The sequence below is a fragment of the Leucoraja erinacea genome, chromosome 39 (genome assembly GCF_028641065.1).
Source record: "Leucoraja erinacea ecotype New England chromosome 39, Leri_hhj_1, whole genome shotgun sequence".
Taxonomy (NCBI): domain Eukaryota; kingdom Metazoa; phylum Chordata; class Chondrichthyes; order Rajiformes; family Rajidae; genus Leucoraja; species Leucoraja erinaceus.
This window is the reverse complement of record NC_073415.1, coordinates 4,698,632-4,842,810: the sequence shown is the minus strand read 5'-3', so window position 1 is coordinate 4,842,810 and position 144,179 is coordinate 4,698,632. Positions and strand designations below refer to the sequence as shown.

The window sequence follows — 144,179 nt, the reverse complement described above, 5'->3', positions numbered from 1 at the left end:
GAAATAGGCAACGTTTCGGGCCGAAACCCGGAAGGGTTTCGGCTCGAAACGTTGCCTATTTCCTTGGTTTCGGCCCGAAATGTTGCCTATTTCCTTGGTTTCGGCCCGAAATGTTGCCTATTTCGGCCCGAAACGTTGCCTATTTCCTTCCGGGTTTCGGCCCGAAACGTTGCCTATTTCCTTGGTTTCGGCCCGAAACGTTGCCTATTTTGGCCCGAAACGTTGCCTATTTCCTTCCAGGTTTCGGCCCGAAACGTTGCCTATTTCCTTGGTTTCGGCCCGAAACGTTGCCTATTTCCTTCGCTCCATAGATGCTGCTGCACCCGCTGAGTTTCCCCAGCTTTTTTGTGTACCTTCGATTCTCCAGCATCTGCAGTTCCTTCTTAAACAACATAGGAGACATCATTGGCATCTGGCGTGGTGGTGCAACGGGTAGAGCTGCTGCCTTACAACTTCAGAGACCCGACTGCGTTCCTGACTACGGGCGCCTGTCTTTCTTTTAAAATCTTTTTAGTCGTTTTTTTCAAAAGCAAAAACAAGACAATTCGAAACATAACGGTGATATTGATACATGGGGATCAGGGTTACATTCCTGTATAACATAACATGTTATAGCAGGTATAAGATAAATATGAGCCCAGTGTCAAAATACACATTGAATATAGACCTCCCGGTCTCTAGGTAAATAGAGTTAAGTGTTTAAAAGAGAAACAAAAAGATAAAAATAAGGGAAAAAAAGAAAAAAACGGAAAAAACGGAAAAACAACCCCCCGCAGCGGTAGAGTTAGTGCCTTACTACGTCAGAGACCCGGGGTCGATCCTGACCACGGGCGCTAGTCAGTACGGAGTTTGTACGTTCTCCCCGTGACCTGCGTGGGTTTTCTCCGAGACCTTCGGTTTCCCCCCACACTCCAAAGACGTACAGTTGGAGGTTAATTGGCTCGGTGTAAATGTGTAAATGTAAAATTGTCCCCAGTGTGTGTGGGCTAGTGTTAATGTGCGGGGATCGCTGGTCGGTGTGGACTCGGTGGGCCGAAGCCCTGTTTCGGAGCACCCGGAGAAAACCCACCTGGTCACGGGGGGAACGTACAAACTCCGTACAGACAGCACCCGTAGTCAGGATCGAACCCGGGTCTCTGGTGCTGTGAGGCAGCAACTCTACCGCTGAGCCGCCGTGCCGCACGAAGAGTTGCGCCATCTTGGCGGCCATCTTGGGCACCATCTTGGGCGCCATCTTGGGCACCATCTTGGGCGCCATCTTGGGCCCCATCTTGGGCCCCATCTTGGGCGCCATCTTGGGCCCCATCTTGGGCCCCATCTTGGGCCCCATGTTGTACCATTCAAGTTCAGGTTTTTAAAAAATGTTGGTCATAATTTAAATGCCATTGGACGGTTTATATTCTGCTGCCGAGTCGGATTTGAGTCGCTTCAAGGACCTGATGGTTGTAGGAAGATAGCTGCTCCTGGCCAGCATGACCCCTGCAACCCCACAGCCTCAGAATAAAAGGACGTACCATTTAGAAAGGAGATGAGGAGGAATTTCTTCAGGCAGATGGTGGGTGGTGAATCTGTGGAATTCATTGCCACAGACGGCTGTGGAGGCAAAGTCAATGGATATGTTTACAGTGAAGGTTGAGAGATGGCCACAGAATGGGGTTGAGAGGGAAAGATAGATCAGCCGTGATTGAATGGAGTAGATGTGATGGGACAAATGGCCTCATTCTGATCCTATAATTTATGAATTTATAAATAAGACACAAAATGCTGGAGTGACTCAGCGGGTCAGGCAGCATCTCTGGAGAACATGGATAGATGATGTTTCGGGTCGGGACTCTTCATTCAACCCTAAATGTAACCCCATCCATGTTCTACAGAGATGCTCCCTGACCCGGTGGGTTACTCCAGCACTTTGTGTGTTTTTTTTTTTGTAAACCAGCATCTGCAGTTCCTTTTGAGGCTGGATAATCAATCTTCGTTAATCTGCTCTGTGTCGAGACTCTCTGGGTATTTCCCTCTATTTTCTCACGTTGACTTTTCTTGTGATTAATGGTGTGCTTTGTTTAAATAAAGGTTCGCACCGCAGCCGGAGCTGGCCTGCTGGGGGCCACGGGGCTCCCCCTGCCACAGTGGCTCACGTTGTGGGGTGAGGCTGCACACCTCATGGGGAAAGGGGTCAGGCTAGGAATGTAACCACGCAGTGAACAACACAAGCCACAGTCCTCAGGGATGATCTGTAAATGGTTTCAGGTGCAAGATGGTGGAAATGAAGAAAGTCTCCCCTGAAATTCCCCCGAGAGAGAGAGAGAGAGAGAGTGAGAGAGAGAGAGAGAGAGAGAGAGAGAGAGAGAGAGAGAGAGGGACAGAGAGAGAGAGAGAGAGAGAGAGAGAGAGAGAGAGAGAGAGAGAGAGAGAGAGAGAGAGAGAGAGAGAGAGAGAGAGAGGGAGAGAGAGGGAGAGAGAGAGAGAGAGAGAGAGAGAGAGAGAGAGAGAGAGAGAGAGAGAGAGAGAGAGAGAGAGAGAGAGAGAGAAGAGAGAGAGAGAGAGACAGAGACAGAGAGAGAGAGAGAGAGAGAGAGAGAGAGAGAGAGAGAGAGAGAGAGAGAGAGAGAGAGAGAGAGAGAGAGAGAGAGAGAGAGAGAGAGAGAGAGAGAGAGAGAGAGAGAGAGAGAGAGAGAGAGAGAGAGAGAGAGAGAGAGAGAGAGAGAGAGAGAGAGAGAGAGAGAGACACAGAGAGAGAGAGAGAGAGAGAGAGAGAGAGAGAGAGAGAGAGAGAGAGAGAGAGAGAGAGAGAGAGAGAGAGAGAGAGAGAGAGAGAGAGAGAGACAGACAGACAGAGAGAGAGAGAGAGAGAGAGAGAGAGAGAGAGAGACAGAGAGAGAGAGAGAGAGAGAGAGAGAGAGAGAGAGATTCAGAGAGAGAGAGAGATAGAGAGAGAGATAGAGAGAGAGAGAGAGAGACAGAGACAGAAAGAGAGAAAGAAAGAGAGAGACAGAGAGAGACAGAGAGAAATAGTGAAAGAAAGGAAAAAGCAGAAAGCAGATTGGACACGCATATATAACCTTCCAATAATAGATTATAATATTTTGACATAAGAATGTAACTGGTTTTCTGAATTCAGACTTCAGATTCATTTAGTTTGGCTTAGATGAGTTTAAATTAGTCATTTAGTTTAATTTAATATAGTTTAGTTTCATTCCGTTTAGTTTAATTGAGTTTACTTAAGTTTAATTTAGTAGTTTAGTTTAGTTTAGTTTAGTTTAGTTTAGTTTAGTTTAGTTTAGTTTAGAGAGACAGCATGAAAACAGGCCCTTCAGCCCACTGGGTCCGTGCTGACCAGTGATCCCCATACACTAACACTATCCTACACACTAGGGACAATTTACAATCTTTACCGAAGCCAATTGACCTACAGGCCTGCATGTCTTTGGAGTGTGGGAGGAAACTGGAGCACCCGGGGAAAACCCACGCAGGTCACGGGGAGAACGTACAAACTCCGTACAGACAGCGCCCGTAGTCAGGATCGAACCCGGGACTCTGGTGCTGTGAGGCAGCAACTCTACCGCTGCGCCACCTTCTCTATCTCCCTCTCTATCTGGACAAGGACGAACAGACTAAAAAACAGTTTTTACCCCACTGCTATAAAAGCACTAAATGTAGCCGCCAAGGAACGCAGGGGCGATACAGACTAAGGGACTGTGGTACACTGTGAAATCGACAGAAGGATGGAGGGTTGGGTGTGTATGCCTGGTGCTATTTTCGTGATATTTATTTTAGTTGTTTATCTTTTAATATTTTATCTTGTATGTATCGTTAGCTTTTAGAAATGTTTGAATGGTGCACTGACATTTTTAAATTTTGTTGTACATGGTTCATGTTACAATGACAATAAAGAAACTATTCTATTCTATTCTATCTGCAGTCAGTGTGGACTCGGTGGGCTATAGGATCTGTTTCCTTGCTGTATCTTTCAGCCAATTCAATCAAAAACTGATTGAATTGGCAAAATATCGCAATAACATAGAATGTTCTTTTGTATAACACCCTGTTATTTAACCTTATTTTTAACACAGTGTGGGAGTTAATGTCATATTCTCGGAGACAGACGTGTCTCTCTGATTCTGGTGGAGGTTGAGGATGACAGTTCTCAGCAGCTGATTCTCCTGCAGTTCCTGATCGAAAAGAATGCTCTTAGTAAAGTTCAGTTTATTTAGTTTAGAGATGCAACGTGAAAAACAGGCCCTTCGACCCACCGAGTCCGCACTGATCAGCGATCCCACACAAACTAAACACATTTTGCATTTATACTGAAGCCAATTAACCTGCAAACCTGTACTTCTTTGGAGTGTGGGAGGAAACCGGAGCACCCGGGGAAAACCCACGCAGGTCACGGGGAGAACGTACAAATACTGTACAGACAGCACCCGTAGTCAGGATTGAGCCCGGGTCTCTGGTGCTGTGAGGCAGCAACTCTACCGCTGCACCACCGTGCCTCTCAACTCAAACATCTCACTGAGAACTTTCTCATTCTGCTGATGATTTGATCACCCATATCCTGTGCATCAAATGATTCTCTTGACTACGTTCCACCTCGAGACATCAGCGTTCAAATCTTTGCAGCACCTGCGAAACAGAAGTCTTTGTGGGTGATGCGTGCATTTTCCGTTTATCTATCTCCCTCCCTCTATCTTTCCTGCTATCTCTCGTCCCCTCTCACCTTCTAAACCTGCCTGCCTCTCTCGCAAGCAAAACACAAAGTGCTGGGGTAACTCCAACAGACTGACAGGTTTGTAGGAGTCTGTACGGAGTTTGTACCTTCTCCCCGAGGCCTGCGATGGTTTTTGCCGGGTGCTCCGGTTTCCTCCCGCGCTCCAGAGATGTGCAGGTCTGCAGCTTGGCTTCGGTAAAATTTGTAAACTCTCCCTAGTGGGTAGGATAGTGCAAGTGTATGGGGTGATTGCTGGACAGCACAGACTCAGTGGGCCGAAGGGCCCATTTGCAAGCTGTATCTCTAGTCTAGTCTAAGAGGGAAAGACTACAAAAAGTAGTAAACACTGCCCAGTCCATCATCGGCTCTGACCTCCCTTCCATCGAGGGGATCTTTCGCAGTCGCTGCCTCAAAAAGGCTGGCAGTATCATCAAAGACCCACACCATCCTGGCCACACACTCATCTCCCTGCTACCTTCAGGTAGAAGGTACAGGAGCCTGAAGACTGCAACAACCAGGTTCAGGAATAGCTACTTCCCCACAGCCATCAGGCTATTAAACCTGGCTGGGACAAAACTCTGATTATTAATAACCCATTATGTGTTATTTGCACTTTATCAGTTTATTTATTCATGTGTGTATATATTTATATAATGGTATATGGACACACTGATCTGTTTTGTAGTAAATGCCTACTATGTTCTGTGTGCTGAAGCAAAGCAAGAATTTCATTGTCCTACACAGGGACACATGACAATAAACTCACTTGAACTTGAACTTGTTCTAAACATAACGGGTCGGGCGGCATCTGCAGAGGGAGGGAAATGGACGTGTGGTATTATGGGTCAGGGTCCTTTTTCACTAATTGTAGTGGGGGGGGGAGAGGGCAAAGAGAAGTGGGGGGGTGAAAAAGTCTGGCGAGTGATACAGGTGTGGGGAGCAGTGGATTGGCAGAGGGGTGGACAAAGGCTGGAGGTGCAAAGGGAACCAAAGTGTGTTGGATAATGTTGGATAAAGTGTGATCAGCCTGAAGAAGGGTTTCGGCCCGGAACGTTGCCTATTTCCTTCGCTCCATAGATGCTGCTGCACCCGCTGAGTTTCTCCAGCATTTTAGTCTACCCTGTGTTGGATAATGGACTAGTGAAATGTAAAGGTAGAGGGAGGGATATGGGTGGAAGGGGATGAGGGGAGGGGGAAGAGGGGCTGGATAGTGGGATACATTAATGTGCACCAAGTTAGGGGGGGGGGGGTCTCTGGAAGGAGACAGTGGGTGGGGGGGATATTACAAAGACAAGCGGATTTGTAGATTAATTGGCCATTCTGGAAATTAGTTAATTGGAGCAGATTTCGCAGTTGATGGGGGTGGGGGGGTGGGGGGAGAAGAAAGGAAAAAGGAGGAGGAGCTCGAGGGCTGAGGGAGAGATAGAGAGGGGAGGAGACAGCAAGGGGCTAACTTGATGGAGAGGGGCAGGGAGAAGAAAGTGTGAAGGGTTTCGGCCCGAAACGCAGCCAATTTCCTTCGCTCCATAGATGCTGCTGCACCTGCTGAGTTTCTCCAGCACTTCATTGGAGCAGAATTAGGCCATTTGGCCTCTGGAGTTCACTCTGCCATTCAATCATGACTAATCTATCGTTCACTCTCAACCCCATGCTCCTGCCTTCTCCCCATAACCCTTGACACCCGTTCTAATCTGTCCCTGCTTTAAAAGTACCCAATGTGGCAATGAATTCCACAGATTCACCAACCACCCTCTGACTAAAGAAATTCCTCCTCATCTCCTCTCTAAAGGTACGTCCTTGTATTCGGAGGCTGTGGCCTGCCGACTGTTCATAGAAACATAGAAATTAGGTGCAGGAGTAGGCCATTCGGCCCTTCGAGCCTGCACCGCCATTCAATATGATCATGGCTGATCATCCAACTCAGTATCCCGTACCTGCCTTCTCTCCATATCCCCTAATCCCCTTAGCCACAAGGGCCACATCTAACTCCCTCTTAAATATAGCCAATGAACTGGCCTCAACTACCCTCTGTGGCAGAGAGTTCCAGAGTTTCACCACTCTCTGTGTGAAAAAAGTTCTTCTCATCTCGGTTTTAAAGGATTCCCCCCTTATCCTTAAGCTGTGCCCTGGACTTCCCCAACATCGGGCACAATCTTCCTGCATCTAGCCTTTCCAACCCCTTAAGAATTTTGTAAGTTTCTATAAGATCCCCTCTCAATCTCCTAAATTCTAGAGAGTATAAGACAGTATTCATACAGACAGACTCTGCTGGAAACACTCATCAGGCCAGGCAGCATCTGTGGGAAGAGAAATGGAGTGACACTTCAGGTCTGAGACCCTTTGTCGGGACTGGGGAAGAGGGAAAAGTTGAGATCCCGTGTTCAGGATCAGTGCCACAAGGTCTGTATCTCTCTCGTATCTCCAGCACATGGCACTAGAGAGCCAGCTACATCGCTCACTGTAAACATCAGCTCAAACAACAAAGATTAGCTCCAAAAACAGACCAAAGCACGCATGATAAAGGGAAAGACACACAGGAGAGTATTGGGAAGTACTTTGACATTCTCACAGGGTAAATAGACAATAGACAATAGACAATAGGTGCTGGAGTAGGCCATTCGACCCTTCGAGCCAGCACCGCCATTCAATGCGATCATGGCTGATCATCCCCAATCAGTACCCCGTTCCTGCCTTTTCCCCATATCCCCTGACTCCACTATCTTTAAGAGCCCTATCTAGCTCTCTCTTGAAAGTATCCAGAGAACCTGCCCCCACCGCCCTCTGAGGCAGAGAATTCCACAGAGAAACATCCCAAAGTATACGAGGCCCTATCGCATTGATACAATGTACTTGGTACGTTCTCCCCGTGACCTGCGTGGCTTTTCTCCGGGATCACCGCTTTCCTCCCACGCTCCAAAGACGCAGGTTGTAGCTTAATTGAAAGTCGACACAAAAAGCTGGAGTAACTCAGCGGGACAGGCAGCATCGCTGGAGAGAAGGGATGGGTGATGTTTCAGGTCGAGACCCTTCTTCAGACTCGTCTCCGTAATACAAGTCAGCTTTTTCTTTATGTTCCATGCCTCAATGTATAACATAGAAACATAGAAATTAGGTGCAGGAGTAGGCCATTTGGCCCTTCGAGCCTGCACCGCCATTCAATATGATCATGGCTGATCATCCAACTCAGTATCCCGTACCTGCCTTCTCTCCATACCCCCTGATCCCCTTAGCCAAAAGGGCCACATCTAACTCCCTCTTAAATATAGCCAATGAACTGGCCTCAACTACCCTCTGTGGCAGAGAGTTCCAGAGATTCACCACTCTCTGTGTGAAAAAAGTTCTTCTCATCTCGGTTTTAAAGAATTTCCCCCTTATCCTTAAGCTGTGACCCCTTGTCCTGGACTTCCCCAACATCGGGAACAATCTTCCTGCATCTAGCCTGTCCAACCCCTTAAGAATTTTGTAAGTTTCTATAAGATCCCCTCTCAATCTCCTAAATTCTAGAGAGTATAAACCAAGTCTATCCAGTCTTTCTTCATAAGACAGTCCTGACATCCCAGGAATCAGTCTGGTGACCTTCTCTGCACTTCCTCTATGGCAATAATGTCCTTTCTCAGATTTGGAGACCAAAACTGTACGCAATACTCCAGGTGTGGTCTCACCAAGACCCTGTACAACTGCAGTAGAACCTCCCTGCTCCTATACTCAAATCCTTTTGCAATGAAAGCTAACATACCATTCGCTTTCTTTACTGCCTGCTGCACCTGCATGCCTACCTTCAATGACTGGTGTACCATGACACCCAGGTCTCGCTGCATCTCCCCCCCTTTCCCAAATCGACCACCATTTAGATAATAGTCTGCTTTCCCGTTTTTGCCACCAAAATGGATAACCTCACATTTCTGAAGAATAAGGACAATCTTTAATCAGACTTTGCTGGACTTTATCTTGCACTAAACGTTATTCCCTTTATCCTGTATCGGTTTGATTGTAACCATGTACGGTTCTTGTGCTGACTGGATAGAGCACAACAAAACAGCTTTTCACTGTACCTCGGTACACGTGGCAATAATAGACTCGACTAAAAATGAGCATTTGATCGCACAACCCCAGTCGGGAGGGAATGTCCCTCCATCCATAACAATCGTACCGCTCGTAAACCCAGCTGCACCATGCTAGAGACCCAGGTTCAGTCGCCTCACTGTGTGGAGTTTGCATGTTCACCCTTTGACCACGTGAGAGGGAGTTCAGTCACACATCCATTGGCAGCAGAATCTTGAGGAAAAATGAGTATAGAAGTTGGGAGCTCGTGTTGCAGTTATACAAGAAATGCATCAGATTACCTGGGTCATTATGAAATTGTGTCCATCTGTTCTTGCTAATTGATCCTGGATTTTTGGTTGGAAACAAGGAACTGCAGATACTAGCTCACAAAAAAAGACACAAAGTGCCGGAGTAACTCTGCGAGTCAGGCAGCATAAATTCATGTCATGGAACAGAATTAGGCCATTTGGCCCATCGCGTCTACTCCGACATTCAATCCTGGCTGATCTACCTTTTCCTCTCAACCTCTTTCTCCTGCTTTCTCCCCATAACCCTTGACGTCCTTACCAATCACGAGTCTGTCCGCCTTCAAATCCTCCGGAGAACATGGATAGATGATGTGTGGGAAGGAACTGCGGATGCTGGTTTAAGATAGACACAAAAAGCTGGAGTAACTCAGCGGGACAGGCAGCATCTCTGGAGACTTGGAATTGGTGACATTTCGGGTCGAGACCCTTTTGGTTGGGACCCTTCTTCAGTCTGTTTTTTAAGTGATAATGCATTGACTGTGGTACATTAGAGAATGCAGCAGCAATACATAAGAAGGGTCTCCACCCAAAACGTCGCCCATTCCTTCTCTCCAGAGATGCTGCCTCACCCGCTGAGTTACTCCAGCATTTTGTGTCTGCTATATATATATATATATATATATACACATCTATATGCCCTTGACATTCAAACTAATTTTTATCAAAGTCATTTTTTCCCCTCTGCAGTTGTTTGCCATTGTTATTGCAATGAAGTTACTTCGGAGTCTGGTCCCTGTGGCTGGCTTTGGTGCATCAAAGGGTTAATGAATGGGCAGACTGCCAAGTCGTACAGGGGCTTTGAGCTAGAGACAAGCGGGGGAAAGAACCTAACTGTTATGTTCCACTCCCCGGCCCCCAGCCCCCTTGCTCTGTCTGAGCCAATCCTCTGGCAATGCCTGTTCACCCAGCCCCACTCCCCCTCCCCTCTCCCCCCTCCAAAGTACCTCCCTCATCCCCGCCTCGCTGCAATGGGGATGTATAAAGCGGCCGGGGATGAATGTTTAGCGGGATTGTTGCAACCATCGCTGCTAGACTCTCAGGGAAAACTGCCAGAGGAGAGAAAGAAAGAGAGAGTGTGGGTTAAACAGAGAGAGGGTGAAGAAAAGAAAGAGAGGAGAAAGTGAGGAGAGAGAGAGAGGGAAGAAAATAAAGAGAGGATGAGAGAGGAGGGGAGTGGGGAGAGAAAAGAGCGGGGGAGTAAAAGATATGAAGGGAGGAAAAATGAAAGGGGGAACAGAGAAGAGAGATGAAGCGGGGGGGGGGGAAGAACTGAGAGAAGGAGGGAATAAATGAAATATGAGAGAGGGGAGAATGAGAGAAGAGAGGGAAAGGGAAAGAGGAGACAACAGAGGCGGGAGAAGGAAGAGGAGAAGAGGAGAAGAGGAGATGAAGGAGAGGAGCGAGGGAGGAGCGCGTTCCCTCTCACGGTGAGTGTGAGTCCGAGTTCATGTTGAAGGGGAAACTGCGCCTCGTCGCCGGAAAGTTGTAGCCGCCGGTGGCTGAAGGTGAAGGGCAACGCCGGCTCCGGCCACTGGGCTGGGCTGGGTCGGGCTGGGCTGGGCTCCGGCCACTGGGCTGGGCTGGGTGGGGCTGGGGTGGGCTGGGCAGGGCTCCGGCCACTGGGCTGGGCAGGGGCGGGCTGGGCTGGGCTGGGCAGGGCTCCGGCCACTGGGCTGGGCAGGCGACCGACTCCCTCCTGGTCTTTACAACCGATTCGGGGAAGTTGGGAGCGAATCATTGGAGTTGTGACTGTCCGGGGATGTGTCGCCCCGCTGTCGGGGGGCCAACTTGGTCCGGGTGGGAGAGAGGGAGGGGGGAAGGAGAGAGAGGAGGATGGGGAGGAGGGAGAGAGAGGGAAGGAGGGGGCGGAGGGGAGGGAGGGGGAGGGAGGGAGGGGGAGGGAGAGAGAGAGAGTGAGAAGGAGAGACAGGGAGAGGGAAAGAGAGAGACAGGGAGAGAGTGATGGAGGAGAGAGAGGGAGAGGGGGAGGGAGAGAGGAGAGAGGGGGGAGAGGAGGGAGAGAGGGGGGAGAGGGAGGGAGAGAAGGAGAGGGAGGGGGGGAGAGGAGGGAAGGATGGAGGGAGAGGAGGGGAGGATGGAGAGGGAGGGAATGAGAGAGGGGGGGAGAGGAGGGGAGGATGGAGGGGGAGGAGGGAAGGATGGAGGGAGGGAGAGGAGGGAAGGAGGGAGAGGGAAGGAGGGTGGAGAGAGGGAGGGAGAGGGGAATGGGGGGAGAGGAGGGAAGGATGGAGATGGAGGGAATGAGAGAGGAGGGAGAGGAGGGCAGATTGGGCTGAGTCCCCACGGGGTGTGTGCGCTGTCTCGCCACTGCACTTGCTCCCTAACAAAGAGAAACGCGGCCCCGCTGTTCAAACAACCCAGACGGAGAGGGGAAAAGGGGAGCAGAGGGGAGGGGAGGGAAGAAGATGAGGTTGAGGAGGGGGAGAGGAATGGGAGTTGAGAGGAGGTAGTAGGGGAGAGGGGGATGGAGAGATGTGTGAGAGGAGAGAGGGAGGAGAGAGAAGGGAAACAGACACAGTCCACTTAAACCTGGGCTGTACCCACCCTGCATTCTGATTTTTTTTTTAAAGTGGATTATGGGGTAATGTGCCCCAGATGTGTAGTCCCCCCCCCCCTCCCCCAGCCAGCTGTTTAACCCTCTCCTGCCCTGTTAACCCACACAAAGCCCAGCGATAGACAGCAAGGATTAGTTCATCCATCCCTACTGTCCCCACAGACTGCTGGACCCCCTGATCCACCCACATACCCACGCTCTCCCCCCTCTTCGTTTAAAAAAGCCTCGATTGAAACGTACAGCATGGAGACTGGCCCTTTGGCCCACGGCATCCATGCTGACCATCGATCGTAGACACAAACACTCAGCGGGCCAGACAGCATCCCTGGGAGGAAAGGAATAGGCGACGTTTCGGGTGGAGAGTCCTCTCTCTCTGATCATCGATCGTCCCGTCACACGCCAGCCCTGTGTTATCCCACTTTCTCACGCTCCCTACACACGAGAAGGCAATTTGCAGAGGGCCAATTAACCTGCAAACCCACACGTTCTTTGGGATGTGGAAGGAAACCAGAGCACCCGGAGTAAACCCACGTGGTCGCAGGGAGAACGTGCAAACTCCACACAGACAGCGGTACTTTCTTGTCACTTGTACCTAAATACGGTGAAATGCTTTTCTTGTGGGCTGTCAAGTGACAATCACACTATACATTAGGCACAGTGGTACTAAGTGTGACAGCACCTGAGGTCAGGGTTGAACCCAGGTCTCTGGAGCTGTGAGGCAGCAGCTCTACCCGCTGGGCCACACTGCCACCCTTCATTTCTATTGAACCTAATAGCCACCGATTTCAATATTACAGTAAGGTATTGCTGGAGCTCGGCTGGTAGCTCCCACATTTATTACCTCCTCCATGTTCAGTGTGGCACTGTGTGAATTCCTCATGGTGCTGAAGGAAGCCATTCTCCCTGTGACCGTGTGGGTTTCTCTTGGTTCCTTCCACATCCCAAAGACGTGCTGTTTGGTTTTCACATGGGTCGCTTCGTGCAGTAACGGGCTGCATGAGGAGCAGCGGCGGGGCATGTGTTGGGGAAATAGGTATGGGATTGTTCCCCTTGTAGCTGGCAGAGGCTCATGTATCATTGTTATATCTTGTCCCACTCTGTACTGTCCTGCTAGCTATCATTTTGTGGCTGTTATAAATGTGTGTGTGTGTGTGAGCACATGTATGTGTGTGTACACGTGTGTTTGTGTGTGCACCTACATGAGTGTGCATGTGTGTGTGTACACTTGCATGTATGTGTGCACGTGTATGTGTGTGCCCGTGTATGTGTGTGTGTGTGCACATGTGTGTGTGTACACGTGTGTTTGCACATACATGTGTGTGTACACCTGTGCACGTGTATGTATGTGTGTGTGCACATGTGTGTTTGTGTGTACACGTGTGTTTGCACATGCATGTGTGTCTGGACGTGTGTGTGTGCACACGTGTGAGTGAGTGTGAGTGTGTGCTCATGTGAGTGTGTGTGCATGTACGGTGCTATCAAGGGAGTTTAATTGTCATGTGAGCCGGCAATGGAACAATGAGCTCTTATTTTCTGCAGCTCGACAGACTCATTAATGTAATAACACAGCAAACAAATAGACAACAACCCACGGTTATCAGCACCTTGTACCACCTTCCTGATGGTAGCAGTGAGATGAGAGTGTGGCCAGGCTGTTGTGGGTCCTTGTTGATATTAGCTGCCTTTTTATCAGACTGCTTCCTATAGATCCCTTCGTTGGTGGAGCAGTGGTAGAGTCGCTGCCTCACAGCGCCAGGGACCCCGGTTCGATCCTGACCTCGGGTGCTGTCTGTGTGTGCGGAGTTTGCACGTTCTCCCTGTGATCGCGTGGGTTTTCCTCCGGGCGCGCCTTCGGAGCGTGGGAGGAAACCGAGAAAACCCACGGGGAGAGCGTAAAACTCCGTACAGACAGCACCCGTGGTCGGGATTGAACCAGGGTCTTTGGCGCTGAAAGGCAGCAAATCCACCACTGTGTCACCACTCCACAGATGTGTAGATCGAGATTGGTGTTCAGTTCCCCATCAGTGACTGAACTTGACCAGATTGTAAAGCGATTAGTAAATTGGTAACCAATAATCCATCGGTAGTTGATGATAAACCAATTTGGTGATTTGCTAACTGGTATGTGATTGTGAAGCTGTCGCCTTGGTGATTATGAAGAATTGGGTGACTTGGCCTTCAATTGATACGATTGTAAATGCACGATATATACAGGGTGACAGTGGTGCAGTAGATAGAGTCACTGCCTCACTGCGCCAGAGACCTGCATTCGGCCCTATGACCACGTGGGTTTCCTCCGGGTGCTCCGGTTTCCTCCCACATCCCAAAGACGTGTGGGTTTGTAGGTTAATTGTCCCTCTGTAAATCGCCCCTGGTGTGCAGGGAGTGGATGAGAAAGTGGGATAACTAGTGTGTGGACGGGTGATCGATGGTCGGCATTGACTCGGAGGGCCGAAGGGCCTGTCTGCATGCTGTATCTCTAAATTAAATATCAACAAGGCATTCGAGAAATTTGTTAGTATGCCGACTAGTCAAGATGGATTCAAGTCAAATTGTGAAGGAACTGCAGATGCTGGTTTATACTGAAAATGGACACAAAGTGCTGGAGTAACTTAGCAGGTCATGCAGCATCTTTGGAGATGGTGTTACGGCTTGGAACCCCTGGTCAGGGTTATGACCCCAAATGTTGCCTATCCCTTTTGTCCACAGATGCTGCCTGACTCGCTGAGTGACTTTGGGTCCATGTTAAATTGTGAAGTGAATCAGTTACTATTGCCTGGCTGTGACTCTAAGCTGTAGAGTTACATTTTCCTTGGTTTTAATGGATAGGACACAGCAGGGAAATTGTGTATTTGTGGAAGGAGAGAGGAGGGAGGGGGGGGGGGGGGTAGGGAATGAGTTCCAAAGCCTGCCTGTAGAACCGTGAATGTAAGGACATTAATCATTTTCATTTCATATTTATTGAAAGGCTCGTTATATTTTGAGAAAAAACAGAAGCCATGTTTGAAGGATGCCAGGTGCTTAAAGGAGAATGATTCATTAAGGTCGGGAGCTGGGAGAGTTCCTTTGGCTCAGCCGCAGAAGTTTCAAAGCCGTTTGCTTCAGAGTCAGTGGACGTGGTGCTTGTTATTCGAAGTGCTGTGGCAGCCAAATTAGTGCAGGAGCAGGCAGGCACAATGTCCTAATGACCCTGGCAATCCCCTGCATGGGAGAGGGGCACCTCCCATGGCTCCACGGCTCTTTGCCCATGAGCCAGGCGGAGACGCAACCAGTAATAAAAAAGACAAAGTGCTGGAGGAACTCGTCGGGTCAGGCGGCATCGCTGGAGAACGTGGCTGGGTGACGTTTCAGGTCTCAAAACTGATTGTGGTGGGGAGGGGGAGTGGGGGGGGGGGGGGGGGGGGAGGGGGAGGGAGGGGTGCGTAGAGAGGTGGGGGGGCAGGACAAAGCCTGGCACGCGATAGAAGCAAAACGCTGGAGTAACTCAGCAGGTCAGGCAGCATCTCAGGAAAACATGGATGGGTGATATTTCAGTGGAAATTGCTGGGGTGTTCGATCCTGATCACGGCTGCTGTCTGTGTGGTGTTTGCACGTTTTCCCCGTGACCTGCGTGGGTTTTCTCCGGGATCTCCGGTTCCCCCCGATGCTCCAAAGACGTGCAGGTTTGTAGGTTAATTGGCTTGGTATAAATGTAAATTGTCCCTGGTGTGTGTTGGATAGTGTTAGTGTGAGGGGATCGCTGGTCGGCGCGGACTCGATGGGCCGAAGGGCCTGTTTCTGCGCTGTACCTCTAAACTAAAACTAAACTAATCTAAACTCCAGTTATTTGAAGAAGGGTTTCAGCCCGAAACGTCGCCGATTTCCTTCGCTCCATAGATGCTGCCTCACCCGCTGAGTTTCTCCAGCATTTTATTCTCCCTCCAGTTATTTGAACACAAGCCTGGGCTATGAGTCCAGTGCAACATTGTTGGTGGATAGAAGCAGTGGAGAGAGAATTGAGTGTGTGCAAAAGATCACTTAAACCGATGGAGAATTTTCCGATTTTTAAAAAAAAAATTCAAAAATAAACTCGGCGCAATAAAAAATATATACAAACCAAAAACCCTACAAAAAAACTCTTCATACTTTTTTCATGTGTATACATTCAATAGTGTTTTGCTCAGTAGCGTTAGCATTAGTCTCCACACAAATCCTTCTTGCTTCTCAACACTCGCTTCAGGCCCAACTGCTGACCTAACATGCACTGCTCATTGGTGTGGCTCATTGGCGAAAGGCTCTTTGTTTTCCAGTCAGCAAAAAGACTTTCAATTTTTGCAATCAAGCTGTCCACAGAATACAGATAAATGGGAACAACGTTTAGCAAAGGATCGAAGGGCTGAATGGCCTACTCCTGCACCTATTGTCTATAAAGTCCGATTAAGGATAGTCTGAGAGTCTCCAATGAGGTGGATGGGTCAGAACCCCTCTCTAGTTGGTGGGAGGATGGTTCAGCTGCCTGATAAAAGCTGGGAAGAAACTGTCTCTGAGGTTACGATTGGTACACTTTGTGGGAGCTTTGTATATTGTACCTTGTATACTGTGTGGTACAGTGGCCCAGTGGTAGAGTTGCTGCCTCACAGCACCAGAGGCCCGGGTTCGATCCTGACTACGGGTGCTGTCTGTACGGAGTTTGTACGTTCTCCCCGTGACCTGCGTGGGTTTTCTCTGAGATCTTCAGTTTCCTCCCACACTGCAAAGACGTACAGGTTTGTAGGTTAATTGGCTTGGGATAAATGTAAATTGTCCCCAGTGTGTTGTAGGGTGCGGGGATCGCCGGCCAGTGCAGACTCGATGGGCCGAAGGGCCTGTTTCAGCGCTGTATCTCTAAACTAAACTAACCTAAACTGTGCTTTGCGATTTAGTTGTAATGACACAAATGAATTGCCTTAGTGCCTCTACAGAATTCTATCATATGCTAAGGTGCTATATCAATGCAGGGTGGGAGCACTGTTCTGACTGCACCCCCACCCCTCGATCAGCTCCCATTTGCTACCCCACGGCTTCAGACGACCTAGTTTTGATCCTGACTCGTGTGCTGTCTATGTGGAGTTTGCACCCCGCGTGTGTTTCCTCCCGCCTCCTAAAATATCGCTGGATTTATTGTCCACAGTAAATGATCCCAGAGTGTGCAGGCCCGTGGATGGTAGAATCTTGGAGAGAGGATAAAATGTCATGTCTTGCCCTAAACGATGGACCTGTACCCTTTATTGAGCACTGTGGAAGGCTTGACTGTATTCATAGAGTGGTACAGCATGGAAACAGGCCCTTCGGCCCAACTTGACCATGCCGACCAGCACGTCCCATCTCCTAGTCCCACCTGCCTATGTTTGGCCCATATCAATAGACAATAGGTGCAGGAGTAGGCCGTTCGGCCCTTCGAGCCAGCACTGCCATTCCATGTGATCATGGCTGATCATCCCCAATCAGTACCCCGTTCCTGCCTTCTCCCCTGACTCCGCTATCTTTAACAGCTCTATCTAGCTCTCTCTTGAAAGCATCCAGAGAACCGGCCTCCACCGCCCTCTGAGGCAGAGAATTCCACAGACTCATAACTCTCTGTGAGAAAAAGTGTTTCCTCGTCTCCGTTCTAAATGGCCAACTCCTTATTCTTAATATCTTATCCCTCCAAACTCAATGTACCTGTCCAAATGTTTTTTAAATGGTTGTGTAATCTTTGGCTGGATAGCAGGCGAATAAAAGCTTGTTGCTGTACCTTGGTACATGTCCCTATAATAAACTCAATTAACTAAATTAATTAATTAACTAAATTAACTAAAATCAAAACTAGGATTGGTGTGGTTGTATGTTCGATTGCTGGACTTGATGGGCTGAAGGGCCTGTTCTGTTACTATTTGACTATATGCTTGTGCACGCCTCAATATACTTGTGTTCTCTGCTTCACCCAGAGAGTTGTGAATCTGTGGAATTCACTGCCACAGAGGGCAGTGGAGGCCAATTCACTGGATGTTTTCAAGAGAGAGTTAGATAGAGCTCTTAGGGCTAAGTGGGTTAAAGGGATATGGGGAGAAAGCAGGAAATGGGGTACTGATTTTGGATGATCAGCCATGATTATATTGAGTGGCGGTGCTGGCTGGAAGGGCCGAATGGCCTACTCCTGCACCTATTGTCTATTGATATGGGCCAAACATAGGCAGGTGGGACTAGTGGAGATGGGACGTGCTGGTCGGCATGGTCAAGTTGGTCAAGAGTTATCTTTTCCTCTCTGTAAGACTAAGTTTGTGTACCATTACCACAGCTGTTGGCAGGCAAGTGAAACACCCTACCAACAACTACTGTCTATCTTAGTGGAGACCCTCGGACAATCTTTGATCGGACTTTGCTGGCTTTATCTTGTACTAGACGCTGTTCATGTTATCATGTATCTGTACACCGTGGACGGCCCGATTGTAATCGTGTGTTGTCTTTCCGCTGACTGGTTAGCGCGCAACGAAAGCTTTCCACTGTACCTCGACACACGTGACAATAAACTAAACTAAACCTGAAGCAGGGTCCCGACCCGAAACGTCACCCACTCCTTCTCTCCAGAGATGTGGCCTGCCCCGCTGAGTTACCCCGGCATTTTGTGTCTGTCTTCGGTGTAAAGCAAACTTGTGTCTGTGGAATTCTCTGCCTCAGAGGGCGGTGGAGGCAGGTTTTCTGGATGCTTTCAAGAGAGAGCTAGATAGGGCTCTTAAAGATAGGGGATATGGGGAGAAGGCAGGAACGGGGTACTGATTGGGGATGGGACACAAAAATGCTGGGGAAACTCAGCGGGTGCAGCAGCATCTATGGAGCGAAGGAAATAGGCAACGTTTCGTCCCGAAACGTTGCCTATTTCCTTCGCTCCATAGATGCTGCTGCACCCGCTGAGTTTCTCCAGCATTTTTGTCTACCTTCGATTTTCCAGCATCTGCAGTTCCTTCTTAAACATACCGATCGGGGATAGAAACATAGAAATTAGGTGCAGGAGTAGGCCATTCGGCCCTTCGAGCCTGCACCGCCATTCAATATTATCATGGCTGATCATCCAACTCAGTATCCCGTACCTGCCTTCTCTCCATACCCTCTGATCCCACAAGGGCCACATCTAACTCCCTCTTAAATATAGCGATCAGCCATGATCACATTGGATGATCACATTGAATGGCGGTGCTGGCTCGAAGGGCCGAATGGCCTACTCCTGCCCCTATTGTATAAACTCTGCTCTGGTGAACCGTGCCAAGCAAGAATGCTTGGCTTTAAATTAGCGGTACAAATGCAGGAATATATCTGGAGAGCAGGAAATGGAGCGCTGACTAATGTGGGGCCAGTGCCAGACTCTTTGATCTTTTGCATTTCAACTCTGACAATACAGAAGTTATTAAAGGAAAACTCACTTCATTTGATTTCCAGCTCTTTTCATGGTGACCCACAGCCACGGCCGGCCTCCTACAACAGAAAGGGAATATATTACATCATGCTCGAGACTGCAAAAGGCATAATTGCAGTTCCTGAGCTCAATATGGAATCGGCGACTCTGCATTTTTTTTAAAATTCTGCCCGCAAAACCCGTACCCACGCAGACAAACTCATTACAAAGGCCTGCAGTCGGTGCTAGACTTGAGGTCAAAGGTTGCAGACAGTGAAAGGTTACTGGGACACGAGGGGCCTCGTTAGAGCAATACCCTCGGGGGATGGGGGGGGGGGGGGGGGGGTTGGCTCAAATTGTCAACAGAGACCGTTTGCAAGATGTGGGATTGAGGTGTGGTTTACTCAGCTTGCCCCCAGGACCGGCGACCTGCTTGTGAAGCAGTCTGTAAAAATTACATTGGTGAAAACCTTTCTTTCATTCTCTCCCCGAGGAGTGCAAGGTTTGCACAGCCACCATCACACCTCCGTTCTCTCTGTCTCTCTCTGTCTCTCTGTCTCTCTGTCTCTCTGTCTCTCTGTCTCTCTGTCTCTCTGTCTCTCTCTCTCTCTGTCTCTCTGTCTCTCTCTCTCTCTCTCTCTGTCTCTCTCTGTCTCTCTCTCTCTCTCTCTCTGTCTCTCTCTGTCTCTCTCTCTCTCTCTCTGTCTCTCTCTCTCTCTCTCTCTCTCTCTCTCTCTCTCTCTGTCTCTCTCTGTCTCTCTCTGTCTCTCTCTCTCTCTCTCTCTCTCTCTCTCTCTCTCTCTCTCTCTCTCTCTCTCCCTCTCTCCCCCCCCTCTCCCCCTCTCCCCCTCTCCCCCCTCTCCCCCTCTCCCTCCCTGATATAGAGAGCCGAGCAGAGCCCTGAGCTGCCCCTGCGCTGGTTATAATTGTGTATGCAAGTCCTTGTTGAGAGAATCTATAACAAGTATTCCGAACTGTGTTTTAACTCTCTTAATTACAGAAAGACGGCAACAGTTTAGTTTATGGTCACATGTACTGAGGTACAGTGAAAAGCTTTTTGGGTTGCCTGCTAACCAGTCAGCAGAAAGATTATACATGATGTCCTGGGATGTCAGGACTGTCATATGAAGAAAGACTGGATAGACTCGGCTTGTACTCGCTAGAATTTAGAAGATTGAGGGGGGGATCTTATAGAAACTTACAAAATTCTTAAGGGGTTGGACAGGCTAGATGCAGGAAGATTATTCCCGATGTTGGGGAAGTCCAGAGCAAGGGGTCCCAGTTTAAGGATAAGGGGGAAATCTTTTAGGACCGAGATGAGAAAAACATTGTGAATCTGTGGAACTCTCTGCCACAGAAGGTAGCTGAGGCCAGTTCATTGGCTATATGTAAGAGGGAGTTAGATGTGGCCCTTGTGGCTAAAGGGATCAGGGGGTATGGAGAGAAGGCAGGTACAGGATACTGAGTTGGATGATCAGCCATGATCATATTGAATGGCGGTGCAGGCTCGAAGGGCCGAATGGCCTACTCCTGCACCTATTTTCTATGTTTCTATGATCACAATCGAGCCGTCCACAGTGTACAGATACAGGATATAGAGAATAACATTTAGCGCAAGGTTAAGTCCGATTAAAGCAGGTCAGAGGGTCTTCAATGAAGAAAGATAGTCTGAGGGTCTTCAATGAGGAAAGATAGTCCAAGGGTCTCTATTGAGGAGACCCTCAGAAAGCCAGGGCCCATTAACCTCGTGCTATTGAAAGAATGACTGTATTAACCCAAATTAATTGAAACACTGTGTACGAAGGAACTGCAGATGCTGGTTTAAACCGAAGATAGACACAAAATGCTGGAGTAACTCAGCGGGACAGGCAGCATCTCTGGAGAGAAGGAATCAGATTCAGATTCAGATTCAATTTTAATTGTCATTGTCAGTGTACAGTACAGAGACAACGAAATGCATTTAGCAATGGGTGATGTTTCTTTAGTCTGAAGAAGGGTCTCGACCCGAAATGTCACCCATTCCTTAATTGAAACACTGACTCCCTTAATTAAAAGCTGAGCACTTTTGCTGTTGAGTGTGTGAGGTGGCTTGTTGTTTAATTGTGAGAGTTATCTGCAGGAGCTGGGTTTTGAAGTGAGGGGCTCGGTGGATGTTGGCTAAAGTGGTGACATCACCGGGCGGCAGTACGCTATAAATCTGCTGCTTTTGTCTCTAGTCTTTGTCAGTGGCGGGCGGGCTGGGCTTGGGGAATTGCAATGAGCGAGTGAAGGCAGTTAGCATGTGTAACAATTACATCCTGTGTTCAGCGGCTGCAATCTCCGCTTGTAAAGCCGCACAGTCCCTTTGTTTCCCCGAGCTTGTCGGCTTTGCAGTCAGTGGAAAATGGGACTTTACTGAGCTGTGATCTTTGCACGGGCCGATGCTGAGGGCAGGACAAAGGAAAATGATGGAACTTGCATTCATGCATTGGCTTTCACTGTCCCTGCCTCGTTGCTCTCCCCCTCTCCCCCTCTCCCCCTCGTCTGAAGCAACATCTTTGGTCTCATGTGCAGTCACTGTTTGAACGTGCGGGTATGAGCTTCAACCAGCAGACCTTGTTTGAATGTCCCGACCCAAAACATCACCTATCCATGTTCTCCAGACATGCTGCCGGGCCCGCTGAGTTACTCCAGCACTCTCTGTATGAATGCTTCTTTGTGTGAATGTTCAGCAGGTTACCCATGGGAAGTTTAAAGTGTTTTGAGTTTTTTTTTTAAACGGAGAAAGGGATAGGTTTATCAAGGTTACACAAAAAAGCTGGAGAAACTCAGCGGGTGCAGCAGCATCTATGGAGCGAAGGAAATAGGCAACGTTTCGGCCCGAAACGTTGCCTATTTCCTTCGCTCCATAGATGCTGCTGCACCCGCTGAGTTTCTCCAGCTTTTTTGTGTAACCTTCGATTCTCCAGCATCTGCAGTTCCCTCTTAAACACTAGGTTTATCAAGGTTTTTTAAAACTGGTGCAGCAGTAGAGTTGCTGCCTTACAGCGCCAGAGACCCGGGTTCCATCCTGACTACGGGTGCTGGCTGTACAGAGTTTGCAGGACCGCGTGGGTTTTCTCCGGGAGCTCTGGTTTCCACCCACACTCCAAAGGCGTACAGGTTTGTAGGTTTAAGAAATTGAAGGAAGGGTTTCGGCCCGAAACGTTGCCTATTTCCTTTGCTCCATAGATGCTGCCTCACCCACTGAGTTTCTCCAGCATTTTTGGCTACTTCACGTTTGTAGGTTAATTGGCTTCAGTAAAATTGTAAATTGTCCCTGGTGTGTAGGATAGTATTGGTGTGATGGCTGGTCACTCGGTGGGCCGAAGGGCCTGTTTCCCCGCTGTATTGCTGAAGTCTAAAGCACCAACATAGCTGAGATGTTTGGTGTGGGTTCATGAAATCTAACTCTGACCCAAATCACAGCATGGATTACAAGATAATTCATTCCCAAACCTTTTGATGCAATCTATATGGAAAAATAATAAGACTGAACACTTTGCATTTAAAATACCCCAACACCAGAATCACGAGAGGAATAGATCGGATAGACGCGCGTTTAAGAAGCATTTCTACAGGTACATGGATGGGATAGGTTTAGAGGAATGTGGAGCAAACACTGGCAGATGGGACATGTTGGTCGGTGTGGACAAGTTGGGCTGAAGGGCCTGTTTCCATGCTGTAATGCTCTATAAGCTCAACCCGAGGTGAGCCTGTATCTCCGTTGCACACATGACATGGGCATATGAATGCAAGCCTTTGCCCTGGCAATATCCTTGCCCTGGAATTCCCTGCCACAGATGGCAGTGGAGGCCAAATCACTGGATGGATTTAAGAGAGAGTTAGATAGAGCTCTCGGGGCTAGTGGAATCAAGGGATATGGGGAGAAGGCAGGCACGGGTTATTGATAGGGGACGATCAGCCATGATCACAATGAATGGAGGTGCTGGCTCGAAGAATTCCTCCCAACTATAGGAATGCCAACATCCCTAGTCTGTGCTTCATCCCAACTATAGGAATGCCAACATTCTGGGATTTTTTGTAAACTCTCAGTCATTGATAAATCTTTGAGGATGTTAAATGCAGTCAGCCAGGTGATCTGTACTAAGCAGGAGGCCATTCAACCCATCGACATATGCTAGCCCTCTTGCAGAGCAATCCAGCCAATCCCATTCCCTTGATCTTTTTATTTATTTTTTTCCAAGGGTGCTGTCTGTACGGAGTTTGCACGTTCTCTCCGTGACTGAGTGGGTTTTCTCCAGGGGCTCCGGTTTCCTCCTACACTCCAAAGACGTACAGGATTCTAGGGTATTTGGCTTTGGTAAATATTGTAAATTGTCCCTAGTGTGTGTAGGATAGTGCTAGTGTACGGGGATCGCAGGTCGGCATGGACTCGGTGGGCCGAAGGGCCTGTTTCCGCACTGTATCTCTAAACCAAACTAAAAATTGATGTTGGAAATCTGTAATAAAAACAGATAATGCTGGAAACATTCAGAAGGTGAATGTTTGGAGCACTTTCAGTTTTAATTCCTCTTTCGTTACCTCACTGGTCGGTGCACGAACTCAATGGGCTGATGGGCCTGTTCCCGCAGTCTCTCTAAACTAAACTAAATTAAGTATTTATTCAGTGTTCAAAAAGGGACTGCAGATGCTGGAAAATCGAAGGTACACAAAAATGCTGGAGAAACTCAGCGGATGAGGCAGCATCTATGGAGCGAAGGAAATAGGCAACGTTTCGTCCCGAAACGTTGCCTATTTCCTTCGCTCCATAGATGCTGCCTCACCCGCTGAGTTTCTCCAGCATTTTTGTCTACCCCCTTTGATCTTGTTTCCCCAAACCTGGGAAAAAGGCTGTGTACATACATCCTATCTATTCCCCCTCATGATTGTATACACATCTTCGACCCCCCCTCCCCCCCCCCCCAAATCTCCTGCGTTATATGTTATTGAGCCCATTTTGTTCTCTTGTGTTAAATCCAAAAGTCTCTTAGCACCAGAGTGGTTCAAGTGTGAATTTCTTGTCTAAAGAAGGGTCCCGACTCGAAATGATCCCAGTTGCCAAATATCCTAACTCCTTCTCATTCCCATATTGGCCCTTCTGTCCTGGGCCTCCTCCACTGTCAAAGTGAGGCCACACACAAACTGGGGGACCAGCACCTCATATTTCACTTGGGCAGTTTACAAGCCAGAGGTATGAATGTTGGTTTCTCTAACTTCAAGTAACATAGAAACATAGAAACATGGAAATTAGGTGCAGGAGTAGGCCATTTGGCCCTTCGAGCCTGCACCGCCATTCAATTAATGATCATGGCTGATCATCCAACTCAGTATCCTGTACCTGCCTTCTCTCTATACCCCCTGATCCCCTTAGCCCACAAGGGCCACATCTAACTCCCTCTTAAATATAGCCAATGAACTGGCCTCAACTACCCCTCTGTGGCAGAGAGTTCCAGAGATTCACCACTCTCTGTGTGAAAAAAGGTTCTTCTCATCTCGGTTTTAAAGGATTTCCCCCTTATCCTTAAGCTGTGACCCCTTGTCCTGGACTTCCCCAACATCGGGAACAATCTTCCTGCATCTAGCCTGTCTAATCCCTTAAGAATTTTGTAAGTTTCTATAAGATCCCCTTGCATTCCCTCTCTCTTCCCTAGTTCTTGTACAAGCTTAACTAGAGTCCTGGTGAGTTCACCCAGTCCACAGCTAACAATGGACAACTTTTCCTTGATCATCATTTTTTTGCTTATCTTTCATTTCTTTGTCCTATTTCTCTCAATATCGTCATCCATATCTCTCTTGCCCCTTTCCCCTGACTCTCAGTCTGAAGAAGGGTCTCGACCTGAAACGTCACCCATCCCTTCTCTCCAGAGATGCTGCCTGTCCTGCTGAGTTACTCCAGCATTTTGTGTCTTATCTTCTGTGGGCTGAAGGGCCTGTGTTCATGCTCTATCTCTGAATTAAACTAAGCAAAACTATTATCTTTTCAAATGTGGACTCAAGGAACTGCAGATGCTGGAATTTTGCATAGAACACAAAAGTGCTGGAGTAACTCAGCGGGTCAGGCAGCATCTCGGGAGGACATGAGTCCTGATTTGAAACATCACCTATCTGAAAGTAAGCATGCAGGTACAGCAGGCAGTGAAGAAAGCAAATGGCATTTCGGCCTTCATAGTGCGAGGATTTGAGTTAGGAGCAAGGAGTTCCTACAGCAGTTGTACAGGGCCCTGGTGAGACCACATCTGGAGTATTGTGTGCATTTTTGGTCTCCTAATTTGAGGAAGGACATTCTTGATATTGAGGGAGTGCAGCGTAGGTTCACCAGGTTAATTCCTGGGATGGCGGGACTGACATATGATGAAAGATTGGATTGACTGGGCTTATATTCACTGGAATTTAGAAGGATGAGAGGGAATCTTATAGAAACATATAAAAGTCTTAAGGGATTATACAGGCTAGATGCAGGAAGAATGTTCCCGATGTTGGGGGAAGTCCAAAACCAGGGGTCACCGTTTGACAATAAGGGGACTGAGATGTGGAAAAAAAAATTCACCCAGAAATTTGTGAATCTAGAATTCTCTGCTACAGAAGGCAGTGGAGGCCAATTCACTGGATGTATTCAAGAGAGGGTTAGATAGAACTCTTCGGGCTAACGGAATCAAGGGAGATGGGAAGAAAGCAGGAACGGGGTACTGATTGTGGATGATCAGCCATGATCACATTGAATGGCGGTGCTGGCTCGAAGGGCCAAATGGTCTACTCCTGCACCTATTGTCTATGTTTCCAGGATTTGAGTATAGGAGCAGGGAGGTTCTACTGCAGTTGTACAGGGTCTTGGTGAGACCACACCTGGAGTATTGCGTACAGTTTTGGTCTCCAAATCTGAGGAAGGACATTATTGCCATAGAGGGAGTGCAGAGAAGGTTCACCAGACTGATTCCTGGGATGTCAGGACTGTCTTATGAAGAAAGACTGGATAGACTTGGTTTATACTCTCTAGAATTTAGGAGATTGAGAGGGGACCTTATAGAAACTTACAAAATTCTTAAGGGGTTGGACAGGCTAGATGCAGGAAGATTGCTCCCGATGTTGGGGAAGTCCAGGACAAGGGGTCACAGCTTAAGGATAAGGGGGAAATCCTTTAAAACCGAGATGAGGAGAACTTTTTTCACACAGAGAGTGGTGAATCTCTGGAACTCTCTGCCGCAGAGGGTAGTCGAGGCCAGTTCATTGGCTATATTTAAGAGGGAGTTAGATGTGGCCCTTGTGGCTAAGGGGATCAGAGGGTATGGAGAGAAGGCAGGTACGGGATACTGAGTTGGATGATCAGCCATGATCATATTGAATGGCGGTGCAGGCTCGAAGGGCCGAATGGCCTACTCCTGCACCTAATTTCTATGTTTCCAGCGATGCTGCCTGACCCGCTGAGTTTGAGTTCTACGCCTCTTTTAATGTGCGTTGCTCATCCTCGCCATGCCCCATCCAGATCCTCTTACGTCCAAAACATCAAAGCTCATAAAAATATACTGAAGATGCTGCAAAAATATTAGCATTTAAATAGCATTTTCGCCCATCCCCAAAGCCTCCGACTGTTCTAGACTCGACAGGTTGTAAACATGCAGTTATGACCCTGTGTGGTGTCGGGAAAATCACCAAATCAATACCTCTGATGTGAAGTCAATATATAAAGCTTACTTTACCATTGGTTGTGGTTGAGAATGTTGATGAAAGTGATAAAAGAAATCTACTGATAAAATAGTTTCATGATAAATTTAATGACAATTTAAATGATGGTTAAAATAATTTAAATGATGAATGGAATAATTAAATGATAATAGAAAATAATTTAAATGATAAATTTAATACTAATTTAAATGATAAAAGTAATAATAATTTAAATGATAAAAGTAATAATAATTTAATGATACATTTAATGAAAAGTAATAAGTTAATAAATAATCCGATGATAAAAGTCAGAATTTGATCATTTAGCTGGCTGCATTGATTTGAGTAAGGACCATCAAAATATTTGTAATATTTAGAATATGGATAATATTTTTATCTTTTAAAGAAATTTTCTGATAACGAAAGAAATGACCAGTTCCGATTATTCCTATTTTTTTCAATTTTTCACATGGTTGATATTTTTAGCCCGTGTTTACATTCTAATCGTTTTAAAACTGATTTAGCTTGACTGTAGACATAAAAAGCTGGAGTAACTCAGCGGGACAGGCAGCATCTCTGGAGAGAAGGAATGGGTGATGTTTTGGGTTGAGAGCCTTCTTCAGACCTGGTCTGTAGAGGACTCTGGCAGATGTAAATGTGTTGTTTTATGGGGAGGATTTTTCCTGCTGGGAAATAATTTGATTTGCATGGCCCCCAGAGGAAGGGAAGTTGCGTGTCAGACAAAGAGATGGGATTGGGGGTACGGAGAGGTGGGGCTGGGGTGAGGGGAGATATCACACGAGGGAACCCTGTGGATGCTGCAAGTGAAAGGGGAGGAGAGGGGGGAAGAGAAACAGAGAGACGGACAAAATGAAAAGCAGGGAGGCTAATTAAGTGGGAATAACTAAACACAAAGATCACGCGGTCTCGGTGCTGCAGGCATGGTGGAAGATGCACGGGAATTGTGAGCAGACTGAAAAATGACGAGAGAGAGAGATAGAGGGAGGGGCGGGGAAGGAGAGAGACAGAGGGTGAGGAAGGAAGATACTGAGAGAGGGGGGAGGGAGGGAAAAGGAGAGAGGGAGAGGAAGGAAGATACAGATGGGGAGGAGAGAGAGGGAGAGGAGGGGAGGAGGGAGAGGGGGAAAGGAGAGACGGAGAGGGGGTGGAAGGAGAGAGAGGAAAAGAGTACACGCATGGAGGGAGGAACGGACTGAGAGAAAGGGATAAAAAATGCGAGGGAGGTGGGAAGTGAAGGAGCACACACAGACACAGACACACACACACACAGACGCAGACACACACACACACACACACACACACACACACAGATGCACACACACACACACACACAGACACAGACACACACACACACAGACACACAGACAGACACACACACACACAGACACACACACACACACACACACACAGACACACACACGGATACACAGATACACAGATGCAGACACACACACACACACACACACGGATACACAGATGCACAGATGCAGACACACACATAGACACAGAGAAAGAAAGAGTTAACTGCAAAAAGGATAAAAGAACAAGAGAGGGATGAGGTGATGAAAGTACAGAGAGAGAGAGAGAGAGAGAGAGAATGAACAGACTGATAGAGATAAAAGAATGAGAGGGGGAAGAAAGGAGTGTACAGAGAGGGAGAGAGAGAGAGACGAATGGACACTGAGAAAGGGATGAGAGGGGGAGGAAAGGAGAGAGAGAGAGAAAGAATGCACAGACTACAAAGAGGATAAAAGAACGAGGGGGGGGGGGGAGCAAGAAGAGAGTGTGCACACATGGACAGAGAGGAAGAATGAACAGGTGTCGAGGCAAATAATCCCCCAGGAGCCGTCTAGACGCTTTTAATGCCTTATTATCCAGCAATGTTGCAGAGGATGGACCTTTAACCTTGCTTCCCCCTTCCCCTTCCTGCCGGCAGTGGCAGGTGCCGGCTCCTGCCCTCCCTCCCTCCACTCTGGGACACAGATGAGAGAGTAGATCTGGTTCTCCTCCCCTCTCCTCCCTCTCTCCCCTTCCCCCCCCCCCCCCCCCCCCCCCCCCCCCCCCCCCCCCCTCCCCCGCTCTTTCTTTCATGGTAACCAGTCAGCGGAGAGACAATACATGATTACACTCGAGCCGTCCACAGTGTATATATGCATCTTAAAGGGAATAGTGCAAGGTAAAGTCCAGCAAAGTCCAATTGGGGACAGTCTGAGGGATCCCAACATCGGCATTTCCCTTCCCTTATACTCTCTAGAATTTAGAAGATTGAGGGGGGATCTTATAGAAACATACAAAATTCTTAAGGGGTTGGACAGGCTAGATGCAGGAAGATTGTTCCCGATGATGGGGAAGTCCAGGACAAGGGGTCACAGCTTAAGGTTAAGGGGAAATCATTTAGAACCGAGATGAGGAGAACTTTTTTCACACAGAGAGTGGTGAATCTCTGGAACTCTCTGCCACAGAGGGTAGTGAGGCCAGTTCATTGGCTATATTTAAGAGGGAGTTAGATGTGGCCCCTTGTGGCCAAGGGGATCAGAGGGTATGGAGAGAAGGCTCGTACGGGATACTGTCACCCATCAGCCATGATCATATTGATGGCGGTGCAGGCTCGAAGCCGAATGAGTTACTCCTGCACCTAATTTTGTGTTTCTATGTTTCCACTGCATTCCTCCTAAATACCGTGGGGCCTCTACACTTCCCACCAGAGTTGCCGTTCGGTGTAGAGTCTAGAGGTCCGTGCGCAAAGAATATCAAATGAACTGCACTGGGACAAATGATGTGTGGATGAGCAATGATGTTGATCACTCTGGAGATTGTCCCTGCCAAGTGGTGCCACAAGTCCCGTCCGAAGAAGGGTCTCGACCCGAAACGTCACCCATTCCTTCTCTCCAGAGATGCTGCCTGTCCCGCTGAGTTACTCCAGCATTTTGTGTCTACCTAGTTTACTTGAGAAATACAGGGCACATACAGGCCCGTGGGCCACTGGGTCCGTGCTGACTCGTGATCACAGACAGCTAGGTAGTCAGGATTGAACCTCTAGTGTCTGGTCTCTGGCATACGTGGGGTTCATTTCACCTACAAACCGCTACGTCTTTGGATGTGTATGTGACAAAGCACTTGGAGAAAACCCACGTGGCGCTTTGAGGCAGCAACTCCGCACGCCAGCACCTGTAGCCGCCATCTTGAGGGTCATCTGGGCCCAGGCAGCAAATCGTTCCCGTGCCGCCATCTTGAGGCATTGGGCCCCGCAAATCGTTCCTGTGTCCCATTGGCTGGCCGCGCAAACACGTGTCACACCGCTGTTTCCCCGCCGTTTTCCATGGACTAATAAATCCTCGTGGAAAGGGAAATACAAGGTGATTTCATTCACATTTACCCAGAGCTGCTTCTCAATCAGTGGTAACCGAGGGAGGCTGAACTGCAGGGGGCTCCAGGGCCCAATGCTGTGGGGTTGGTGGCCTGGTAGCGATTTCAACGTTGCGTTTGGCTTGTACGTCAGGTTGGGTTGTCAGACAGACCCAGTGCCCACGTCAACCCTCTCTCCTCGTCCCCACTGCCCTTGGAATAAAACATGAAGGCATGTCCCGGGCCTTGCGGCCATCGTTGCCCTTCCATGATATTAAGACTACACGCACGCTCTCTGTCACAAAGGATCAGCCGAGACCTGATGTCGCCAAAGGCTCGACAATGCCACGCAGTCTGGAAGAGTGTTGAGCCACAATCATTCCCCAGCCTCCCTCCATTGGAGGCTTTCAATTTAATTGCCACATGTAGCAATTGAGGGACAGTCGATAAAGTTACTGAAGCCAATTAACCTTCAAACCTGTACGTCTTTGAGGTGCGGGATGAAACCGGAGCACCCGGAGAAAACCCACGCAGTCGAGATTCAATTTAATTGTCACATGTGCCAATTGAGGGGCAGTGACGGGGGAACGTGCAAACTCTGCACAGACAGCACCTGAAGGCAAGGTGGAGCCTGGATTGCTGGCGCTGCGGGCAGCACGGTGGAGTTGCTACCTCACAGAGCCAGAGATTCCATCCTGCCCACGGGTGCTGTCTGTGCAGAGTTTGCACGTTCCCCCTGCCACTGTACCTTAATTGGTACATGTAACAATTAAATTGAATCTTGTATCTTGACTGCGTGGGTTTTCTCCAGGTGCTCCGGTTTCATCCCACACCGCCAAGACGTGCAGGTTTGAAGGTTAATTGGCTTCAGTAACTTTTATCAATTGTCCCTGGTGGGTAGAGGGGACCTTATCCAGCTCTGTGTATCTCCAGAACTACGGGGTTGGGCAGAATTAGATTATTATCTCTGGAACGTCGGAGGTTAGAAACATAGAAATTAGGTGCAGGAGTAGGCCATTCGGCCCTTCGAGCCTGCACCGCCATTCAATACGATCATGGCCGATCATCCAACTCAGTATCCCGTACCTGCCTTCTCTCCATACCCCCTGATCCCCTTAGCCACAAGGGCCACATCTAACTCCCTCTTAAATATAGCCAATGAACTGTGGCCTCAACTACCCTCTGTGGCAGAGAGTTCCAGAGATTCACCACTCTCTGTGTGAAAAAAGTTCTTCTCATCTCGGTTTTAAAGGATTTCCCCTTTATCCTTAAGCTGTGACCCCTTGTCCTGGACTTCCCCAACATCGGGAACAATCTTCCTGCATCTAGCCTGTCCAACCCCTTAAGAATTTTGTAAGTTTCTATAGGATCCCCTCTCAATCTCCTAAATTCTAGAGAGTATAAACCAAGTCTATCCAGTCTTTCTTCAGTTGAGGGGAGACTTGATAGAAGCATACAATCGTGACAGGGTAGACATCCAGAACCTTTATCCCAGGATGAAAATGGGATAACTAAACATTAGACAGAACTCTTAAGGTGAGAGGGTGAGATGCGCTTAATGGAGTTTTTAAGAAGGAACTGCAGATGCTGGAGAATTGAAGGTACACAAAAAAGCTGGAGAAACTCAGCGGGTGCAGCAGCATCTATGGAGCGAAGGAAATAGGCAACGTTTCGGGCCAAAACCCTTCTTCAGTCTTTCTCCAGCTTTTTTGTGTACCTGGGCTTAATGGATCCTGGTGCAGATGAGAAATTGGGGTTACATTGAATCTAGTATGAACGGGTGGCGTGGACTAGAAGGGCCGAAGGGGCACTTTGCATTCTGTACGTCTTTAAACCAAATGTTTAAGAAGGAACTGCAGATGCTGGAAAATCGAAGGCAGATAAAAGTGCTGGAGAAACTCAGTGGATGCAGCAGAATCTATGGAGCGAAGGAAATAGGCAACGTTTCGGGCCGAAACCCGGAAGGGTTTCGGCCCGAAACGTTGCCTATTTCCTTCCGGGTTTCGGCCCGAAACGTTGCCTATTTCCTTCCGGGTTTCGGCCCGAAACGTTGCCTATTTCCTTCCGGGTTCGGCCCGAAACGTTGCCTATTTCCTTCCGGGTTTCGGCCCGAAACGTTGCCTATTTCCTTCCGGGTTTCGGCCCGAAACGTTGCCTATTTCCTTCCGGGTTTCGGCCCGAAACGTTGCCTATTTCCTTCCGGGTTTCGGCCCGAAACGTTGCCTATTTCCTTCCGGGTTTCGGCCCGAAACGTTGCCTATTTCCTTCCGGGTTTCGGCCCGAAACGTTGCCTATTTCCTTCCGGGTTTCGGCCCGAAACGTTGCCTATTTCCTTCCGGGTTTCGGCCCGAAACGTTGCCTATTTCCTTCCGGGTTTCAGCCCGAAACGTTGCCTATTTCCTTCGCTCCATAGATGCTACTGCTCAACCACCCACTGATTCTCCAGTACTTATTATCTACCTCCGAAGACTTTTCCAAGCCTTGCGATTATCGAGTTGGCCTGGAACGCTTCCTCACCGCTGCCCTTTGGATGCAACTCCCATTCCCTATCTCATGTTACCTCTTCTGGCATTCAAAACCGCCTCTGTGAAACCAGTCATTTGGCAGGGATTATTACTGCAGTCTCCTTTGCAACCTGCTTTCAAAAAACTTCACCAGGTCACCTTGAACTCTTGCAGCTTTCCAAAGCAAACAAGTGCATTTCCTTTCAACCGATGGCTGCACAGTTAAGTCTCTTGTCGAGTGGCGTTTGTGAGCAGAACCAAGCCATCCAGAGTATAAATCCGGTGCTGGGTAAAATGCACTTAGACGGCAGTCCTTGTAGCTGGCAGAAGCTGTTCCCTCACAGCTCCCGAGACCCAGGTTCCATCCTGACCTCAGCTGCTGCCCCGTGTGTGGAGTTTGCATGTTCTCCCTGTGACTGTGTGGGTTTCCTCCAGGTGCTCAGGTTTCCTCCCACGTTCTATTGACAATCTGGCCTTCCTCTCTCGTCAAGTGGTAGACGCATTTCAAAGTCATCGGTCATTATAGAAACATAGAAACATAGAAATTAGGTGCAGGAGTAGGCCATTCGGCCCTTCGAGCCTGCACCGCCATTCAGTATGATCATGGCTGATCATCCAACTCAGTATCCCGTACCTGCCTTCTCTCCATACCCCCTGATACCTTTAGCCACAAGGGCCACATCTAAATACCTCTTAAATATAGCCAATGAACTGGCCTCAACTACCTTCTGTGGCAGAGAATTCCAACGATTCACCACTGTGTGAAAAATGTTTTTCTCATTTGGGTCCTAAATGATTTCCCCCTTATCCTTAAACTGTGACCCCTTGTCCTGGGCTTCCCCAACATCGGGAACAATCTTCCTGCATCTAGCCTGTCCAACCCCTTAAGAATTTTGTAAGTTTCTATAAGATCCCCCCCCTCAATCTTCTAAATTCTAGCGAGTACAAGCCGAGTCTATCCAGTCTTTCTTCATATGAAAGTCCTGACATCCCAGGAATCAGTCTGGTGAACCTTCTCTGTACTCCCTCTATGGCAAGAATGTCCTTCCTCAGATTAGGAGACCAAATCTGTACGAAACTGTACAGATTAGGAAACCAAAACTGTGTCTCAATGCAGGGCACTCTTCGGAAAGTCTGGGCTTGTCTTTCTGTATCAATCTAGCCCAGAAATCCATTTAATATATTTCTTATGTTATTAACTTCATTTTGCCTTATCAAATTGGCCCTGTGTAAATTAACCCCTTGTGTGCTGGGAGTGGTTGGGAAAGTGTGATATCATACCCTATCAGGATCAGGATCAGGATCAGATCAGGATGCCAATCCTTTCATTGGCGAGAGTGTGATCCTGAACTCCCACCTAACTCATTGGAGCGGAATGGTACCATTCGGCGGCGCCTCTGTTTCGGGGTGTTAGAGTTTGGGTTAGGGTATGGGTTTGGGTTAGGGTATGGGTTTGGGTTAGGGTATGGGTTAGGGTATGGGTTAGGGTATGGGTATGGGTTAGGGTATGGGTTAGGGTGTGGGTTAGGGTATGGGTTAGGGTATGGGTTAGGGTATGGGTTAGGGTATGGGTATGGGTTAGGGTATGGGTTAGGGTTAGGGTTAGGGTATGGGTTTGGGTTAGGGTATGGGTTAGGGTATGGGTATGGATTAGGGTGTGGGTTAGGGTATGGGTTAGGGTATGGGTTTGGGTATGGGTTAGGGTATGGGTTAGGGTATGGGTATGGGTTAGGGTATGGGTTTGGGTTAGGGTATGGGTTAGGGTATGGGTATGGGTTAGGGTATGGGTTTGGGTTAGGGTATGGGTTAGGGTATGGGTTTGGGAGGGTATGGGTTAGGGTTAGGGTATGGGTTAGGGTATGGGTTTGGGTTAGGGTATGGGTTTGGGTTAGGGTATGGGTTAGGGTATGGGTTTGGGTTAGGGTATGGGTTTGGGTTAGGGTATGGGTTAGGGTATGGGTTTGGGTTAGGGTATGGGTTTGGGTTAGGGTATGGGTTAGGGTATGGGTTTGGGTTAGGGTATGGGTTAGGGTGTGGGTTAGGGTGTGGGTTAGGGTATGGGTTTGGGTTAGGGTATGGGTTAGGGTGTGGGTTAGGGTATGGGTTAGGGTATGGGTTTGGGTTAGGGTATGGGTTTGGGTTAGGGTATGGGTTAGGGTATGGATTAGGGTGTGGGTTAGGGTATGGGTTAGGGTTAGGGTTAGGGTATGGGTTAGGGTATGGGTTAGTGTATGGGTTAGGGTTAGGGTGCCACAGCAGTGGGCCAGTGGAAACCAATTTCCAAACGTGTTAACATAAAGCTGATCTCACTTGCAATATCTTTGGGATAGGAACTTCTTGCAGAGGGCGATGAATCTCTGGAATTCACTATCCCGGAGTATTGTGATGCATGGAACATTATTATTTATCTGGAGGTATTTACAGAGGTTAGGGTTAGGGTTCTGATGAGTACAGATATTATAAACGGAGGTGCCGAAACAGTGGCACCAAAGAGTACCCAACCCCATTGGAGAGCTTTGAACTCTTTAATTATTCTTCATCGAACTTCAATGGTATATTTTTGCACTAAATGTTACAGCGTTTATCCTTTATCTCTGCGCTGTGAACAGCTTGGTTGTGTTCATGTACAGTTTTGTGTCTTTCACTGGATGGTCTGCAAACAAAATCTTTCCACGGTAGCTCGGTACATGTGACAATGATAAACCAAACATGGAACTTGTGTGTGAAAGGGTGAGCGATGGCCAGCACGGGCTCGGTGGGCCGAAGGGCCTGTCCATAAGTTGAGGAGCAGAATTAGGCCACTGCTTCGCCATGCGGGTGCTGTCTATACGGAGTCTGTCCGTTCTCCCCATGACCTGCGTGGGTTTTATCCGAGATCTTCGGTTTCCTCCCACACTCCAAAGACGTGCAGGTTTGTAGGTAGGTAGTCAAAAATGCTGGAGAAACTCAGCGGGTGCAGCAGCATCTACGGAGGGAAGGAAATGGGCAACGTTTCGGGCCGAAACCCTTCTTCAGACTGCTGCACCCGCTGAGTTTCTCCAGCATTTTTGTCTACCTTCGATTTTCCAGCATCTGCAGTTCCTTCTTAAACAGGTTGGCTTGGTAAATGTAAAAAATGTCCCTAGTGGGTGTAGGATAGTGTTGATGTGCGGGGATCGCTGGTCGGCACGGACCTGATGGGCCGAAGGGCCTGTTTCCGCGCTGTATAACTAAACTAAACCTCCAAACTATATCATCATTTTGTTCTACTCCCCCCATCCCCTCCTCCCTGCTCGCACATCCACTCCTAATCTGCACAGACATCCATTAGAGATGGGGCAGGGATTAGGCTAAACGTGTGTGTACTCAAGCCTGTACATTTTCCCTGCTGGCAGCCTCTCGTACAGAACTGGGTCACCACACATCAGAGCAGTTGTTCACCCATGTGCATCCTATCTCCTCAAGCACAACTATCCCCCTTGTTATTTTTATTCCTTGATTAAAATATACATGAACCGTGTCCTTTTTAACCATTATTCCAATTTACCAGCTCAATTTTTCTAAAGTAACATTAATCTTTTAAAAACGCTGCCCGGATTCTGTGAAAGCAGTCTATATTTCTTTCATGGTAATGCGATGCGTGCTTGTATGGTGAAATGCAGCGCATGGGAGCTCAGGATCCCAAGTCGGGGGTAATGAGGAGAAGGCAGGAGAATGGGGTTAAGAGGGAGAGATAGATCAGCCGTGATTGAATGGTGGAGTAGACTCGATGGGCCGAATGGCCTAATTCTGCCCCTGTCACTTATCAGAATCAGAATCGTGTATTGTCATTTGAACATAAGTTCAAACGAAATTACGTTTCTGCAGTCGTAACAAAAAAGACCCAACAAAAAAACAAAAGACATTTGAGCAGAATAAGGCCATTCAGCCCATCGCGTCTGTTCCCCCATTCAATCATGGCTGATCTATTTTTCCCTCTCGACCCCATTCTCAAGCCAGTAATCTTTGACACCCTTCCTAATCAAAAAACCTATCCATCTTCAATCGAAAAATATTCAATGACTGGCCCTCCGCAACCGTTTAGTTTAGAGGTACTATGTCGAAACAGGCCCTCCGGTCAACCGAGTCTGTGCCGCCCATCGATCGCCCGTTCACGCTAGTTCTATGTTATCCCACTTTCTCATCCACTCCCTACACACTAGGGGTAATTTACAGAGCCCAGTGTAATCTACAAACATGCACTGCTGTGGGATGTGGGAAGAAACTGGAGCATCTGGTGAAAACCCACAGGGAGAACGTGCAAACTTCACACAGCCAGCACCCGGGGTCAGGATTAGACAATAGACAATAGGTGCAGGAGTAGGCCATTCGGCCCTTCGTGCCAGCGCCGCCATTCAATGTGATCATGGCTGATCATCCCCAGTCTTCTCCCGCCCATGTCCTCTGACTCCGCTATCTTTAAGGGGCCTATCTAGCTCTCTCTTGAAGGTATCCAGAGAACCTGCCTCCACCGCCCTTCGAGGCAGAGGTTGTACCTGGGTTCCTGGTGCTGTAAGGCAGCAGCTCTACCCGCTGCACCAGTGTGCCACCATTGTCCTTGGCAACGAATTCCGCAGATTGACCAACCGAGTTTGCCCTCTGTAAATTGCACCAAGTGCGTAGAGGGAGTGGATGAGGAAGTGGGATAGCATGGAACTAGTGTGAATGGATGGTCGATGGGCCGAAGGGCTTGTATCTGGAAACTAAACTAAAGAGAGGCACAAAGTACAAAAGCAGGTGGGTACAACTTAGCTTTTTGAACGCTGGTCTAGACTCGGATGGAGTTTGGAGCCCGGCTTTTTCCAACATGCTTTGGGAACGGTGGAAGGAACGGGAGGGGATGCAGAACAGATTTGCCGGAGCAGATCCAGGAACGAGGGATTAGACCTGAGATGTGAATGCTCTCGTTGTAACACAGTGGGTCGAGAGGCCCTCGTGTGTAGCTCCGACTCCTCGATGTTTTACTAACCACACTTTCAACACATTCTTTCAAAGATTTATGTCCATGTTCTCCCGGGGCTCTGTTTCTGTACAGCCTCCGGAATGACACCGCCTCACCTCTCTTGTCGCTCCACCTATCTGTCTCACCGTCCCATTACGTTTCCCCTGGCTGTCTAGCCTGCCAGCCTCTCTGGTCTGGAGTCTCTTACTGTCCTTGCTGTTGGCAACCGCCCCATTGTGTACCATCTACAGCTCCTGCAGATAGACACAAAACGCTGGAGTAACTCAGCAGGACAGGCAGCATCTCTGGAGAGAAGGAGTGCAGAGACGGTTCACCATACTGATTCCTGGGATGTCAGGACTGTCTTATGATGAAAGACTGGATAGACTTGGTTTATACTCTCTAGAATTTAGGAGATTGAGAGGGGATCTTATAGAAACTTACAAAATTCTTAAGGGGTTGGACAGGCTAGATGCAGGAAGATTGTTCCCGATGTTAGGGAAGTCCAGGACAAGGGGTCACAGCTTAAGGATAAGGGGGAAATCCTTTAAAACCGAGATGAGAAGAACTTTTTTTCACGCAGAGAGTGGTGAATCTCTGGAACTCTCTGCCACAGAGGGTAGTTGAGGCCAGTTCATTGGCTATATTTAAGAGGGAGTTAGATGTGGCCCTTGTGGCTAAGGGGATCAGGGGGTATGGAGAGAAGGCAGGTACGGGATACTGAGTTGGATGATCAGCCATGATCATATTGAATGGCGGTGCAGGCTCGAAGGGCCGAATGGCCTACTCATGCACCTAATTTCTATGTTTCTATGAATGAATGGGTGACGTTTCCGGTCGAGATCCTTCTTCAGACTCGAAACGTCTATCTTCAGTGTAAGTCAGCATCTGCAGTTCCTTCCTATACATTTCATCTGCAATATTATTCAGCTCAGTCCCAAGGGAATAAAAGTCAGTGGTCCCAGCGCTGAGCCGGGGAACCCACTCTCAACCATTCTCTAGAAATGATCGTTCTACCTTTTAGGCTAAAGTCTTATATATTGCAGCGGCTGAGAACCTGAATCAGTGTGCCTCAGTTTTGCAGTTTGTTTTTGTGATGGGGTGGCACTGTGGAGTTGCTGCCTTACAGCGGCAGAGACACGGGTTCGATCCCGACTACGGGTGCTGTCTGTACGGAGTTTGCACGTTCTCCCTGTGACCAAGTGCAAATTGCCCCAGTGTGTGTAGTAGGATAGTGCCAGTGTGTGTTGGTCGCTGGTCGGTGAGGACTCAGCCCTGTTTCCGCATTATATCTCTCAACTAAACTAAGCATTATCCACTGCATTCCGTCAAGCTTCTGGGAAACTCAGTCACCTTGGTCAAATCTGATTTATATTTTAAGGACACAAAATGCTGGAGTAACTCAGCGGGTCAGGCAGCATCTTCGGAGATCAGCCGATGTTTGATTGGGACCCTCTTTTGGTCTGAAGAAGGGGCCTGACCTGAAAGGTCACCATTCCACGATCTGTAGAGAAACTGCCTTACCCACTGAGTTACTCCAGCACTTTGTGTCTTTTTTTTTGTATACCAGCATCTGCAGTTTCTTGTGTCTGATTTATCTTTTACTTACGCCTCGCAAGAGATCTGTGTCGCTCTGCTCTATTAACCCTTCCCATGTGTCTGTTTCCAGTTTGCTACTGAAGGCTTTTTTGCAGCCAAGCTAACCTTGCACAGTCTGCAGTTACCTCTATGCAGAGACACGGAACTGCAGATGCTGGTTCGTACACTAAATGTTATTCCCTGGATCCTGTATCTGTACACTGTGGACATTTGCTTGTCATCATGTATTGTCTTTCCACTGACTGGATAGCACGCAACAAAAGCACTTCAGTGTATCGGTGAATGTGACAATCAGCTACGCTAATCTAATCCAGCAGGTCAGGCAGCATCTCTAGGGAGCATGAATAGGTGACGTTTCAATAGACAATAGATAATAGGTGCAGGAGTAGGCCATTCGGCCCTTCGAGCCAGCACCGCCATTCTATATGATCATGGCTAATCATCCAAAATCAGTACCCCATTCCTGCTTTTTCCCCATATCCCTTGATATCCATTAGCCCTAAGAGCCACATCCAACTCTCTCTTGAAAACATCCAGTGAATCGGCCTCCACTGACTTCTGCGGCAGAGAATTCCACAGATTCACGACTCTCTGGGTGAATTTGTTTTACTCATCTCAGTACACACACTGCCGCACAGCCCAGCTTTGTGTCATCTGCAATCTTGGAGATGTTACCTTTAATTCCTTCGTCTAAATCGTTAAGGAGTAGAATTGAAACGGAAATTGGAATCGGAATCTGATGAAAACGTGGTAGATCGGCTGTCAGGAGTGAGGGAGTGAGGAGGTGAATGGACTCGGGATTCAAGTGTAAACCTCGCTGAACCCGGGTCTCTGGCGCCGAGAGGCAGCGGCTCTCCCAGCTGCTCCACCGTGCCCAGAGGTCGCTGCTACGCTCAATCTGCCTCGGACTGGGCTTGCGATGAGTCTCGGACTCGAGATGGAACGGGATGCAGCCTATCCCCGAGTCCTGGTCTGCTGCACAATAAAGAAGCAGAAACAATGAATTGCAGGTGTTGGGCAGCACACAAAAAGACGCAAAATGTTACTCCGAACGTTTTGGGCCAATACCCTTCTGCAGTGGGCAGTACCACGGGGCAAGGGCAAGTGTGGGTACAGATGGCAGTGAGCAGCTCTGACAACGAGTTAACATGGATGCACTTGAGTGGAACTGACTGCATTTGCGTAGTTCAGAGCACTGGGCTAGAATGTGCCGTTTTCAGCTCTCTTCTCCTGTCATATTTGGTCTGATCATTCCCCGTGATCCGGGCTGCAGATGACGGTGCCTCTACAAGCCTGCGGTCAACTCTCCCCTTATTAATTTATAACAAAGAAGCCAGCCCTCGGTAAAATTCTTCAGCCAGATGTCTGTTGAGAAAGTAGGTCTTATGTAAGGAAAAGTCAAAAGATTTAGATTATCTGCTGCTAATTGGGGTAAATAACATGATTTCTTGACAGGACCGAATCTTCACATTATGCTTTTAGAAAAAAAAAGGTTTCAAGATCAAATGTCTGAAGCGTTTGTTTTTATTTCATATGTCCGCTATTTTTGAGTCGCAGATCTCTCAGCGTGCCCCGTTTGTGTAGCCTTACAGCGCCAGAGACCTGGGTTCGATCCTGACGACGGATGCAGTCTGTTTCACGCTTGTACATTCTGCATGTGACTGAGGAGACACTTTTTCTCACAGAGAGTTGTGAGTCTGTGGAATTCTCTGCCTCGGAGGGCGGTGGAGAATACTTTCGAGAGAGAGCTAGATAGGGCTCTTAAATTTCCAAATAATTTCCCAATAACCCTTTCTGGCTTAAGCCCTCCCTTCACCACCTCCGGTTTAAATTCCATTTGGAATATTTTGGAGGACCAAGAAACCAAGAACCAAGGTCCTACCAGGGACACGTGACAATAAACTCTCTTGAACTTGAACTTGAGTAACTCAGACCTGGAGAACAAGGAGAGGTGACATTTTGGACCAAGATGCTTCTGCAAACGGGTCATGAGGTTCCCGACCCTAATCATCACCCCTGCCATGTTCTCCAGAGTTGCTGCCTGACCTGCTGAGCTTGTGTGTCATGTTTGGCCCATATCCCTCTAGCTGTTCCTATCCATGTACCTGTCCAAATATTGCCTTTCCATAAGAGTCCAGCATAGGACTGATGAAGCTGATAGGCGGCACGGTGGCGCAGCGGTAGAGTTGCTACCTTACAGCACCAGAGACCCCGAGACTACGGGTGCTGTCTGTACGGAGTTTGCACGTTCTGTTCTCCCCGTTCACCTGCGTGGGTTTCCTCTGGGTGCCCCGGATTCCTCCCACACTCCAAAGACGTACAGTTTTGATATCATTGTAAATTGACCCTAATGTGTGTCGGATAGGGTTAATGTGCGGGGATCGCTGGTGAGCACGGGCTCGGTGGGCCGAAGGGCCTGTTTCCACGCTGTATCTCTAATCTAAACTAAACTAAAAGCTGCCGTTATAGATTCCCTTCATTTGGCAAACCCATGCCTAATGCACACATACACAAGTGGCCACTATGGTCAAAGTATTCAAGGGCATCAGTAACTGAAGCAACTGCACGGAATTTCGACAAACTCCGAGGGAACATCTCTGAGATGAGCTATGGTAATTTGCACAGTTTCCAAGGAAACAGGAATTTCAGGAGGCAATTGTGACTCGTCGGATGAAACAAGCTAATGGCATTGCCTTGGGATCTAAATCTTCCAGGTCAGTTGTTCCTTGAATCTAATACAAAGTGCTGCCTGTGTGTGTTTAAATATAAAGTACACCTTAGGCAAATGCACTTGTAAGACGTGTCATTGTCTATCTTCATAAGATTAAACCGATGTCTCGCCAATTGGTGCATGAAAAGGATGGGACATTTATAAGTTAACGTGTTACAAAAAAATGTGAAGAATGAAACACGTAGTCTGTGGAATTCTCTGCCTCAGAGGGCGGTGGAGGCAAGTTCTCTGAATGCTTTCAAGAGAGAGCTAGATAGGGCTCTTAAAATAGCGGAGTCAGGGGGTATGGGGAGAAGGCAGGAACGGGGTACTGATTGGGGATGATCAGCCATGGTCACATTGAATGGCGGTGCTGGCTCGAAGGGCCGATTGGCCTACTCCTGCACCTATTGTCTATTGTTGAAGGCAGGCTAGTGGAGATGAAGATCGCTAGTTAATCTCTCTGTCTTGATCCCTTGTTGCCCCAGGGTGTGCCAATACTCAACGTAGAGAAGGACATGGAACTGTACAGCACAGAAACAGGCCCTTCGGGACAGAAACAGGCCCGCTATGTCTGTGCCGAACATGATGCCACGTGATTAAGGGTGAGTGTGCCTAATGTATATTGTCACTGAATTGCATGCGAAAAAAGAATTTCACTGTAACTTGGGGACAAAAAGTACCATTGAAACATGGAACTGCACAACACACCATGTACGCACCAAACATGATGCCAGGTTAACTATTCCCTTCTGCCCGCATGTGATCCATGCCTTTCCAGTCCCTGCATATCCATGTGCCTATCTAAAAGCCTAACTAAAAGTTAGGGAGGCCAGGAAGCGAGCGGGCAAGATCATCTCTGACCCCTCTCAACATGGCCACAAACTCTTTGAATCACTTCCTTCTGGAAGGCGACTCCGGACTGTCAAAGCTGTCACAGCCAGACATAAAAACAGTTTTTATTTATCCATGAGTAGTTGCTCTACTCAACAGCCAAAAATCTGTAGCCTCCCTTTGATCTGGCATTTTGTTGGTTCACATGTTTGATCAATGGTGTTTGATCATTAATGTTTTATTATTATTATTAATGTTTAGTGTTTCATTCGTAACTGTCACTGTATGTCATGTTGTGGTCGGAGCACCAAGGCAAATTCCTTGTATGTGAATACTTGGCCAATAAACTTACTTACTTACCTCTTATTGTCACGTGTACCGAGGTACAGTGAAAAGCTTTTGTTGCGTGCTAACCAGTCAGCAGAAAGACAACACATGATTACAATCGAGCCGTTTACAGTGTAGAGATGAATATACGGGGGCTCACGATATTTTCTATTTCAGATTTTCCGCGTCAACAGGGTCGTGAAACCAAATGGTCAACCAGGAGATCGTGAAGATTCCACGCACAAGAGCAGCAAGCAGAGGTCAGGGTTGAACTGAGGAATGAGGGGAAATAATTCAGGGAGGATTAGAGAGAGAGAGGGAGAGAGAGTGAGAGAGAGAGATGTATCATTGAGAGAAGGATGGTGTGTCAGTGAGAGAGATAGTGTCAGTAACCAAGGTGTGGAGTGCATTGGTGATTCAAGAGAGTTTATTGTCATGTGTCCCAGATAGGACAATGAAATCCTTGCTTTGCTTCAGCACAACAGAACATAGTAGGCATGAATCCAGAACAGATCAGTGTGTCCATATACCAATGAATATATATATATATATATATATATATATATATGGTATATATGTATGTATATATATGTATGTGTATATAGTATATATATGTATGTGTATATATATGTATGTGTATATATATGTATGTGTATATATATATGTATGTGTATATATATATATGTATATATATATATATGTATGTGTATATATATGTATATATATGTATGTGTATATATATGTATATATGTATGTGTGTATATATGTGTGTGTGTATATGTATGTGTGTATATATGTATGTATGTGTATATATGTATGTGTATATATGTATGTGTATATGTATGTATGTATATATATATATATGTGTGTATATATATATGTATATACACACACATATATGAGTGAGTGCGTGAGAGATAGTGTGTGAGAGGGAGAAAGAGAATGTGTGAGAGAGAGAGAGAGAGATGTCAGTGTAATATTGTGAAGGTGTGAGGGTCTTTGATAATGTTGGCTGATTTTCTGTGGCAGTGTGAAGTAAAGATGGAGTTGATGTGCGATGGGCTGGGCTACATACATACTGTGTAGCTTGTGTTAAAGAGGGAACTGCAGATGCTGGAGAATCGAAGGTTACACAGAAAAGCTGGAGAAACTCAGCGGGTGCAGCAGCATCTATGGAGCGAAGGAAATAGGCAACGTTTCGGGCCGAAACCCTTCTTCAGACTGATCAGGGGTGGGGGGGGGTGGGGACGAGAAAGGGAAAAAGGAGGAGTAGCCGGAAGGCTGGAGGGTGGGAGGAGACAGCAGGGGAGCTGAGGAAGGGGAGGAGACAGCAAGGACTAACAGAATTGGGAGAAGTCGATGTTCATGCCCCCGGGGTGTAGACTCCCCAAACGGAATATGAGGTGCTGATCCTCCAATTTCCCAAACGGAATATGAAACGGAAATTGGAGGAACAGCACCTCATATTCCGTTTGGGGAGTCTACACCCCGGGGGCATGAACATCGACTTCTCCCAATTCTGTTAGTCCTTGCTGTCTCCTCCCACCCTCCAGCCTTCCGGCTACTCCTCCTTTTCCCTTTCTTGTCCCCACTGACCCCTGATCAGTCTGAAGAAGGGTTTCAGCCCGAAACGTTGCCTATTTCCTTCGCTCCATAGATGCTGCTGCACCCGCTGAGTTTCTCCAGCTTTTCTGTGTAACATACTGTGTAGCTTCTTGCGTTCTTGGGCAGAGCCGTTGGCAAGCTGTGATTCTGCTGGGCACGAGGCATTCTGTGATGTCTCCGAAGACGTTGGTGCGAGCCATGGATTGAGTCGTTGAGCAGAATCGGAGACGTGTGGAATTTCCTTAGCCTCCTGGAGAAGCAGAGGCATGGGGTGCGTTCATATCTGCAGCCTGAATGTGGTCGGACCAGGACAAACTGTTGGTGATATTTATGCCAGAGACCAGGATTCCATCCTGACTATGGGTGCTGTACAGATTTGTACATTCTCCCCGTGACTGCGTGGGTTTTCTCCGGGTGCTCCGGTTTCCTCCCACACTCCAAAGACGTACAGGTTTGTAAGTTAATTGGCTTCAGTAAAATTGTAAATTGTCCCGAGTGTGTGTGTGGGATAGTGTTAGTGTGTGGGGGTCGCTGGGAAGTGTACTCCACCCCACTCCCCGAAGTCTATAGGTGCAGATTCTACCATCATTGAGTTGTTGAAACTTTAAAATAAGAAATGTTTGGGGATTCTTCTGGGTGAATTAATTGGGAGAGGTCCCCTACAGCAAGTGGCCTTAGATCTTGGTCAATAGGGGTGTTGACTTGAAACATCACCCAATCCTTCCCTCCAGAGATGCTACGGATTTTTATATCTACCTATATCTGCAGTTCCTTCCGATACTAAGCATCTGTCCTCCAGTTTGGTACTGCAGACCCGCCATCTAGTGGTCAGACTGAGTGCTGCGCAACACACCACAAAACATCCAATATAACCAGAGTCCTTTACCTAACAGAGTCTCAGCGCTGGGTAGATTCACGGGACAATCGTGACTTTTATGAATGGGCAATAAATATGCAGAAATAAACTCTCAAATAATAAAAAACAAACACTTATTTAATAGGAAAAATGTTGAAACAAGGAATTGCAGATGCTGGTTTATAGTCTGAAGCAGAATCGTGACCCTAAAACGTTACCTATCCATGTTCTCTTGGGATGCTGCCTGACCCGCTGAGTTACTCCGGCATTTTATAGCAGGTCGACTCGGAGCAGAAGCCTTCATTTAAACATAACATAGAACAGTACAGCACAGGAACAGGCCCTTCAGCCCACAATGTCTGTGCCGAACATGATGCCAAATTGGTCTCCTTCAACCTCTGACCTTAAAGATGCGCCCTTTAGTACTTGTCATTTAATTTAGACTTTGGAGATACAGCACGGAAACAGGCCCTTCGATGAAGCGAGTCTGTGCCGACCAGCGATCACTATCCTACACACACTAGGGACAATTTACAGTCTGTAGAAGGGTTTCGGCTCGAAACGTTGCCTATTTCCTTCGCTCCATAGATGCTGCTGCACCCGCTGATTTTCTCCAGCATTTTTGTCTACCTAGGGGCAATTTACAATGAATGGAGGCCAATTAACCTGCAAACCTGTACGTCTGTGGAGTGTGGGAGGAAATTTGAGCACCCGTTAAAATACCCACGCAGGTCACGGGGGGAACGTACAAACTCCGTACCGACTGCACCTGTTGTCGGGATCGAACCGGGTCTCTGGCGCCGTGAGGCAGCAACTCTACCGCTGCGCCACCGTGCCGCCCGATTTAGACAGTGCACAAAAATATTCATCAGCTGTGGATTGGTTACGACTTCAGTGAACATTCAACGCTGTCGGTGAGTTTGGACATTAGAGGAACCATCGACCGTTGACTGTACCCTGCGGCCGAGATGATATCCGCGAGAGATAGCCATAGACGGGGGAGTTATTTGGCAGTGACTGCGTAGTTGCAGAGATGTACTGCAGGGAGCAGTGATCTTCCATTGGATGCTCCCTAAATGCCCCTGTCCCACTTAGGAAACCTGAACGGAAACCTCTGGAGACTTTGCGCCCCACCCAAGGTTTCCGTGCGGTTCCCGGAGGTTGCAGGTGGTTGCCGGAGGTTGCAGGTAGTGGAAGCAGGTAGGGAGACTGACAAAAACCTCCGGGAACCACACGGAAACCTTGGGCGGGGCGCAAAGTCTCCAGAGGTTTCCGTTCAGGTTTCCTAAGTGGGACAGGGTTACACTGCGACGGTCCATAAGACAACTGGCGGCCAAGAAAATGCAGAAAGTTGCAGAGCGCCCAGAGGAATCCCATGCGCTCACTGGGGGAACGTGCCAACTCCACACAGACAGCAGCCGAGGCCAGGATGGAAGCCGGGTCTCTGGCACTGTGTGGCAGCAGCACTATCAGCTGCACCACTGAAGGCTGCCACAGGAATGTAACCAGTTGTTGCTGCCCATTACACTCCAGTTTATTGTCACGTGTGCCGAGGTACAGTGAAAAGCTTTTGCTGCGTGCTAACCAGTCAGTGGAAAGACAATACATGATTACAATCGAGCCATTCATAGTGTACAGTTTCATGACAAGGGAAAAATGTTTAGTGCAAAAAGCCGAACAAGGTAAAGTCCGATCAAAGATAATCCGAGGGTCACCAATGAGGTAGATAGTAGCTCAGGGCCGCTCTCTAGTTGTGGTAGGATGGTTCAGTTGCCTGATAACAGCTGGGAAGAAACTGGTCCTGAATCTGGAGGTGTGTGTTTTCACACTTCTATAACTTTTGCCCAATGGGAGAGGGGAGAAGAGGGAGTGGCCAGGGTGTGACTGGTCCTTGCTGGGGCAACGTGAGGTGTAGATGGAGTCAATGGAAGGGAGGTTGGTTTGTGTGATGGTACGGGCTGCGTCCACAATCCACTGCAATTTCTTGGAATCTTGGATGGACGGAGCTGTTCCCAAACCGATCTGTGATGCATCCGGATGGAAGGCTGTCTATGGCGCATCTGTAGAAGTTGGTGAGAGTTGTTGGGGACGTGCGGATCTTGTTGGCGCTGGTCACCAGCGCTGTTGGTAAAGGCCACAATCAACATTCATTGCTGTCGGTGGGTTGTAAGTTATGGAAAACTCACTGACCAATGAGTGCAACTGTGGCTGGATGATTCAACCTTCAACCTCATTAAAAAAAAAAAAAAAAAAAAAAGTTGTACCATGGAGACTCGACCAAATAGACCAGGGGTTTGTTTAACCATCTCCATCTTGCAGGGTCTTTGATCAAGCCACGTGAAATGATCCTTTGCATTTTTTTCCTGTGATATTCCGTTTTTAGTTTTCGAGATATATAGCGTGAAAACAGGCCCTTCGGCCCACCGGTTCTGTGCCGACCAGCGATCACCCCGTATGTTGGCTCTATCCTACACACACACTAGGGACAACTGACGGAAGCCAACCCCCGCAGGTTTGGGATGTGGGAGGAAACGAGAAGGTGAGGATGCAATCAATTTATAGATATAAAAAAGAAATGTGAAAGTGAGACCACACCTGGAGTATTGCGTACAGTTTTGTCCCAAATCTGAGGAAGGCCATCGCCCCACCGGTTCACCAGACTGATTCCTGGGATGTCAGGACGATGAAGAAAGACTGGATAGACTTGGTTTATACTCTCTAGAATTTAGAAGATTGATTTATAGAAACTTACACAAATTCGTAAGGGGTTGGACAGGCTAGATGCACAAGATTGACGATGAAGTCCAGGACCCCACAGCTTAGGATTTGGGGGACGTTTAAAACCGAGATGAGGAAACACACAGAAGTGTGAATCTCTGAACTCTCAATCAGAGGGTTTGAGGCCAGTTCATTGGCTTATTTAAAAAAGAAATGGTGTCAGGATCTGGTGAGGGGGGGATGAAAATACGAAGTTGGTATATCCCTTTTTGCGTGGTTTTCCTAATACAGCTTGTGTTTCTTTTTCTTTCTTTTCTATGGCCTTTCTTAACTTTTTTCCCTAACTTTTTTCCCTAACTTTGTTTAATAGGTCACATTTTGGAGTGATTGATTTGATATATTTACAAAGCTTTTCAAGTCAAGAATAGAACCCAAAACGGAATGGATTATACTTGGAATAATAGGAGAAGATACCAATTTAAATAAAGATCAAAATGTTTTTTTTAATTATGGGTTAATAATTGGAAAGAAATTGATACTTAAATTTTGGAAAAATACAACCATACCAACTGTTAAAATGTGGATTAGGAATATGATGGACATAGCACGCCTTGAAGAAATGAGACTCCGACTAATAGATAAATATGACCAATTCTTAAGGAGTTGGTCTCCTTTCATCGACTTTTTGGAATCATGTGATGCAGCGGTACCGTAAGGATTGCTGATTTCAGTTCATGACGCGGATAGATCTACATCTCCGAATACAGATTTGAAAAATTCTCTTTTAAGGGGCCTTCTCTTCTATTTCTACTTTCCACTTTCTCTCTTCCTTTTTTATTTTTTATATACACACTTCACGTTTTTCTACTCTCTACCATCTATTTTTCCACTTTTTCCTCTTTCTATTGTTTTCTTTTTCTTGTCTTGCTTACTTCCTTCTCATAACATAAAACTAGAAGTTGTACATAGAATGGATTACGGTATTACATAGTTGGCACCTAAAATTAGGTTCCACTGTACTGTTTTGTGCTGTATTAACTTCTAATAAAATAAAAAATAAATTAAAAAAAAGAAAAAAAAGAAATGGTGTCAGGATCTGGTGAGGGGGGATGAAAAATACGAAGTTGGTATATCCCTTTTTGCGTGGTTTTCCTAATAGAGCTTTTGTTTCTTTTTCTTTCTTTTCTATAGCCTGTTTCTTAACTTTTTTCCCTAACTTTGTTTAATAGGTCGTTCTTTTTGATCACTTTTTCACACTAACACGACTCTCTCTCACTTTCTTTACTTTCTTTCTTTCTATCTTTCCTTAAAGCTTAAAAAAATGAAGGGGTACAATAAATGTAACAAGATATATGTGGCTTGTACTATTGTAATTTACTGTACTTCTAATTTAAAAAAAAAAAAAATTATTGATTATTAAGTTATTGTATGATTGGTTATTGTTTATTTATTTGTTGTGATTACGGGCCTGTAAAGCTACAGCAAGTGAGAATCGCATTGCTCGATGGCTGGTATATGCTCATGATTTTGTGTACTAGTCATGTCTCTACTATTTATTTCATTCCCCTTACATGTTTTTCCTCTACATGCTAAATTTTTGTAAGGTGTCCTTGAGACTCTTGAAAGGCGCCCATAAATAAAATTTATTATTATTATTATTATTATCCCACCTTGAACAGCTGCCTGCGAAGTCAGTCTGAAGAAGGGTCTCGACCCGAAACTAGACACAAAATGCTGGAGTAACTCAGCGGGACAGGCAGCATCTCTGGATAAAATTTATGGGTGACGTTTTCGGGTCGAGACATTTCTTCAGCCCGATTTGAAACGCCACCTATTCCTTTTCGCCAGAGATGCTGCCTGTCCCGCTGAGCCACTCCAGCATCTTGTGAAGACGGGACTGGGGGCAAAGTATTCTCGACCTACGGCACCACCCAAGCCGCGGTGAGGCAGCTGCATGAAAGATCAGAGAGCCCTTTCCCTTATTTATTTTTCACGACTTAAATTTCTGAATGTCACATTTTGCCATTTTATACCAGGGTTTAATCTGCTCTTGTTCGCACCTGAGAAATGCTGTTGACTCAAGTGAGGGGAAACTCTTTGATGTTCAGTTGCTGTGTCGCTGGCTGCAGGTGATGGGGCAAAAAAATATTAACACTTCCTGGTCATTTAGACACCGGCTCAACAGATGAATGGTCAGAGGCCAGACGCCAGCCAGACAGCGACATAAATGAATGAGCCAACACTGCATAGGTCAGATTAGCACACAATGCCCACCGCAGAGATACTTGGCTGGCTTTAAACGATGGAAAGGACTTTCATATGAATATCCTGTAATTTCTCCTGCAGGGAAGAGCTGCAGACACTGGTTTAATTCTAAGATAGACACAAAATGCTGGAGTAACTCAGCGGGACAGGCAGCATCTCTGGAGAGAAGGAATGGGTGATGTTTCAGGTCGAGACCTTTCTTCTGACTGATCAAGGGTCTCTGAAGAAGGGTCTCGATCAGAAATGTCACCCGTCAAGTCAAGAGAGTTTATTATCATGTGTCCCAGATAGGACAATGAAATTCTTGCTTGCTGCAGCACAACAGAGTATTGTAAGCATAAATACAGAACAGTTCAGATCAGTGTGACCATATACCATAGAATTAAAAAAAAATATATATATATACATACATATATATTACACACACACACACACACTGACTTGGGCTCTGACTTTGACTCTGACATCGGGGGGAGAGGGATGTGCAGGGGAGAGATAAGTTTTTTTGCCTTCCATCACAGCGAGGAGGAGATGCGCTGTTATGGATGTCTGTGTAAATATGACTGCAGAAACAACATTTCACTAGCCTTATGAAAGTGACAAATAAATTGAGTTGTACACAGCCTGATAAAGTGCAATAGGCTGTTATAGTTCATAGTTTGAAGTTGAGTTTAATAGCCTGATGGCTTTGGGGAAGCAGCTATTCCTGAACCTGGATTACCAGATTTCAGGCCCCTGTACCTTCTACCTGAAGGCAGCGGGGAGATGAGTGAGTGGCCAGGATGGTGTGGGTCCTTGATGATGCTGGCAGCCTTTTTGAGGCAGCGACTGCGATAGATCCCCTCGATGGTGGGGAGGTCAGAGCCGATGATGGACTGGGCAGTGTTTACTACTTTCTGTAATCTTTTGCACTCCTGGAATGTCAGGTTGGCGAACCAAGCCACGATGCAACTGGTCGGCATGCTCTCTACCATGCACCTGTAGAAGTTCGAGAGAGTCCTCCTTGACAAACCGACTCTCTGTAATCATCTCAGGATCCACTCCTTCTATCATGAGATGCTGCCTGGCCCGCTGAGTTACTCCGGCAATTTGTGTCTTATCTCCCTGTAATAATTGTACAATATCACAAAGTTCATTTGTGCAACATCATCCGGGGACTCACTGAAGCTCAGTGCAGCCAACGCCAAGGCTCTGTGGGAGAGGACCACAGTCTAGGGTCCTTCTGCTGCTGGACATTGGGGGGGCAGAGTCTGGTGGGGCCACACCCCCCCCGCCAAACAAGGGAACGGAGATCACCCCTAGGGCCCACATGAGTGGCAAGGGTGTTCGGTAAATTTGTAAACACTACATTACGATGCAATGAATATATGTATAGCCTTCGAAAATGTTAGAAGATTTTTTTGCAACGGTTCCTGCACTGTACACTTTCTTTAAACATTGAATAAAGTTACTTTTCATTTTTATTTTAAAAGGTTGAGTTGCTGGCTTTCAGAGACCCGGAATTGATCCTGACTACGGGTGCTCTCTGTATGGAGTTTGTACGTTCTCCCCGTGACCTGCGTGGGTTTTATCCAAGATCTTCGGTTTCCTCCTACACTCCAAAGACATACAGGTTTATAGGTAGTCACCCCCCCTCACCGGTCTGAAGAAGGGTTTCAGCCCGAAACGTTGCCTATTTCCTTCGCTCCATGCACCTGCTGAGTTTCTCCAGCAATTTTGTGTACCTTCGATCTTCCAGCATCTGCAGTTCCTTCTTGAATGCATTTCATTGTCTCTGTACTGTACACTGACAATGACAATTAAAATTGAATCTGAATCTGAATCTGAATTGAACACAGGTTTATAGGTTAATTGGCTTGGTATAAATGTAAATTGTTCCTAGCATGTGTAGGATAGTGTTAGTGAGCATGGATCGCTGGTCGGCACAGACTCGGTGGGCCGAAGGGCCTGTTTCTGTGAATGTATGTGTTGCCGCTGAGAATGTCGGAAGAGTTTTTGCACAGCTCTTTTTGTACATATTAATAATTCTGAATTATTTTTGGAAATTAAAAAAATATATATGAACCCAGGGACATTGGGGAGGGGGGCAAGTCTGCCACAGACACCCCCTCAAACAGACATATCAATGCAGGCGGGGACATGAATGGCAAGACTGCTTGGCGTCAGGATAGTTTGTTCACACTACTGAATATAATGCTGATGAATGTATAATCGTTGTGAATGTCAGAAGAATTTTTGCACTGATCTCTGTTCTGTATCTTTTTTTATATTCTCAATAAAGTTTATTTTTTGTAAAAAGAAATTTGCGTTGAAGTTGGTTGTATTTTGAATAATCTTCAGTTCTACTATGGTGCTAAGTGCTGGAGTAACTCAGCGGGTCAGGCAGCATCTCTGGAGAATATGGATAGATGATGTTTCAGGTTTGGACCTCTCCTCAGGGCAGTATTCCAGCACTTAGCCCCAGCATTTTCTGTCCTATTTTGTGAGCCAGTACCTGCAGTTCCTTGTGTCTACAATTTTAATATGTATAAGAATTATATCCATGGAACTGTAAATTGAATGACACTTAATTTCATTACCAAAGTCTGTACAATATTGCCAGCTATCACATCCAGTTTTAAGTGTGTGCTACCAAATCGTTTTCAGTAGACACAAAGTGCTTTAGTAACTCAGCGGGTCAGGCAGCATCTCTTGAGAAAAAGGATGGGTGATGTTTAGGGTCAAGACCAGACTTCAGAGAGACATCACCCATTATTTTTCTCCAGAGATGCTGCCTGACCTGCTGTGTTACAGTTATAGAGTGACACAATGTGGAAACAGGCCCTTCGGCCCCAACATGCCCACCGACCAGCTACACTAGTCCCACCTGCCTGCGTTTGGTCCATATCCTATATCCATGTGTATACTCCAGCACTTTGTGCCTATCTTCGGTATAAACCAGCATCTGCAGTTCCTTTCCACACCAATAGTTTTCAGTATGCATCTAGTTTTAAATAAGTAGTGTTTTCTGCAGTGCTTTAATGAAACTTGCACTTCAGTTTTTCCCTTCATAGAACATGGTCACAAGCCCTTAGGCTACAAGGTTAATTCCCAGGATGGCGGGACTGTCTTATGCTGAGAGAATGGAGCAGCTGGGCTTGTACACTCTGTGGAGTTTAGTAGGACGAGAGGGGATCTCATTGAAACATATAAGATTGTTAAGGGCTTGGACACACTAGAGGCAGGAAACATGTTCCCGATGTTGGGGGAGTCCAGAACCAGGGGCCACAGTTTGAGAATAAGGAGTAAGCCATTTAGAACGGAGACGAGGAAACACTTGTCTCACAGAGAGTGGTGAGTCTGTGGAATTCTCTGCCTCATAGAGGGCGGTGGAGGCAGGTTCTCTGGATGCTTTCAAGAGAGAGCTAGATAGGGCTCTTAAAAATAGCAGAGTCGGGATATGAGGAGAAACATAGAAACATAGAAATTAGGTGCAGGAGTAGGCCATTCGGCCCTTCGAGCCTGCACCGCCATTCAATATGATCATGGCTGATCATCCAACTCAGTATCCTGTACCTGCCTTCTCTCCATACCCCCTGATCCCCTTAGCCACAAGGCCACATCTATATCCCTCTTAAATATAGCCAATGAACTGGCCCATTTACCCTCTGTGGCAGGAACCCTCTACTGATTGGGGATGATCAGCCATGATCACATTGAATGGCGGTGCTGGCTCAAAGGGCCAAATGGCCTACTCCTGCACCTGTTGCCTATTGTCCCAACGCAACCAATATGCCCCATCCAATCTAGACCCATTTTCCCCATAAACCCTCTAAATCTTTCCAATCCATATACCTGTCTAAATGTATTTTAAATGTTGTTATTGCATCTGCCTCTACTACTTTCTCTGGCAGCTTGTTCCATATATGTTCCACCCTCTGTGTATGAAAAAGTTATTTGTTAGTTTTCCCTCTCACCCTAAACCCTTGTCCTCTGGTTCTTGATTCCTCTACCTGTACTGGGAATGAAGTCTCTGTGCATTCACCCTATCTGTCCCCCACAATTGTATACACCTCTGTAAGATTACCCTTCAGTCTCCTACACTCAAAGGGAATAAAGTCCTTCTGAAGGGGCAGCTCCTCAAGTTTGGGCTCCACTTTAGTCCGACCCTAATGATTTTTGGGCACCCTGTACAGAGGGGGGAGGTGCGGGAGGGAGGAGGGGGTCTCACTGTCCGTCTGCTCCTGGGCCTGGCCTAGATGGTCCAGGCAGCGGATAGTCGATGGCAGCACAGTGGTCGGCTGCCCGCCCCTTTTCCGGGGTTACCTCCGTGCCTGCATGTCCCTGGAGAGGGAACACACGGTGTCCACGGGAACTCCGGAGACCTTCCGCGAATGCTGGTCGCCGCTGGAGGTCGAATGTATTGTTGATTAAATTGCTAATATTTGAATTTGATAACTTTGTAAAATGCCACTATAGACATTCTTTGATCGTGTTACCACTCTGTATTTTTGTTTGTTCTGAATAAAAGCATTTTGTATTTTTTTGAAAAGGAATAAAGTCCTAGCTTGCCCAGCCTTCCCCTACAACTCAGACCCTCGATTCCAGGAGACATCCTCGTGAATCTTCGCTGCATTCTCGCTAGGTTAATGACATCTTTCTTATAGCAGGGTGAGCAAAACTGAACACAATATTCCCAAGTGTAGCCTCAGCAACATCTTAGTGTCATAGAATCATACGGCTCTGAAACAGGCCCTTCGGCCCAACTCCTTCAAGCCCACTCAAGATGCCTCATCTAAGCTTGTCCCATTATCTGCTTTTGCCCCATATCCCTTTAAATCTTTCCTCTCCTTGTCTTGTACACTAGTTACATCAATTCATGTATTGAGTGTGTTATTCACACCATGCCCACAAAAATATCGTCACAGATCCACAGTTGGTGATTTATTAAAAATATGATTAAAATTTTAAAAGTGAAAACATGACAGGACATGGGGAGGACTAGGTTTAAGGTGAAGGGGAAAGAGTTAAAAGGAATCTGAGGGGTAACTTTTTCACACATAGGGTGGTGGGTGTATGGAACAAGCTGCCAGAGGAGTTAGTTGAAGCTGGGAATATCCCAACATTCAAGAAACAGTTAGACAGGTACATGAATAGGACAGGTTTAGAGGGATATGGGCCAAACGCGGGAAAGTGGGACTAGTGTAGATGGGACATGTTGGCCATATGAGCAGAATTAGGCCATTCGGCCCATCGAGTCTACTCCACCATTCAATCATGGCTGTCTATATTTTCCCTCTCAACCCCATTCTCCTGACTTCTGCTCATAACACTTGACACCCTTACTAATCAAGAACATATCAATCTCTATCTTAAAAAATATCAATTGACTAGGCCCCCCCCGCAGTCGTCTGAGGCAATGAACTCCACAGATTCACCACCCTCTGACTAAAGAAGCAGGCAAGATGGGCCGAAGGGCCTGTGTCCACTCTGCATGACTGGGAACTCTATGACACAGTCTCTATATTTTCTGTGGGTGCAGCAGCATCTATGGGGCGAAGGAAATAGGCAACGTTTCGTCCCGAAACGTTGCCTATTTCCTTCGCTCCATAGATGCTGCTGCACCCGCTGAGTTTCTCCAGCTTTTTTGTGTACCTTCGATTCTCCAGCATCTGCAGTTCCCTCTTAAACTCTATATTTTCTGTGATCTTCACATCTAATGAGGCCATAAACAGCTTTGAGGATCACTCCCCGACAACACACCACAAACTGATAACAATCTTCAACCAATCTTATCATCCAGTCGGTAACAATGCAGGAGTAGCCCTTTTTAAAGGTGGTTTTCCCAGTCGCCAGCACCTACTAGCAGCCAGGCACCATGTTCAACATGTGGACAGACTATCTAGAGTTGAGTTCGCTGGTGCAGAGTATGGTTGAATCCCGGCACTCACCGGCAGAATCGAGAATGGAGACGGTGTGGAGAACACTGGACACTGGGCTGGCCGATGTGCAGAGCTGGAGGGCAGCTGGTGACTCAAGCCAACCTGTCTGGAAGAACAGCGTTACCGAGATACAACACACACCAGAAGCGATGAGGAGCCAGGGTTTGATGGAACTGGGGGCTGGCCAATTTTTGACAGCAGACACCGGTGCTGTAGGAAGAATGTATCGCAAAGGCATGAAGGAGCATCGTCTGCTCAATGTATTGGGGGAATCACAGCACATCCCATTGATTCACAATTCTCCATCTCCCCACAGAAGTGCAGAAAGACAAGCTGGTGTATGGAATTGTGAATCCAATGTCCTGCCATTAAAACATAGAGAGGTAAGACATAACTTGCTGGAAGACCTCTTTCCATCGACAGGAGGCTCTGGAGATAAGAAGGCATCCGGAGAACTTTTAGTTGTGCATTTTGGGGAGAATGGCCTGCTCCTCAGGGGAGACATGTCAGACTGTGATTTCACTGCCAGTAAGATGGGTCAACAGTCCAGTGTATGTACATTCTGTAAACGAAACGGAGAGTCGAGAAAGACCTACACTTCACATATCCTCAAAGACGCAAGCGGCAAGGTTGTTTGTCCAATTCTACGTGGATACACCTGCCCGCTGTGCAATGCCACTGGGGACAAAGCACACACCAAACGCTTCTGCCATCTTCAAGGTAACTATCGATCTACCTACAGGAAAACATCCAGAAACATGGACAGCTAAGACTTGTTAGTAAACCACGCTGCAATGTGGCATTTTGGGTCGAGAGCCGTCCTCAGAGGAAAGTCACCCATCCCTTTTCTCCAGAGATGCTGCCTGACCCACTGAGTTGTAGAGTCGTAGAGTGATACAGTATGGAAACAGGCCCTTCGGCCCAACTTTCCCACACCGATGTTAATCATCATCGTTAATGTAGCATAATATATGTAGCAAACGTTTGATACTTTGATATTTTGCTTCTATGCTCTGTGGAGTTTCTTGTAATACTTAATAACAGCCCACAAGTTTAGCAAATTTATCTCTGTCACCCCGGTGTGTCAGTCAAGATCACTTTAGTTTGAAAAGCAGTGTTTTCATTGTTAATTAAAATTGGCAATGTTGTACTGGCTGATGCCAAACTGACCGATCAGTCAAGATTAACGCAAAAAGCTGGAGTAACTCAGCGGGACAGGCAGAGAGAAGGAATAGAAAACGTCACCCATTCCTTCCCTCCAGAGATGCTGCCTGTCCCGCTGAGTTACTCCAGCATTTTGTGTCTATCTTTGGTTTAAACCAGCATCTGCAGTTCCTTTTTACACATATCAGTCAAGTTGACTTTGGTTTGAAAATTAGTACGTTTAATAGTTCATTAAAATTAGCAATTGATATTGTAATCACTTTATTTCAAAGTTGTACTTATTTATATTGATCTAAATAAAATAAATATTTTTTAGGTTTTTCCTGTGATGGATATTTTAAAATGCAAACATCATTGCGGTAAAACAAAGCCTAGTTTTCTATTTGTGCCTTCCTCTGTTTACCCAATAACCCCGATGCTTATTTGGTCTAGAGTCAGCTGTGTAAATAGTCTGAAGAAGGGTCTTGATCTGAAATGTCACCCATCCATGTTCTCCAGAGATGCTGCCTGAAGTTACTCCAGCACTTTTATAGTCAAGTCAAGAATTTGTCACATACAAGGGTCTTGGCAATGCTCGCGGAACAACAAAACAACCAAACAAATTATAAACACAAGTAACACCATATATTTTACGAAGGTTCTGAAGACTGGTGAAAAGGCGTTTACCCATTGTCTTCTCTCCAGTGATGCTGCCTGTCCCGCTGAGTTTGCCTGACTCCGGCATTTTGCAGGGGTGTCTCTTATTTTTTGCTCTGGTGTCCTGTTGTATAGTTCCTGCAGGGGGGTGACCTGCAGTTCCTAGTGCGTCCCGACACTGAAGCCTTCTTGTCCTCACCAATTCCGAACCAGATGGTTTTCTTCACAGATGCGCAGAAGCACTGCCTCGACACTCGTTTCCGCCTGCTACTCCAAATCATTTTTGAGAAGAGTCTTTCTTCAGCTTAGGATATGGATTCTAATGTATACAGACCAGGGAAAGAATCCTGAACGGTTTCATCATTGCTTAACATAAACGAAAAGCGGTAACTCAGCTAAAAAAATATGCAAAACTGACAAATGTTTCTAGAAAGAGTTCCTGACCTGAAATCGTTCCCTATCCATGACAACGGTGTTCTGAACCAGATCCAGACCTACCGCTGCCTGATCCTGCCGAGTTACTCCAGCACTTTCCCGCTGTACTTTTTTCTTATAAACCAGCATCTGCAGTTCCCCACACTGAAACTCTCTCCACATATATCGTTGAGTTACTCCAGCCTTTTCTTCAGCCTAATGTATACAGCCTTTTATAAAACGATCTCTAAAAAAATATGCAAAACTGACAAATGTTTCTAGAAAGAGTTCCTGACCTGAAACGTTACCTATCCATGTTCTCCAGAGATGCTGCCTGACCTGCCGAGTTACTCCAGCACTTTTAACTATGTCCTACCTGAACAACTATTCCTACTTGTTCAGGTAGGAAGTACCTGCTAAAAAAAAGTGACTGAACTGTCAATGAACTGAGGAATTAATGTTTTTTTTTCCCAATTTAATAGTGCCAACCAACATCCATTCACGATTGAAATTAACGAAAGACCCATGTGATACAGAACAGCACCAGTACAGGCCCTTCGGCCCACATTGTCCATGCTGAACATGATGCCAAGTTAAACTAATCTCTTCTGCCTGCATGTGGTCCATTCCGAACATATTCATTTGGTGGGCAAGACAGCTTTTATTAGTTTCTACGCACCTACATTCACCTGTCCCACCTGATTTTCCCCTCCCCCTCCCCCCCACTTTCTTCACCTCTCCTGTTCCCCACCCACCTGCTTCCATCATTCACCCATCAACCAGCCTTTGGCCTTAATCCCATCCCTGATACTGCCACCTACTCTTCCTTCTCAGCCCTAATGTAGGCACTCGACCCAAAACATGAACTTACTGCGTATTAACCTGCTGAGTTCTTCCAGCATTGTCCCTCGCTGCTCTACATACCGGCATCTGCAGTCTGTGTTATCCACGCACAACTTTCCTAACAAGTAGTTATTGTCTTACTGGGGTGGGAGATTGGAACCTGCATGTGGTCCACCCTGTTTTGACGAATGCAATCAACCCGTCATGCACAATCAAATAAGATCAAATAGAACAAGTTGTCCTACAACTTTAGGCTGTGCACGCCATACACAAGAAGATTGTCTTACTAACGTGAGTCAAGTTCAAGTTCAAGTGAGTTTATTGTCATGTGTCCCTGTATAGGACAATGAAATTCTTGCTTTGTTTCAGCACACAGAACATAGTAGGCATTTACTACAAAACAGATCAGTGTGTCCATATACCATTTTATATATATATATACACATATGCTTGGGAGGCCGAATAAAGTAAATAGAGTCATACAGGGTGTAAACAGGCCCTTCGGCCCACCATGCCCATGCCGATGGACGTGCCCCATCTATACTAGCCCCACCTGACTGCATTTGGCCCATATCCCTTTAAACTTATCCTATCCATTTACCTGTCTAAATGTTCTTAAACCTTGTGATAGATACAAAACCTTTAGTTTTGTAATGTTTAGCTAAAATCATTCATTGCAATCTTTTGGTTGAGAAACGGGGCGGTTTATACTTTGTTAGACTAAGGAACCCCATTGCATCCTTAAAGGTTCATTGGAAAGTAAATGAATATGCATTATGTTTCCAAGACGTGAGCGTCCCTGTGCAAGACCACACATTGTGACATTTGGTTGTAATCTTCCAGCATGTGTTGATTGCATGCAAGAGTGAGAGCAAGAGCTGCCAGGAGCCACTTTATTGCTGCTGTGTCAGTGTGTTTTAAACCACACCGCAGGCATTTATAGACACAAAGTGCTGGAGTAACTCAGCAGGTTAGACAGCATAAGGACATGTGACCCTCCCTTTTCTCCAGAGATGCTGCCTGACCCGCTGAGTTTCTCCAGCACTTTATAAGGTAGACAAAATGCTGGAGAAACTCAGCGGGTGAGGCAGCATCAATGGAGGGAAGGAATAGACGACGTTTCGGGCCGAGACCCATAAGGTCATAAATGATAGTAGAATCAGGCCATTCGGCCCATCTATTACATAGAAATTAGGTGCAGGAGTAGGCCATTCGGCCCTTCGAGCCTGCACCGCCATTCAATATGATCATGGCTGATCATCCAACTCAGTATCCCGTATTCTACTCCACCATTCAATCATGGCTGATCTATCTCTCCTAACCCCATTCTCCTGCCTTCTCCCCATAACCTCTGACACCTGCACTAATCTATCTATCTCTGCCTTAAAAATATCCACTGATTAGGGCTCCACAGCTTTCTGTGGCAAAGAATTCCACAGATTCACCACCCTTTAATTGACAAAATTTCTCATCTTCTTCCTAAAATAATCATCCGTTAATTCTAAGGCTCTGACCTCTAGTCCTAGACTCTCCCACTGGTAGAAACATCTTCTCCGCATCCAATTGCGTCTATCTTCGGAATAAACCAGCATCTGCAGTACCCCTCCATTGTCAGAGTGAGGTTAAACGCATATTGGAACAGCATCTCATATTTCGGTTGGGCAGCTGTCAACCTAGTGGTATGAATTTGATTTCTCTAACTTCAAGTAACCTTTGCATTCTCTCTCCATCCCTCCCCCACCCAAATCATACCAGCCTCTCCTTCCTACCGAACAGACAGCTAACAATGACCTGTTTCCTTTATCATCAATACTTTTTTGCATATCTTTCATTCATGTGTTCCATATCTCTCTGCATCACCGTCTATATCTCGTTTCCTTTTCCTTGACTCTAGTCTGAAGAAGGGTCTTGACCCGACACGTCACCCATTCCTTCTCTCCAGAGATGAAATATAAATGATTTACCCCTTTAAGAATAAGGGGTAAGCCATTTAGAACGGAGACAAGGAAACACTTTTTCTCACAGAGAGTTAGTTGTGGAGGAGTGTGGAATTCGGCTTCGCCTCAGAGGGCAGTGGATGACCGGTGATCTCTGGATACTTCTCAAGAGAGAGCTAGATAAGGGCTCTAACTCCCTCTTAAAGATAGTCAAGAACAGGGGATATGTGGCGAGAGTTCCAGAGTCAACGGGAAAAAAAAAAGTTCTTCTCATCTCGGTTTTAAAAGGATTTCCCCCTTATCCTTAAGCTGTGACCCCTGATCACTTCCCCATCGGGAGCAATCTTCCTGTGCTGCCTCCAACCCCTTAAGAATTTTGTAAGTTTCTATAAGCCCCTAATCTTCTTGCACATATTCCAGTCTTTCTTGATATAGTCCTGACATCCCAGGAATCAGTCTGTTGTGAGTCTGTGGAATTCTGTCTCAGAGAGTGGTGGAGGTCGGTTCTCTGGATACTTTCAAGAGAGCTAGATAGGGCTTTTAAAGATAGCGGAGTCAGGGGATATGGGGAGAAGGCAGGAACGAGGTACTGATTGGTGATGATCAGCCATGATTACATTGAATGGCCGAATGGCCTACTCTTGCACATATTGTCTATTGAGATGCTGCCTGTCCTGCTGTTACTCCAGCATTTTGTGTCTATCTTCAGATTAAACCAGCGTCTACAGTTCCTTTCTACCCATTTCCCCACCATTTTTTTTTGTAATCTGCAGTTCTTTGTTTCCACGTGTATAACATCTGCTTGAGAAACACACATCTTGAGCTGTGTGCTGCTGACACGTTCAGCGCTGGTTCTAAATTGAAACATTCCTCAGGGATTGCTGTGCTCACAACCTAATAGAATGCACCTTTAGAGGTTACTTAATCAATTTTATATATTATTTTAATAATTAATATTGAATGAGCTTGACTTTTAACGCAAACTTACCCATCCTAGTTTTGTTAGCCAGAGAGTGAGGTGTCAAATGTAAATGGTAGTTATATTCTGCTGCTGTGAAAAATAATAATTGGTGCGACTGAGTCCTGCAGTTTAAATCTCTAATTACCCCACTTCATGTTTGTGTTTTTGGATCTTCTCCAAACAATCCCTGCTCATTTATTTTTCCATTGCCCCAGCAGTCATTCTTGTGTGCTGTTAACTTTTTTTTTTTGTTCAGTGTCTCATTTGCAAGGCTTTTCAAATTCCAGCCAAGAGCCCCCAAGTGCAGCTGAAACCTCTCCATATTCGGTTCTTGTGTGGCAGATTCCTAGAACTGCTTCAGAAACTACAATTGACAGATTCATTTTCTGGATACAGTTCTGAGAAATTTGGTGGTTGCGGGTGGTGTGTGTGGTACTGTACATATTATAAGTGTGTAATATTTTTATCTTTTAAAACTTCTGCTCATTAGTCACAAAAATAATGAAAATTAGTAAGTTTAATAGATCATTAAAATTAGCAATTGATATTATAATCACTGTATTTCAAAGTTGTACTCCTTTATATTGTTTTAATAAATAAAATAAGTATTTTTTAAAGTTTTTCTTGTGAAGGTTATTTTAAAAATACAAACATCATTGCAGTAAAACAAAGCCTGGTTTTCTATTTGGGCCTTACTCTGTTTACCCAATAACGCCCAATGCTTATTTGGTCGGTGTATATCTAGAGCAAGGTCCATAAATAGTCTGAAGAAGGGTCTCGATCTGAAATGTCAGCTATTCATGTTCTGCATAGATGCTGCCTGACCCACTGAGGTGTGTAATATTTTTATCTTTTAAAACTTCTGCTTATTATTCACAAAAATAATGAAGGTAGAAAAATGATGCTCTGCAGACTTGCTCGATGACAAAGGCTTCCAACTTGAAACGTCGTCTGTCCATATCCTCCAGATAGGTTGCTTAGTTTATTTTAGAGATACAGCATAGAAACAGACCCTTCAGCCCACTGAGTCCATATTAACTATCAATCACACTAATTCTGTTATCCTACTTTCATGCCTTGGTATAATTGTAAATTGTTCCTAGTACGTGTAAGAGCGTGTAAATGTATCGGCATCGCTGGACAGCGCAGACTCGGTGTTCCGAAAGGCATGCTTCCACGCTGTACCTCTAACCTTCATACCTGTGGTGAGTTAAGGGAGATGAAACTTCACAACGTATGTTGTATATATTACAAAAGCAGTTTAGATCACCTTGCTATAGGAGGGATATCAGTAAGCTGGAAAGAGTGCAGAACGTTATGAGGTTGTTGCCAAGAATAGTGGGCATGAGCTTTAGGGAGAGGTTGGGTTGGCTAGGATTTTATTCCTCAGAGTGCAGGGGGCTGTGGGGTGATATGCAAGAGATGTATAGAATCATGAGGGGAATAGATAGGGTGGCTGCAGAGTTCTTTTTCCAGGGTGGAGGAATCAAGAACTAGAGGGCATAGAAATCAAGAACTAGAGGGCATAGGTTTAAAGTGCGAGGGGAAAGTTTTAATATGAACCTGAGGGGCAACCTTTTCACACAGAAAGCACATGCCGTTGAGGTAGGTACAGTACAACAATTAAAGGTCAGGTGCATGGACAGGTATGGTTTAGAGGGATGCAGGAATTGCTTAGATGGGGCATCTTGGTTGAGTTGGGCCGAAGGGCCTGTTTCCATGATGTATGACATGTACAAATGATTACATATTACATATAATGATTACATATATACTATCCTTCATTGAGAGATCAGTTGATTGCCGACCTTATTAAGAAACAAACTTTTATTTAATCCAGTTTATGAAAATTTCAATATAATAAGAACTACATCAAAATGGGGCAGTAGCATTGCTCCCTACCTAAAGATCATTCACCGAAAGAACATTCTAACCGCTGCAAAACGACAAATTATGCCCCAGGATAACTCTCCATAGCTGGTATGTCGAGTGACTCGAATAGAAACACAAAGCAAAGGACTCTCACCCACATGTTCTCATGAATCAGCACAAGGTACACACATTTTTCAATTAATACTACAGTCAAACAATATGAAAGAGAAAGACATTGGTGGTAAATTTCTGCCACCCACAGTGATGTGATGAAATATTTCTCACAAGACAACAAGATGTTTTCCTGACAGCCTGAGATGTTACTGGCTGGGTTTTCACACCCTCTATACTATTTACCACAACTTTTCTGAGGACTACTTATTTCAGACAGGTGATGGTGAACTTTTGATTTTTTTTTTAAAAAGTCACAATCTATTTTTCTTTATCCCTTCCTGTCCAATTAAAACTCTCCTTATTTGACAATTGCTTTTAAAATTGTCTATGAAAGGGAAAACAGAATCAGAGTTGAAGGTAGCTAACGATAGACATAAAAAGCTGGAGTAACTCAGTGGTTCAGGCAGCATCACAGGAGAAAAGGAATAGGTGACGTTTCGGGTCGAGACCTTTCTTCAGACTGAGAGTGAGGGGAGAGGGAAAGACTCTCAGTTTGAAGAAGGTTCCTCGACCCGAAACATCACCCATTCCTTTTCTCCAGAGATGCTGCCTGCCCCACTGAGTTACTCTAGCTTTTTGTGTCTATCTTCGGTTTGAACCAGCATTTGCAGTTGCTTGCTACATATTGAAGATAGCTACATTTCACAAGGTGGGAACCAGGGATCTAATAGAATTGATGCTTGGCCCTCTCTTGTTCATCATCTACATAAGTAAAGGTTCAGAAGCAGGAATTTCAACATTTGTGACCAGAACCAAATTGAAGGATGTGAGTCAGACAGAGGACTGGCTCAACACAGGAGAGTATTAATAAGCCTGAAGAATAAGTGTGCAACTGAATTTCAAAATAAGGCAAGTATGCGATGTATATTATGGCTACATGAATAAGGAGCCCATGCGATCCTTGGAAAATAATGAGGTGCAGGAAGAGGGAAGTATATATAAATACACAAATAAATGCTAACAGTCAATGCAGGCTAATGAATCTCTGCAGCTTATTTCTGGAGAAGAAATTGGAATGTAAACAACTAACGTTGGGTCTTTACAGAACAATGCTTCATGAAACTTGGAATGCTGTTTATATTAAATGGAGTTGCAAGTTTTGGTGGTGCGACAAAGATTAGTTAAGATGGTATCGTATTTCAGATAATCAGGAAAGATTGATTATACAGGCTCTTTTCAATAGAAACAGGAGAACTGAGGGGTGATTATATAATGAAACTTTTGCGAAAAGGATGTTTTCTCTCGTGCAAGATCTATAAAATAGTGCTTGGAACAAAAGATCTTAGAGCTATAAGATCTTTGCTTGGAACAACGTCAAAGGAGGATTTCATGGAAACGTACTTACCAGGGGGTGTCTGCAATTTGGAACTTGTGAGCACAAATAGTATTGAAGTGAGTGGACCTTGTGGGCAATTAGTATTGAAGTGGTCCAGATGCATTTAGAGGGAAGCTTGCTAAACACTGGGGAGAAAGGAACAGAAAGATACCTGGAGATTTAAATGAGACAGAGAGCTTTTAGTGCAGCATAAACTACAAGTGGACATGTTGAGGCAACTGGCCTGTTTCTATGCTGCAAGTACGTCAGTGACTATTGTGAACACCAGCAAGCCCCAACTTTTTTCACAGATCTTTTCTCTTCAGTAAATATGGTACATTTGCCGCTCCTTTTGGGAAGTGTGGGTGTCTGCTGGTAGCTCTTGCTTTCCTGGTTTTGTGCCTTTTCATGCTTTCTAGCTCCCGGTGAGTGATCATAATGATACGACTGCAAAGAAATTACCAAGAAACAGTTACAACATTGTACATATATGTAGTTTATAAGATAATATGGTCAATGATTTAACTTTCCAGCTAAATATTCTGGCCAGCCCTGCCTTGTTCAGTCCTTTACCTCTCTCCAGTACATCCCCCCCCCCCCCCCCCCCCCACTTTCAGTCTGAGTGGGGTTCCTGACCCGAAGCATAACCCATCCTTTTTCTCCAGAGATGCCGTGTAATCCGTTGAGTTACTCCAGTACTTTGTGTCTATCTTCGTTATAAACTGGCATCTGCAGTTCTTTCCTACACATCAAACTTCCCAGACTGGCTTTGTGTGCAATGCTCACAGCATTCAAACAGAGACTGCGGATTTCAACACCCGCCTTCAGCACGGACATTGTGGGTCGAAGGGCCTGCTCCTGTGCTATACTGTTCAATGTTCTATATGACTGCAACTAATAAGGCAAATAATGTTATAAAAGATACAAAGTTCTGGAGTAACTCAGCATGTCAGGCAGCATCTCTGGAGAACATGGTTGGATGACATTTTGGATCAGGATCCTTGTTTGTGTCTTATTTTATAAACCAGCATCTGCATTTCCTTGTGTCTGGCAGTGTGATGGTTTAGTTTAGAGATATAGCGTGGAAACAGGTCCTTCGGCCCACCTAGACCGTGCCGACCAGCGAGTCAACTATAGACTAGTTCTGTCTTACACACTAGGGACAACTTACAAAAGCCAACTAAACCTGCACGTCTTTGGAATGTGGGAGGAAACCGGAGCACCCGGAGAAAACCCCACAAGGTCACAGGGAGAACGTACAAAATCTGCACAGACAGCACCAGTGGTCATGCTCGAATCTGGGTCTCTGACGCTGTAAGGCAGCAACTCTATGTTTAGTAAAATACCTAAAGTTCTGCTGAACAAGAACTGTAAGTTCTTTTGGTCCTTGCTCAACAAAAACCACCAAGGACATGTTAGCAGGTCACTTGTGTTTTATTTATTTACATTATGGCCACCGCACTTTACTGTTAGTTAACCTTTCACCAAAATTTCCTATCCAGATGGTAATCCTGCATTCTGCGGTGCTTGTGTGGAGGAGACATTAGCTTTAATTCCAAGGAATAATAAACCACTAGGCTTTTTATGGAAGAACATTAAGCACTTCGCCTCATCATGCTGCAGAATAATCAAGGAAGAAACATCCATACAGGCTGTACTTTATGAAGGAATTCATGTTTCATTTGGACTCGATGATCTGAAGTTAAATGCAATACCCCTTCAGAAATGCAAACATGCCTTGGCCTGAAGTAAAGACACAATGTGCTGGAGTAACTCAGCGGGTCAGGCAGTAACTGGATAATATAGACATGCGATGTTTCGAGTCAGGACCCTTCTTTGGATATATGAAGTAGAGTCCCGATTCAAAACGTCACCTATCCATGTTCGCCAGGGATGCTGCTGTGACCCGCTGAATTATTCCAGCACGTTGTGTCGTTTTGTTGTGTTGCAGCATCTGTTTCTTGGTTTATATGACTGTCCAGGACAGGTTAAACAACTCTGCGATTTCTTACAGTCTTGTGTGTTTTCAAACCATGCTGTGTTGCTGGTAGTTACTGCAAACAGCTTTGCTTTAATTCCAGATTTTATTGAGTGTTATCACTTGAGTGTGATCCAGAGTGTTATTCCAGACTTGAGTGTTATCTCCTCTGCTGCAGTGGTGGGAATGTTCTACCAGTTGCCCTTTCACTGCTATGGGGTTTCCAACGCTGCAGAAACACATATAAAAGTCCAGATGCAACTTGCAACCTCATGCCTGAATGACGGCCGTGCTGGCGATTACCTCTATTGAACATAATTAGGGTGTACGGGGTGTTGACAACTAAAGAGTCAAAGAAATAGAAGGTGAAACTGATCATTTGTTCCTTTAATAGGGGAATTGCGAATGGAACAAATGTCCTCAGACTCTTGTTCTCGTTAATTCCTCTTCTTCAAATAAAAATTTATTTTACGAGCTAATTACCTCCTACCTTTTTACTTTCCTCCCCGGCATAATCTCTTCCTGGCATTACTCATACTGTGAGATTACTGTAACAAAATTGGCCACATCTAGTGCTGCTTTTGGCTGGCTACTTGAATGCGTACAAGAGCAAGCATTGAGTAAGGGGGTCGGGTTCCCTCACCCATGGAATTGCTTGGCCCGTGCACAGTTTCCCCCGACACTGAGCCTGTATGTGAACTGGCAGCCCAAATACTCCAGATAACATACATATTTCCTTAAAAGTAATCGCACAGCATTCCCTTAGGTCTCCAGTGATTTAAATTTGTGTGTAAAATATGGATTTGAGCACAAACATACCTCCTTTGGTTCATTCTATATACCCACCACTTCCCATTAAATCTTTCCCCTCTAACCTAAAACCTATGTCCTCTGATTTTGATTCCCCTACTCTAGATGAAAGACTGTGCATCTACCCCATCTATTCCCCTCATGAGCTCACACACCTTTATAACTGATCATAGATTTATACCTAAGATAGACACAGAAAGCTGGAGTAACTCAACGGGACAGGCAGCATCTCTGGAGGAGGAATGGGTGACGTTTCAAGAATCTTCTTCATACCTTCTCTCCAGAGATGCTGGCTGTTCCGCTGAGTTACTCCAGCTATTTGTGTTATCTTAGGTATAAACCAGCATCTGCAATTCCTTCCTACACAGAATTATATACGCCTCGCATGGAGGAGTCAGCAGCAACTGCCCTCATAGGTAGATTTGCTAACACATGATTGATGCGTTCCCAAGGATCTCAGCGGGACAGGCAGCATCTCTGGAGGAGGAATGGGTGACGTTTCAAGAACCTTCTTCATACCTTCTCTCCAGAGTATTATAGAAAATCGTGTTAGAAAGATAATTTTGTCAATGAGGGAAAAGGGATCAGGAGTTAGAAAGTTACAATAACAAAGTTATTTTGTTTAAGAAGGAACTGCAGATGCTGGAAAATCGAAAGTAGACAAAAGTGCTGGAGAAACTCAGCGGGACAGGCAGCTGCCAGAAATTGGCTACCAGAAATTGGAGAATTCAATGTTTATGCCACTAGGGTGCAGACTGCCCAAGCGGAATATGAGGTGCTGCTCCTCCAATCTCTGGTGGTGCTCACTCTTGCCATGGAGGAGGCCCAGGACAGAGAGGTCGGATTCGAAATGGGAGGGGGAGTTGAAGTGCTGAGACACCGGTTCGGAATGGGAAAAATAAAGTTATTTTTTCTGCAGGATTTAAAAAAACATAAAGGTCATTTCAATAGCAGTAAGTTTTCTTTGGGTTACTGCAAGGTAAAATACCAAAGGTTGTACATTGTTCACAGAATATCATTGCATAAGTGTCAATTGAAGTGATTGCCTGTTAATTTCAATGGCCACCCGCGGTTAAAGTAGCAACTGTGTAGTTAAGAGAATGATTACCGCAGGGAATAATTTCCCCCCCTAAACTGTTGAAACCTTTTTTTTCTGATTGTCAATTTCCAAAGTAACTTTTAAGTGGTTCGCTATTTGTCGATCAAAATTATGTTGTGATGAATATTTGGACTGCTTGATACAAACAGTGTTCCTGGATTCATAACCCGTGTTACAATAGAACTACCTTACAGTCATACAGCATGGAAACAAACCCTCGGCCCAACCCGCCCATGCCAACTGCCCTTCTACACTAATCCCACCTGGTTGCATTTGCCTCATCGGTCTCAAAACCTTTCCTCTCCATGCACCTGTCCAAATATCTTTTCAACGTGGTTATAGTGTCTACCTCAACTACCTCCTCCGGCAATTCATTCTATATTCATTCATTCATTCATACATTCATTCATTCATTCACTGGCTCATCTCCAGTTGGTTCAGAATGCTGCTGCTCGCCTTTTAACAGGGACTCGAAAGAGGGAGCACATATCGCCAATTCTGGCCTCCCTCCACTGGCTCCCGGTGCACTTTCGAGTTCATTTTAAGATACTGTTATTTGTTTTTAAATCTCTGAATGGGCTCGCCCCGCCTTACCTCTCTGAGCTGCTCCACCCATACGCTCCTGCCCGGTCCCTCAGGTCAGCTGGTCAGCTGCTCCTGGAGGTACCGAGGTCTAGTCGGAGGCTCAGAGGGGATAGAACCTTCTCTGTTGCTGCTCCGGCACTCTGGAACACCCTGCCGTTGCACATCAGACAGGCCCCCTCACTGTCCATCTTCAAATCCAGTGTTAAAACACATTTGTACTCCCTGGCTTTTGACCATGCCTGAGGCTTTGCTTCTGTTTGTGGTGTTTTTGATGTTTCTTTATTTTACATGTCTTTTCCTACTACTTCTTTTGATTGTTATTTTTGGTGTGTATTAACTTTTTTGTCAATGATTAGTGATGTACAGCACTTTGTTGCAGCTATGTTTGTTTTTAAAGTGCTCTATAAATAAAATTATTATTATTATATTATATACCCACTATATACCCACAGTGTGAAAAAGTTGCCCCTCGATTCCCATTAATTCTTTCCTCTCTCACCTTAAACCCATATCCTCTGATTCTTGATTCCCCTACTCTGGGTAAAAGACTGCACATCTACCTTATCTATTGCCCTCATGATCCTTATACCATTATAAAATCACTCCTCATCCTCCTACGCTCCATGGAATACAGTCCTAGCATGCCCAATCTCTTCCTCAAGCCTTCGAGTCCTGACAACGTGCTCGTAAATCTTCTCAACACTCTTTCCAGCTTAACAACATTTTTCCAATAGCAATATAAAGTGTTAACAGAACACGATTCACTGTTAAAAGAACTGTGATCATATTTATACTGGGTGTTTCATCTGCAGCATTTGCACAGAATTCTAAGCAGTTGTATAAAATGTTGAATTACGTACCACTGTTGGAATGCTTTCAAATGTATAAACATTACTCACTTGATTTTGGAAAGTTCATTAATGAGCCCACAGACGACATGTGTGGCATCTTCTTCTTCTGCAAAAGAAAGGGACTGCCAATCTGCCTCACTGCAAGCACATCAAGAGCAGACACATTTAGATTGCAGCAACACTCACTAAGGTCACCAATACTGAATCTGACAAGAACTATTAGGGGCAATTTTCAACTCATGACCTCTTGCCTTATTTCCTGGTTGGCAGACAAAAATTGGGAGAACGAGAAATGGCAGAACTACTCGGGGATAATAAGAGCCACATCCTCACAGCGCCAGAGACCCGGGTCGATCCTGACCTCGGGTGCTGTCTGTGTGGAGTTTGCATATTCTCCCAAGGGAGAAATGTCAAATGCTACAGGAGTTAGCTTTAAGATGAGAAAGGAAAATTTGGATGGAGACGTGCGAGAGGTTTTCTTTCCCCACATAGAGAGTGGTAGATGCCTGGAACATGCTACCAGGTGGCAGTGGTTGGGGCACAATGGTGGAAGCAGACACGATAGTGACAATTACGTGGCCTTTAGTCAGGCAGATGAAAATTCAGGGAATGGAGGGATATAGATAACGTAACAGTTGGTATTGGTTTAATTTGGCATAATGGTCGGTACACACATCATGGGCCGAAGGGCCTGTTCGTAACTGCACTGCCCTATATTCTACAATCAAAACTAACCTTGTAGGAATTAGATCGAGTCTTCCCTGTAAGCGGAACTATAGAATTTGTATGAAATTTAAATCAGACACAAGGGAACGCGATAGCAATGTACTAACAAGCTCAAGTTGTGCTTTTTAATTAAAAATCATGGTTAGTGTTTTACTAATACCTTAAATGGAGGTCTTCCAACTCTGATGAGAAATTAGCATTATCCTGAGGGGCAATGAGCAGTAAATCATCCTTCATATCCTTGTTATCCGTCACTGGTTTAACGAGTTCCAATCCATAACCTTTATCATCTATGAAGCAGATATGAGTTAATTCTTTTAATTAGTAATTACAATAGCTTTCTGTACATTTACAATTCTAGAGATTGCCTGACTGAAAGTTTATATTCCATATATCCAGAGCCAAGGAAGCCACTCTGTTAACACTTCACTAAATTATGTAACATGAGCAAATAATCAAAATATGTGTTCGTTATCTCTCTGATTGAGTTCCAACATATCCAGATACAATGAAGTTTCTGCATCAGATGTTTAAACATTTACACCTATAAAGTCTAATGTATAGGGTAGACAAAAATGCTGGAGAAACTCAGCGGATGCAGCAGCATCTATGGAGCGAAGGAAATAGGCAATGTTTCGTCCCGAAACGTTGCCTATTTCCTTCGCTCCATAGATGCTGCCGCACCCGCTGACTTTCTCCAGCATTTTTGTCTACCTTCGATTTTCAAGCATCTGCAGTTCCTTCTTGAACAAGTCTTATGTACAGGTAGGTTTAGGTTTTTGGATATGTACAGTCAAAGACTTGAAAGAAAATTGTGAAACATGTTGCATAAAAAACAATGAATAAACATAGACTTTAATCCAAACATAAGCATTACCTGGATGAACCATGCCTGGAATGGATTTGGAAAGAGTCTGAAAAAAAAAATGAAAATGTTAGTGAAATATCAAAGAACCTGTACAAAAAGGACAGAAATTTGAAAATGTATACTTGGCTGAGTAAGAGGTACAGAAATTTGAAAATGTATGCCTCCAGATTTTCTACGAACAGTCCCTTCCCTAACAGGCAGATTCTCAAACAGTCCAGTCCCGTATAGGAAACGTGAAGAAGGGTTTCGGCCCCCAAAACGTTGCCTATCTCCTTCACTCCATAGGTGCTGCTGCACCCGCTGAGTTTCTCCAGCATTTTTGTGTACCTGTGACAGTACTCTCCACAGCTAAAGTGCAGGACTGACCTCCTATCTACCTCTCGAACTATCTTAATCGGACTTGGGTGCTATATCTTTGCACTAATGGCTTTATTCTTTATCTTCGCACTGATGGTAGTCATGCCCTGTCTTATCTTTCACTGCTTAGCATGCAAACAAAAGCTTTTCACTGTACCTCGGTACACATGGCAATAATAAACTAAACTCTGATGCAGCAAAACAAAGTCAGATTCAGCACTGAGCATCATCCACCCATTTATACCGATTCTACTTTTATTCTCCCATTCCCTTCAAACTCCGCCAGATTCTACCACTCACCCACACACCAGGAAGGATTCAGTGAATAATTAAGCCACCAACCATCTCTGGGTAGTGGAGGGAACGAGCACCTGCTGGAAAGTCGCACTTCTCAAGATCGTTAAAACTCCACACCTAGGTCACTGAAGCGGGTGAGGTAACTGCTCCACCCCACACTGCATCAAAAGGAGGTGTCGGGGATTTACACAGTTAGAGGTAATTCATGCATTAAATAGTGATGAAGGAATTAGTCCTATAACAATGTAAATGCACTCAGAAATATTTGATTTGGTTGTTATTTGCAAATTAATAAATCATTTCATTTATTTTGGTTTAGTTTTGTTGCGAGAAGCACCTTGTCTTTCGGAGCACCTTGAGTTCAGCAGGTCAGGCAGAATCCCTGACGAACATGGATAGGTGGTGATGTTTCAGGTCAAGACCCTTCTTCAGACCTTGCGTTCCTCATCTGAAGAAGGCTCCTGACCCAAAATCTTCATCTGTTCATTCCTTCCTCAGATCAAACAGGCAGCGGTGGAGTTGCTTCCACACAGCACCAGAGACCCGGGTTCGATCCTGATTATGGGTGCTGTCTGCATGGTGTTTGTATGTTCTTCCTGTGACCTGCATGGGTTTTCTACGGGTGCTCCAGTTTTCTCCCACACTTCAACGACATACAGGTTTGTAGATTAATTGGCTTTTGTAAAATTGTCCCTAGTGTGTGTAGGATAGTGTTAGTGTGCAGAGTGATCACTGGTTGGTGCGGACTTGGTGGACGAAGGGCCTATTTCCATGCCTTATCTCTAAACTAAACAAAATAATGAAGAACAAAATATTCAAGAACATATTTACAATATCTTAGATTAGGAACCAGATGAATTATTGCGTTTAAGTCTGGGTTTTATCATAAGCAATGTACATAGTTAAAAAAATCATGCTAATGAGTTAATTTGTCTTTTGGTTGTTAATGCTGATTATATGATTATATATGCTTCCATATATTAAGCTTCATTGATTTGAAGATATGGAGATGGATCCAATCAATAGCTGTATTTTTGCATGTGGTTTGTGTCAGAAAAATGTCATACTTTTTCACAGAGGACTTTGAGGGATTATGGCTGAAGGTGTATAATATAGGAAAATTATTAATAATTGTTAATAAAATCATTCACCTCACAATTGGTACTGTGGTGTGCAGTTTGCTCACTTTCATCCTTTTGTTTCACAGTCCAAGATGCTGTCACATGTTGGGAATTAACCCTCTCCTGAGCCATAGTGGAGGATCTCTCATGTGCCATCGACAAACTGTAGCCCTTACATTCTTCAACATTATCATTACTTTCTGTGTTGGCTTTCTTATGAACTGAAGCAGCAGCTGCTGATTCAACACTTGAAGTTGGTAACGTCATTGAAAGGTCTCCATCATGCCTTACTGTGAAATCCTCAGCTTGATGTTGCGAGGAAGCTACTGAAATGGTTGTTAGATTTTGACCACTTCTAGGTAACGTATTCTTGTCTCCAGCTGCCAGGTCACAACTCACTTGCAAATCCATCTCTTCCACAGAAAAAAACGTCTGATTAAACATATCAGACTTATCTACATCTTCCTCCTTAAGATGGACTCTGTGTTCTTCTGCAATATCATTCTCATCTCTGTTCACACCCCCACACTCCATGCTTCCTCCATCTTGATTCTGTTTCTTTTCTTCTTGAGGACAACCAACATCACCGTCTATTCCATCGCCAGATATCTGCGAAGATGTTGTAACGTCCTCGTTCTTTGTTTCACTGCTGACATCCTGCTGAATTTCCTTTCTGTTTAAATCTACCGCACCTGAATCTTCGATGGCACTCATGTGGCATCCAATCTGGAAGCCCTGGTTAGCCTGCGATGACAATTTATTATAAATGACTTCTTTAGTGGTGGCCAATGACATGTTATTGATTATCTGGTCTCCTGCATCCTCTGTTCCTTTTCCATTACATTTATCACTAACATGTATCTGATAACTATTTACTTCAATATCAGGAATAACTTCTTCATTGTTGGCAGGATGGGCAGGTGTTTGCGAAAGGTTGATATTTATATTTTGCAGTGTTTTCTCTGAGATTTGTGATCCTCTTTCCAAATCTACATCCCGCACAGAACCATTGCTGTTTTCCGCACACACCTTAAAAGCCACAGGGCTTTTGGACACATCGGCCTCCGAACAAATGAGTGCTGAGTTGGCCAACTGAGTTCCAAAAAGGGTTGACTCATTAGATCCAACACATCGTTCTCCTGGTCTGCCTTGTCCAAATGAATCACACTTCTGGTCTCCAGTGTCCGTTGATATAGCACCACTGTCATGGTTTTCACTTAATGCTTCCTGGATTAGCAGTTTTGTTTCTTCATCAGCACTGTGGCAATTTATGGAATTACACCCCTCTATATTATCTCCACAAACATGAATGGTTTCATAAGAATTCTGGGTGATCTCCTGATGTTCATGGCTTCCGGCTATGTCCGTTTCTGCTTGATCACTGGGATGCATCTCAGACACACTCTCCGTCCTTTTAACTTCTGAAAAGCATTGGCTCAGCTGCTCTTGAAGTTTAACATCTTGACCGCCTGAGTCTCTGTGGAGAATTAGACGGTCGATCATAGAGGGGGCTGGAACATTCATGTCAGACCAGTTGCTGTTAGAGCCATTTTGAGATTCAAAGTTCATCAAGAGACGATTTCTCACCGAGTTGGGCGACTCTGGCATTTTCGCATTTACATTCCCACATTTATCCCTTACATCAGGCTGAGAATTAATTTGACACTTGTCCATTATGTTAGGCTGAGAATTAGTGTTGTAGGTCTCCAGCTGATTTTCAGCATTAGTATCAAGTGAAAGGCCAACAGGCTGTGAACATTTTGTCCCCTTTAGGTCACCAGTCATATTCATTTGCACAAGCAGTTCTTGTTCTTGTTTGTTAGCCTCTGAGACTTCACATACTACATGACGAGTCTCCTCTATACAAGTAATGTCCTTTAATTCTTCAGGGGCAAGCACACTGCTTTCAACATTTTTGTCAGCATTCTTACTAATTACGAGAGCCCACTTTGATTGTTTATTTTGGGATGCTACTTCCTCATGGGTGACTGGCACTTTATCAATTGTTTCCTGGCTAAAATGGTGCAACAGTTCATTGTTAGGCTCTCCCCCGGAGATAGAGGTGCTTAAGTTCTGTGTTTTGCACTCTGTTTGAGTTAATGGCTCAAATGCTGTGCTATGAGCTACTGGGATTGGAGTGCTGCAAAGTGCATCCATTTCATATTGATGGCTGCCCAGTTTGCTACTGTTATTCTTTCCTTCAGTAACATCAGGATTTATGGGATTGGAGTAGCACATTAGCCCTTCAATGGAATGATCTACAAAGTCTGTTCCCACTTGCATTGTTGAATGTGATACACAGTTGTTGCTTCCTTGTTGAATGCAGTTGTCATCTGTAAAAATCTCCTGCTGCATGTTCCCTGACACTTTAGAATCGAGCTGACTTGCGTCAGAGGCAAACTGTTCTGAAGGCTGTTGCGATGTCTGCTCTTGGTGTTTGGTAGTAGCCAGACTGAATCCTGAACCCTCGAGGACCACACCATGAGATCTGTCATCTCCTTCCGTTTTACTGATGTTTGAGCTCTTAAATAATGAAGAAAAATTAAATAAGGACACGTCTAATGCATTCATTTACATTCTATAGTTGGAATACATCAATATTTGTTTTATGTTTAGGAAGGAACTGCAGGTGCTGGTTTACACCAAAGATAGACACAAAAGCTGGAGTAGCTTAGTGGGTCAGACAGAATCTCTGGAGAAAAGGAATACGTGACATTTGGGGTCAGGACTTAAAAAAGGGTCTTGACCTGAAACGTCACCTATTTATTTTCTCCAGAGATGCTGCCTGACCCGCTGAGTTTAGTTTAATGATAAAGTGTAGAAACAGGCCCTTCGGCCCACCGGGTCTGCGCTGACCAGCGATCCCCGCACATTAACACTATCTTACGCAACTAGGGACAATTTATATTTATACAAAGCCAATGTACGGCTTTAGAGTGTGGGTGGATACCGAAGATACTCCATACAGGCAGCACCCATAGTCAGGATCCAACCCGGGTGTCCAGCGCTGCAAGCAGCGAGTAAGGCAGCAACTCTACCGCTGTACCACCATGCTGCCCTCCAGCATTCTGTGCCTATTTTTGTTTCATGTTATTGTCCTACATATGATTTTGCTTAGTGGTTTATTTTGTTATTTTACACAAAGGGATACAATAAATGAACCTAACATTTACAGAAAACCTTCCAAGAGTACAGTCTGATGAGATCTCTTCCACTGAATATACAGGTACCATCATTCTGAGTTTCAGAAAGGAAATGCATCACAGGCCAACTGAAGTCTTTGGAAGGCTGCAGTTACTCAAATCAATGGGCCAGCTGGTAAGAGTACCGCATGGGGTATTATCATGATACAATTCGGATTCAGTTCTTCATCTATGTTAACTTTGCTGATCTCAGCCAAGTCAGTGAAAGGTATACAATGCAACTTTTAAAGATCAGGCTGAAGAAAGGAATAAAACACAAACATCTGGAAATATTCTGCTACGGGCTGTGGAGAAACAGAGATAATGGTTCAGTTAATGACCTGAAAAATAGTATTCCAATTATCATTCTGTGACACAAAGGGGTGGTGGGTGTACGAAACGAGCTGCTGGAAGAGGTAGTTGAGGCAGGGACTATCACAACGTTTAAGAAGCAATTTGACAGGTACATGGATAGGACAGGTTTGGAGGGATATGGGCCAAATGCAGGCGTGAGACTACACTAGTAGGCAAAATAAAATCTTCAGAATATTTCCAATAATTGAGATCAAAGAAATACAAACTCTGGCATGACCTACTGGTCAGTTCATTGACATATATCTATATATAAAAGCAGATATGATACAACTAGTATTATAATGCCATCCCATGAAACAAGTGCAGCAAAATACCTCTTTGCTTGTCTTCTGCAGAACATTCTTCAATGAATCACTGCGCGCAAGTCGATTTTTTGGCTTTGGAAAGACGGGGACATATCTTCCAGCTGAATTCTATGGAGTAAATTACAAACTGAATAAAATAAAACTGAAATGACATTTATTTGTGAAAATAATATTTATTTTGCAAGATGTACACAGCTTCAGTAAATACAATGCTTTGTGCAGGCGTCTCAACTATTTATAATCTGCAGTGATGATTTGGATGAAGGGACAAAATGCCCAAGTCAAGTCAAGTCAAGTTATTTGTCACATACACATACAAGATGTGCAGTGAAATGAAAGTGGCAATGCTCGCGGACTTTTGTGCAAAAGGCAAACAACAAAACAACCAAACAAATGATAAACACAATCATAAAGTGTGAAAAGAATGTATGGAGTTTGCAGAGGGATGCAGATCTGAGTAAATGAGCAAGAGTGGGCAGATGGGAGTATATTCTGTGAAAATAGGATATTATCTACTTTGGAAAGAAGAATGAAAGAATGAATATTTACATGGTGTGTGGCTACATGTTGTGATAATGGAGAGATCTGAGGGTCCAGTACAAGACACACAAGTAGGTATAACGTGTGTAGAAAGGAATTGCAGATGCTGGTGCATACTGAGGATAGACACACAAAATGCAGAGTAACTCAGTGGGTCAGGCAGCATCTCTGGAGAAAGAGGATGGGTGATGTTTCGCGTCGGGACCCTTCATCACACTGGCCAGTCAGACGGGTCCCGACCTGAAACATCACCCAACCTTCTTCTCCAGAGTTGTTGCCTGACCTGCTGAGTGACTACAGCACTTTGTATCTATCCTGGGTATAACAAGTTATGCTAATAGAATATTGGCCTTTCTTGCAAAGGATATGGATTACAAATTTAATTGATTTTAATTCAATTCTACAGTGTGCTGGTGAACTACATCTAGCATCTTACATCCCTTATAATCCAAGAAGGATGTGCTTGCATTAGAGAATGTGAAGGGATAGGACAGCTCATTAATTCCTGGGGTGAAGGAGATGATGCATGAAGAAAGGTTGAGCAGTTTGGGTCTACGATCATTGGTGTAAAGAATAAGAGAATATCTTCTTGAAGCGACCAAGAGGGGACTGATGGTGTGAATGCTCAGCTATTTCTCACAGGAAATTCTCCTACAATATTCTGCCCTTTGGCTCCAATTTACAAACCGTGTACAGTTTTGTGTGAAGGATACTAAAAGGAAATATAAACTTTCACCACATTTATACTTCTGCAATGTTTAAATCTGAGGAAATCAGACTATATAACTCCATCTCTAAGGGATTGCCATGGAAAAATTGAGTCAATGGTGAAACTTGTTTTTTGGTGTCTAATTAGTAAATCAAGGTCAACAAGGGATGTTCTGATGTTTTATATCTCAAGTGCAAGAGAGAAGAAGCGAGCTCTTTACTTTCTCATACGCGAACCAATTCTCTTCCAATGCCAGTAAATATATTGATAAAAATGTCTCACTACTGACTATGGTGTAATGCTATACAGAAGCAAGCATAATCCAACTTCTATTAAAGTGAAGTACAAATCTGTGTTTGGTTGGCAGTGCTAAACGAGCAGTAGGCACAGCTGTAGTTGTAGCCTTACAGCACCAGAAACCGAGGTTCGATCCCGATCTTGGGTGCTGTCTGAATGCAATTTGCATGTTCTCCTGTGACCAGGTGGGTTTCCTCCGGGTGCTCCAGTTTCCACCCACATCCCAATGTAATGCATATTGTCGGCTAATTGGCCTCTGTGAATTGCCCCTAGTGTGCAAGCAGTGGATGAAAGAAGTGTGATCGTGTTGAACTGATCAATGGTCAGTGTTGGCTCGGTGGGCCGGAAGGCCAGTTTCAATGGAGTGCCTTTTAAACAAGCAATCAATAAAGCAGATGCACATAGGACACTGATTCCAAAGTTCTAATGAAGGCAATGCACATTTAAAACATATAATATGTAAGGTATGTCAACAAACCTGGGAAAGTGGAAATGATAACTGTTCTCCTTCCTGAGATCCATTCACTCTGCCTTTTTCCTCTACTGCTGATACATCCAGATCGGTTCTAAAGTAATGAGAAAATAGCAATTAAGTGAATCTAATTAAAGTGCATGACACAAAGAGCAATTTTGAGAACTAATGCAGTCTTTTATCAAAGGTACAAGGGGTACAAAAGGTACAAAAGGTATCCAGGACAAGGGGTCACAGCTTAAGGATAAGGGGGAAATCCTTTAGAACCGAGATAAGGAGAACTTTTTTCACACAGAGAGTGGTGAATCTCTGGAACTCTCTGCCACAGAGGGTGGTTGAGGCCAGTTCATTGGCTTTATTTAAGAGGGAGTTAGATGTGGCCCTTGTGGCCAAGGGGATCAGAGGGTATGGAGAGAAGGCAGGTACGGGATACTGAATTGGATGATCAGCCATGATCATATTGAATGGCGGTGCAGGCTCGAAGGGCCGAATGGCCTACTCCTGCACCTAATTTCTATGTTTCTATGTACACAAAAAAGCTGGAGAAACTCAGCGGGTGCAGCAGCATCTATGGAGCGAAGGAAAAAGGCAACGTTTCGTTCCGAAACGTTGCCTTTTTCCTTCGCTCCATAGATGATGCTGCACCCGCTGAGTTTCTCCAGCTTTTTTGTGTACCTTCGATTTTCTAGCATCTGCAGTTCCTTCTTAAAACAGTCTTTTATCAATCTTTCTCTACCTAAGAGAAAATAAAGGATTAACCACCTCAAGAGCTAAATAAAAATGCTGGTGATGCATAAATGTTTTTCATATTCCCACAACATTTCACCCAATTCCCATCAAGATGTATTAATGGAGAAACTAGCAACCATCTGGAAAAGTTGCGAGATAGTCTCCAATGACCGCACAAAATAATTGGAGCTTCAAAAATTGACCTCCCCCCTCATGATCAATTAAACTTTTGAAAATTGCATCACAAATACTATTAGCTATACTAAATGCAGCAATTCGGAGATCAAAATAACCCAATGGACCTGAATGGGAGGAAGATATTCTTGACCCCAAGGGATTGTCTCAGAAGTAGCTAGATCTCTTCCGCTCTGGATTCCGTGGTGGTTAACTAACATGCTTGACAGAGAGTTGGGTGGGTATTTAGGGACATGATGTGCTTCTTCTGTTGTTTACAGCGAGCATAGCCAGAGGTTTTGAAATATTATTTTTTTCCACACCAGGGGCAGAATTGCTCAGGGTAACACCAGGTATCAGGAGCTAAGGCAAGAGAATGGGGAAAGATAGAGACTGAAGCCATGACTGAATGGCAGAGTAGACTTGATGGGCTGAATGGCCTTATTCTGCTCCATCCATCCTCTGCTTATTGTGTCTCATTCAGTGTGGTGCTATCAGTTCAGTTTCCTGTCAGTAGACACAAAATGCTGGAGAAACACGGCGGGTGAGGCAGCATCTATGGAGAGAAGAAATTGGCGACATTTCGGGTTGAGACCCTTCTTCAGAGGAGGTACAGTGGTGGAACAACCTTCATGCGGTCCGTCCTGTTTCGACGAATGCTATCAACCTGGCGTGCACAATCAAATAAGATCAAATAGAACAAGTTGTCCTACAACTTTAGGCAGTGCACGCCATACGCAAGAAGAAGGAGGTACAGTGAAATGTTTTTGTTGCGTGCTATCAGTCAGCAGAAAGACAACACACGATACGTAATCGAGCCATTTGCAGTGAATAGATACACGATAAGGGAATAACATTTAGTGCAAGATAAAGCCAGCAAAGTCCGATTAGGGATAGTCTGAGGGTCACCAATGAGGTAGATCGTAGTTCAGCACTGCTCTCTGGTTGTGGTAGGATGATTCAGTTGCCTGATAACAGCTGGGAAGAAACTCAGTGTTGGAATGTTTGAATGTCTGGGCTATGACAACAGAGTGATGGTCGTCCATCACTTTCGGTAAAAACAAAGTGGAGGAACTCGGCAGGCCAGGCAGATTCTTCTTCGGGCTGATGACAAGTTTGTAGAAGATTCCTGACCCAAAATATCTCCTGTCCATTTTCCTCCCACAGATGCTACCTGATCTGTTGAGTTCCTCAGGCATTTTGTTTTTTTACTCAAGATGCTAGCTAGCATCTGCAGTTTCTTGTTTCTCTATCACTTTTTAAGTTGCCTCTCAGGAAACTGATATTCTAGATCCTGGATTTCATCCTGCGTTGCGGAAAATGCCAGCGTGTGATTTATTTTAAGGTGGAGTGGCTTTTGCGAACTGATATGAAGAAAGGATAGGCACAGTTTAAGCAGCAACTTGCTCAAGGATCATGGGCAGGAAAAGGTTGAAGATGGGTGACAATTTATCCATAATAACATATGAAGTCACAATGAATAGTCCTCCCGAATTCATTGCTTTTAGATTGTACCATGTTCGCACATTATATTGTTTTAAGAAGTTAAGGGCGGACAATATTTCACCTTTGTTTTTTACATTCCAGATTGTGGTTTATGGTTACTGGTTCTTCATCCTCTCCAGGTTCCATGGCAATTCCCTCTGTGCCTTGTCTTTCAGTCGCAGTGTTGCATTCTATTTCCATCGTGTCTGTATTCTGGTCCTTCCCAGCTTGGAAACGTTTCTTTCTCAGTGTTCCTGCAACAGGTAACAATGTTCCATTTTCTCTTTCTTCAACTGGCAAAGGAGTTAAGAAACGGGGACTCTTAAATATTCACCGCGCTTTGGGATAGAATACAGTATATTTAAGACTCTAAATTACATTCTCAAAATATGAATGAATTTAAAAGCAGCCACTAAATAAAGGTAAAGCAGAATGCTGCAAAAGTATAAACAAAAGTGAATCAGGAAACTTTTATTGGAATAAAAACATTATAACATTAACAATTATTCCAGAACTTTGGAATAGTATATTATAAAAATGTTACACTCTCGTTGTGCTGTGCCACATTTTATTTATAAATGTCCGAGCTTCATGAACTCTTGCACTTCTCAGAATATTTATGTTACAGTTACAAAAAAGGCAACCCTGATTCACAGAAGACCTCCAGATTCCTCAAGTGAGTGGAAAGAGTTCTCCTTAAATCTATTCTAGTTTATATGAAGATGCTTGGAGCACAATAGACAATAGGTGCAGGAGTAAGCCATTCGGCCTTTCGAGCCAGCACCGTCATTCAATGTGATCATGGCTGATCATCCCCACTGTGATGGAAGGCAAAAACGTCCAATCTTCTTCCTCTGTATTCTCCCGTGGTCGGGGCAGTCGAACCACCCGCAGTCGGAGCAATCGAAGCCCCCGCAGCCGGTGGTCGAAGCCCCCGCGTTGGGGTGATCGAAAATCCCACTCATAAAAAGTCACCAGTTTAAGTGTCATGAATGGGTATATTTTGTTTACAATGCCGCTGTTTTTCTATGTAACATCCATGTTGTGTCACATAAATCAGGAAAAGGCCTGTTTGAAGACAATTGCCCCGCGTAAATATGCATCTGCTTTTTGTTCTCTAAACAGCCTCAGAATAGTTTGACTCTGGTCCTAGCCGGCTCGGATTCTACTGACTAATAAATAGTTAGCGACAATTAAATAAATTACAAAAGATAATGGCATGTGTGAACATTCGAACATAAAAACAATAGAAAGAAGGGAAATAAGAGAAAAATATTTGCAGCTTCTCCAGATTAAGTGCTGAAAGCATTGCAGGTGCAATGAAAGTTGTAAAGCAGCTGTGTGATCTTGGTAACGTGCCAGAATAAGGGGCCTGATTTTGGCAAGTACTTATGAAAGTGTAATCGTGTTGGAGATAGCATATTTACAGCTTAGGGGAAAGTTCAAAGCCTTACATTGTATATTTCTTGATTAAAGATATGAAATAAGGGGGGGGGGAACTTTTGAATCTCTCCCTGCACTGGAGACCCGACCTTTTTTAACACTATTGCAAGAAATCACACAACCTGGTGCTACGACTCACCGTCGCGGAGCTGGCCGCGGAGCGGGTGGAGCGGTGGAGGAGCGCTGCTGCTGCTGCTGCTGCTACCGGAGAGTCGGAGGCTGCTGCTGCATGTTTATGTAAAATGTAATTATGTTGTGTCTGGGGTCTATTTATGTTGTTAACGGCATTTCATTTGGACCTCCAACCAAATAATATTGACTTAACAGTTGCAAGAATCAGGCATTTTTAAAGAATCTTTTAGCCTCTAATCTAACTATCTAATTGAAAAAATAATGACCAGTTTCGGCAAGCAATCTGAGAAAGTATCTCGGCAAGACTGGTGGAAAATGATGACAGACAAGCTTACACTTACTTGCAGGAATTGACATCTTTCTTTTACTCATACCCAAGATATTTTCTGCAAAGCAACAAAAACTAAAAGTGACACATATCACAGCAAGTTATGGTGTACAAATAAAAATAAGTCTGAAGAGTGAAATAAAGAGAGAATATCTATCAGTAAGGCTATAAAAAGCTAAAACAGTGCTCAAGTAACAATTTTAAATAGAAACCTGCATTAGAACTAAGTGACTACATATACTTATTTTGCAATAAAATTACTGAATTTATTTGCTGCTAAATTAATACAAGTGTGGAAACTGAATGTTAACCATTCAATTCAATTATTAATAGCATTGAGGGAATTTTAAAGTTATTACATGCAGGATCTTAAGAGTTGTAATTTCAGCATTTCCTGCATTAAATGCTAAAATAATTATCCCATATTAAGCAGTAATAACAGTTATGATGATTTATTTCTCTCCCATATGTGTGACATCCATGTCTAATGGCAGTGTGCTCAGCTAATACAGACCACATAAATATCTTGTACTCAAACACACAGCTTGGACATCTTAAAAGAAAACAAGAGCATTTCCACTTTAACAGCAAAGGACACTTTTAAATCCAAAGAACAGCAGAAAGTAATTACTTCACCAAATGAGCAACAAACACTGCTTTAATTACACTGTTTGTAATGAGGGTCTTAATCAAATTAATCTGTGGCATTCTCAGCAACAAAGTTTGAAACAAATTCCTGAAGTATCTCAGTAACATTTTGTTTACAAGCATCAGATGAGCATAGAAAGGAACTGCAGATGCTGGTTCTGGTCAAAGATAGACACAAGTGTTGGAGTAACTCAGCCGGTCAGCCAGCATTTCTGGAGAAAAAGGATGGGTGACATTTTAGGTCGGGACCCTTCTTCGGATTAAAGATTTTTTTTTTAAGAGTCATACAGTACGAAAACTGGTCCTTTGATCCAAATTGCACTCTCCGACCAAGATGCCATCCACACTTGTCTATCTGCAATGTCTTTTAAATATTGTTATTGTACCTGCCTCAACTACCTCCTCTAGCAGCTTGTTCCATATATCCACCACTCTCTGTGAAGCTTCCTATTAAATTGCTCCCCTCTCACCTTAAATCTATGTCCTCTGGTTCTTGATTCCCCTACTCTGGGTAAGTGGTTTGGGCAATTTACTCTAAAATGTTCCATATTCCAGCGCCTGCAGTCTATCTTGTGGCATTTCTTCGGGAGCTTATTGCCATAGCACCATATCACCAATCCATGAGGGTATCCATGTGAACTGTTCAAACAGTACCATCTCACAGATTTACAGTAAACTTGTGTTTAATACATGTTATAGAACTGAAGGGTTCAAGAAGGCAGTAAACTTCTACTCCCACCTTCAGAACAGTGGCTGGCTCAACATTAAACTGATGGCAAGACCAAGCGTTGACTCGGCGACATTTTGCTGAACATTTGCGTTCAGTCCGCCAAGGCCAATTGGATCTCCTGGTTTCTAACCATTTTAACTCCCCTTCCGATTCCCATACTGGCCTTTCTGAGTTTGGCCTCCTCCGCTGACAGAGTGAGGCCACACGCAAATTGGAAGACTTCATATTTTGCTTGGGTAGCTTACAACACAGCAGTATGAATGTTGAATTGTCTAATGTTAGGTAACTTCTACATACACTGACCTACCCCATTCCTTTGATTTTATCCTCCGCTCATTGCACTCCTCCTCCTCCTCCCTCCACTATAAGTCGGCTAACCAGTTACAAAGTTCGCAACTTGTATTCCTCTTGGGATCATATCGTCCCTAGCCAACATTCGGCCTATTAGGGAAACACCCTGCCCGAGGTAATCTGTTGCCAGCTCTTATATGTCCTGGTCTTTACTTGCTTCCAGTTACCCTCATCCCCCCCCCTCTTCCCTCCTCCCCATAATCACTGAAGCAGGCTCCCAACTCAAAATGTCACCTGTCCATTTTCTTCAGAAATGCTGCCTGACCCGCTGAGATACTCCAGCATTTTGCGTCCATCTTTAGTATAAACCAGCATCTGCAGTCCCTTTTTATTATATTTTATTACACTGATATGCCAGGCCAGGCAATAAGGTTATAGCACGTGGGAGACCCTTTGCAAAAGTCCAATATACATAGCATTATCTGCTATTCTCACTGAATTAAACATCTATTCATAATTTCAACTGATACCTTACTTAATTTATAAGCATTTGACAGCTAAACTGATTATCATTCATTTCATGTGTTGTCTGCTGATCAATAATCACATGGTCAGTGGTTGGTGTGTGAGGGAGGGAGGAGAAGGGCAACTGACAGGCGCCCGCCCTGCTGAGTTTATCCAGCACTCTGTGTTTTGCTCAAGATTCCAGCATTTGCAGTTTCATGTGACTCGATAATTTTGGAGGAACCTTGCTTTGGAGATTTCAATTTGGCATTATGGGAGGGAAAATGCTTTAAAAACTGGTTTGAGAATGTTGGAGTAGTACCCCACCCTAGGCAGCATTTAAGCATGCAGCTTTCCGAGCTCAGGGCCACCTGTCTCACCCGTAAGGCCAAATTCAGCCCAAAAAACTCATCATACAGCTTTATAGATAGTCATATGGCATAGAAACAGACTTTTTGACCCAACCTGTCCGTGCCAACCAGGATGCCCATCTAAGCTAAACCTATTTGCCTGAATTTGGTTCATATCCCGAAACCCTTCCTTGGTTGCCCTCCCGTGGGAAAAATACTGTGCATTTACGCAGTCTATTCCTCTCATGATCTTATACATTTCCATAAGAACCTGAGGCAGATGTGATCGCTGCCTCCCCTGGTGCTTTTTCATTGTAGTTTTACGATGAGACCAGCGAGCACAAAAAATTAATATATTTATATGCGAAACAAGTTACCTGTACTATGGAAGGCAAGGACATGTAATGAAGGATCGGCCTGCGCTCCAGTCCAAGCCTGCCCAACCTCTCCCTGTAACTCTGGCCTTCGAGTTCTGGCAACTTGGCCATTAATGAAACATCGCTGTACCCTTTCCAGCTAAGCACCACTCTTCCTGGAGCAGAATGACCAAACCTGACCACAATACTCTGAATAACGCCTCACCAATGTCTTGTACAACTGTAGCATAACATCCTAACCTCTATAGTCAATACCCTGCCCTGACTGACAAAGGCCAATGTTCTTCTTGGTTCTTCTTGATTTCTTGGTCCTCCAAAATGTTCCAAATGGAATTTAAACTGGAGGTGGTGAAGAGAGGGCTTAAGCCAGAAAGGGTTATTGGGAAGAAAGAGCTACTTTAAATTTAGTTGCATCTGGTTGGGTAACTATAGTAGGGTGGAGATTATTCCATGCTTTAATTGTGCGGGGGAAGAACAAAATCATTTAATCCTTCTCATTAACACGCTCTTTTCGCAAGTTTCCGATATAAATATATACTCAAATGATCTAACTACCTGGATATTTTTCGTGTTAATAAACTCCGCGTTCCCACACGAAGCTCACAGCTCCTTCCCGCCCGATTCGCCAGTGCAATATGCGCCTGCGCGGCACCTTGGGTAGTGTAGTTCCATTGTGGTCCACTCTGACTGTAACGATGGACAGCGAACTACATCTCCCGGCAGGCACAGCGCGTGTTGCTCCGTCGCTTAGTGACCGGGTGAACTACAACGCCAGGCACGTCGAACTACAACTCCCGGCAGGCACAGCGCAGTTGCCCCTATTGCAAACGACGTCAGGGTGAACTACAACTCCCGGCAGGCACAGCGCAGGGTTGCCCCTATTGCAAACGACGTCACGTTGAACTACAACTCCCGGCAGGCACAGCGCAGGGTTGCCCCTATTGCAAATGACGTCAAGGTGAACTACAACTCCCGGCAGGCACAGCGCAGGGTTGCCCCTATTGCAAACGACGTCAAGGTGAACTACAACTCCCGGCAGGCAGAGCAGCCGCCATTTTCCTCTAGCACCGAAGGAACGAACACGAAAACCTGCGTCCAGCGCGGCTCCGGGTTCGTTCACGACAGTGTGGGCATTTGTTTACGGCTGTTTGGGCGTTTGTTTGCGGCTGTGTGGGCAGAGCCGTCAGTTTGCGCTTGTTGTCCGCCGGCGGTGGCGCGAGCAAAGAGCAAAGAGGGGGCGAGGTGAAGGCGGAAGCGCGGAGAGTTGGCGCTGTGGCAGACGTGATCTCCCCTCACACTCCGGCCTGAGCACTCGGAATATCCCCATTCTCATCGAGATGTGTTCCCCTCTCGGCGGCCCCGCCTAGTTGGGGTGAGGTGGGGTGGGGATCGAAGCTTTCGGACGTGTAGTTCTCCCCTCGGATATGAGGCTGTGAGAGCCGGGCTGCGGGCGATGAACAGGCGCAAGAGAGCTCCGGAGCCCAAGGGCCAAGGAGTGGCCAAGGCCAGACAGGTGAGGCCGGGGCGGCGGCTGCGAATGGGGGATCTCTGGTCAAAGCCGCGGGGGGGTGTCAGGTGAGGGGAGGGAGGGGGAGAGGGGGGGTGTGTAGGTGAAGGGCTGGAGCAAGCGGGAAGTCCAGGCGAGGGGCTGAGAGGGGGCGGTCAGGTCAGGTCAGGTACCAGGGGTCAGACGAGAGTCCGGTGCTACCTCCGGGCAGATTTAAAGTTTCACAATCAAATGAGTTTCCCATGTTAACTCATAAAACACAAGCAGTTACTTCATTATTGAGGTCTGAGAATTACTAATTGAATTTGAATCTGAATTTCCCTGAAAAGGGGATTAATAATCTATATATATAATTTTAATAATAATAGCCACAGTTTAAGGCTACACTAAAAAAGAACAACATCTAAAATATTGCAGTATTGGATAATTGAAATCCACCCTCTTAGTGTTATGACAACACTGCCACAGAGTGGTAGGAGAAGAGTTTATTTAAGAGTTAATTAACCTCGGAAGTCTGATCTGCCCTACATGTATACACTTTACATTAGAATTAGTTTGAATACTTTTATATATCTGATAGGGGAAACAAATGTTTATCAATCATGGCTGATGTATCAGGAGGAGCCACAAGTGACTATGTTAGATGTTGGAATCTTGTGCAAAACACAAAGTGCTGGTGAACTCAGCAGGTCAGGCAGTATCTATGGAGGGGGAGGGAAATGAACATGTGATTTTTCAGGGCGGGACTGTTTTTCAAACTTCCCCATAGCCAACAATGAACCATTCTACATTTTCTTGAACATTGTCTGCTTTGATCTGTCATTTTTGCACCTAATTCTTCCATATCTCTAGTTTCCCTCTCACCTGACTCTCAGTCTGACGAAGGGTCTTGACCCGAATTGTCACCCATTCCTTCTCTCCAGAGATTCTTCCTGTTCTGCTGAGTTACTCCAGCATTTTGTGTGTCTTTTCTTTTTTGGACCGATCTACATCGATGACTGACTGGGGATGCTTCCAGCACCTATGAAGAACTTGTTGATTTAATCAACTTTATGACTAACTTCCACCTGCCATCAGTCTGAAGTAGGGTCGAGCCCCGAACCATTGTCTGTCCAACCCTCCACATGATTGAATGGCGGAGTAGACCTGATGGGCCAAATGGCCTAATTCTGCTTTTATAACTTATGCACATATTTGATTGTAACAGTTTGTAATACTAAACCAGAAAAGTGGAACAAATGTGAACATTCTACAAACTCAAAAGATTTGATCCATGACGTGGGAAGAATTAGGCAACTTGTTAACAGTGTAGCTTTAGACAACTGATCAATATGCTATGCCAAGCAATTTCTGAAACCATGACAAGAAGATTGTGTGCTTTAGTAGTGTCAATTTGCAGGAGATTTATTTTGATGCAGACATTATTAGGTAAAATTCGACTAGAAAAATGTTTGTTTTAAGATGTCACTTTTCCTATGGTTTATACCAAAACTATTTAGCACCAATCATTTCCTGCATGTTCCAGCTGATGTCAGTTTATTTCCAGTGTTTATACAAGGGCATGAATATAACAATAATGCTGTTGTGTGAACATTTCTAGTCATAGCCAATTGAATTATGTTGGCAGTAGAAATGGATTGTAATAAGAAACATTGTGTACAACTAGTTAGCGTTTATTTAAGCAGTATAGCTCCACGAGTGAAAATGTTGAAAGGCCTTTCACTCACAAAAATAAGAAAAACATTAACCAGCACAGCTGAACGCTGAACCTAGCCATGCAATGCTGACAGTGACTGAGTGGCAAAGAGCGTGATGTATTGCACCAGTGGAAAGCAATTGAAAATGACTGCACATGGATGTGAAGTAATTGTGGCATTGATTTATGTTTAGTTTAGAGATACAGCATGGAAACAAGCCCTTTGGCCCACCGAGTCCACGCCAACCAGCGATCCCTGCACACTCACACTATCTGACACATACTATGAACAATTTACATTCAAGATTCAAGAGAGTTTATCTGTATTAGTAAGGCAGTAACTCTATCACTGTGCTGCCCCATATATATTTGTAACTATGTACATTTAATCTGGTTCATAACTGCACTATATTTTGAACAATGATAGTTATTACTGTTGGAGTTGTCTGATGTGTTTCCTAAATTTGCAGTTTTTATTTTGTGAGTGAAAGGGTTTTCCACATTTGTCATCAAGTAAAGATAATGCCTAATGCTACGTGTTAATGACAATGTAGAAGCAAGGAATTGCAGATGCTGGTTTATACCAGAGATAGACACAAAGTGCTGGAGTAGCTCAGCAGGTCAGGCAGCATCTCTGGGGAACAAGAACAGGTGACTGCTGAGTTAGTCCAGCATTTTGTGTCTTTTTTTGTGTTCATGGGTTTGTCTCCAGTGAGATCCTGAACAATGCAAACTGAGACAGAAAGTAAGCCCAGTTATAAGAGTGATTTTCACGCAGTTTCATTTGGAAATGCTGTACCTCTGTGTTTACAGGACATCACGTTTATAATAAGTGTGTTTTTTCACAGCTTGGCTTGCTGGTCGACTACGAGCCAGACGGTATGATGGATGTGAATGAAAATGAAGCTGACTTAGAAGCAGAACTGGCAATGATTACTGGACAGACAGAAGCCAGCTGGTAGAGGAAACACAAAAGGAAAAGGTATGATACGAGATTTACCACTTTTCCCGTCCTCATAAATATAATTAGCATAAAGGGTTAGAGCAAGTTTCTTATTGGATGTTATCTCGGCCAGTTGTTTAAAACATCTCTAAGCTGTGTATTGCTGCAACCCCCCATTACTTTCATTTGAATAACTTTCAATCCTATTCAACAGGCCTTGACCTAATTAGAAATGCGTATAATTATTACACTAAGACCCACAATAGAAATATTAATACACAGTTCCATGCTGAGACCCCAGCGTGATTCAGCTGCGCTGCCAGTAATTCTATTTGTCCGAAGCTGTCAGGTGCCTAGAAAAGATCCTATGGATTTAATACAAAGAGGAGCACTGTAGTTCTTACTGGTACGAAACAATGTTTATCCCCCAGTTAACATAGCCAATATTTAAAAATTCAGAAATAAAACATCAGATTTGTTTTTGGAAGTAACCTGTGAACAAATTATTTGGCTCATAAGCTGACCAGATTTAAAAAATATATCAGTAATTTAGAGATTTTTACATAAGACACGAAAGGTGGCTTCAAAATCTTTCTTTATCCGCAGAAGAAGATTAAACGGATCTTCTGTTTAATATGAAATCCATTACGTAAACATAGCTTCTGGCCTTCATTGCAAGGAATAGCATTACGTCATTTTCAAGGTAGACAAAAATGCTGGAGAAACTCGGCAGGTGAGGCAGCATCTATGGAGTGAAGGAATGGGTGGCGTTTCGGGTCGAGACCCTTCAGACATTCTTCAGATTATTTTTATTTTGCATCTTTTCTGAGTGAGGGCTGAGGGGATTAAGGGCAAGGAGTAAACAATTCCTCCTACTTGTGTCGGGTATCTGGCACTTTTGGATCAGGCTTGCAATACACCAGGTATATTTTTCCCTGTCAGATCTTTTAGACAAAACTCTAATTAGAAGGGTTTTGGCCCGAAATGTTGCATATTTCCTTCGCTCCATAGATGCTGCTGCACCCGCTGAGTTTCTCCAGCATTTTTGTGTACCTTCGATTTTCCAGCATCTGCAGTTCCTTCTTAAACACTAATTGCCACCTCTTTTTTTCGATTTCATTTAACTGCGATCAGTACTGTATTACTTTACAAAACAGTTTGCATTTATATGGAAGATGACACAAAAAGCTGGAGTAACTCAACGGGACAGGCAGCATCTCTGGAGAGAAGGAATGGGTGATGTTTTGGGTCGACCCTTCTTCAGACTAAGGTTTCAGACAGAGTTAACATGGATTTAGGCAATCATGTTTGACAAATATGTTGGAATGTTCTGAATTTGTACCTGGCAGAATAGATAAAGGGGGAGGATCGATGGTTGTGGTTTGCTTGTACTTCCAGAAGCTTGTTGATGAGATGGCACACACGGTTATTGAACAGATTTAGAGTGAAATCAGCATCTCTAGAGCAAGATACTATCGTACTTTGAATGGGTTGATGAAAAGTCGGCATATATAGGTCACCTTTGGGTTAGGAGGCTGGGATTAGTGGGGTACCATGAGAAGATGCTGGGGCCCCAACTGTTCACAATCTGTCAGTGATTTGGATGAGGGAATCGTGTAAACATTGTCATTGCTTTGCATATCTTTCATTCATTTGTTCTATATCTCTATATCACCATCTATATCTCTCAGTTCCATATTTATATATAGCTCCATAGGTGCTGCCTCACCTGCTGAGTTTCTCCAGCATTTTTGTCTACCTTCGATTTTTCCAGCGTCTGCAGTTCTTAAACATGTATATCTCTCATTTCCCTTTTCCCTAACTGTCAGTCTGAAGAAGAGTTTCGACCTGAAATGTCACCGATTCCTTTTTTCCAGAGATGCTGCCTGACCCACTGAGTTATTTCAGCTTTTTGTCTATCTTCCTTGTAAAAAATATAAGCAGGTTTGTAGATGATAAAAAGTTGGGGAGCAGTGTGCATTATGAAGAGAGTGCAGAAACCTCTGGGTTATAGATGGGTTAAGTGCGAGAAAGCAAGGACATGTCTAATGAAGCAAAACACGAAGCTGTCCTTTTTGTTAGAAACAATGCAGTAATCTGTTAAGAGACTGAAATGTGTTAGTGTTAATGAGACTTTGGTGTCTTTGTATGTGTATTACTGTAAATTAATATGCACTTATGACAATGAATTAGAAAGCACAGCACATGTTATTATTTGGTGTAAGAGCATTTGAGAAAAAATAATAGATTAATCTTACAACAACACACTAAATCATACTGAGTGTGCCTCGAATATTGTGTACAGCTCTGGGGTTACTATCCAAGAACGAATAGAGTGTGCAATGAACAATTGTCAAATTAATTGCTGGGTCAGAGGGTTTCTCTCGTGTGGAGAGACTAGATGAGCTGGGTCTGTGCTTAATTAGAATTTAGCAAACTAAGAAGTGATCATATGGAACATAACCTTTTTGATACAGTAGGTGCAAAGTTAACATTTGCCCTGATGCGATTTCTTTAAACCAGTGGTCACAATGTGAAAATAAGTACTCATCCATTCAGGGCTGTGGAGAGTTGTATTTCCCGAGGGAGCAGTGAGCCTTTGTAGTTTTCCACCCAGAATCGTGAACATCTGTTCAATGAGAATACACAGTGGAAAATAATTGACTGATTTTATTTTTTGATATTTGGGAATATGTGGTTAGTGCCTGAAAGTGACAGAGTTAAAAGATCAGCCGTGTTATAATTAAGTGCTGAAGTAGGGGCAGGGGGCAGAATGGCCATCCTCTGCTTCTGTTTAAGATAGACACAAAATGCTGGAGTGACTCAGTGGGTCAGACAGCATCTCTGGAGAAAATGGATAGGTGATGTTTCAGGTTGGGACCCTTCTTCAAACAGACTCTGCTTCTTTTCTGAAGAGACCCAGTCTGAAGAAGGGTCTCGATCCGGAACATTATCACTTCCATCTATCCAGAGATGCTGCCTGTCCCGCTGAGTTACTCCAGCATTTTGTGTCTATCATTTGCCTCTCGTCCTCTGTTCCTGTTTCTTGTGCTTGTGACGTGCCGGCGATATTAATTTGAAATCTGCACGCTGCACAAAATGTTTGTTCACTGAATGAAGCAGCAACGTAAAACAGGTTAATTTTTACTGCAAATTAACATGCAGGTGCAACACATCATAGAGAAAACAGAGTATGTGAACATCTGTAAGAGCAATTAAGTACAAGAGTATAAATGTACAGCAACATTCTTGCTGAATGTGTCTGGAATATTCTGGCCTTATTATCATTTGAAAGACATATTTAGGAAAGAAAGGTGCAGAGTGAACAATTGTTAGATTGATTCCTGGATTAGAGGGTCTATCGTGTGAGGAGAGACTAGATAGACTGGGCCTGTGTTTATTTAGATGGTCTCTTGCTTTTGTAGCTCCACTCCCAATGGAAGCGATTGAGAGAATGGCTGCTCTGTGCATGAAGGATCTCGATGAAGAAGACATTGATGATGATGATGTGGACGATGATGACGCAGACTTGATGGTAAAGATATTTTCTCATTATATATTTGATTTGTTTTGCCTGATCTGAAGCCCAGTTCTGGTTTTTATTGTTTTCTTTGGCCCTACACCATTTATAAAAAAAAAAAAAAAAAAAAAAAAAAGGACAGTACATTGGCGCAACAGTAGAGTTGCTGCTTAATAACGCCAGAGACCCAGGTTCGATTCTGGCTACGGGTGCTGTCTGTACGGATTTTCCACGTTCTCCCCGTGACCGTGTCGGTTTTCTCCGGGTTCTTCAGTTTCCACTCGCATTCCAAAGACGTACGGGTTTGTAGATTAATTGGCTTTGATAAAAATTGTAATTTATCCCTCGTATGTACAACAGTGCTAGTGTGAGGGGTGATTGATGGTCGACGCGGACTTGGTGGGCTGAAGGACCTATTTTCGCACTGTATCTGTAAAGTAAAGTCTAAATTAAAATAAAGGACAGATCTATGATTGAAACTTCAGGTCTCAGCAGAATAGCGGCAATGTTACCTGCAATAATACTTGGATCGTTAAATATTCAGTCTGGGAATCTTTTTTTCCTTTTGAAACCAAATAAGCTATTGAGCTAGTTATACTTGATTTCCGACAGGATTGTTATTGATTCGGCGCGCACATTGTGGGCTTACGGACCTGTTCCTGTGCTATAATGTTCAGTTCTAAAACCTGCAAAGGCATCCTGCATCTGCGTTTAAATAAGGCACATCTTATATCTGATTCATGTGTACGTGCAGAAAAAGCCTGCGGTCGTGCTGGTGTGACTACCATTGTCTTGCTCAACATTCTCCGATCGAAACTTAAGAGCCTTTTATATCCCTGTTAGTTGGGCTAATTACAGAAATACCTCGGTGATTTAGAAAACTAGGTGTCTGATTAATAATTTATCAGTTTGAATCTAAGTGTTTCTTTGACTACAGGTGTTAAAATATTCATGTACAATGCTGCCAACCCTCCTTGTACTATGCAGAAAGGTGCTGCAGATGCTGGTTTATATCAGTATAAAAAATACCAATTCCGGAATTTTGTATCTACCTTTTACTATAACTGTTTGCCGCATGTTATATATCTTTGTATTGAAGAATATTGGGTTTTTTTGCAGCACAAATGTTTAGGGAGAATGGATTTAAATAATCCCAATTAGCGCTACATTCTGAAGTGGCATTTGAGTACAATAGGGAGGCATGACAGCTGCTACCTACTGCGTAGACATGTCAAATCCATCGTTGAATCTTTGCTGCTCCTCACTCTGCCTTTGTTACACCATGCTGTTAGTATGCATCCTGTCTATCATTATGCTTTTCACAGCCTTTCTTTTAATGTGTGGGAAGGAACTGCAGTTGCTGGTTTAAACCGAAGATAGACACAAAAAGCTGGAGTAACTTAATGGGACAGGCAGCATCTGTGGAGAGAAGGAATGGGAGACTTTTCAGGTTGAGATCCGTCTGAAGAAGGGTCTCGATCCGAAATATCACCCATTCCTTCTCCAGAAATGCTGCCTGTTCTGCTGAGTTACTCTAGGATTTTGCATCTAGCTACAAGTATATCTTTTCTGAAATAGGAAGACCACATACATGAGAGAGTACAAAACACAGCTGTTAGTACTCCAGATTTTTGGGTCTATCTTCCATTTCTTTTAATGTTCCCTTTCTTGGATTCTGTTTAAATAGCTGAGATTTGCTGTCCTGGGCATTACTGCTGCAGAGACAGCCAAGAGCTGGCAGTTTCATGAGCTCCAGTCATGCATTTGAATTTAGATAATTCTGCGTAATTGAAGACTATTTTAAGTTACTACTTTTCCAGGCAGAATTGAATGAAGTCCTTGAAGATGATGAACCAAGTATGAATGTCACCCAACCTGCAGAAACAAAACCTACGCCTGACAGAACTTCACAGGTAGATTAAATTTAATTTACATTCATGTTTTAAAATGAAATAAATATATTAAGTTTGCATTTCTTGCAGTTGCCATTTTAAGTTACATTTGGAATGTAGACTTTTAATTTCCTTTAAAGCGTGGTTCATTTAGCAATGAAGGCACGGTAAATTAGATGCTGTAATCTTAAAACATAAAGTGTTGGAGGAACTCAGCCAGTCAGGCAGCACCTGCGGAGGGACATGAACAGATCAATTGGTCTGAAGAAGGATCTCATCCCAAAATGTCATCTGTTCCTTTCCTTCCACCGATGCTGCCCGACCATTGCATTCCTCCAACACTTTGTGTTTTGATTTGGCAATGAGTGTTGCCAGCCCCAAGTTTAATCTCTGCATTATTACTGCCATGAAAGTCAGCAGGGACAGAGTGAGCCTGTTTCTATGCTGTCTCAGTTCAGTTTAGATAAATGTCACTTAGTTCAATGAAACGTTTTTGTTGCGTGCTATTCAGTCAGCGGAAGACAATGCATGATTACATTCGAGCCATCCGCGCGCGGTGTGCAGATACATGATAATTGGAATGGCGTTTAGTGCTAGTTAAAGCCAAGGTCTGATCAGAGATGGTCTGAGGGTCACCAATCATGTGAATAGTAGTTCAGGACCGCTCACTAGATGTGGTTGGATGATTCAGTTGCTTGATAACAGCTGGGAAGAAACAGTCCGTGAATCTGGAGGTGTTTGTTTTCACACTTCTATACTTTTTGTCCGATTTCTCGTTTTGCCTTTTTCAATGCTCTCTGACCCTTTAAGTTTTAAGGGACGACTAATATACGATACGATAAACTTTATTCATCCCCGGAGGGAAATGGGTCTGCCAACAGTCACAACAAGGTACAGGAAAACTTGAAATTAAAAGTGAAAGTAAAAAGGACAGGTGATTGTTGGCTGGCTGCCGTGTGCACAGCGCCTAAACCGGAACGCAGGAACAAACAAACAAACACAGGCTTATTTCCTGGGCAGAGGATTCTAAAACTCCAACCCCACTCCAGGTCCTCTTTGTTCTTCCACCGCCCCTCACGGCAGTCTCCCCATGCGGGCCCCTCCATTGTTTTTCACGGCGGTCCCCTCCCCCCCGCCGATGCTCCGTTGCCGTGAGGTTCTTGTTGACGTCGAGGCTCAAGCTGCCGCCGAGGCTCCCACTGCCATTGCAGAGGGTCCCATTGCCACCGCTGCCGCTGAGGCTCCTTCGGCCCAGACTGGCCTCGCCCCTGGCTTCCCCACAGTTCCCTGGGAGGCCTGTGGGCTTCTCTAGTTTAGGATCTCTCGTTTAATGACTTGTCTTTGAGTAGCTCTTATTTGGGGAATCAGCAGAACTTGAGGGTTTAGGAGCAGAACAAGTAGCTTAAACAGAAACGCTAAAATACATTAATTTTGCATTGCTGATTCATGGGAAGCAGAATGCACAATTAAGAAGAAATTGGATGAATAATTGAATATAAAAAGGGAAATTAATAAAGAAGATAAATGTCTTTAAAGCCACTTGGTCCTGTTGAGGAGAAATCTTTGTACTGTATGTGGTCGTAGAATTTAATCTAAGGTGTCTACCTAGATTAATATTGAGTAGTCAGATTTGTTCTTCTGGGACTAACATCTATCTTCAGACCTAAAAATGTTAACTGAGGCCTTTTTTCCTGACCTTGGGACCTTGGCAACTGGAATCTTTGCTTTATCAGCATTCTGGACTGGACTCTCACAACGCACCAGAGTTTAATTCTTAATAGAACTCGGTCTACAGAATGTTATATTAAATCAATATGCACAAGGAAAAGCTCTTGCAGAGTGCTATGGGAGGATGGGGTAGTGCGGGGGTATAATCTCAAAGTAGCGATTGTCCATTCAAAACAGAAAAGAATAATTAAATCTGAGGATTGTACATCTTTGGAAGTGTTCTGCCTCACCAGAGGTGTAGTTACTGCTCAAGCAGCCGAATCAGTTACTGTCCCGTTTCTTGTGTTCTTTTATCAATCTGTTGTCCTGGCAACGCTCTAGCGATCAGAAGTATTTTCTTGGTTTAGTACGTGCGCAGTAAGGTGGTGCAGCGGTAGAGTTGCTGCCTTGCAGCGCCAGGGACCCGGGTTCGATCCTGATTATGGACACTTGTCTGGACGGAGCTTGTACGTTCCCTCTGTGACCGTGTGGGTTTCCCCCGGGTGTTCCGATTTCCACCTACACTCCAAAGACATCCACGTTTGTATGTTGGTAGACACAAAATGCTGGAGTGACTCAGCGGGTGAGGCAGCATCTCTAGAGCGAAGGAATGGGTGACGTCTAGTTTCTTGACCCGAAACGCCACCCATTCCTTCTCTCCAGAGATGCTGCCTCATCAGCTGAGTTACTCCAGCATTTTGAGTCTCCCTTCGATTTTACCAGCATCTGCTGTTCTTTCTTACACACGTTTGTAAGTTAACTAACTTTGGTGAAAAATATAAATTGTCCCCAAATGTGTAGGATAGGGCTAGTGTATGGTGATTGCTGGACGGCTTGGACCCAGTGGGTCAAAGGGTCTGTTTCTGCACTGCATCTCTAAACTAAACTAAATTGAAGCCCTGTCCCACGGTACGAGTTCATTCCAAGACCTCTCCCGAGTTTGCCCTGATTCGAACTCGGAGATTTACGGTAATGGCCACTCGTCGGTACTCAGGGCTCTCGTGGACATTTTTCAACATGTCGAAAAATCTTCACGAGTCTTCCCGTGCTTACCTGCCGTTAGCGAGTCTTCCCGAGTACCTGCCATTGGCATTACGAGCCGCTAAGAGACGTCCCCGAGCTCCGCCGTACCCGCTACGTTCATTCTCCGTGCTTACCCCAAGTTTGATTTTTGTTTAGGCTCGGGAGAGCTCTTGGAATGAACTCGTACCGTGGGACAGGGCTTTCACAGCGTGAATTGTTGTAGATAGCATTGCACTCTTAAGATCATGAACTAATTGAGTGTGCCTCTGTTTAATTGCAGCTCAGTACATCATCTGTAGGCAGCCTGGAAGGCACCCTGGTGGAGAGGATTGACATGTACAAATGTGCGATAGACAATGCGAAACAATCTGGCGAGAGCTCCAAACTGCGAAGATACGAACGTGGCCTTAAGGTTAAAAATATCCACTAGTTTTGTAGATATGGTGATCAAAAAAGCTTTTGGCACGTTGGCCTTCATTAGTTATTAGTATTGAGTATAGAAATTGGGAAGTCATGTTGCAGTGATACAAGACATTGGTGATGCCACATTTCGAGTATTGCCTTCAGTTTTGTTCACCATGTTATAGGAAAGATGTCATGTTGGAAAGGGTGTGGAGAAGATTTGACGATGATGATTCTTAATTGCCACATTTACCTAAGGTACAGTGTAATTTTTTGTTTTGCATACCATGGACAAAGTATGCAAAGTTGCCACATATAGGGTGCCTGAAGAAGTGCCCATAGGGTGTCTGAAGAAGGGTCTCCACCCGAAACTGAGCGAATACTCAGGAAATGACCCATTCCTTCTCTCTCCAGAGGTGCTGCATGTCCCGCTGAGTTACTCCAGCTTTTTGTGTCTATCTAGGGTGCCAATGATGTGTACGTGGACTCTGCCAGGACTGGGGCCTGAGCTGTAGGGAGAGTTTGAGCAGAGGTTGACTCTATTCCTTGGAGCGCAGTGGAGGATGATGAGGTGTGATCTGATAGAGGTGTACAAAATCATGAGAGAAATAGATCGGGTAAATGCACAGTCTTTTGACCACTGTAGGGTTATCGAGAACCGGAAGGAATAGGTTTATGCTGTGGGAGGGAAGATTTAATAGGGAGGTGGAGAAGAGGGGTAACCTTTTTACACAAAGAGTGGTGGGTGTATGGAACGAGCTGCCGAAGGCGGTAGTTCAGGCAGGTACTATTGCGACATTTAAGAAACATTTTGACAGGTACATGGATAGGATGGGTTTAGAGGGATATGGGCCAAAAGCAGGCAGGTGGGAGCAGTGTAGATTGGACATGGTGGTCAGCATGGGCAAGTTGGGCCGAAGGGCCTGTTTTGCTGCTGTGTGACTGACTTTGGTGCCCATGTACAATTGGAATTGTTGGATCTTGTCTGTTTCCGTGGGGCAATGCCAACTGAACGTTGAGTTTAGGATCTTGTTGCTGGTGTGAGTTTCAGGCCTAGGTTGTCTTATGTCCTTACATTGGGCTGGAGCTGTCACTTTCTGACCACTGGAAGCCCTTTGAGCTCTTTTAATGGTCAAGGACACCTGGATTGTGGAGTACAGTCAAATGAGAAAAAAATATTTTTTTCAGTCCTATTAATGATTTATTCTTTTTTTCTTTAAGACTCTACAATCGATGTTTACATCTGTGAAGAAAGGGAAGCAGATTGATGAAGAAGACATCCCACCCGCCGTGGCTTCCGGGAGAAATAATAACACAGCCACTCCACCCGCCTCGGAGACAGCAACACCCTCAACAGGGGATCGGTCTTTGTTGATCGACATTTCTGTGCCCACAGAGCACCCTGTGCCACCGCCAAAGCCTGCAGCACCTGCTCTGCTACCCAAGCCAAAGATGTCCGTACCCCAAGTTATTGCTCCATCAGCCGCAGAGCAAAGCCCACGGGCACTGCCGGTACCCGCAAAAATAGAAACAACCATCGCTGTGTCTAATAACAAAGCAGGTAGGATTGGAATTCTCCAACCTGTCCAATGCTTTCTATTGTTGTAGTCGTACAGCTAAGAAACAGGCCCTCCTGCCCAGCTTGCAACATGTCCCAGCTGCACCCACCACCCTTTGTGTGAAGAAATGACCCCTCAAATTCCTATTAAATCTTTTTCCCTCCACCTAGTTCTTGATTTTTCTACTCTGGGCATGAGACTGTGCATCTACCCGATCTATTCCACGTGTAATGTTAATGTAACTGCAGATGCTGGAAAAATCGAAGTTAGACAATAATGCTAGAGAAACTCAGCGGGTGAGGCAGCAGCTATGGAGCAAAGGAACAGGTGATATTTCGGGTCGAGACCCTTCTTCAGACTGATGTAGGAAGGAACAGCAGATGCTGGTTTAAACCGAAGAGGAGGTACTGTGCGAAGATGGGTCTCGACCTGAAAGTTCTCTCAATGTTGATGCAATAAGTGATAGGAGCTGAATTCGGCCATTCGGCCCATCGCGTTGACTCCGCCATTCAACCCTGGATGATCTATCTTTCCCTTTCACTCCCATTCTCCTGCCTTCTCCCCATAACTCCTCACATCCATACTAATCTTGAAGCATCATCTTTGGGCTTTATTGTTACCTTAATTGGAAGCCTGACATGTGGTGAAGCTGTTATTCTTTGCTCTCTGAATGTTAGGAGACTATTTGGGGGGGGGGGGGGGGGGGAACGGAACGATTTGATGCTGTTTCTAGTCATCTAATTTATTTTTACAGTTTGCCAATCAAGCTCAGTTAGGTCCAAATTATTATAAATCTACGTGTTAGCAAATTTGGGCTGAAATTCACTGACAATCAACAGAGCGTACAACTGTTAGTAAGTAGTCATGTTGTCTGTCTTTGTTTTAGTGGATGGAATTGAAGTTGTGAAGATTGAGCAAATCTTTAGGTGTTTTAGGAGCAGCACATCTATAAGTTCATAAGTTCATTTATTGTCACATACACCTATAGAACATACATTCTATAGAAGCTGTTTAAATGTAAAATGTTCTGCAGACTAGTCCCATGGTATTTGTTGTTACGGCCATCAAGATACCATCATATCAATTCAGAATTTAAAAAAAACAGGTTTGCGTTTCCAATAGAAGATTTTCTTGTGAATAGATGTCAATGTAAATGTTTTGATTGAATAATATAAATCATGCTCCTCCTGAAGCCACAATTCTCATGCACTTACAGCATTGGCGCAGTCTGCCTTTCAAGTTGGTGTTATTGCCACAGGGTACTGCTCTTGGAATGAAAGAGGTATTAATGTTTCTAAGGAACAATGGACATGACATCTCTGTGGTATTGAAATCTCTAAGCTTTGTTCTTTCAATGTTGTTCAGTATCAGTGAATTCCAGCATGAGGGAGAGTGCAATGAGCAGGCAACGAGAATACAAGCTGGCCGCACTGCACGCCAAGCGCAGCGGGGACACGGAACTTGCAACAAAATACTACCAAATAAGCAAGGTGAGGTTAATGATAAATCCCATTAACTTCCATGTTTCAAAGCACAGGATGTGAGCACGTTATATATTTCCCAATCTACTAATCTAAGGGCCGACAGATGGCACAATGGGCTAAGTGTTCGGCTGGCGACAGGTAGGTAGCCGGTTCGAATCCCGCTTGGAGTGCATACTGTCGTTGTGTCCTTGGGCAAGACACTTCACCCACCTTTGCCTGTGTGTGAATGTGTGTGAGTGATGATGGTGGTGGTCGGAGGGGCCGTAGGCGCAGATTAGCAGCCACGCTTCCGTCAGTCTGCCCCAGGGCAGCTGTGGCTACAGAAGTAGCTCACCACCACCGAGTGTGACTGAGGAGTGAATGAATAATGCGATGTAAAGCGCCTTGAGTATCTAGAAAGGCGCTATATAAATCCCATCCATTATTATTATTATTACTAAAACATTATCACATTCCTCTTGACTATGTTGATGTTCAGCTTTGCATTAAGTTGCAAGTCATGTTAAAATAATATAGTTCACTTCAATAGTGAAGAAACTTGAGTCCGACAGCCTAGGCCCAGGTTCCCTCTCTGCAAAAGAATGACGTAAGATTTTAGAGATACAGCGCTGAAACAGGCCCTTTGCCCCACCGAGTCCGGGCAGACCAGCGATCAACCCATACTCTTGCACCATCTGACACTGGGAATAATTTACAATTTCTTACATGTCTTTGGAGTGTGGGAGGAAACCAGAGCACCCGGAGAAAACCCACACTGTCATTGGGAAACGTACAAACTATACAGACAGCACCTGTAGTCGGGGTCGAAACCTACGCTGTAAGGCAGCAACCCTACTGCGCTGACAAAAGTCAATTCTTGTTTTAACACCGTTTCTGGTTATTGTTGGTATAGATCTGACCAAAAATGCATTTGGCCAGTTTCTGTTGCTTCCATAACTTGACCCATGCACAGAATCATTGCTGCATATCTGGTGAAAGGAATGGGGAAATAATAGGATGATTTTATCAACATCTGAGAATTCTGGCACCTGTAATAAATACTCCATTCCCTCTCCCCCACCCATCCAGTCCCCATTAAACTCTCTCATCCTAATCAATGAAATTATCAGAAGCTGTACTTGCAACCAAAGATTGTTAGTTTTTGTGAAATTAGGGTGTTGAGGTGACTGTGAAGCTGGATGCAGATCAGTCATAATGTCATCGAATGCAAAACAGACCTGAGAAAAATGAATTTCCTCCCCTTTTTGCAATTTTACACAGCATTTGGGGAGAGACATAATGTTGTGATTACTCCAGCCAGCCCCGTGACTTCCACGTGTATTGGAAGCTTTGGAGAAAATGTACATCTTCTGTCATCCTTAACAGCATTTTGTTTTTTCTCATCAAACCAGAAATTTGATCCTTTTCTTGCGGCACTGGATGGAGGAGGGACAGTGGATTTCAATCAGCTGCCACCCCATTTTGGTATGCATTTGTACATTAGTATCTCTCTATGCTTTGGTGTAATTCCGTGCTTTCATAGATGTAGTTCATTTCTTACAAAGTGTCACCAGAGACAATTCTTACCTGTTTAATCTAGAGCCTTATCCGAATGTTGTGATTTTTAGGAAGTGGTTTCGCAATGTAGAATTAGTTTAGATGCTATCATTCTAGAGGCAAGAGTGTTTTATTGTGATATGTCCCAGATAGAACAATGACATTCTTACATGCAGCAGCACAACAGAATATGTAAACATAATACACTGTAAACAATATGATGTATGTGAGTGTACTCACACTTACACCCACTCACATACTCTGTATCAAGTTCAAGAGAGTTTATTGTCATGTGTCCCTGATAGGACAATGAAATAAGCTTTGCTTCTGCACAACAGAACATAGTAGGCATGAATTGTGAATGGATTGTGAGCGTATGTATGTGAGAGTGAGGGAATGTAAATGTGTGAATCTGTGATACACTTCAATAACGTGTGTGTATGTGTGTGTGTTCACATGCACATATACACACATTATTGAAGTGTATTTCAGACACAGACACACATACAAGCTCACACATATACATGTACGCTCACACACATTGAAGTATATGTTAGACGCAGACACACATATACACGCTCACACATATATATATATATATGCACGCTCACACACATTATTGAACTGTATGTTATCTTTGTAGAATGCGTTGGAGTAACTCAGTGGTTCAGGTAGCATCTCTCTAGAACATGGATCGGTGACGTTGCGGGTCTTCAGACTCTTATCTAATCTGCACCTTTATATTCCTAGATGCACCAAAGGACAAGCAATCGATCCCTCCTCCCTCTCAGTTGCCTGCTCTCTCGGCTCCGGCAGCGCCTCCAGCACAGTCAGTGACTGCATCAGGTGGGTCTTGAATGCATTAGGGGATTTCCCTCTGTTGGTACGAAGTAACCCTGCTGTTTTTCACCCACTTCTCTCCCATACTGCCCTTCTGCAGAGTTCACTTTTTTCTTGCTCTGGCAATCTGACTAGTCCGATTCCAGAATTGCTTCGCTGTAGGGATCATTAAATGGGAATGGGAAACTTTGAATGCCCAATCCTGGCCGCAGTCTCAGCTTTACTATTGATCTGCCTGAGATCTAACTCGAGCACCATCCACCCTAACTGCAAACCCTGGCAACCATTGGACCTGTTGTTATAAACTTGGCATTCTATTGCAGTATAGGAGCTTCCTTACCAACTACTCACAGTATGGTATGGCAACTGCTCTGTCTCCGACCGGAAGGCATTGCAGAGGGTGGTGAAAATTGCCCAACGCATCACCGGTTCCTCGCTCCCCTCCATTGAGTCTGTCCAAAGCAAGCGCTGTCTGCGGAGGGCGCTCAGCATCGCCAAGGACTGCTCTCACCCCAACCATGGACTGTTTACCCTCCTACCATCCGGGAGGCGCTATAGGTCTCTCTGTTGCTGAACCAGCAGGTCGAGGAACAGCTTCTTTCCGGCGGCTGTCACTCTACTCAACAACGCACCTCATTGACTGCCAATCACCACCCCCCCCCCCCCCCCGACACTTAGGATAAGGGGGAAATCGTTTGCTATGTCGCTCTTCAATGGAGATGAGAAGAATTTCGTTGTCTCTGTACTGTACACTGCAATGACAATTAAAATCTCTGAATCTGAATCTGATAAACTTGGCGTTGTATCCCCCCCCCCCCCACCATATTTCACCGATTGTATCTGGTATCTGGTATGTTTGCAACACAGATGTAGGCACCATCTCACCGCTGGTAATCCCAATGCAATCCTGCACTTCTATTCTCTGCGGCCTGCATTGCCACAGAGCTGTGAAAGTACACAAAAAGTGCTGGGGTAACTCAGCAGGTCAGGCAGCATCTCTGGAGAACATGGATGGGTGACTTTTGGGTCGGGACCCTTCTTGTACATATTTGGCAGGTGTTGCATGCATTCAGTATGGTGCTGTTCCACTGGTCGTGTCCTGATTAAATGGGACTTGAAGTTCTACCTTGAATCAGGCGAGATTAAAAAGGGCCTGTCCCACTTACGCGATTTTTTTTGGCGACTGCCATCACACGTCATAGTCGCTGCAGGTGGGCAAAAATTGTCACCATGTTGAAAATCCAGTGGCAACCAGAAAAAGGTACAACTCTTTGGGCGACTACTCACGACCATACAGGCGACATGTATGGGTCGTGAGTAGTCGCCCAAAGAGTCGTACCTTTTTCTGATCGCCGCTGGATTTTCAACATGGTGACATTTTTCGGTGACCTGCTGCGAAAAAATTGCGTAAGTGGGACAGGCCCTTAACAGTCCTTCTGTTAATCAAAGCTGTTAATTTTCTTACCCACAGAAGTTCCCCCTCCCCCGAAAAATATCATGGAGGCTCTTCAACAGAGAATGGACAAGTACAAATCAGCCGCTGCACAGGCAAAGAGTGCAGGCAACGACCGGAAAGCAAGAATGCATGAACGCATCGTTAAAGTAAGCAAGCTTCCAGAAGAAGGGCCTTGATCCGAAACGTTGGCTATTTCTTTCGCTCCATAGATGCTGCCTCACCCGCTGAGTTTCTCCAGCATTTTTGTCCACCTTTGATTTTCCAGCATCTGCAGTTCCTTCTTAAACGTAATCTTCCAGAATTGCTCACTTTGGTCAACCCTTCAAAGTTAACTACTGTTCCTCTTTAACTGTAGCCTAAATGTTACGAGGTGCAGAGATGATTTTACCGAGACTCGAGGGAGAGATTGAGCAGGCTAGGACTTTACTCCTTGGAGCGCAGGAAACTGAGGGGTAATCATATGGAGATGTTTTACAATTATGATGGGGCGACTGCACAGAGTCTTTTACCCAGAGTAGGGGAACCAAGAACCAGACTTAGTGTTAATGTGAGAGGGAAAAGATTTAATTGGAACCTGAAGGGCAACTTTTTCCACACCAAGGAGGGAGTTATATGGAATGAGCTGCCAGAGGAGTTAGTTGAGACAAGTACAATAAAAGACACTTATACACATACATGGATAGGGGAGGTTTATATGGATCTGGACCAAATGCAGGCAAATGAGACAAGCTTAGATGGGGCATCTTGGTCGGCATGGACGAGTTGGGCTGAAGGGCTTGTTTCCCATGCAGTGTGACTCTAATGATTAGGTTGATCTCTTTGTTCAGTAGTTGTTCAAACGACCCATCGTTGAAGTAGTTTTTGAGTTTGGGCGAGTGTGTCAGTGGGTCATTTTTTTACCTAATTGTTGGTTTTAGGTAGAAATGCAATGTGTGAATTGGTCTGCTGGCAGTCCCGGCACTGCATGTGTACACCCCTACCCTCTCTCTCCTTGCTTATCTTGTGTGAACTCATCTCCCTGCTTTGCTGCTATTTCTCTCCATCTGTTCAAACATGTTGAGGGTGAAGGAGCAGATACTCGGTTTAACAATTCCCTGCCTTTCTTTACCAATGTTTTTTAATCTTTTCCAGCAATATCAGGATTCCATTAAAGGTCACAAAGCAGGAAGAAATGTTAACCTCAGTGAACTTCCAGTGCCACCAGGTAAAGAACAACTTTTTGAAGTGGTTTGAAGCAGTGTCCCAAGCTAAAACGTGACCCATCCTTTTTCTCCAGGATGCTGCCTGACCCGCTGAGTTACTCCTGTTCAACAATGAACGAGTAAGAAATTCAGGTATAAACCAGCATCTGCAGTTCCTTTCTACACACTTAATTTCTTTCTACTCGTTCATTGTTGAACAGATCAGTGGTGTGCAGAGGGTTAAAATCAAACAGAAACATAAAAGAAACCAATTTTTTAAATCCTTTTATTCTAAAGATGGAGATTTATCAACAAGGAAACAAAAGTGTGTTGTAGCTGCCATGGTTTGGGTCGGGTGGGGAACCTGCGGCCTTCCATCACAGTGAGGAGGTGTTTGGAGATTCAATGTGATGGATGTTTGTGTGGAATTGTGTCAATTGTGTGTTTTTTTTGTTGTTTTTTTTTGCTGTTATGACTGCAGGAACGTAATTTTGTTAGAACCTATATGACATTCCGATTCTGTACCTCCAGGTTTCCCACCTCTTCACGGATCAGAGAGCGGCTCTCACAATCAGACCATTGTGGGAGTGTTGGAGAATGCAATGAAGCTGGCCAACCAGGAGGTGAATGAAGACGGTGACCATGAGGATGAGGTAGGCTTTCAAAGGTGACCATCCCGCATTGAAACATCTTCACTTCAATCTTCCTGGCCTTCAAACCAGTTGCTAAACATGTTTTCAGCCAGCATGGAAGTCATCTACTGTGAAACTGTGACATGGAAAGAAAATAGTACCCGCAGTAAAACACTAATCATGTTTGTGAACCCTGATGTTTCAGCATCTGGCCCTGCTGGGTTAAGTGTGCTGGTTTCACTGGGCCATTCATTATACCACAAAGTTGCTAAAGATTCCTGAAATGATGTCTGTCTTAAACCACCAAAGGGGTACAGCATGGGGCTAGAGCAGAACTGCAACGATGGCTGATCTACCTGTCCCGCTAAGAGTTGGGTGTAGCTGCGGCCTTTGCATTCAGCCTCTCAAGGCTGCTCTGCCATTCAATACGGTCAAGCCTGATCTACCCTTACGGAGAAACATAGAAAATAGGTGCACGAGTAGGCCATTCAGCCCTTCGAGCCAGCATTGCCATTCAATATGATCATGGCTGATCATCCAAAATCAGTGCCCCGTTCCTGCTTTCTCCCCATATCCTTCGATTCCACTTGTCCAAAGAGCAAAATGTTTCATGGCAAAAGGATTTGAGTATAGGAGCAGGGAGGTTCTACTGCAGTTGTTCAGGGTCTTGGTGAGACCACACCTGGAGTATTGCGTACAGTTTTGGTCTCCAAATCTGAGGAAGGACATTATTGCCATAGAGGGAGTGCAGAGAAGGTTCACCAGACTGATTCCTGGGATGTCAGGACTGTCATGAAGAAAGACTGGATAGACTTGGTTTATACTCTCTAGAATTTAGGAGATTGAGAGGGGATCTCATAGAAACTTACAAAATTCTTAAGGGGTTGGACAGGCTAGATGCGGGAAGATTGCTCCCGATGTTGGGGAAGTCCAGGACAAGGGGGTCACAGCTTAAGGATAAGGGGGAAATCCTTTAAAACCGAGATGAGAAGAACTTTTTTCACACAGAGAGTGGTGAGTCTCTGGAACTCTCTGCCGCAGAGGGTAGTCGAGGCCAGTTCATTGGCTACATTTAAGAGGGAGTTAGATGTGGCCCTTGTGGCTAAGGGGATCAGAGGGTATGGAGAGAAGGCAGGTACGGGATACTGAGTTGGATGATCAGCCATGATCATATTGAATGGCGGTGCAGGCTCGAAGGGCCGAATAGCTGCACCTAATTTCTATTTTTCTATGTAACCCTCTCTTGAATACCCTTTGTCCCTTGTGAGAATAGATTCAGTCAGATTGTTAGAGGAGGGGACTGGCTGGGCCTCTGCCCAGTAAGAGGCAGATGATCCCTAGACCATGCAGGTGCAGCACAGAGGTACACAAGGACAGGAAGTATTTCATGTAAATAACATTTGTTAACCAGGGTAAAGATCATGTGATAGGAGCAGAATTAGGCCATTTGGCTCGAGGCTATTCCACCCTTCTTATCATTGTTGATCTATCTCTCCCCATAACCCCTGACACCCGTACTAATCCAGAAACTATATGACTACAAAATAGAGAGAGTACAGAGGAGATTTACTAGAATGTTGCCTGGGTTTCAGCAACTAAGTTACAGAGAAAGGTTGAACAAGTTAGGGCTTTATTCTTTGGAGCGCAGAAGGTTAGGGGGGACTTGATAGAGGTTTTTTTAAAATGATGAGAGGGATAGACAGAGTTGACGTGGAAAAGCTTTTCCCACTGAGAGTAGGGAAGATTCAAACAAGGGGACATGACTTGAGAATTAAGGGACTGAAGTTTAGGGGTAACATGAGGGGGAACTTCTTTACTCAGAGAGTGGTAGCTGTGTGGAATGAGCTTCCAGTGAAGGTGGTGGAGGCAGGTTTGTTTTTATAATTTAAAAATAAATTGGATAGTTATATGGATGGGGAAGGGAATGGAGGGTTATGGTCTGAGCGCAGGTATATGGGACTAGGGGAGATTATGTGTTCGGCACGGACTAGAAGGGTTGAGATGGCCTGTTTCCGTGCTGTAATTGTTATATGGTTATTATATGGTTATATGGACTCTGCCTTAAAAAACATCCATCGACGTGGCCCCCCACAACATTTCTGTGGCAATGAATTCCACAGATTCACCACCCTAAAGAAACTGGGAACATTCCAAGTATTGAAGGCATTGGCTGTGTTACAGAGGTAAATGGGAAATGAATGAGGAAACATTGCGTTAAGGTGGGACATGAAGAGGCTACAACCATAGGTATACAGTTATCACCTTAGTAGTATTCTGTTATCTAAACATTGGAATGTGAGTGGTAATGCATTTTTCCCCTCTCTGCTCTTTTTTAAAGCCAGCACAAAGGCCTTCTCAGCAAGCACTCTCCCGGGCATCCACACCAAGGACATTGCCAGCTGCCCCCAACGGTTCAGAAAGCCCAGCACCAAAGCAAATGTCAGGCAAAGGTAAGGTTGAAATTGAAATTGAAATTTGGAGAGCTGCCTCGCACTGTGAAATATTCCAGGTGCAGTCAGTTCTGGTTCTGGGGTTTTCAATCATTGCAAGCTCTTATGTGGCACTAAAGTTATTGTAAGCACGGGTCTATTATCTGGATCAACGGTCCTTTGTCATTGCTGATTGAGATAAGTAAGTAAGTTAGTTTATTGGCCAAGTATTCACATACAAGGAATTTGCCTTGGTGCTCCGCCCACATGTAACAACATGACATACATAGAGCGAGGTGACTGGCCCACCAAGCCCACGTCGAGCCCATTACACTAGTTCTATGTTGTCCCACTTTCTCATCTGACACACGAGGGGAAATTTACATGAGCTAATTAACCTGCATGTCTTTGCAATGTGGGAGGACATCCGATCACCTGGAGAACACCCACGTGGTCACAGAAATAAGGTACAAATTCCCTGCAGACAGCACCCATAGTGGGGATCAAACCAGAGTCTCTGGCGCTGTAATGCAGCTCCACAGCAACTCTACAGCTGCACCATTGAGCAGCTACTAGAGCAGCTACTTCCCTCTCCCCTCTCCCTCCTGACGCTGGGTCTCGACCTGAAACGTCGACAAGTCCATTCCTCCCCCCATCCCCACAGATGCTGCTCGATCTGTTGGCTTTATCCAGCAGATTGTTAGTTGTTCAATGGAACTAGACTATTTTGTTTTCTATTTCCCGTCCTCCTGCCTCTGGCAAGATCCCTTGCCACTCCTACTCTGTCCCTCCCTCTAACCTGGCGTTACATCCGAGAGTGTTGAACGGCGCACGCCCTTGCACACTTGGCTCAGTGCCGCCTGACATCGTGCTTGCCACATTGCAAACATGTCTTTTTTTTTAAAAAATATTTTATTTTATTAGAAGTAAGTACAGTCATATGGCACCAAAGTGCCTAATATATATTTTCATAATACATTTTATGTACAACTTTTTTTTTGTTACATTGAAAAAAGATGAGAATAAGAAAAAGAAGTTAGATAGTAAAGGATAGAAAGATGTGAAATATATAGTGTGTGAAGAAAGAGAACGAGTAAATGAAGAAAGTTGAGAGAGAAAATAGTGAAAAGAAAAGAAAATAAAAAAGAAAAGGAGATCATTATTTATAGTCTTGACCAACCCTCGTCCAGTCCTGAAACAATTATTTTTTACAATTGTGTTGCACCATATGATTCCAAAAAAACGACGAATGGAGACCAACTCGTTATGAATTGGTCTGATTTATCCATTAGGAGGAATCTCATTTCCTCAAGATGAGCGGTGTCCAACATACTTGCAATCCACATTTTAAGCGTTGGTATTGATGTACCCTTCCAAAATTTAAGTATTAATTTTTTTGCTATTATTAAACCATAGTTAAGGAATGTCTAAGCCCATCCTTTTGTTCCTTTCACCCGGCAGCTCAGCAGCAGTTGCAGTTCTTGCAGAACAGGAAAAAGCAGTTCATGCAGGCAGCGCTGCAGAAGAAGCAGAAGAACGACATTGAAGGAGCAAAGTTGTATCTTCGACAGGCTAAAGGCCTGGACCTTATGATTGAAGCTGCTAAAGGAGGGCTGCCTGTAGATATTACCAAGGTAAATTGATGAATACAGCACAGAAACGTGCTATTCCGATGTCCACACTGACCATCGACCGCCCCGTCACACTAGTTCTATGTTATCCCACTTTTGCATTCACTCCCTACACATTATGAGCAATTTGCAGAGGGCCATTTAACCTACAAACCTGCATGTCTTTGGGATGTGGGAGAAAACCCATGTGGTCAAGGGAGAATGTGCAAACTCCACACAGACAGCAGCCGAGGTCAGGATGGAACCTGGGTCTCCAGAGCTGTGGGGCACCAGCTCAACCAGTGTTTTGCTAAATATTATCATGGTGCCATTTTATGCCCATCTGAAAGAATCTTTTTAATTATCACCCAATAAGATGGCAGGAAATGTCGCTGCATTTTATTTTTGTTCACGACTTGGGTGCACGATTTTTTTAATTTATTTTTTGGTCTTTTAAATAATAATAATAATAATAATAATCTTATTTATATAGCACATTTTTAGTCAACTTGCATTGACCCCAAAGTGCTTCACATAATTACATTACATTTACACACAGGCAAAGGTGGGTGAAGTGTCTTGCCCCAAGGACACAACGACAGTATGCACTCCAAGCGGGATCCGAACCGGCTAATAAATACTTTTTTATTAGAAACATAGAAACATAGAAATTAGGTGCAGGAGTAGGCCATTCGGCCCTTCGAGCCTGCACCGCCATTCAATATGATCATGGCTGATCATCCAACTCAGTATCCCGTACCTGCCTTCTCTCCATACCCCCTGATCCCCTTAGCCACAAGGGCCACATCTAACTCCCTCTTAAATATAGCCAATGAACTGGCCTCAACTACCCTCTGTGGCAGAGAGTTCCAGAGATTCACCACTCTCTGTGTGAAAAAAGTTCTTCTCATCTCGGTTTTTAAAGGATTTCCCCTTTATCCTTAAGCTGTGACCCCTTGTCCTGGACTTCCCTAACATCGGGAACAATCTTCCTGCATCTAGCCTGTCCAACCCCTTAAGAATTTTGTAAGTTTCTATAAGATCCCCTCTCAATCTTCTAAATTCTAGAGAGTATAAACCAAGTCTATCCAGTCTTTCTTCAGCTCCTGCACCTAATTAAGGGCATTTGCATATCATATCATAACATTGATTTGTTCCACGAGTTTGTGCTGTTGTCAGTTTACTGGCAGCCGGGATTAGTAGACAGGCTAGTAATCTGGCCAAGTCCATGCCTGCTTCCAGATGTGGGGTACAGCAGGTAACCCAGAGGAGACACAAGGGGCTGCAGATGCTGGAATCTAAAGCATAAAACAAAATGTTGGGGGAACTCAGCTAGTTATGCAGCATCTGAATAGGGAAAAGAACATGCAAGGTTTCGGAACTGAAGAAGGATCCCAACCAGAAACCACCATTAGTTCTTCCCACAGATACTATCTGATCCGCTGAGTCCTCCAGCAGTTAGCTTTTTGATGACCATAGATGTGGTTTGGTGACCATAGATGTGGCCTGTTAACCTTGAGAGTGGGTGGAAAACTTATCTGGTTGAGTGAATTAACAAATGAGCAGTGCTGAACACTTCGCCACCCCTTAACTTTCTAGGTACCTGCACCCCCGGAAAATGAGGAAGACTTTGTGTTGGTGCGGCAAAGAGGGGTGAATGTACCCCAGAAAACTGCTGAACAATACGATCACCTGATGGAAGTTCTGAGAGAGCAGTATGAGGTAAAGCAACGACTCAACAAAAACATTGGGGAAGACACTAGTGCAAAGTATCAAGTCAGCCTGAAGAATGGTCCTGACCCAAAATGTCACCTATCCATGTTCTCCAGGGATGCTGGTTGACCCGCTGAGTTACTCCAGCACTCTCTGTGTCATTTTCCTCAAAGCATTAGAGTCTTATGATGATAATAATAATCTTATTATGATCCTCACTCATAAACAGATGATAATCTAGCCACTCTGGATTTGGGGGTTCTTATGTAGTCAAGTGGGAACCACAGACTCATTCACAGGCCAACTTTAGTTTAGACAAGTGAAGAAAGTACTTTTTTTTTTAGTCAAATATACTAACTTAAACTTGTGCAAATTAAACTTCTCTGACGATGAGATATATGTTTGGGAAAATGTTGCTCCACCATGGTGTCCACTAATGATGTTATATTTCTGTGCCTGCCTACAGAAGTGCATGATGTACTCCAAGCAATACACACACCTTGGCAACGTGTCTGAGACCACTAAGTGAGTGTCTGTACTTTCACCCTTTACCATCTGTGATTAAGTAGTTGATTTTTCTGAAGTAGCTCTGAAGGTATGGCCAAGACGAGGCGCAGTAAATCTCCAATAATCCCACCTCTACTTATCCGGTTGTTTGGGAATTTTGATGGACTGGCATCCGATTTACTGAGACTCCGTTTAAACTAGGGGGTTCACTGGAAAGTGAGTAAGAAGAGAAAAAAGATGAAATGATGGAGTAACATACAACTGTCATCAAACTCTGCCAACCTGGCCCCGTCAAAGTCTCAAGGGTAATTGTAATTCCATTGGGTTCAACTCTTGTGGTTTGTATAGTTCTGTTAGCGTTGTATTGCAGCTGATTTGCCGAATTTTACCTATTTTGTCCAGTGGAGTGCAAATTGGTGACCCCCATTGGATCTCCATTTTGTTAGACGTTGCTCATAGTCGTACAGCATGGAAACAGGCCTTTCATGATCTAATTGACACAAAATGCTGGAGTAACTCAGTGGGATAGGCAGTATCTCTGGAGAGAGGAATGGGTGATCCCTCTGAAGAAATGCCTCGACCCAAAATGTCACTATAGACAATAGGTGCAGGAGTAGGCCATTTGGCCCTTCGAGCCAGCACCACCATTCAATGTGAACATGGCTGATCATCCCCAATCAGTACCTCGTTCCTGCCTTCTCCCCATATCTCCTGACTCTGCTATTTAGTTCTCTCTTGAAAGCATGCTATTCCTTCTCTCCAGAGATGCTGCCTGCCCCACTGAGTCACTCCAACATTTTGTGTCTATCTTCGGCGTAAACAGCATCTGCCGTTCCTTCCTACACATTTCATGGTCTTATGATTTGAGAAAAAGAGAAACACGATTAATCTTTCAGGTCAGATCCCTGCGAGTCGGTTCTGATGGAAATGTCTTTGCCTTGAATCTTAAGTCTGTCTCTGTTTCTAAAAATGCTGCCCAACATGCTGAGCATTTCCAAGATGTCCTGCTTTTAGATCAGATTTCCAGCATCTCGAGTGTTTATTTGATTTAACAATTTAAGCATCCGTGACATTCATTTGTTGAAGATGGATGGATGATATTTATAACTTCTTCTTGCATATGGCGTACACAGCCTAAAGGTGTAGGACAACTTGTTCTATTTGATCTTATTTGATTGTGCACGCCAGGTTGATTGCATTTGTGAACGTTGCAACCTCCCACCCCGTCTTCATAACCATTCAAATGAATTCAAAACCGCTTTTAAAACCCATCTTTTTAAACTAGCTTACTCATTTTAACAGCAACAACTGCATCTTATTTTATATCAATTTAAACTCGTGCTATGCTTTGAAACATAGAAAATATGGCCAGGTGTAGGCCATTCGGCCCTTCGAGCCTGCACCACCATTCAATATGATCATGGCTGATCATCCAACTCAGTATCCTGTACCCGCCTTCTCTTATTTTGTTGCTTTTGTTGCCTTTGTTGCTTATTGTATGTTTATTACTGATATTATGTGATGTAAGGTGAGCTTGAGTGTCTTGAAAGACGCCATTTAATAAAATTTATTATTATTATTATTATTCGACCATAAACAGTACGTGTAGGAAGGAACTGCAGATGCTGGTTTACAGATAGACACAAAATGCTGGAGTAACTGAGCGGATCAGGTGGCATCTCTTGATAGAAAGAATGGGTGACGTTTCGGGTCGAGACCTTTCTTCAGACTGAGATCTCAACCCAAAACTTCACCTATTCCTTCTATCAAGAGATGCTGCCTGTTCCGCTGAGCTACTCCAGCATTTTGTGCCTACCATAATAAACAGTACATTTGTATGGAAGATTGCCAAGGAAGGGATTATTCCCTCATTAATTCATTCCTCTGCTTGTTTGTGTTTTGAAGGTTTGAGAAAATGGCAGATGATTGCAAAAAGAATATAGAGATCCTGAAGCAGGCACATGCCCAGGGCTGCCCGCTGCCCAGGTACCACCAGGAGGAGAGGACCTTCCAGGTTGTCAAGTGAGTAGCAGTTTGAGAGATGTGCAGAAGGCTTCAGAGCAATCGGATGGATTCATTCGCTCCTACTGTTAAACATTGTTTACATTATTTTTGAACAACTTTGAGTAATATTGCAAAGTCAATTTTGAAGGCAGAGATATTTTGAATGCAGAGATGGTTAGATTCTTGATTAATACGGGTGTCAGGGGTTATGTAGAGTAGGCAGGAGAATGGGGTTAGGAGGGAGAGATAGATCAGCCATGATTGAATGGTGGAGTAGACTTGATGGGCCGAATGGCCTAATTCTACCTCCTATCACTTATGATCTTATGATCTTTTAAAATGCAAATCTTAATCATATGGCTTAACCATGAGCCTAAATTCCACACAGTTTGGTGGTGCTTCAATTCATTTAATTAAATCTGGAACCAAGCCAATTTATAACCAGAAATTTAAGATTTAATTTAAGAAACGGTTAGATAGGTACATGGATAGGACAGGTTTGGAGGGATATGGACCAAACGCAGGCAGGTGGGACTAGCACAGCTGGGGCACGTGGCCGGAGTGTGTAAGTTGGGGCAAAGGGCCTATTTCCACACTGTATCACTCTGTGACTCTGACTCCAATGACTCAACCTAACCATACAGTAAAATGCAAAGTGCTGGATGAATTTTGCGGGTCAGGCAGCCTCTGGTAAGGTTTTGGTGTAATTGGCCTGACGCATTGGCTTCTACTGTTGAAAATTGTTCGAATTATTTTTGAACGATTACGTCTGAGTAATATTAAAATGCCAATCTTAGTCGTAAGACGTTGTAGGATGCCCACAATGCTGCAATCAAAATATTACTGAGTGCCTCGAATCTTCTCTTGATGTGTTAAGGATGCTGGCAAGCAGTGGTGGACTGGATCTAAAAATATTGGTTGCCAGGATACAAAGGGGGCCCACTTCATCACCGGACCACTTGATATAGGGGGCCCACTTCATTAGGGGCCCACTTGCCATCGGGCAAGCTGACACCCTGGCTACAAGTCCGTGCCGAACAAATTTTTTTCCCCCCTTAGTCCCACCTGCCTGCACTCATACCATAACCCTCCATTCCCTTCTCATCCATATGCCTATCCAATTTATTTTTAAATTGTACCAATGAACCTGCCTCCACCACTTCCACTGGTAGCTCATTCCACACCGCTACCACTCTCTGAGTAAAGAAGTTCCCCCTCATATTACCCCTAAACCTCTGTCCCTTAATTCTGAAGTCATGTCCTCTTGTTTGAAACTTCCCTATTCTCAAAGGGAAAAGCTTGTCCATCAACTCATCTATCATTTTAAAGACCTCTATCAAGTCCCCCCTTAACCTTCTGCAAAAAAAGACCTAACTTATTCAACCTATATCTGTAACTTAGTTGTTGAAACCCAGGCAACATTCTAGTAAATCTCCTCTGTACTCTCTCTATTTTGTTGACATCCTTCCTATAATTGGGCGACCAAAATTTCCATCAGCCTTGTACATCCAGGACAAGCGACCATCTATGCTTTGTACGTCCAGCCTGGGACTCCAGTGCTTGATCCTTGAATCCTTCCTGGTATAATTTGGAAATCCACTTCATCTAGGAATTGGCAAAAAATGCCTTGCTCATCTTTCATTTGAACAATTTCCATCCAGGAAAGAGTCCTGTAAAAGGCATATTGCCTCTCATTTTCATTTTATGGAGTTCAGTAATAGGGATTATTTTGACACAAGTACCGGGTGTGATGGTGGGGCCATCTCTGGAGGAATAGGTATGGTTTTGTCTCCTTATCTGTGAAAACATAGTAACGTTGGAGTCAGATTTGCCAGAGTTTGAAATTCCTTGGCTCAGATGATGCAGAAATATGTTTTGACGTCTGTTTTTAACTTTGTTTCAGGATATTTCCTGACCTCTCAAACAGTGACCTGGTACTTTTTATCGTTAAAGGAATCAACCTGCCTCCTCCTCCAGGTAACCTTGACCTAACAGTTTACCAACTCTGACTAGTCCAGAAGGAAGGAAAACGTTGACCATTGGAGCGAGCAGCATGACTAAGTCACTGGAGCAGCTGGTGCTTGCTTTAGCTCTTGTCCCTTCAGGGTGTTCAGGGAGAGTTTAGGACTAGAGGTCCCAGCCAGAATTAAAGGACGTTCATTTAGGAAGGAGATGAGGAGAAATGTCTTTAGTCAGAGGGGGGTGAATCTGTGGAATTCTTTGCCTCAGGCTGTGGAGGCCATCTGGGAATATTTTGAAGGCAGAGATAGATAGATAGATTCTTGATTAGTACAGGTGTCCGAGGTTATGGGGAGAAGGTACGAGAATGGGGAGAAGGTAGGAGAATGGGGTTAAGAGGGAGAGATAGGTCAAACCATGATTCAGAATGGCGGAGTAGACTAAAAAGCTGATGGGTCAGGCAGATCCCTGGAGAGAAGGAATGGCCGTTTCGGGCCGAATTCTACTCCCATCACGTGATACAAAATGAGCTAGATCAAATGACCTAGGTCAGAGTTTGCCTTCCCAAACACACAACCATGACAGCTCAGTGACACAAAATGCTGGATTTCACTACATAACTTTGTTTCAGTGGCAGGGGTTCAGATAGTGGATAGATAAAAAGCTAGGATTAACTCTGCGGCAGGTCCGCAGGCAGCATCCCTGGAGAGAAGGAATGGGCGACGTTTCGGGCCGAGATCCTTCTTCAGTGAGAGGCAGCGTGATACAAAATGACCGCTTTCTTTTCCCTACAGGTGTTGCATCAAATGACCTAGAGGATGCCTTTGTCAAGTTTGAGTTTGCCTTCCCAAACACGGTAAGCACAACCATGCTCAGAACATAGCATAGAAGATAGACACAAAATGCTGGAGTAACTCAGCGGGTCAGGCATCATCTCTGGAGAACAAGAATCGGTAGTGTTTCCCGTCGAGTCCCTTCTTCAGACTCCCCCTCCCCTCACCTGTATCCACCTATCATTTGCCAGGCTTTGTCCCGCCCGCACCTCCCTTTCTTCCTTGTCTCCAACCAGTCTGATGAAGGGTCTCGCCCCCAAACATCACCTATTCCTTGTCTCCAGAGATGCTGCCTGACCCGCTGAGTTACTCCAGCATTTTGTATCTTCACTGCACACCAGCAGTTCCTTCCTACACATAGAATGGCACAGCACTGCTACAGCCCCTCCGGCCGTATGTGATGTTCAGTTGCCTAAACCTTCTCTGCCAACACGTGAGCCATATCCCTCTACTCCCTCAAGAGCAGCACTTTTGCCCCACACACAAAAACATATATCCTACATAAATGAATACATACATACACAGGAGGGTATGGTGACGCAGTGGTAGAGTTGCTGCCTTACAGCGCCAGAGACCCGGGTTCAATCCTGACTACGGGCGCTGTCTGTACGGAGTTTGTACGTTCTCCCTGTGACCCTGTGGGTTTTCTCCGGGTGCTCCGGTTTCCTCCCACATTCAAACAATGTACGGGTTTGTAGGTCAATTGGCCTTGGTCAAAATTATAAATTGTTTCTGGTGTGTAGAATAAAACTAGTGTATGGGGTGTTCGCTTGTCTGTGGGCCCTCGGTGGGCCACCGGGCCTGTTTCCACGCTGCATCTCTAAAGAAAGTCCAAAGTGCTTTTAAGATGCTGTGAACTGCTGCCGCCATGGTGTTTAAGAAGGAACTGCAGATGCTGGAAAATCGAAGGTAGACAAAAATGCTGGAGAAACTCAGCAGGTTCATAGCTGCCGCCATGGTGATCACTTTGTTCCTTTCAACAGGAAGAAGCACAGAAGGACAAAACCAATGTTGTGAAGAACACTAACTGTCCAGGTATGTGAGGCTGCGGCTGCCACTGTTGTTGGCTTGGGTGTCGGTTTGTACGTTTGCACCGTCAACGGTGGCTCGCAGCCACGTCTGAACTTCCAAGGTGCCATCGTTCACCCCATGTCTGAAACGTCACATCATCAAGGCTTGCACAGCTGTACTGAGGCAGTGGAGCATTCTTAGCGAACCACTTTTTTTGCAGGCCGACACTAACCAAAGCCCTGATGCAAATAATCGCTTTGCATTATTGCACGAGTCGCATGTGAGGAAATGTTTTTGTTTACTCTTTTGGACACAGAAAATGGAATTCACTGAAGAGAGAGATTAGAGATGATGCAACTACGCAAGCGAATGCACATGAAAAGACAATGCTGGAGTAACTCAGTGAGTCGGGTAGCAATGTGGATAGGTCATGTTTTGGGTTCCCAACATGAAAGGCCTCCTATCCATGTTGCTCCAAAGATGCTGCCTGACCCACTGAGTTACCCCAGCACTTGTGTCTTCTTTTGAAAGCTATCATCTGCCGTTACCTTTTTCTGCAATGGAATGCACAATATTGATTATAGGCACAAAATGCTGGGTTCGAGGGTATTAGCTACAGGGAGAGGTTGAAGAAACTTGGATTGTTTTCTATAGAAAGCCAGAGATTGCGGGAGACCTGGTAGAAGTATTAAGAGAAGCATAGACAGTGAGAACCTTTTTCCCTGGAGAGAAAAAAACAAATACTGAGAGTATAGATTGAAGGTGAGAGGGGCAGAGTATAAAAATGTACAGGGGAGGTTGGTGGGAGTCTGTGATGCGCTGCCAGGGGTGGTGATGGAGGAAGACACAATAGTGGCATTGAAGAGACGCTTGGATAAACACAAGGATGGGTACGGACAATGCTCAAGGTTAGATCTTCATGTCTAGTTTGCCACAGTCCTGCTGTACTGGTCTATGTTTGACAGTGGTCACCATTGAGCAGCAGTAAAGGCCAGTGACCAGGGTCTCGGTGGGATGTCGGGTAGACAACTCACTGGCCGCTTTGCTGTCCCACTGGAGCTTGCACTGGGTTGGTGGGAGCCATGGAAGCTCTCGACAATCCACTCGTTTCTCTTTGAACGCTGGCTCATTGTGTAACCTGCTATAATTGCACTTTTGTTTGCCTTCTAGAATTCCATGAGAAGTTTAAATTGAACATCAACCGAGAACATCGAGCATTCAAGCGGGTGGTACAGACCAAAGGAATTAAATTTGAGATACTTCATAAAGGGTATGAATTTGCTCTTCAAGGCACTATTTCAGTGGCTAGATGGTTGGGTCAATGCCGATTTAGATTATACATGGTGTTAATGAACTTGGCACTTGGATGGGGCATCTTGGTTGGTGTGGTATGGCGGGTTGAACCAAAGGTCACGTTCCTGTGCTGTATGACTCTTGACACCCCAAACACTGCAGAGAGTTAGGCTGATCTGTTGATTTTCTAAAGTCCACCACATGGAAGCAAGAGAGCCAAACCGTTGCAATGATTGATTATTGATCTTATCTCATCTGGCATGCTTGGAACTGTTGGTGGACTAGCAAATGTTCTGGGCTATTGGGTGTTGTAGACTTTTCAATAGAATAGGTGTGAGGGATGGGAGGTCGGGGGCTGATGCCCTGATGTCTGGCGAATGAGCGCGGGAAGGAAGCACGGATATTATCGCTTGGTGATCCACATGCCAAGGCCTTAGGATTTCCGACAGTGGACAGTGGGAGGCTAGAGAGAGAGAGAGGGAGAACAAGGGGCACTTCGCTCAATGCAACATGGCTGCCGAAGCTACACTGTCCAAGAGTTCAGGTTGACAACATCCTCAGCTACGTGGAGTTTGAACGGACAGAGAATTAGTTACATCATACTCTGATAATCCTCTATCCATCGATTCAGAAATCCCAGCATAGAAACAAAGAATTGCAGGTGCTGGTTTACACACAAAAAAAAGACACTAAATGCTGGAGTAACTCAGCAGGTCAGGCAGCATTCCTAGAGAACATGGATAGGCAGTGTTTCATGTTGAGACCCCTATTCTGACTGGACTGAAGGGTTTCGACCCAAAACATTACAATTTCTCCAGAAATGCTGCCCTGACCTGCTGAGTTACTACACTTTGTGTCTTTTTTTGATTGATTGATTGATTGATTGATTTTAATGACCACACACACAGCTGGTGGAATTTGTTATGCCAATGCAGCACATAGAAAAAAAAGAATACAAACATGACAATACTAAAGAATTTTAACATGTAAACATCCCCCCCACAATGGTTCCCATTGTGAGGGAAGGCACAAAGTCCAGTCCCCGACCCCAGTTCCCCCATAGTCGGGCCAATTGAGGCCTCCACAGTTGCCTCTACGGAGGCCCGATGTTCCCGGCCGATCTTGCCGGGTGATGTGTGTAAATCAGCATCTGCAATTCTTTGTTTCTATGCTGGGATTTCTGAATCGATGGATAGAGGATTATCAGCGTATGATGTAACTAATTCTCTGTCCGTTCAAACTCCACGTAGCTGAGGATGTTGTCCACCTGAACTGTTGGGAACAGCAGTGGAAAAACTGTAGCTTCGGCAGCCATGTTGCAGTGGGCGAAGTGCCCCCAGTTCTTCACCCTCTCCCTTGGTTCCACTTCCCTATAGTCCTACTGTATGTGCACTAGTGCTGGGTCACTATCCAAGGGCAGTGTGGGTGTAGATATACACCATGTAACAGGTTGCCGAACAGCCCTGCACACCAACCGCTACCTAGATCTCTAGGGAGCAATTATAGCAAATCAATGAACCTACAAACCTGTACGTCTTTGGAGTGTGGGTGGAAACCGGACCTCCTGGAGAAAACCCACGCACATCATGGTGAGAACATGCAAACTCCGTTGGACAGCACCCGTCCCTGAATCCAATCTCTACTGTATATTGGCTGCAAGACCTGCTACGCCATTGTGGGTCGCTCCATCCAAGAAACAGTTTAGGTGCAGATATAGGCCAGCCTTCGAAACAGGCCCATTTAGTCCATGCCGACCATCCAACTCAGTATCCTGTACCTGCCTTCTCACCATATCCCCTGAGCACCTTGGCCACAAGGGCCACATCTAGCAAATCAATGAACCTACAAACAATGTACGTCTTTGGAGTGTGGGTGGAGTGAGGGAGGACCTCATGGAGAAAACCCACGCACATCATGGTGAGGACATGCAAACTCCGTACAGACAGCACCCGTGGTCTGAATCCAATGCGGGTCTCTGGCACTGTAAGGCTGCAACTCTACCTGCTACGCCACCCTGCTGCTCATCTCCAGGCCATGAAGGTAAATTGATTCGTTCTTGCTCACCATCCCTAACCCCCAACTCAAAACAAAAACCCAGGCTCTGCCAAAACATTGCATGAGGTTGTTCAAGAGTTGAGGCTTGGTGCAAAATAACAATGTTATTATAAGATGGCGCCTGCCTGTGGCGACTTTTGCGGAGCACCAGAACATGAAAGGCTCAAATGCAAGTTCATGTTCAAGCTTAATTGTTCTTTAATTCTTTAAATAATTGTGCTTTTTCACCTTATCAGGGGACTTTTCAAGAACGATCGTGTTGTGGGAACAACCCAGCTTAAGCTGGACAAACTTGAATCGCGGTGTGAGATTCGGGAAATCCTGGAGGTGAGTCTCACACTGATTATTCCTTTCATGTATCAATTACAAATTATCATCTTGTGACTTGAAAACTAGAATTCAAAAGAAATGTCCTGGAATGATTTTGTAACTGAGTAAATAAACAGAATGCCACTAAATTAATTCAAACTCTGCTATTTCCTCCAATCATAGCCTAAGATGCTATTCAGCCCATCAAATCTATTCTGGCTCTGTCTCCAACTAATCCCTATTGCCCTTTCAAATGGTTGTCCTGCTTTGAATGCCACAATTCACTGTCCTCCTAGTGGCATAAATGGGCCCCAATTACTGCTGCGTTACTCCAGCACTTTGTGTTCTTTTACGTATTAACCAGCATCTGCAGTTCCTTGTTTCTACCTTCTCTTTCTATGTATTCCGTTGTTGCTGTCAAAGGGATGATGCCATTCTGGATGCAGATGCTGGTTTACACTGAACATGGACACAAAAAGCTGGAGTAACTCAGTGGGTCAGGCAGCATCTCTGGGAGGGAAAAGGAAACATCACCTATTCCTTTGCTCCAGAGATGCTGCCTGACCAGCTGAGTTACTCCAGCTTTTTGTCTATCTTCAGTGCCATTTTGAATAATTCCCTTGGTTTGGGGCTGTGGCTGGAGCACTGAGATTCCAGTCTGAGTCTGAAGAAGGGTTTCGGCCCGAAACGTTGCCTATTTCCTACGCTCCATAGATGCTGCTGCACCCGCTGAGTTTCTCCAGCATTTTTGTGTACCTACTGAGATTCACTAGCTGTCTAAAACCAATCCATGCATGCACTAAGGAGTCTGAAGTAGGGTCCCCACTCGAAACGTCTTCTATCCATGTTCTCCACTGGTGCTGCTTGACCCGCTGAGTTACTCCAGCACTTTGTGTCCTTTCATGCTTGCACTGTATTGGATTGGTGGAGGATCCTGAGGTTCAGCAGAAACTTCCATCGCCATGTTTGGGTTTAAACTATGGAACCATTGTAAATTGGCTTTGATTCCAATCCTCCTTGGTTTCCTTCCATTCGGGCTGGGAGGGGGATGCAAGACCAACTGCAATTTTCATTCTTGTGGCATGTAATAACTTTTCTTTTTTTTAAAAACGTCTGCCTAGGTTCTGGATGGCAGGAAGACCACTGGAGGTCGGCTGGAGGTGATTGTAAACATCCGTGAACCGCTGAGCTCCCAGCAGCTCGAGAGAGTGACGGAGAAGTGGCTTGTCATCGACCCCCAGAGCTTGCCAGTGGTAAGGCTGCATCTGCCTGACCTTCCGATACACTTGTGTACAGTGATAATTTAGTGAATTGTGTGCACAAATGGAATCTCACCGCAGCTTGGTGTATGTGTTGGTGGGCGAATATTTGGGGCTGCGATGTCCAGAACATGGGCAGCTTCAGGGAGACAGCATTCTGCTGGGCTTGATTGCCAGCGACCTCAGGCCGTTGACGTTGATCGTTAGATGAGTGCATAGTTTAAATCCAAAATGAACATTTTGGATCGTCGGGGTCACCAATAAGGCGGGCAAATAAGCAAGCCACAAGTGGTGAATCATAGAGATTGTCTCCCTCTCCCACCAGCAAGGCATTGTTTGGCGATTTTCCATCATGCTACAGCAGTAGGTACATGGGGAAAGATGTAAATAACTAACAAACACATTTTGCTTCCTTGCAGATGGCCGTTCCAAAGTCGAAGGAGAGGCAGGACACTCCACAGACGGGTGGAAGGTAGGTGCAGAGCTTCGTCAGTACACGTGGGCTCATGTATGTCACCAGCCTGGAGCTGGGTATTCTTGTGTTGAGGGAAGAGATAGCTGAAGATTGGGGAATCATTTATCCGTGGATCCACCGGTTTCTTGGGTCTGAGCTATCATGCCTTGCTTGCATATTGTAAGATCATACATGTACTTTAGACCTGTACATCCCTGCACACTAACACTATCCTACACACACTAGGGGCAATTCACAATTTTAACAAAGACAAGTAACCTACAAACCTGTACGTCTTTGGAGTGTGGGAGGAAACTGGAAAATACGTCACGGGGAGAATAATAATAATAATAATAATTTTATTTATAGAGCACTTTAAAAACAAACATAGCTGCAACAAAGTGCTGTACATCACTAATCATTGACAAAAAAAGTTAATACACACCAAAAATAACAATCAAAAGAAATAGTAGGAAAAGACATGTAAAATAAAGAAACATCAAAAACACCACAAACAGAAGCAAAGCCTCAGGCATGGTCAAAAGCCAGGGAGTACAAATGTGTTTTAACACTGGATTTGAAGATGGACAGAGAGGGGGGCCTGTCTGATGTGCAACGGCAGGGTGATCCAGAGTGCCGGAGCAGCAACAGAGAAGGCTCTATCCCCTCTGAGCCTCCGACTAGACCTCAAACTAGAATGTACAAACTCCATATAGACTGCACCTGTAGTCAGGATCAAACCTGGGTCTCTGGCACTGTAAGGCAGCAACTCTACCGCTGCACCAACATGTGGGTTCCAGGGAGATTTTGTCCAGAGGATTGGGTGTCCGTGGAGAGGATGGGAAAATCTACAACTTGGGCTCACTGGTTTTTAATTTAAAAAAAAAAGGATTGCACATTTAAGATGATTAAACCATATTTCTTTCTGGGAGTTGAGAGTCTTTGGAGCTCCCAATGACTGAGACTGTTGACTAAGACTGACTCCCAAAGTCAGCTCTCAATGACTGAAGATAGACACAAAGCTGGAGTAACTCAGTGGGACAGGCAGCACCTCAGGAGAGAAGGAACGAGTGACGTTTTGGGTCGAGACCCTCCTTCAGATTGGCCACCAGAGATTATAATCGCACATCTACAGCTTCCTGGCTCTGGTGTTAAACAATAGACAATAGGTACAGGAGTAGGCCATTCGGCCCTTTGAGCCAGCACCGCCATTCAATGTGATCATGGCTGATCATCCCCAATCAGTACCCCGTTCCTGCCTGCTCCCCATATCCCCTGACTCCGTTATTTTTAAGAGCCCTATCTAGTTCTCTTGCAAGCATCCAGAGAAAACATGCCGGAGAATAATGTTATCACTCCCAGATCTTTGAGGTCATGTTCTTGAGACATCATTAAAAAAAATAATATCTTTGTTTTCTCACCAAGGGATTTTCAGAACTTACTGGTTTTTATTTTGTAACAGCCTTCCAAATCCTTTGCAATGGTTTCACAAAAAGAAAACAAAATGAGGGTCAGGCAGCATCTAAGGTGGAAATGGACAGACAACACCTCAGGCCGAAACCCTTCTTCAGCACTGAAATGTCAACTGTCCATTGTCAACATTTCCCTCCACAGATGCGGCCTGACTTGCTGTGGACATACAGCACTGTTTTTTGCTTACGGTTCTTGTGTCTCCTCTTTACAATTGTTTAATCACTCTCACATGGTGGCAGGGCAGTAAAGTTGCAGCCTTACAGCACCAGAGACCTGGGTTTGATCCTGACTACAGGTGCTACATGCACGGAGTTTGTACCTTCTCCCCGTGACCGTGTGAGATTTCTCCGGGTGCTCCGGTTTCCTCCCCCATTCCAAAGTTTGTAGGCTAATTGCCTTTCATAAAACGGGTTTCAGGTATAATGCTATATGTATACATCATCCCCTTATCTTTGTCTTGAATTGCCCCTTTTTGAGATTTGAGAAATGTTTCTTAAACGTTGCAATACTACCTGAACTACCTCCTCCGGCAGCTCGTTCCATACACCCACCAGTCTTTACATGAAAAAGTTACCCCTCAGGATCCTATTAAATCTTTCCCCGCTCACCTTAAACCTATATCCTCTGGTTCTTGATTCCTCTGCTCTGGGCAAGAGTGCGTCTATCCGGTCTATTCCTCTCATGATTTAGTGGGCCTCTATAACGTCCCCCCTCGTCGACCTGCGCCTCCAGTCATACAGCACGGAAACATGTCCTTTGGCCCAACTCGTCCATGCTGACAAGGATACCCAGCCCCATTTGGCCGATATCCCTCTAAACCTCTCCTGTCTAAGTACCTGCCCACGTGCAAATGCTTTCAGTCATTCTGCGTCCTCTCTACGTCATACGCTCTGGGTCAGCCTCTTGTATTCCAAACGCGCTTTGCCAGCTCCTTTGTTCTAATGCTTAGACTTGCAGTACCCTGTGATTAGTGAAAGCATTCTTGGCAAATGCCTTTGCTTTGAGGTTTTGACTTGCTGCCTTTCTGCTTTGATTATCCAAGCTGATCATGGGCAACTGTGTTGTCATTGACCAATATTTGTGGGTTTTTTTAAAACTAATTGAACTGTCTTGTCTTTTCCAGCAAACCTGCCTACGCTCTACAAAGCTTCAACATACTGAAGTTTGAGAAAGAGCGGATAGAAAGGAAGGTGAGTGGAATTTGAGAGGAACAGGATGTAACCAGGTGTAACTATACCGGGCCGCTGCGGTACATTGGGTGAAAGTGCTCCCACAGTGCTGTAGGGAAGAGTCTCGAAGGTTTAAACCCCAAGATGAGACACAAAAAGCTGGAGTAACTCAGTGTTACAGACAGCATCTCTGGAGGAAAGGAATGGGTGACGAATGGGATCGAGACCGTTCTTCTATCTTCAGTTTAAACCAGCATCTGCAGTTCCTTCCAACACATCTCAAAGGTTTAAGATGAGGGAATTGTGATACAAGAGACTGCAGATGCTGGAATCCAGAGTCTAAGACTCTGTCTACCCCTAACCCTAACCCTCAAGATTCAAGAGAGTTTATTGTCATGTGTCCCAGATAGGACATTGAAATTCTTGCTTTGCTTCAGCACAACAGAACATAGTAGGCATGACTACAGAACAGATCAGTGTGTCCATACACCATTATATAAATATATACACACATGAATAAATAAACTGATAAAGTGCAAATAAACAGATAATGGGATATTAATGTTCAGAGTTTTGTCCGAGCCGAGTTTAATAGCCTGATGGCTGTGGGGAAGTAGCTATTCATGACCTTGGTCTTCGCAGTCTTCAGCCCTAAACCCCTCTCTAAACTAAACTAAATGTATTCACTGCTTGCAGATTTTTATTCTCTTTCCAGCAAGCCTGGGAGTAGATTTAATATTTCCCCAATCATTTCTCCAGATCCTCCAGTGCAAACAGGAGCACAAAGCACCACCAGAAGAGCTCCTGAATCTGCATCAGGACATTAAACAGCGGATCCAGTGGCAGAAATCACAGCTGGATCACAGAGATGGCAAAGTTTTGAAAGGTAACCCACCACGCCCTGCTCCAGGGATTCAAAATCTCTTTTATTTGTTTCTATTTTCAGCAGAGGTGCGTTTGCTGTTATCATGACTGAACAGTAGGTATAGGTTAAAAAAAAGTGGACTGATTTGCCATTGTATTCATGTAAGCCTATCTCCCCTTGAGTTAAAACAGCACAGGGACGAGCTTTTTGGGCCTCAATGTTTGTGTTGAATATGATGTTAGGTTAAACTGATCCCATGATCCATATCCCTCTACATGCACTGCCTTGTGCCTATCTAAAAGCTTCTTAAACACCACTATCGTACCTGCCTCCAACACCACCCCTGGCAATGTGTTCCATTCCCCCGCCACTCTTTCTTTTCTTCTTATTAGACCTGAAGGAAATCCTGATTTTGATTTTCTGGGGTGGCATGGTGGCGCAGCGGTAGAGTCACTGCCTTCTAGCGCTGGAGAGACCCGGGTTCCAACCTGACTACAGCTGCTGCCTGTTCAGAGTTTGCACGTTCGCCCCGTGACCACAAGGGTTTTCTCCGGGTGCTCTGGTTTCCACCCACACTCCAAAGACATACAGGATCGTAGGCTTCAGTAAAAATTTTAAATTGCCTGCAGTGTGTAGGATAGTGCTAGTAGATGGGGATCGCTGGCCAGCACAGACCCGGTGGGCCAAAGGGCCTGTCGGGCAGCAGCCCCAATCGGGTTCGAACCCGGGTCTCTGGCGCAGTAGGCAGCAACTCCACCGCTCTGCCACCGTATCTCTAAACTAAACTGAACTTTACTAGACAAATGCAATATTCATGTTGAAAGGAACTGCAGATGCTGGTTTAAATCGAAGGAAGACACAAAAAGCTGGAGTAACTCAGCGGGACAGGCAGCATCTCTGGAGAGAAGGAATGGGCGACGTTTTGGGTCGAGACCCTTCTTTTAAATGCAAACATTAGGATCTATTTGGAGCACATCACTTGTGATGGTTTTGCTTTGCAGAGTATGTGTCCCAGTTGGAGAGGTACGTGCACCACTACACCGACGCAGCAAAGCGACTTGGTAATGAAGGCAACCGGGTAAGTGATGAGAACATCTGATTCTTGTGTACCGCCTCGGTGAGGTCTGCTGTATGGTTTTGCCAGGTTGGACGCTAAACAAAGCCTTTCACTGCACCCGGGTACAGGACTGTCTTCTGAAGAAAGACTGGATAGACTTGGTTTATACTCTCTAGAATTTAGGAGATTGAGAGGGGATCTTATAGAAACTTACAAAATTCTTAAGGGGTTGGACAGGCTAGATGCAGGAAGATTGTTCCCGATGTTGGGGAAGTCCAGGACAAGGGGTCACAGCTTAAGTATAAGGGGGAAATCCTTTAAAACCGAGATGAGAAGAACTTTTTTCACACAGAGAGTGGTGAATCTCTGGAACTCTCTGCCACAGAGGGTAGTCGAGGCCAGTTCATTGGCTATATTTATGAGGGAGTTAGATGTGGCCCTTGTGGCTAAGGGGATCAGGGGGTATGGAGAGAAGGCAGGTACGGGATACTGAGTTGGATGATCAGCCATGATCATATTGAATGGCGGTGCAGGCTCGAAGGGCCGAATGGCCTACTCCTGCACCTATTTTCTATGTTTCTATGTGACAATAAAGTGTCATTGATTGGAGGGACGGCACGGTGGTGCAGCAGTAGAGTTGCTGCCTTACAGTGGCAGAGACCCGGGTTCCATCCTGACTACGGGTGCTGTCTGTGTGGAGTTTGTACGTTCTCCCCGTGACCGCGTGGGTTTTCTCCGAGATTTTCGGTTTCCTCCCACACTCCAAAGACGTACAGGTATGCAGGTAAATTGGCTTTGTAAATGTAAAACACCTGTGCCTAGTGGGTCTTCTTCTTCTTGTGTACGGCGTGCACAGCCTAAAGTTGTAGGACAACTTGTTCTAGTTGATCTTATTTGATTGTGCATGCCGGGTTGATTGCACTCGCCGAAACAGGGTGGACCATGTGAAGGTTGCAATCTCCCTAGGATAGTGTTGATATGTGGGGATCGCTGGGCGGCATGGACTCGGTGGGCCGAAGGGCCTGTTTCCATGCTGTATCTCTAAACTAAACCAAAATAGATTGAAAGTTACTTATTCCCCCTTGAACTTGGTCGCAGTTACAGTTGGCCAGATAATTCCTGCTGAGGTGAACTTGCTCAACTACAACTTTGTACAGAGTGTACGACGGTATTATATTGCAGGTTTGCATTCTCTACACTAAGTGGTTTTGTTCTCCTTTCTGGGCAGGATTTGGCGAAGGAAGCATTGGTTAAAAGGAAGCTGGTGAATGACGAGGTGAGACCCGATAGTTATTTGGAACCGTTACATATAGCATGGTAACCATATGTCCTGTATGCATAAGTCTTGTGTCTTACCTGTCTGCCACCAAAAGTAAAGCAATCTAAAATGAAGGTGTAAGGCAGGGGTCGGCAACCTACGGCCCAGGGGCCGGATCCGGCCCTCAACCCAAAATCATCCGGCCCTCAACCCAAAATCATCCGGCCCGCGGGCCCATTTTATATTCAATTGGTTTTCGCGACCTGGGAACTACAGCCAGTCCCAGGGCACGCGGGGGACCTGGGAACTGCAGAAAACTAATTGAAAAACACGTGAAAACTAATGCGAAAGACAACACGAAATGTCACACTATGGCGATAGATGTGGCCCGCCATCCGCTCACAGACGTGGGTCCTGGCCCCTATGCAGAATAAGGTTGCTGAGTCCTTGTATAAGGGCTTGTTTCCATGTTGTAAGACTCTTTGACTCAATCAATCAATCAATCAACCTGTATTGTCATCTTGCAAGCAACAGTTGTACAGTGCAAAATGAAAAGACGTTTCCCAGTGAATAGCGGAGCATCGCACATGAAATTTAAAACATTTCACACATAATAACACTAAAAACAATCCAGTCCCTGATGGAACAGTATAAATAGTTAAAAGCAGGTAAAACACAATGTTAAAATACAATAAACCAATCATAAAAATGTCCGGGGCAGCTGATTTGAGTGGCCAGTGCCAGTTATTAAAGTGTCCGTGCCAGCCGCAGAATCAAGTGACTGTGAGCACAGAGTGACTGTTTAGCACTCTAGGACTCTGTTGGGTTGTGGGTTGAGCTCTTGCTTCTGAGTTGGTCCTTGTGCTTGAAAGCTGTGAATGTGTGCAGCCAATGGACTGTTGTTGCTCCTCTGCCACTTTTTACTTTGCTGGTGCCGTGTAATATTTTACAGGTGTCTCTCTTGGCTCCCATGGGCTGTATGAGGAGTCCACCGCTGGTGCATCGGTGCTCAACATACCCAGCTCTCCAAATGGAGAGATATGACCGATGTCTGATTTTGTTTTAGACAGGCTTTTGTTTTAGACAGGAGTCTGAAGACTGCAACGTCCAGGTTCAGAAATAGCTGCTTCCCCACAGCCATCAGGCTATTAAACTCAACTGAAACAAATCTCTGAACACTAATAGACCATTATCTGTTTATTTGCACTTTATCTGTTTATTTATTGATGTGTGGATATATTTATATAATGGTATATGGACACACTGATCTGTTCTGTATTTATGCCTATTATGTTCTGTTGTGCCGAAGCAAAGTAAGAATTCTGTTGTCCCATCTGGGACACATGACAATAAACTCTCTTGACTGACTTGACAAAAATCTGGATTAGCTCAGCAGAGCAGGCAGCATCTCTGGATAGAAGGAATGGGTGACATGTCGGCCCGAGACCCGAGACCCTTCGACCCGAAAAGTCACCGACTCCTTCTCTCCAGAGATGCTGCCAGAGCCACTGAGTTACTCCAGCATTTTGTGTCTATCAACCAGCATCTGTATATCCTTCCTACACATCATATTTTGTTTTGCTGTTAATGCGTCTCGATGATTTTGGCCACTCGAGGACTATGGCTGGAATTTTAATAAAATAATAACTAACTTTCATTTTTTCCCCTTCCCTTTTTCAATCCTGTACTCTCTGCTCTCCCCTGCAATCACCTGATGCTCTATTTCCCTCTCTGTCCCTCTCAATGCTTTGCTCTCTTTCCCTCACTCTATTGATCATTCACCCGTATACACGCATGCTCTCTCGCACGTGCTAACCACTACGCTCTCCCTGCTGTGCTTTATCGCCTACATCCCCATCTCCTTCCCTCTGTTGCCCACTTCTCTCTCACTCAATGCTGCACGTTCTCCCTCACCTCCACTCTCTCTCCCCCTCCCTCCGTCTCTCACTCCCTCTCTCCTCTCTTGCCCGCTCCCTCCCTGTCGTGTGCGATTGCTCACTCCCTCTCTCCGGCCTTGTCTCTCTTTCTTCCCACTCTCTCTTGTTCCCTGTTGCCCGCTCCCTCTCCCCCTCTCCATGTTGTATGCTATCCCTCTCAATCTCTCTCCCCACCTTTTTGCCCTCTCTTTCAATGTTGCATGCGATCCGTCACTCTATCTCCTTGTCACCCCTATTGCTTATTCTCTCTTTCTCCTTCCCTGTCGCATGCTCACTGCTTCCCTCTCCCCCCTTGTTGCTCCTATCCCTCCCTCCCTCACTCTCTCACGTAGTTGCAGAGATTTAGACGGTAATGTTCACCGTACCTGGACCGGTGCCACGTTCCCCCCCCCCCCCCCCCCCCCCCCCCCCGTGGCCTTCCACACCGAACCATCATTTGAAGCTGCTACATCACACTACGCGTCTCTAAGCTTAGCCGGCGTTATCTCGTCAGAAGACCTATGAACTGTCGGCATCTGGGAACGCTGCCTCCTGGGGCTGGAGCTTACAGGAGGGCCTCTTTCCCCTGCACGCTGGACATGCGGCTGAAGAACATTTCCTTCGCTCCATAGATGCTGCCGCACCCGCTGAGTTTCTCCGGCACGTTTGTCTACCTTCGATTTTCCAGCATCTACAGTTCCTTCTTAAACACCAGCTGAAGAACATGTAGACTGGCAACTACAACTTGGAGACTCACCAAAATGTGTCTACACCTGGCATGTCCCTGTACAGAAGACACCTGGACGATCTGTCAATGGATGCAGGAGATCGCAAATTGGTTCACGATGCACCCTTTTGTTGTCAGAGTCTCTCCTTCCCCCCCCCCCCCCCCCCCCCCCCCCCCCCCCCCCCCCCCCGCCCTTGCAGTGCCTGACCTCCCCCCCCTGTCTAACAGCAGGAGATGGTCACCGATGCAGTACCTTGTCACTTTCTGATGCTCGAGACAATCTCCACGTGAACGGATTACTGGCCCCACAGACATTATCTGCACCACCTACAACTCTCCAGGGAACTATTGTGATGATCCAGCCTGATTCAAATTGCATCTTATCCCGAGGGAATCTGGACCATGCGTTCTAATCGAGTCTTTCTTTCCCAATAATTGTTCTCTCCCCCCCCCCCCCCCCCCCCCATTAACGGGTGGGCTTGAGTTCCTGGCCAGCTGCTGATGTGTGACTGATTTGAACAATATTTCCTAGTTGTCTTTGCAGTCACTGAACGGAGTTTTGTGCGGTGAGAATGCACCTGTAATGCTGCGTGCCCGCTGATCTGCATTGCCAGAGGAAAGTCGGGACATCCTGGATCCCATCAGGAGTTAATGTCTTTAAGTTATTGATCCTGTCGGTTTAGTGCTGAGGCTGCAATAACACTATTAAGTAGAACTGTCAATGGGTTTCCATGTGTAGTTGACTCGGTGATATTGCAAGCAACTGGGAATGTCCTTGGACCCAGGAACAGATTTCCCACAGTTTCAGGACTAATTAGTGGGGAGATTAAAGAAAGGCACGGTCTGTCATTTGCCTTTGAGCTCTTTCCTAATTAAGAGCGTAGCCCTGGCTCACTGCAGTCCCTCCATGCAATGTTGAAGCCTACACGCTGTCTCTGCCTCTTGTAGCTGGCTGCCATTTACGAAACCTTGTTGGAACATTTCAGTTATGAAAAGCCTTCATAATAAGTGAAATGTGATGGTCGAAACAAATGTGCAGCACAGCGGTAGAGTTGCTGCCTTACAGCGCCAGAGATCCGGGTTTGATCCTGACTGTGGGTGCTTGTCTGTACGGAGTTTGTACGTTCTCCCCGTGACCTGCGTGGGTTTTCTCCGGGTGCTCCGGTTTCCCCCCACACTCCAAAGATCTACAGGTTTGTAGCTTAATTGGCTTCAGCAAGGTTGTAAATTGTTCCTAGTGTGTGTAGGATGGTGTTAATGTGTGGGGATCGCTGGTCGGCGCGGGCTCGGTGGGATGAAGTGCCTGTTTCCGCGCTGTATCTCTAAACTAAACTAAATTAAAATGGAAGCCCTGCCAAATGAATGGCACTGACTTTGGGCCTGTGTTTATCCAGGACTCTGCCTGGGGATGAAGGGCAATTTTCAGTAGCTGGCAGAAGGTCATGGATTTCTGTCTGTCTCTAATATTGTGATGTTCAACATATAAGTAAGTAAGTAAGTTTATTGGCCAAGTATTCACATACAAGGAATTTGCCTTGGTGCTCCGCCCATAACATGACACACACTGACAGTTACGAATGACTCAGAAAACACTAAACATTAATAATAATAAAACATTAATGATAAAACACCATTGATCAAGCATGTGAACCAACAAAATACCAGATCTAAGGGAGGCTACAGATTTTGGGCTGTTGAGTAGAGCAACTACTCGTGGATAAAAACTCATTTTATGTCTGGCTGTGGCAGGTTTGACAGTCCAGAGTCGCCTTCCACAGGGAAGTGATTCAAAGAGTTTGTGGCCAGGGTGTGAGGGGTCAGAGATGATATTGCCCGCTCGCTTCCTGGCCAATATTTAGACAATTAGACAGCAGGGTTCCTTTGGGATGTTCAGATCTTTAGCCTGCTTTTGAATAAAGTGAGTTTTTTTTATTTGCTTTTCTGCTTCCCTTCCCTTCCCTGCTGAAGTTGCAGCCTACATGTGGGGCTTGTTTCCGCAGCTCCCACAGGTGCCTTTTCCACTGCATTGTATCCCACAGTGGAGTTGATTATTTGAGGTAGTGCAGCTCTAAGCTTTAAGACAGATCAATAAGAAAGGAACTATTTCTTGCAGTCGCACCCTAACTCAAGAAGCGTGCGCTGGTATATTGTAGTCCCTGTCTGCTAATGCATTGTATGGAGTCCAAAAAAACCCGTTGGTCGGCCTTGGTATAAGTAGACTCAGCGAAGGGTCCTCTGCTTTCATCCAGCTCTTCCTCCAGGATAGTAGCTCAGTACCTGTAAATCAACCAGAGTCTGAAGGCCAAGGCAAATTATACAACAGATCGAACACAAAGTGCAGGAGTATCTCTGTGGGACATGCAGCATCTCTGGAGATCATGGATTGGTGACTTCTCTTAACTTCAGATAGCCTCTTGTTTTCTCTCTCCACCCCCTTCCCCTTCCTAGTTCTCCCACTAGTCTAAAACCCCGGTCCCACTTTCCCGAGTTACTCACGAATTCTCCCGAGTTTTCCCCTCGACTCAAACTCGGGGAATGTCCGTAGCGAGCCTTAGGAGGCCGTAGAAGTCCGTAGATATTTTATAGCGGCTCGCAATGCCAGCCGTATGTACTCGGGGCATCAGGTAAGTCGGGACGTTTTTTCAGCATGTTGAAAAATGTCCACGAGTAAAAAAAAATAGTAGCCCCGAGAACCTACGGCTGGCATCTCCGAGTTTGAATCGAGGGGCAAACGCGGGAGAACTTGTGAGTAACTCAGGAAAGTGGGACAGGGACTTTACTGTCTACTCCTATATTCTGTCTCTGTCCCGCCCACTCCCCTGACATCAGTCTGAAGAAGGGTCTCGACCCGAAACGTCACCCATTCCTTCTCTCCAGAAATGCTGCCTGTCCCGCGGAGTTACTCCAGCATTTTGTGTCTAAATCCTATTTAACTGTGTGTGTGTGTGTGTGTGTGTGTGTGTGTGTGTCCCTAGCCTATCAGTAATAATGTTGTGCCTTTATTTTTGTCGTCTTAACTTATGGATATCTTCCTGCACTGATTATATGATCTACATAAATGGAGATGGGTGTTGGGGTGTATTATAGCTTTGATCCAGGGTGAGGCATTTCTATGGTTACACAAAAAAGCTGGAGAAACTCAGCAGGTGCAGCAGCATCTATGGAGCGAAGGAAATAGGCAACGTTTTGGCCCGAAACGTTGCCTATTTCCTTCGCTCCATAGATGCTGCTGCACCCGCTGAGTTTCTCCAGCTTTTTTGTGTAACCTTCGATTCTCCGGCATCTGCAGTTCCCTCTTAAACACTGAGGCATTTCTATGTTGCTCTTAGGGAGGAAATCCTTTTTACAGGGAGTGCCTGCGCTATTAAGAGCCCCGCAGAGCAGCTTGCTAATGAGAGAAAGTTCATCCATTCAGATAGTGAGTGCAGTCTGTCAATAAAACCACAGCACTCTGCATGTGAACTGCCTACACACTGATCCCTGCTTCTGCAGCTGTTCTGACCAGCACCACACACCCGGGTTAGATCCTGACTACCGATGCTGTCTTGTGACCTGCGTGGGTTTTCACCGGGATCTCAACTTCCCTCGTACAACTCCAAAGACGTACAGGTTTGTAGGTTAATTGGCTTGGTAACATTGTAAATTGTCCCTAGTGTGTGTGTGTGGGATATTGTTAGTGTGCAGGGACTGCTGGTCGGTGCCGACTCGTTGGGCCGAAGTGCTTGCTTTAGCGCTGTAACTCTAAATTAAACTAAGTCTGTAGTACAGAAGCATTGCCCACTGGAGGGTAATGAACATGCGGGACGTTCTGGGGACAACCTCAGCTGGCAATTGGGGACAGGCAGGGACCCGAGCTGCCTGTGCTGCTTTCCATTCCAGTCGACAGATCTCACTTGCATTTCCTAGATTAAAACAAATATACTAACATTCGCCTGAGACAGACCCAAAGATTTGCGTGCCAGTCTGCATCGGATGTGCAGAGTTAACTCCTGAGCAGGGTGCTGCTTCCAGCTCTTCAACCATGCTAGTATTTAAGGAATACTTGACACTAATATTGTATCTGAATTGGTAATGATCCTGAACAATCATAAGGGGGGGGGGGGGGGGGGGGGGGTGTGTGTACTGAATCCTTGGGGTGTAACGCACGGGGGCCAATTTACGACGTTGCACCCTTGTCGAACATTCCTAGTGGAATACTCTCACTTTTATCTCTGACTGAAACTGGTGCTGGCATTGGAAGGGGGAATGGTTTTGGATGGGATGGGCATTGGGTTGGTATGGGGTGGGCATTGGAATTCGGTGAAGTGCCTGCTAACTGTCCTGAATGTTTTACAATTTGGAAAGTAATGTATAAAGTGGAAATGATTATTCACAATAAAGAGGTACGTGAAGATTTGGTAACCGATTGTCCTTGGTTATTTTTGATAGGTTTACTCTTTGTCAGTAACTTCTAACTTGAGGACCAGTGTCATCTCTTGGAGCTCACACCTCCACTCAATGTTCTCATTTTCACACAAATGGTATCGGATAGAGTGAATGGTAGGAATGAACAAACATTTTAGACCGGTGGACAAAAGGAACTGCAGATGCTGCAATCTTGAGAAAAGCACAAATTGCTGGAAGCACTCTGGTGCAGGCTGCATCTGTGGAGGGAATGGATGGATAATGTTTCAGGACAAGACCCTTCTTCAGAATGAAGGTGAAGGGGAAAAGATTTAATAGAAATCTGAGGGGTGACTTTTTCACACAAAGGGTGGTAGGTGTATGGAACAAGCAGAGGAGGTAGTTGAGGCAGGGACTATCACAAAGTTTAAGAAACATTTGGACAGGTACATGGGTAGGACAGATTTAGAGGGATATGGGCTAAATGCAGGCAGGTGGGACTAGTGTAGCTGGGACATGTTTTGTACTCAATCAGCCCTCATCCTCCTGCATTCCAAGGAATAGAGTCCCAGTCTGCTCAACCTATCCCTGTAGCCCAGAATTAGTTCCTCCAGCATTCTGTGCTCTGCTAGTGTGTGTGTGTGTGTGTGTTTGTTTTTGTGTGTGTGTGTGTGTGTGTGTGTGTGTGCGTATGATGTGATGTAATGTCACTACTGAGCAGCAGATGGTGATGTTGAGCTGCGTAACTAACTGAGTAAAGACACCAAATGCTGGAGTAACTCACCGGGCCAGGCGGCATCTCTGGAGAGAAGGAATGGGTGACGTTTCTGGTCGAGACCCTTCTTCAGACTGAGAGTTGTGGGAGCGGGCGATACAGAGATAAGGAAGTGTAAGGTGTGAGAAGGAGATATCAAAGGGGATGGAGATCAAGTAAAATGTGGCATTGGGCCATTGTTGGCTAAGAGAAGCTAATATCACAGGAGATCAAATGTAATCAGGGACACAGGCAGGTCAGGAACAGGGGATCAGAGAACTGGCCTATTTAAGTGAGGGGAGGGAAACATAGAAATTAGGTGCAGGAGTAGGCCATTCGACCCTTCGAGCCTTTCAATATGATCATGGGTCAGGCCTTCTCTCCACCCCTGTCCCAACCTGAAACCTTTAAATATAGCCTATTCTGGCCTCAACTACCCTTGAGTGAGGGATCACCACTGTGTGACCCATCTCGGTTTGAAAGGATCTTATGCTGTGAACCCCCATCCCATCAATTATATACAAGCCCTGTGAATCAAAGTACTTTCACAATAAGAAAAGGAATTTGAGTAACGCAGCAGAGGTTGAAAGCAGTAAGCATCAGTCTCTTAAAGGAACAGAGATTGTGGGCCTGTTTTTGCGCTGTGCGATGTTCTATGTTGTGTCACAGAAACATCTATTGACTGTAAAACACTTGGGGATGCTCTGATTAGTTACATCAGCCCCATTTGTATCAACGCTCCTGCAGGATCTGCTCTCCTTCCACAGACCTGATGACCAAGGGCAGATGAGAATGGCTCTGGGTGGTAACATGGGTGTGAGCAGAGGGAGAGGTTGAGTCGACTGCGTCTCTATTCCATGGAGCGCCGGAGAATGAGGGAAGATCTCATAGAGGTGAACAAAATCATGAGAGGAATAGATTGGGTAGATGCACAGAGTCTCTTGCCCAGAGTAAGGGAATCGAGGACCAGAGGACACAGGTTAAAGGTGAAGGGAGGAAAAGATTTAATAGGAATCTGAGGGGTAACTGTTTCACACGAAGGATGGTGGGTGTATGGAACAAATGCCAGAGGAGGTAGTAGAAGCTGGGACTATCCCATCGTTTAAGAGACAGTTAGACATGTACATGGATTGGGCAGGTTTGGAGGGATATGGACCAAGCGCAGGCAAGTGGAACTCGTGTAGCTGGGACATTGTTGGCTGGTGTGAGCAAGTTTCCACGCTGTATCACCCTATGACCAGAGGCAGGCATGAGTAGACGCTGGAGCATCGGGTGATCTTTCCCTCCTCATCTCCCGAGAGGCCTGACTGCGTTCAGCTGGTTTCAGTGAGCTTAGCTTTAAAACTAGCTTCTGATCAGTCAAGTACTTGGAGGCTTCTTTCTCTTGTCTAGGGACTCACCTGATGGGCCGCCTTAACATCGTGGAGTCGGTATTTTGGGGGACAGAGGGTTGTGGACTGTCTCTTTAAAACCTTGTGTGGGACGGTTAGCTGTGGACTGTCTCTTTAAGACATTGTGGGGGCAGTGAGTTGTGGACTGTCTCTTTAAGAGAAGTATTTGTTCAACCATGATTATCTTTCCATCAAAACAACATTTGCTGTCACATGCTAGCTGCCTTGTTTGGCAAGCTGATTATGTAACGCACCTTTAACCAAGCATGTCATGTCATCAGTGACACTGAATTCCCAGAAACACTCCTTCCTCCCATCCCTCGGGGATCACTGGAGCTAATCGCTCTTTACTCTGCCCAAAACTTGTTGGCGTCCCAGCGGAGCGGGATGTCCATCGGGGAATGTTGCCGACTGGCCCGCTGCAGACTGCAGGAGTACGTGCTGAGGGACTTACTGAAGCTCGGTGCAGCCAACACCAAGGCTCGGTGGGGGAGGACCACAGTCTAGGGACCTTCCGCTGCTGGACTTGGGGGGCAGAGTCTGGTGGGGCCACCCCCCAAACAAGGGAAAGGATATCCCCCCAGGGGCCACATGAGTAGCAAGGGAGGTTTAAAGGTACATGCGGTCACTACTGAGTATTATACTGAGCATGACACCAGTCTGAAGAACGGTCTCAACCCGAAACGTCACCCATTCCTTCTCTCCTGAGATGCTGCCTGTCCCGCTGAGTTACTCCAGCATTTTGTGTCTATCTTCGGTTTAAACCAGCACCTGCAGTTCCTTCCTACACATTACACTAGTGAATAGAAACATAGAAATTAGGTGCAGGAGTAGGCCATTCGGCCCTTCGAGCCTGCACTGCCATTCAATATGATCATGGCTGATCATCCAGCTCGGTATCCCGCACCTGCCTTCTCTCCATACCCTCTGATCCCCTTAGCCACAAGGGCCACATTTAACTGCCTCTTAAATATAGCCAATGAACTGTGGCCTCGACTACCCTCTGCGGCAGAGAGTTCCAGAGATTCACCACTCTCTGTGTGAAAAAAGTTCTTCTCATCTCGGTGTATACGAATGTATACAATGTATGAGCAGATTTGGCACAGTTTTTGTTTTGTGTGATTTTTTTTTTTTTTAATTTTGAATAAAATTTATTTTGGAAATATTAAAAAAAAGTTAACAAAGGGAACCGCAACCAATCTGGACTCTCCTCACCATGGACTACGAGGACAGGGCGAATACCCACCCCACACCCCTCCCCATCCCCCAACCTCCCACCCGTCTGCCCTCCTATCAACCGATTCTCCTCCCCCACTACCAGTAGACACAAAATAAAGGGCCTGTCCCACTGCATGTCATGCAGATGGCACGCAAAGATTTGGTACGTCACAAAATCCTGCGACGCTGCGTGTGGCCGCGCGTCACTGCCTATGTCACCGCGCACCGTGGGGGCGTAATGCGCATCACGTGCGTGTCACACGTAAATGATGCCGCGTACGCGCAAATGACGGCCAAGTGGGACAAGCCCTTGACTCAGCGGGCCAGGCAGCATCTCTGGAGAGAAGGAATGGGTGACGTTTTGGGTCGAGACCCTTCTAGTTACATTTACTCGGCAATGGAACAATGATATTATTACTGACATGCAGATAAATGTAGAATAATCAGTAATACAATAAATTATTAATCATTAATACCAAATAATCAGACTACAGAACTGTACAAGTTGTGATAATGACTTAAATATCATAGTGGTGTCTAAGAGGTACACATGGATATGCAGGGAGTGGAAGGATGTGGATCGCATGCAGGCAGAGGAGATAAGTTTAACCTGTCATCAGGTTCAGCATGGTTATTGTGGGCTGAATGGCCTCTTCCCGTGCTGTACAGTTCGATGTAAAACTCAAGTCTGTCGTGCCACTAATAACAAAGGTCAAGGTCCAGAGAGGTTCATAGTTGCTGTAGTTGAGGTTCGTTTATAGATCAGTCTGCCCACGGGTCTCGACCCGAAACATCACCAATTCCCTCTCTCCAGAGATGCTGCCTTTCCCAATGAGTGACCACAGTATTTTGTGTCTATTTTCAATTTAAACCAGCATCTGCAGTTCCTTCCGACACATTGAGGTTAGTTTAGTTTTAGAGAGATACAGCGCGGAAACATGCCCTTTGGCCCACAGAGTCTGTGCCGACCAGCGATCCCCGCACACAATCACTATCCTACCCACACAATGGACAGTTTACAATTTTGCCAAAGCCAATTAACCTACAAACCCGTAGGTCTTTGTAGTGTGGGAGGAAACTGGAGCATCCGGAGAAAACCCACGCAGGTCTTGGGGAGAACGTACAAACTCCATACAGACAGCACCCATAGTCAGGATGGAACCCGGGTCTCTGGCGCTGTGAGGCAGCAACTCTACTGATGCGACACCATGTCGTTATAGCCCTGTCCCACGGTACGAGTTCATTCCAAGAGCTCTCCCGAGTTTTAAAAAAATCAAACTCGTTGCAAGCACGGAGAATGAACGTAGCGGGGACATCGGAGCTCGGGGACGTCTCTTAGCAGCTCGTAACGCTAACGGCAGGTACTTGGGAAGACTCGCTAACGGCAGGTAAGCACGAGAAGACTTTTCAACATGTTGAAAAACGTCCACGAGAGCCCCGAGTACCGACGAGTGGCCATTACCGTAAATCTCCCAGTTCGAATCAGGGCAAACTCGGGAGAGCTCTTGGAATGAACTCGTACTGTGGGACAGGGCTTTTAGTGTTGTGCAGTGTTCAAGAGCCTGATCGTTTTTGGGAATAAGCTGTTCTTGAAGTTGTCTTGACGTTTCTCAGGCTCCTGTACCTTCTCCCTGACGGCAGCAGCGAGAATGGAACGTGGCCAGGGTGGTGTAGACACTTGATATTGTTACAGCGAATGCCATAAATATTA

At 45.3% G+C, this 144,179-nt stretch overlaps 4 protein-coding genes and 2 long non-coding RNA genes across 6 annotated transcripts; 4 read left to right on the top strand and 2 right to left on the bottom strand.

Annotated features, from left to right (window-relative positions):
• The first annotated feature begins 10,426 nt into the window (after window positions 1-10,426).
• On the top strand, window positions 10,427-43,510 carry LOC129714344 (uncharacterized). Its single transcript, XR_008726337.1, has 3 exons — window positions 10,427-10,484; window positions 42,327-42,443; window positions 43,177-43,510. It is a non-coding gene; the product is annotated as an uncharacterized LOC129714344 (long non-coding RNA).
• Window positions 43,511-56,063: 12,553 nt separating this feature from the next.
• On the top strand, window positions 56,064-57,919 carry LOC129714342 (uncharacterized). Its single transcript, XM_055663888.1, has one exon. The coding sequence runs from the start codon at window positions 56,301-56,303 to the stop codon at window positions 57,132-57,134; it is 834 nt and encodes a 277-aa protein (XP_055519863.1). The 5' UTR covers window positions 56,064-56,300; the 3' UTR covers window positions 57,135-57,919.
• Window positions 57,920-64,877: 6,958 nt separating this feature from the next.
• Window positions 64,878-72,639, bottom strand: LOC129714343 (break repair meiotic recombinase recruitment factor 1-like). The gene is made up of 4 exons (XM_055663889.1): window positions 72,607-72,639; window positions 71,890-72,019; window positions 71,052-71,141; window positions 64,878-66,127 (listed from the first exon to the last, which is right to left on the bottom strand). The coding sequence occupies exons 1-4, from the start codon at window positions 72,617-72,619 to the stop codon at window positions 65,986-65,988; spliced, it is 375 nt and encodes a 124-aa protein (XP_055519864.1). The 5' UTR covers window positions 72,620-72,639; the 3' UTR covers window positions 64,878-65,985.
• On the top strand, window positions 66,017-78,377 carry LOC129714345 (uncharacterized). Its single transcript, XR_008726338.1, has 3 exons — window positions 66,017-66,105; window positions 77,599-77,690; window positions 78,265-78,377. It is a non-coding gene; the product is annotated as an uncharacterized LOC129714345 (long non-coding RNA).
• On the bottom strand, window positions 74,231-84,598 carry LOC129714339 (uncharacterized). The gene is made up of 5 exons (XM_055663884.1): window positions 84,557-84,598; window positions 82,723-82,894; window positions 80,259-80,346; window positions 78,244-78,342; window positions 74,231-76,895 (listed from the first exon to the last, which is right to left on the bottom strand). Exons 1-5 carry the CDS (start codon window positions 84,585-84,587, stop codon window positions 74,376-74,378), a joined length of 2,910 nt encoding a protein of 969 aa, XP_055519859.1. The 5' UTR covers window positions 84,588-84,598; the 3' UTR covers window positions 74,231-74,375.
• Window positions 84,599-88,536: 3,938 nt separating this feature from the next.
• On the top strand, window positions 88,537-137,826 carry LOC129714338 (coiled-coil and C2 domain-containing protein 1A-like). Its single transcript, XM_055663883.1, is given in 30 exon segments — window positions 88,537-88,956; window positions 91,495-91,590; window positions 91,592-91,628; window positions 95,015-95,124; window positions 96,930-97,022; window positions 100,012-100,143; window positions 101,355-101,694; window positions 103,058-103,182; window positions 104,568-104,640; window positions 105,463-105,558; window positions 107,024-107,154; window positions 108,140-108,212; window positions 108,721-108,842; window positions 111,160-111,271; window positions 112,712-112,884; window positions 114,460-114,582; window positions 115,040-115,098; window positions 116,986-117,102; window positions 118,988-119,061; window positions 119,838-119,899; window positions 120,860-120,911; window positions 122,058-122,157; window positions 124,472-124,562; window positions 125,666-125,797; window positions 126,223-126,275; window positions 128,854-128,920; window positions 129,659-129,785; window positions 130,766-130,842; window positions 132,050-132,097; window positions 134,349-137,826. Coding segments are annotated over 30 exon segments (2,976 nt in total). The 5' UTR covers window positions 88,537-88,896; the 3' UTR covers window positions 134,370-137,826.
• The last annotated feature ends 6,353 nt before the right edge of the window (window positions 137,827-144,179 follow it).

Bases quoted from the DNA above. Each gene is read 5' to 3' on its own strand.
- LOC129714343 (XM_055663889.1), bottom strand. The intron at 71,142-71,889 runs GTATTAGTAAAA...ATGTGCTTGCAG, and splicing joins TTGGAAGACCTCCATTTAAG to TGAGGCAGATTGGCAGTCCC. The intron at 66,128-71,051 runs GTGAGTAATGTT...ATTTCTTTGCAG, and splicing joins AATGAACTTTCCAAAATCAA to TCGTATCATTATGATCACTC.
- LOC129714342 (XM_055663888.1), top strand. From the start codon at position 56,301: ATGTTCAACATGTGGACAGACTATCTAGAGTTGAGTTCGCTGGTGCAG.
- LOC129714339 (XM_055663884.1), bottom strand. From the start codon at position 84,587: ATGAGTAAAAGAAAGATGTCAATTCCTGCAA. The intron at 80,347-82,722 runs GTGAAATATTGT...TCATTACTTTAG, and splicing joins CTGGAATGTAAAAAACAAAG to AACCGATCTGGATGTATCAG. The intron at 78,343-80,258 runs GTTTGTTGACAT...TTTACTCCATAG, and splicing joins TATCATTTCCACTTTCCCAG to AATTCAGCTGGAAGATATGT.